This window comes from Aythya marila (genome assembly GCF_965140915.1).
Source record: "Aythya marila genome assembly, chromosome: 6".
In the NCBI taxonomy this organism is placed as follows: domain Eukaryota; kingdom Metazoa; phylum Chordata; class Aves; order Anseriformes; family Anatidae; genus Aythya; species Aythya marila.
Window position 1 is genome coordinate 14452366 of NC_139047.1, and position 144179 is coordinate 14596544.

At 40.6% G+C, this 144179-nt stretch overlaps 2 protein-coding genes across 5 annotated transcripts; both read right to left on the reverse strand.

Annotated features, from left to right (window-relative positions):
• Positions 1 to 433: 433 nt before the first annotated feature.
• On the reverse strand, positions 434 to 46515 carry PPP1R1C (protein phosphatase 1 regulatory inhibitor subunit 1C). Its single transcript, XM_082763620.1, has 5 exons — positions 46258 to 46515; positions 43948 to 44008; positions 23401 to 23438; positions 21408 to 21468; positions 434 to 1186 (listed from the first exon to the last, which is right to left on the reverse strand). The coding sequence occupies exons 1-5, from the start codon at positions 46336 to 46338 to the stop codon at positions 1098 to 1100; spliced, it is 330 nt and encodes a 109-aa protein (XP_082619746.1). The 5' UTR covers positions 46339 to 46515; the 3' UTR covers positions 434 to 1097.
• A 6839-nt stretch (positions 46516 to 53354) lies between these two features.
• ITPRID2 (ITPR interacting domain containing 2) lies at positions 53355 to 98041 on the reverse strand. Of its 4 annotated transcripts, none has more exons than XM_082763617.1 (19): positions 97891 to 97907; positions 97508 to 97786; positions 97367 to 97415; positions 92084 to 92133; positions 91186 to 91242; positions 88584 to 88620; positions 87274 to 87372; positions 86553 to 86761; positions 84925 to 85622; positions 81780 to 81852; positions 75565 to 75659; positions 70662 to 71912; positions 68186 to 68266; positions 67700 to 67827; positions 66655 to 66805; positions 65471 to 65536; positions 64322 to 64732; positions 57985 to 58109; positions 53355 to 53376 (listed from the first exon to the last, which is right to left on the reverse strand). In XM_082763617.1, exons 1-18 carry the CDS (start codon positions 97898 to 97900, stop codon positions 57999 to 58001), a joined length of 3855 nt encoding a protein of 1284 aa, XP_082619743.1. In that variant the 5' UTR covers positions 97901 to 97907; the 3' UTR covers positions 53355 to 53376; positions 57985 to 57998. The 4 variants fall into 4 exon arrangements, with proteins under 4 accessions (XP_082619743.1, XP_082619745.1, XP_082619742.1 ...); XM_082763619.1 differs by lacking the exons at positions 53355 to 53376; positions 97891 to 97907 and adding exons at positions 56319 to 57570; positions 97940 to 98041; XM_082763616.1 differs by lacking the exon at positions 53355 to 53376 and adding an exon at positions 56319 to 57570.
• Positions 98042 to 144179: the final 46138 nt, after the last annotated feature.

Genomic DNA, 144179 nt, shown 5'->3' on the forward strand with positions numbered 1-144179 from the left:
TCTGCAGAACATGGTGACAAAGAGGACAGATACAGAGGCATAGATGGAGGGCAAAAAGATGGCTCCCAAATACAAAGAAACACTTGTTAACAGACCCTGTTCTCAGCATGTCTTCATGAAAGAGCTCAGATTGCAAGTGAAATCATCAGGCAAGACAGAGACAGAAAGCTGTGTGTTTTTTCTTTTTTTTTTCTATCTCAGCCCTTTAAGAAAGGCTGAAAGCAGTGGAATGTTAAACCAAGGGTAAGACTCTGTAGCAAACTTAGTTAATACAAAAGCACAGTTAACTGGTTTAAAAAACAGCTATTGATAAAAAGGAAATGATCTGTCAAGTGTGACTTGAAGAAACATGGCTTTTCTTTTCCACTTTATTTCATTTTATGTTTTCTCTTGAGCTCAGTTGGAGCCGTAGAGTTTGCATGGTCTGTGATGAAAATGCTGGTGTGAACCACAAACCCAAACTACCGGGCCTCAGACACACTACATGGCACTCAGACTGCCATTGCAGTCATAGTGCCATTGCAGTCATAGTGACAGACTTCATTGGTCTGGAGAGGCGACTCCTCTTGTGTTTTTTTTTTTTTGGTTTTTTTTTTTTTTTTTTTTTTTTTTTCTGCCTATGTTACTGCAGCTAACTCTGATGTTACTAGCAAAAGCTGTCTTTAACTGAAGGGGTCATTCTATATGACATTTCTCTGCAGGGTAGACAAACCCACTGTACAACACACAGTCTTGTCTAAATGAATGTATTATTTATTTTGTAGCTTTTAAATGGGTTTTATTTACAACAAGTCTTAGAACAAAGCTCACACGCAGAAGTTAAGCTCTGGCAATACTGCCATCAGATCCCTACCACGTTTGCAAATGACATTTCTATGTCATAGAAAATGAAAGAAGAGTGACTTTAAAACAACCGTTTTATCTCCAGGTATAAGGCTCACAAAACGAATTTGCAAGTGGCTGTAAAGCCCAGTCAAGGCGTGCTCCCCAGCGCACCCTGCTCTGCGGGAACACAAGCGGTGGAAAACTGTGGGACGCACACGGGGTATCGCAGCTCTGTCATCATGGTACCCGGCCCCCAGGCACCCTTGTGCAGGTTAGTGGTCCCATTCCTCTTCTCTTTCACTGATTCCCTCTTCCTCTTCTGGAAATGCTGAATCACTCTGACTCTTCAGATGCTTTATCCCTGAAAATACAAAAGTCGTAGTTAAAAGTTGTGGTAGCTCATGTTGGACATTTGTTTTCCTGAAGGAAGAAACAAAGAAATAAATAAACTAATAGAAATATTTTTAGTGCTTATACTGATCCCCTTTTCCTGCAAACATCAAAATTCAGACAGTACTGTAATGTATTTCCAACAGAAATATTCTCTTCCTTGAATATAAGATCTTTGGAAATTTATCATGCTTTGTTGGAAAGACCACTAACAGACACCTTGTAGAACAGAACAGTATTTGCTTCTTTTCTTTTCTTTTCTTTTCTTTTCTTTTCTTTTCTTTTCTTTTCTTTTCTTTTCTTTTCTTTTCTTTTCTTTTCTTTTTTCTTTTCTCTTCTCCTCTTCTCTCCTCTTCTCTTCTCTTCTCTTCTCTTCTCTTCTCTTCTCTTCTCTTCTCTTCTCTTCTCTTCTCTTCTCTTCTCTTCTCTTCTCTTCTCTTCTCTTCTCTCTTCTCTTCTCTTCTTTGTGATCCTTGAAGAGATTACTATTGCCAATCTCAAGTGACTTTTGAATTTTAAAGGCTCACAGAATAGGTGTGGGAATTATTCTACCAGAATTTCAATCTGAGTCTTTCCCTGAGATTGATCTGCTGAAAGTCCTTGCTCACAGAGAACCAGGGCCTCATGGCCACAGCTTCCTACATGCAGCAGAATTCTCCAAGGTGCTTCCCCACGATCTATAGACAAGAACTGTCCTGATGCAAAGTGAGCACCAAACCTGACAAAGATTCTCTGGAGCTCATGTGGTGACAAACTTGAATCATTTCTCACACCAAGAATGGAGATCAGGACATAAATGAACATTATCCATTGATTCTCACACAGCAGGAGTTTGAAAACTTCCAGAAGTAAAAAAATACATACATACATATATATATATATATATATATATATATATTTATTTTTTTTTTCATAATTCCTATCTCCATTTCATTCTCAGGTAGCTAGAGGCTTAGATGAAATTTTGTGATGTTGAAATGGATGTTCTGAGAGGAGATGTCCTGGCCAGGCACTGTGGCCTGGCCCGGCCTGCTTGCTGCGGCCTGCTTGCTGTGGCCTGCTTGCTGTGGCCTTCCCATGGCGCAGCCCAGCCAGCACACAGCAGGCAGCAGGAACTGTATTTGTTTTTTTTTTTTTAGACTGGATATCAGGAAAAGGTTCTTCACTGAGACAGTGGTGGGGCACTGGCACATGCTCCCCAAGGAAGTGGTCACAGCACAGAGCCTGATGGAGTTCAACAAGTGTGTGTAAAACTCTCTCCACTGCAAACTGGCAGTGTTCTTTGCACTGGCTAGCACATGTAGAAAACCTTGTAATGCCGTAATTCACAAGCCACAAAACGTTGCAGTGGAGGCTGCCAGAATTAATTGACCCTGAAGTGAAATAAGACAGCTACACAGTGCAGGAAGTTAGCATGAAGTGACACACAGGAAGTGAAACTCCTATGAGTATCATGGGAACATATGCAGTGGGTGGATTCATAAGGACATGTGAACTGAAGAAGATGGTGGCATTTCTGGAAACTTGTACTTCGTGCACAAAGTGCTAGACTTCAGCAGTACCAAAATAGTCAACAGTAATAAAAATATTTAGTTAAGTGGTAGCAATCATACGTTTAGATTAAAAATCACGTGCAGTCATACAACGCTGCAGTGAAGCGTAGTGGCTGCCAAGGCCGGTCAGAAGGCCCTGGCGCTGCCCTCGCCCAGGAGCACACTGCGGCACTCACCCCCACGGCCTGCTCGGTGGACAGATTTCGGGAGGAGAGGCCTTTGCAGGGGCTCTCAGGTGTCACACCAGCAAGGTTATTTAAGCTGTGTGACCTGCTCTTTGCCAACACGGGGAAAATGATAAACAAGTAACAATGTGGTGCTCTATCCACAGATATTCTCTTGACCTCTGAATTCCACACAGGAATGGATGAAAGGGGTATCTCATTATATTTGGAGGTTTGGGTTTGAAAAAAGTTGTGAAGTCCCTGCTGCTGGTTGTTTTTTTGTTGGCATTCTCAAAAAAATGTAAACAAAAAATACACAAAATTACTCTCTGGACTAGTTCCCTAGTTTTTGACTGAAACAGTTGTAGTGGGAACAAAACTTTTAGTCAGAGATTCATGATTTCATCAAAACATGAGTCTGATTAAGTTTTCTGGAGCTGTTGCTGTCAAAACACGAAAACAGTTTTTGTTTCACTGCAGATCATTCATAAGTCTGCTCCCCATTTCTGGTTGTCAGAACCAAAAGCTTCCCTTATGCATCAGTTCCTTTGTTGAGAAGTTGCATCCTAGCCACTTTAGTTAGGTGCAGATGGATAATCTAATAACCCCACTGTCCCAGCAATTCTAGAGGCAAATTTAGAAAAAAAAAAAAAAAAAAAAAAAAAAAAAGCATTCTTACGGCAGAACCCAGATTACCTCTTAAAAGGTAAGAAAAATTGGTGGTTTATGTCCAAGGGTCATGGCCCCAGCCACGTAATAGGCTGGAGGTTCCTGCACGTCACTACTTACATCTACATCACTCCAAAATATGGGATACTTTTTCACAAATTCATCGCTCTGAAAATTTTCAACTTCAGTTATTCCAGTTTAATCAAGTTACAAGTAGCTGGAAACAGCTACTTATCTTATAGAAGGTCTTATAGAAGGGCAGTGCGGCTTGCTCCATATCCAGCAGGAGCCTGTCTTGTTCCATGCTGGGCCCTGGTTTCTCTGGGTTCCTCTTTCTAGATCACACAGACAGCACTTGGTTCCCTGGGAAACAGTTGTTCAGTTGTTGAAATGGATCTTCTGAGAGAAGATGTCCTGGCTGGACGCTGCAGCCTGGCCCGGCCTGCTTGCTGTAGCCTGCACCCTGTGTCCTCCATGGCCCTTATTCCAGGCAGTGGGTAACCCTGAGCCTGTGGGCAGTCTGCCCACCTGAAGCGTTGCCTCCTTGCTCCGTCTGGTGGTCTCTTGCTGCCCTGTCCCCAGCCTGGGTGCTCTGCCCTGCTCTCCCATGGTGTGTGGGGGTGCTTCACAGGGTCTGAGCCATCCTGCTGGCTGGTCCCTGGCCCCGCTCTGGTTGGGGCTCTGCTCTCCACCTGGGAGGTCTGAGAGCAAAACCCTTCCATCACCAAGGCTGCTCACCTCTTGTGGGGCTTTACCTTCTCACTGCACGCTCACCATGACTTTGCACCCACAGGTTGCTCAAAATCACCCTATTCTGCCTTAAGGTGAAGCCTGGCTTTTGATTTTTTTCCTCTACCCCCTCCACCCCCAGTCTTTTATGCTTCTGAAGCCATCAGGACAAGAATTGTTTTTCCTCAAAGGGTTCATATTTCACTGCAGGTAATTTAATCCAATTAATGCTGATGAAGAAACCCTTAATGCCAAGGCATATTCAGCAGATGCACACTAATACACTTTGAACTGGTAATTCTTTTTAGATGAAGTCACTGCCTCAAAGCATATTTGTAGATTGCTTATAAATTATGAGTGCAAATGGTACAACTTCCTGGCATCTTTGCAGTCACATAATAACATCTATGCTGTTTAATCAACAGCTTGATTTTTGCTTCTATCCATTTGACCAAAGCACCAGATTAGAAGGCTAAGCAGTGTCACAAGATATGAAATAACCAAGTGTTTCTGAATTAATATCTAAAAAAAAAAAATTAAGGTAGTTCCCTATCTCAAGTAATTAAGGCAGTTCCCTATCCTATTTAACACTCCTTCCTTCACCCTGCTTCACTGCCCAAGGAACAGTGTTGACATTTACCAAACTTCAGATTGAAGTCTGCTTGGCAGTTTGAATTCCCTGAAGTTTGAAGGGTTATTTACTTTTATGATTTGGAACTGATCCTCTTCCTATCAAAAATAGATTTCCAGATTTTCAAAAAGCAGTGATAGATGAAGCTGAGCTGCAGACAAAGCAGACATTTTCAGAGTTTCAGAACTTAAATTGCCTTGAAATTATCGAGCAAACAAACATGGCCAAGGAAGATCATAGCCAAGTAAAAATGTCTATTTTATGCCAGTCCTAAATGAAATATGTTCTGGTTCCCCCAGAAAGCATAAGAATATCAAAACATAAATCTTGTATCCAAGCCACCAAATTGGAAAAATAAATGTTCTTTTATGTAACATTGTGTTTTGAATTTATCAATAAGTCAAAAATGTTTTTACATCTCTAAAACTCCTTTGTCATCTTTTTTGTTTTCAACTGAAACAGATTTTTGAATTATATATATCATATATATCATATATTATTACTATATATTATTAATATATTAATATGTTATGTTAATATACTATATATTATAATATAATATTATATATATTATATTATAGATATATACATTGCATATTACATATTATGCATTAGATATTACATAACATACATATATAATATATAATATATTGTATATTATATATATATATTTATGTATATAGTATATATAATATAATATAATATAATATAATATAATATAATATAATATAATATATAACATATGTAATATGTTATATATATATAATGTATAATATATCATTTATATATATATATGTAAAAGAATAACAGAAAAGCACATCTTTGTCTTATTCAGGGAAATTGTAAGCTGGATGCAGTGGGAGGCAGACATGAAGAGCCCAGGAGAGCTAGCTAGTCTTCAAGGGCAGCCCCCTCCAAGCACAGACATGGTCTGTACTGATAAGAAAAATGAGCAGCAGTACCAGAATACCACCTTGGCTAAGCAGGGACCCCAACAGTGAGCTCCAAGGCCAAACAGATGATACATACAGCAGAGTATATTGTAGATGCAAGTGAAGACTAGCTAAAAATGAGGAACATGTGGAACATGGTGAAAAAATGCAGGCCTGTACTACAGGGATGGTGTTAGGAAAGCTAATGGTCAGCTTGAGTTGGAACTAGCAAAGGGTATCATGGGCCAAACTCTAAAATACTTCACTATGAAATCACCTTGAAGGACTATGGAAGGTATGTGTACTTGCAGGCTGTGGTTAAGCAAGGTTTCATGGTAATGTAAAAAACAAATCACTTGATCCTTGATAACCAACATGTAAAGGTCTGCCTTTACTCGGTGAGCAGTGAGACAGCCTGAACACAGACAGGTCATCTGGCATTACACAGAGCTTGGTCCCAATGCTCCAGATGTCAATGGGACTTCTCCTTCCTGTTTTCAAAGAAAGAGAAAACAGCTTTTGTGCTTGATCTTCCTCTTTTTTTTTTTTTCTTTTTTTTTTTTTTTTTTTTTTTTTTTTTTACTGTAACATTGATAACATAAATTTCTTTAAAAAATACTGATAGCTAAATGAAAACAAATGATCTGAAGTATTGGCAAATCTGATAGGTTTATGTAGGTCACACCTGGAGTAGATTAGATCATCAGTGTATCCAGCAGGTCAGCATGGCCTCATAAATATTTGTGAACGACCTTTCTGACACAAAGCAACAAGGATTGCCTAAGTAACTCTTCTCTTAGCTCCAGATATACAAAATGTAGTCCTCATGGTGAGCTTTTTAAAAGACAAAATTGGGGGTTATGCCGCTTTCTTCCTAGTCAAAAGACCCAGTGTTATACTACCACAGTAACAACTGTATGAGAGCAGCAAATTCATGTTGCAAAGATCTGGCTGCTTTCCATTTTATTCTCTCACACAGCACTTTCCAGTTTTCACTCCCAGAAGCTCCTTGAAGCAGCTCTGGCTCCGTAACACCAGCGTGGAGGAGCTGCTTCAGCACAGAAATGCTTTTGTTAATCCTCCGTGGGCTGGCCGGAACATTCACCGGAGACAGAGGTCAGCTTAGCTGTGACCAGGGGACAGCACCTCTCACTTACGGTAGCCAACAGAGTAAACAGAAAGGCTTTCGTTGCTCCAGGCAACTTCTGCTGGTATGCAAACATATCCTTTTGCTGGTTTCCTTTCTAGGCCTTTGTCTGCAGAAGTCAGCCAGTATTAAGGGTCCAAATGAAAAGCAGAAGCCCCTGCCACCAGCTATGTGAATGTTTCGGCTTGTAACAACCTCAGCCCATCCTTAATTTACCATTTGGAAAGCCAGAAAACATTTCTCAGCTGATTCTGTGGAGGATGGCTCTAGGTCAAATACCTCAACGACAGCTTGAGGTGAAAAACGTGGCTAGATGGCTTCCACATGTGTGACGAAGTCCTGCAAGGCTCTTCTGCAGGGCTCTGCTGCTCTGGCCTGCGTGAGCTGCCGGAGCCTGCAGCTGGGAGCGTCACGTTTCTTCAGCTGACATTTTTTCATCCATTTTTTTCATCATTCAGAGAGAAGCTTAGAGCTGCGTGCTTAAATTCAACACCATGGCAGGGACAGACGAGGCAGTATTCCTCTTCTGAAGGGCCTGCAGCCAAGGTGCCTTGTAGGCCTCACAGAGGGCCTGCTGCCTGGCTCCAAGCTTTGAGCAATGAGAACAAAGTGTAGTGCTTTTACCTATGTCCTGCTCACAGCAGCTTGCAGTGGTATAAAGAAAAAGTGGTATGAAGAGGTGGTATAAACTCCATTTAGTAGAGCAGGGAAATGATCTTAAACAGCAAAACAACCTCTCACTGGTGGTGCACTGGTACCACTGTAACATTAAGAACCACCATTTCTTTAGTGGAAATAAATATTTGTCTCAGCTTATGTTGTTTATGGGTCTCTGGAAGCCAAGGATTATTTATTTATTTATTTAATCATAGGGACATTTATAGATGTAAACTTGAACGATGTGAATAAGATTCTCATCCTGATCAGCTCTGTTTGTACCTCCTTGGCAGACCTTGGCACAGTAATGCAGCCCCGGTGTACACCCCATTGGGCAGCTAAAGTTTACACAGAAAATTTATCTGCAAAATTTAACAAACATGTAGGAAGATACTATGTCCTAAATGTGCGTAGAATTCTGTTAACTATAGCAGGGAAACTTCATATGTTGTGTACAAGGAATGAAGGGACATAAGTACATCTGCAATATTAAGTATGACTGCAGGTTAAGGAGACATGAGACCTGAGACCACATCCAGATTCAGTGCACCAGGTGCTCACCAGCTGTGACTGGCTTCTCATACAAGGACAAGTGGTTAAATTTAGGCCCAATCACAGGTTAGACACATACAGGATCAGGTTTCTCCAAGAGCTTAATTATCGCCCCTTTTGCTAGAGCGTATCATTGGGAATACTCATCCTAAGTTACAGGGGCCAGTGCTATCCTAATCTCACAAGTTTTGGCCTTGGTACACGCCAAACGTTTTTACTTAATGCAGATTTTTTGGTAACCTTTGGAGTCTTTTGTTTTAAGTGCAAAGACATGTGATGCTCCTCTATAATGATAAACTTTGTAAAAAGTTAACATCGTCAAAAACATCCTTGCTTTCTCTCTTCCACTGGCACCACATGGACTGTCCCTGTGGGATGTCCAAGGGCACTCCGAATTTAGAATTGCACGCAGATGCCCACCAACCTTCGGCTACTGCTGGTGAGTCCTTACACCATCAACAGAGAGAAACTCCCCCAGTCTGATTCTCCACATGGCAGCCTGTAACAAGCCCAGGGTAACTACATGCCTTAGTTAAGCAGAATGGATTCAGGCCAAAGCATTTATAAAAATGACAGCAGCAGACTTCAAAGCTGAATGTTTGCACTTGCTTGGAGCTTTACAATTGTTGTTTGCTTGCAATTAGAAAAAAAAATCTGAAATTTCTAAATTTCCTTTATGAGTAATTTCCTTTATGATATTAGCAGTGCCAAAACATTTAACTTTGCCTGATTTTTTATAAAAAAATCTAGGCATGCTATAGGAAAATTAATCTTTGATTTGAGATGAAAACACAAGGAAAATTCATTTAAACACTCTGAGATTTGTGCATTTAAAACCTTACTGAAAATGCTTTATGAAGCATTTTGATCTCCACAGCTCCACGAGACATTTCTGAGCAGCTGCATTTCAGTTCTCTTTAGGCATTCTTATCTGACATCAGCGTTAACAGACAGAATTATCCAGCTGCTCTCGTTTTCCTAGACAATTGTACTGTGGTTTTGATTTTTTATATTTGGGCTGACATTGGGGATATTTCTGAGGTCAAGAAACCTAAACAAAAGAAAAAGAAAAGAAAAGAAAAGAAAAGAAAAGAAAAGAAAAGAAAAGAAAAGAAAAGAAAAGAAAAGAAAAGAAAAGAAAAGAAAAGAAAAGAAAAGAAAAGAAAAGAAAAGAAAAGGAAAAGAAAAAGAAAAAAGAAAGAAGGGAAGGGAAGGGAAGGGAAGGGAAGGGAAGGGAAGGGAAGGGAAGGGAAGGGAAGGGAAGGGAAGGGAAGGGAAGGGAAGGGAAGGGAAGGGAAGGGAAGGGAAGGGAAGACTGCCACTGTCCCGAGGGGAGAGGATCCCTGGCAGAGACAGTGAGGCTGCAGTGCTCAGAAATAGGAGACAGAGCCCAAGACAGGATGAATGAAGTTCTGCTTGTAAGGGTTGAGCAGCTTCTGCTGCTTCACAGCTTCCTCTATTTCACCCCAAGCACTGGCAGGAGACCCTAGGCATTCTGCTTGGTTTATCTTTGGGATCTGTATTTCCTATTTTTGTCATTATTTTTGTGAACATTATTTCTTTCCATGGTCTGGGTCAGATAGAGCACAAGATTTGTTAGTGGCAGATCTGAATCTTGCTGAATACTTTGTGCAGCCTGAGATTGTTAGAGCACAGATAAAAAGCTTTGCAGTGAGTTGTGCTTTGTAAAACAACAACAGGAGCAAAATCTCTGCTGGTCAGCCAGAAATCCATCTCTGTTCTTCGTTGTCATACTTCCATGGGGTGTGTGGCTTTCACTTTTAATTAATCCAGTCTGTTTGGTTTCTGTCAGAAGTCTATAAGCTTCTCTGTTAATTTGCTGATGAATCCCCCACTGAGTTGTAATTACAGTCTTCATTGTGATCCTTTTTACGATGACAAAGGAGGTAGGATTTTGGCATCTGCATAACCTAACATCAGTAATACTGTAAATGCTGGAATGAGCTACCCCGTTCTTTTAAGTATTTTATAAACACCTTCAACATTACAAAAACATTGTGATGATTAAGCAAGTGATTGATAAGTCAGTGTTTACATTGAATTACCCCCATCACAGTTACTTCATGGGTGGCATATGAATAGCAGGCAATTACCATTTTACATTACCACTACAGTAGCTGCAGTTCCTACATCCAAACAGGAATCTGCTGGAAAGGATGAACCTGTGCAGTTTTCACCACCTCATTATCTGTGAGCTGCTGCAATCACCTCAAATAGTTGGGATCCATTTTGGAAGACTGAAACTGAACATGGTTTGAACCCTTCCCCTAGCCCTCTGCAGCAGGCATTTCATACTAACCAAAGCAAAGCCTATGCAGCGAGTTACTAACAAGTCAGCTTAGCTGCCTAGGCGCACCAGAACTCTTCCAGAAAATCAGAGCCAATCCCTTTTCTGGTTTTATTAACAACCCTGGTGCTAGAGAGGTGTTTCTCACATTAAGAGCTAACTTATTTGGGGCTTGCAGCCTGCACTAATTCTAATTTTTGATTCTGAGACATTTTCCCCTAAGACACAGTACTGACCGAGCAAACTGACTTAGAGAGCACTCTTGCAGGAGTATGGAACATACTGACACACAAAAAGATGTCATCCATCAGAACAAAAGGTGAAATTCTGGTATGTGCAGCTGCAGGATGAAGTTTTTATCATGGTTGTCATTAACATTTTATGAATTACTTATGTTTCAGAAATGGTAAGAAAAACAGCTATTGAGCAGCTGAATAGGTGAGGCTGAAGGGTACCCCCGGTGTTGTCTAATCTAACCAGGGCCAGCTGGAACAGATCGCCCATGACTGTGTCCACTCCTGTTTTGAGTATCTTCAGAGAAAGAGACTGCACAAGCTTTCTAGGCAACCCGTTCCACTGTTTGACCACTCTCACAGTGAAAACAAAATTTTCTTAAGTTGAATTACATGCATTTCAGTTTGTGCCCTTTGACTCTTGTCCTCACATAACATACAAGCTCCTCATTTTCCAGCACAGAAATGTCAACAAGGGAACTGTGCTTACTATACATTACTATTTCATAAGACATAACTGCACTTAAACATAAAATTACAACTCTAGTCTGGAAAGTAACTGTGTAGAAGTGGGAGGTGGATAAATATCCCTAATTTTCACTACTGTTCCCAGTGTTCAGATAGGTTTTTTTAAAGAATCCATGCTCCTAACTCATAAATAACTGCTGTCCCGTCTTACAGGCTGCAGCTAAAAAATGCATTGGAGAGTGTTGTTTTCTCTCATCATTTCTACCTACTTAAATTCCTGATCCTCGCTGCTGCAGCCAGCAGGAAGAGGACAAGGAGGGCACCTCTTGGTCCTCAGTGAGGACTGGGCTGCGCTCACTCACTCTTGCTGGTCAGCTGCCAAGCGGGAAGTGGGGCTTCTGCTCTCCAGCATTCAGGAAAATGAAGAGACCCTTTCCCACACAGCATTGAATCTGAAACAGCTGGTGGAAAACGGTTCTCCGAAACAGAGACAGGCAAAACAATCAAGTACCTACAGCTTATGGACAACCAGTGTGCCTTTCTGTTCGGAAATATGCCAAGTCAGCACAACCGAAGTCCTAGCATAGACCACAGTGGGGGGCTGGAAAAATGTCTCTGTACTGACCTTTGGGGAGAGGAGAAAGAAGATGAAACAGTGAAAGTTTTCTTTTGACACCTTTAGTCATATTCTAAATTTGATACTTTTTCACTTTAACTCACTAAGCCTACTGACAACTGAAAGCTTACCAAATTCTTGTAAATTTGTTTTTTTGGATTGCTGGCAAATTCAAAACAAATATTAAGAAATCATCTATTCAACACGGAATGCTGTCACCGCAAGTGATTTGCATTACCATCGATACAACTGGTCTTACTTTGTAGTTGCCATGGGCAGCAAAACATCAGGGGCAAAATCTTTAGTGGCTCCTTATTGTGCGAGTGACTTGTGAGAAACCTACATCTCCTGGTTTGCCTAATGCATCAAAATACCCCAGAGCCAACATCTAATACAACCAGAATGTAATTACATCTTGGAAGCACGCTATCTGGCACTCAAATTAATAGTCAGAGGCTGAAAATGAGTGTTGCTCTCAATTTTTCTTGAAAGTGCAAACAATAATCTAGGTGACAGAATATCAGTTTACTCAGTTTCATTGTGGAAAATACGGACAAAGTACAGAAAAGTTAAGCACATCTCTAAAGGCTTAGACACATTAATTTCTGAGCCATAGATTCTGTAAAAATGACGTTTAACACTCTTCTTGCTTTTGATCTTGCCAAGAGAGAGCTTGAAGCAAAGGTCAAGCTCTGAGCACTCCAGAATTTGGGGAAATTTGGTGACCTGCAGGTGAAACGCAGTAACAAGCTCTCAGATTTTAGTTGAAAAATACGTATCACAGACAGATTTTAATATGTCAGCTCATTCTCTTATAACTTTTCTTGCCAATTTCCCCAAAATTTTAACAGGCTTTTTTTTCGAAAACAAAAAAGAACAAAACAAAACAAACAACAACAACAACAATAAAAACAAACAACAAAACCAAACCAAACCGCAGCAATTCATCAGAACTAGTGATAAGAAAATACACCTTCCTGTCATCAGGGGGAGCTTTAATGCCAAAAATCCCAGTGACTTTTTTTTTAGTAATTCAGCTTTCTCGGGAATTTCAAGGCAGCTGAAGAGAACGCTGAATTTCCATCCTTTCTCCTCGTTCCTGAGAGAAAAGGATCAGTGTGCTGCCCACCTTTGCCTGCGCAGGGGAAGGGCAGCTTGTAGGCACCGTGTTTTCACTGGCCCTGCTCATCCCCATCCATCTGGTCTCATCCTGCCACTGTGTCCTGTCCCAGGCTGGGCTGGGTAGGGGTGCTTGGCCTCCCTGTGTCCTCTGCTTGCTCTCTCCAGGCACAGCTACAAGTCTGGTGCCTCTTGTGCCGCCTGGAAAGATGCCATCACAGCGAGCAGCCCATGAACCCACACCATTTGCAGGGTTTGCCAGGCACACGGTCCCCCAGCCTTCTTGCTGTGCGCACAACATATACAAAAGGGGGGCACCCTGGGCTGGGATGATCATGGCAAACATTTTACGTATATATTTTTTGTAGTGGTCATTCAATCCCACAAGTCTTATTAAATGTGTGCTTAAAAGTAATTACTCTGTAGTTTGCTCAGAGCCTGCTGAGTCTCCTCTGGCTATAAAATAACATTGGTTCACAGGTTGAGTGAAAGCTGAAAAACCTGAAAAATCCTGTTTCAGGAAAAATTAGCAGCTAAACCTAATGAGAGCTCTTAAAACAACTTCCTTCTGGCCCAGGCAGCTCACAGGAAAATGAATCCCTTTTCAGATCCATATGCTTGCTGCAGTATTTCCTGTGTTTTTCTGGTCACATTCACACACATAATTCATGTGAGTTTTCAGTCCTAGCTGTGGGCCTAAAAGGATGTGGTTGAAATCTTCAGTCTGCTCATGTTCTTGTCTCCATGCCAAAGCTCTGGTGGAGGGTTTTGGGAACTCTCTGTTCCTGCTAAACTGGGCAATGTCGCATCCCAAGGGGTGAGGAAAGGGAGAAATTACGGAGAGGAGGAGAAGAACCACATGGCCATCTTTAGAAAAAAAATTGATTTTCAATAAATTCAGACTACTAGTCGCCCACTTCAAAAGGAAAAAAAATCAAGTCATAAAACTCAGACAACATCCCCACCATAAGGAACCCCATGCAGGTGGTCTCCAAGAATCAGAAGAAAGTCTGTTTTTGTGGGAGGATTGTGCTGTACAAGCCACCACAGATGTGCTCAGTGTGTGGTGGTGCCACTCACACTACATAAAGTTCACCATGAACCTTGGGCTTGCTTGTAGCTTTGCATGCTGTCTCTTGACAGCTTTGCATTTTCGGGGTTGAGATGTTTGTAAAGGAAATGTGACTAGGTGAAGAGGAGATATCAACAGACATGGAGGGACTGCAGAGGTGTGCAGTTAGATACATTTTTGTATAAGAGTAAATTAAAGAAAAGGTGAGCCCACATACTATGGAGGTTTTTTTTTTTTGCAAAAATCCTCCTTAGGGAGGTACCCCTGCATATACCTGTGCTCCTGTTGACCCACCTCCACCCCCAGCAGGCCCCAGTACAACCTGACCAGCTGCCCCGTGCCCCCCATGCCAGCCCCACTGGCAGTGCCAGAGGAGGGACCTGCTGTCCCCCATGTGGCTGGCTGATGGCACGGAGCTGAGGAGGGACAAGGACTTGACTAACACCCTGGGTACCCTGCCTGCAGCTCCTCTCCGGGAGTCAAGCACCACAGGAGCCCCAGTGGTTCGCTTGGTCAGCTTTCTCGGGATCAAGCTTGGGATTTTCAGTGCAAAGGGGCAGTTATTTATTCCAGCAGGGCTCATTGGAGTCAGAGTCTGCCGTGGGGCTTGGTTGTTAACCTCCACCCCAGAAATACGGCTATAGTCAGGAAATAAAATGTAATGCCCTTCCAGATGACTGGCTTCACAAGAACCTAACATCTCATATAGAAATATTATATTTTCTTCAAAAGCTGTTTCAATTCAGAGCACAGCACTGCCAAAATCTTTGGAATTTCACTATAAATATGTCTTATGATATAAAGTAACCAGAATAACTCATTGCCCTTCCTGAGCTTTCTACTTTACATTTGAAAATAAGTACTAGGCCTCCCACATTCTCCTTCTGTAATATTTTATGTTGTTATTGCTTAAAAGGTTGACTTTTTAATGTCTTCTGTTACTGCTTAGAAGCAATTAATAATACTATGATGTTTACACTGCTCTATATTTGGTATAACAATACTCAGTAATACTACTTTCAAGCCATAAATGCTGTTTCACAAACATTTGTAAGCTAACCCTCCTATCATAAAAGCAAAGTCATTTTTTCTGTCGTAAGAGGGTCTACCCTTAGAAAGAGGCAGGTTTAACATTCACTGCGTGAAGATTAGAATGAAGTATCAGATATGAGGACTTCATGCTGAACTGAATTAAGTCAGTGGAAATATTCCCCTAGACTTTGGTCTGGGTTGGATCAGGCCCTTAGACCACACGTGGTGATTTGGGGACTGATATTAGTGCTCAGCACAACCTTTTGTTTTTCACACACCAGGTACTGGTGGCAGATGACAAGTTATAGCACAAATGCCCCCTTTTTGGTGTACAGCAGATGTCAAGCTTAATCTCCACTGAACATCTCAGTCTCTCTAAAGGTAATGTGGTATTTACTGCAGCCAGGGCCAGAGCCATTTTGAAGCAGAAGTCGCCAGCTGTGTGAAATGAAACGTACTCAAAGCTGCCAGCAGTAAGAAATTAAACACAGACTATGGCAGCGTCTGCCAACTTTTAGGGCAGTAGCAGAACAGTGGTAGCCAGTTGAACTTGAGGTGGCAGCAATTTAATGCACCCCATTCACCAGCTTAGAGATTCACTAATTAATTTATCTCTCTCCTTTTTTTTTTTTTTTTTTTTAAATTATATATACTGTTACCATACTACAAGTCCCAGAAAGGAGAGAGGGGAGTAGATAGAATGAGGAAAAGAGATAAAGCACTGGAAGATAGCATCCTGAGAGGGAACAGCACAGAAGCATATCCTGTCTCTTTCTTGCAGCAGTATATGTACGGGAATTTCACAAATACAATCTCTGTAACTAGATCTGATACATCAGATGGAACAGAGCCAGGAAGTTTGTCCAAGGCCATGCTATATTAAGTGGTGTGGCAGTTTCAAGGTATTTTCTGACTAAGATATGGGTAAGAATATATATAAAAGAAAAGAAGAACTACATTTGAAACCAAAGCTGCAGCTTTCTTTTGTGATCTGGTTATGCAAAAGAAAAAAAAAAAGTAATCGTACAAGACTGCAGAATAAATGTTCTTTTCCCAGTGCTTCGGGAAGTCCTGGCAGTTGTGTGCCTTCTACCTGTGAGGCAAAATGCACACAGCAAAGTGCTGTGTCACATCACATTACAACACATTAACAAACAAGAGGTAATAATAAGGTACAGCTTTGACTTGTTTTGTTACCCAAGAAACAACTATTGAGATGAAATAACTATTGAGATGGATCTTCTACCTAAAAAGAAGGAACTGAAGAATGGGTGCCATCAGGCTAAAGAGCAGATACCGATGCAGGACCACTGCAGCTCTGCTAAGGCATCTGAGAAGTACTTAGCTCCATCCCTGGTGATTGCTTCAGGTATTGGACTGTGCCTGCATTGTGGAGCAGTCCCAGATATCTGCCCAGAATTAGTCTCAGTCCCTTAGCCTGCTGGAAAAGCAAAGAGGTCTGGAATATGAGTTCAGGACTGAGGGGATAGTTGAAAACCAGCTCCTTCTTTTGTTCTGACTTCATGGCTCATGTGCAACACAGTCACATTAAAAAAGGGTACGTAATTTCTCATCATTGTAGAGATTGGAAAAATGTAATACCCTGAGCCAAAGTGACTTACCCCCATAAGAAAAGCATATGAACAGTACCAGCTTAGAATGCTGACAAACCTAGCCCAATGTACAGAAAACAGTGCAAGATGTGTATAAGATTGTGGCTAATATAAATTTCATAAAAAATAAATTGAAGACTTTGTGTGAAGCACAAATCACACAAAGACATCGTATTTTTCTTTTTTGTATAGTATGATATTTCTTTGTTTTGGCCTGATGTATTTAGTTAATGGTAGAACCCCTTTGGAGTTTGCCATGTAAGAAAGCAGCCCATAAAATCATATAGGTTTCTGTAGTCGCTGCTTAAGACTCACAAACTTAATTCCTCTGCCACCTGAAGTAAATTTAGCCTGAGATTTTTGTTCTGTGATGATTCTCGTGGGCTGTGAACTTGGTGCTTGCCACACTAACAACAATCCTTTATGTCTCCAGACTCTATCCATGTTCCTTGTTAACCTTCAGTCACAAAGTAATGAGATGCATCAGACACTGTGAAGCTGGCCTAAGGGGTTACAAATTTGGATGAGGGCCACATACTGTACTAATTGCTTCTAATAAATTACATATTTCAGGAGGGACATCATGATTTTAATCATTTATTCTGCACGTTGTTTCCTTTGGAGAGAAGAACAAGGCGGCACTAAACAAGCCCAGCATCTGAAATTCATGGCAGAGACTAGAAAGAGCTCATTTAATAACAACCATCATTGTAAATACTAGAATTATGCATGTATCAAATCCCTGGGTCTGAACACTGTGGGAAGAGCCAGTGAGTCCTGGTTGTTTTAATGAGCCAAGCCAAAATTATGTCGTTGGATGTTCCTTAGATTTATAACAACTCAGACTTAACCCCATTTCAAATGCTGTAGTTAGGACCTAGCTGAAGAAAAAGTCTTTGCTTGTCTGCAAAGAAAAACACATTAAGAGGCAAATTTAAAAGATGAATTCTCCCAAGGAGTAGGGGAAAAACAGAATCAAAGGTACCTTTCACCTTGGTGGGGTAGGACCTCAATTATGATCTGATTGTAATTATGAGCTAATTGTAAAAGTGAACACAGAAAGCAGCAAGAGTTTTCTGTAAAGCCCACTGAAATTAGTAGGATCTTGATGATGAGCCCACCAGCCTCCTGCAGGGTGAAGTCAGATGAGGAAAGGTTTCCTATTTCCCTGACCTCTAGCACACCCACACCAGTGGGCTCACTGTTAATAAAATCCTCAAACCACTCGGGAATGAGCACTTCCTTCTCAAGGGAAGACCTTGATGGTATTTAAATAGCTGCTAGTATTAATAGCAAAAGCTGGTAGATAATGTGGAGACTTGTGAGCTCTGGGGAGCAATGCAGGTTTGGGAACAGCTCAGTCTGTCTTGTGTTTGTCTTTGTAAACCTAGTTTCCTGTCACTCCAGTCTGTGTTTCCTTTCAAGTATGAGCTGATATACCAAACAAAATGTGATTATCTAGGCAAAAGGAAAACTGTCTTGGTACAAAGTATGGCTTCGATGGGAAGCTGCAGATGTAGCTCCAAGACTCAAATGTGCTCTTTTAATTTGCGGGTGGTAATGAGATGCCAAGGAAGTACCATTACCAGGGATAAGTGCAGTCTGAGCTGCTCCTCTCTACTTTAGAGGGTTTTTATCCCATTTCAAACTTGTCTGGAGAGTGTCTGTGTGGGTATGGGAGGGGAAATCATGAGAATCCAGCACACCTTCCAAGGGGTCCTCTGGCTCCCCAACCAGAATAATGAAGATATCTTTAAGGATGCCATTCATGGATGAATGGATATTTTTACTAAAACAGCTGGACATCTGCTTTGATACAAAGGAAAAGGCCTAAAGGATTCTTCTTTATTTTGTCATACAGAATGAGAAGCAGATCAGTTAGTAGGAGTAAGAAGCCTTAAGCAATGAGAATTAACTGAAAAATATTGCCCTGTGTAGAACTGGTGACTTCTAATTGAGACGCCTTCCCCTGGCTGTTCTTATGGTGTTCTTCATAGGGAGGTACAAGACAACTTCTGCACATGAAGAAGATCTTAAAATGAAAGGAGAAAGTGATGGGGATTCAAGCTTAACACAATGGCACATTGGAAGTTGGGGAAGGAAGAGAGAATCTGAAGTTCGGACCTAAACGCCCAAGAGTAAGGAAAGAAAGGAGGGACACAGACAAAACAGAAGTGATGAACTCAGAGGGCAATAGAAAAATTAACTAGATTCTCTAGCATGAGATAAACGCAACACTGATGTGGAACAGCGTAAGCTTAGTAAAATTGAAAGTTTAGCTTATGACATTACAGCTGACGTGAAATAGAGAAGCAGTTTTAACCTTCCTAATGTTCAGTATTTCCTTAGTTATTATTACTATCCTCAGGCAAAAGGTTTTGATATACCTGGAAAATAACATGAGAAAAGGTAAAACATAACATACTGAAAATATTATGAATTCAGTCTTCGGATTCTGGCTTTTGCTAACATTACATACAGTGTAAGAGTACAGAACTAACAAACACTGCTGTAGCAGAGTTAGCAAAAGAAATAATTTTGAAAGCAAAATGAAAATTCTCTTTGCCATCCATTAGGCATAGTAATACAATACTAGCAAGAACCGAGCTGTTATCTGGTTTGCTGTCTGATTTGCTCTCCAGATTACCACCTAAATCAATAGCTCTTACATTGATTTTTCCAGCACGCTGTATTCCAGTAAAAAGAACAATGCTCTGAGATGAGTCAGCTATTTGCTACATCTGCAGGGACTCTGGTGCAATTTTGTTTAGGAAAATAAAAGCAGAAGCCAAAGTACACACACATATATAGTGATAAGAACCTGCCTTTTGCTTGCACCCTAACCTGACACTGTCTCTGCAGACACATGGGTTTGCCACAGCTTGCTAGAGAAACTACAGGCCCGCCTCAAGACAGATCAAGCCATGGAATGGGTGGAACCAAAGTGTTTGGGGGCAATGTCAGACAAATAGGAACACGGTCTTTCAGTTTAGGTGACTGCGATGGCAGAACAGGAAAGTATGCCCGGGTTTAACTAAGAAGCCATATACTTACTATCACACATAAATCACCAGCAGTACTGCACTTTCATATATTTATTTCATAGGTTTTCACATATTTGCATATTCCATATAACAAGTACTATAGTCATGGTACAGTACTGAGAGATATTCATCATCCAGAATGTCATTCTTTACTGTATATTGAAGACTACCCTGTGAGTACACTGAGGGAGAAATAGCACACAGGGAAAACGTGCACAAAGCTGAGTGAATAGTGTGAAATCATTTAGCCCACTATTCTGAAAATATTGCTGAATATTGCAAACCACTATAAAACTAGACTTATTTAAATCATTACAGAACTTTTACAAAATTCTGCATTTCATGGTAATGCTTCCACAGCATTGTGTATTTTGGATTGCTATGTTTTTCCTCCTAATCTCTTAGTCTAAACGAAATAACATTCATGTTTTCATAGCAATGAAGAGGAAGAAATAATTAATTTTCTACTCCAAGACTTTTTAAAATAAAAAGGACAGTATTTGTGACAGTTTAGTATGTTTAGTACGTTGGAGCAATTCAAGCGGCTTACAAGTAGGGTTACCAACTTCCAGGTGTCCACCCATGGACACTGTACCGTGCAGTTTAGGGTGTTAATGTGTACAGGAGAGGTGTTTTGCTCTTTGCTTTCTTCTGTGTATGAGATATTTCAGATCAGTTATGAGCTGTCTTTCCTACTAGAAAATCTATTCCCTGTGAATAAGGTTGATGGAGGAGCAAAGTATGCCAGGCAATTCCCCAAACCTCAACAGTGGTAAAACTGAGGAGGCTGCAGTCCTTGAGAGGAGCTATGAGGACCTATATTACAGAGCACTTCATTTACACATGATTTAGTTTAGGCTCACGGAGCAAAATAATACAGCAGTGAGATCAATAGGTGTTATTGCTACTCATGCAAAGATTCTTCCTTCCATAAATTATTACAATTGACTATAATAGTTATTTCTAATAACCAATAAAAAAACTTCAGCCCATATTGACAAACAGATAGCAAGTCTTGTGCAGCACCTGGGTGATGTTTTCATAGCCGCTGAGTGCTGGAGAACTGAAGCTACAGAATGACAGCCATAGAACTGGCTGTTACAGTAAATTACCTAATGACAGGGTTCACTCTACAGATCAGATATTCTATTGTGCTGAGCCGAAGGAATGGAAATAGATGATATTCAAAATATATCCAGAGACATCTGTCAGGACTGGCTTTGGTCTGCAGTCTGGAAATGGTCCTATACTGAAACGTGCTGGTCTGAAGAGCTGATGAATTGCCACAGATCTCACCTACCTGCAAGCATTTGCAGGTCCAACTCTGTTCAGTCATTGGAGAAAAAAGACCTAGATAGAGCTGCCTGATTGCAGCTAATACTCTGCTGCTTTTATGTTCATTCCTGAAAAGCTCATAAGCCCTCTAAACATTTACTGAGATTTCTCATGACAAGTAAGGCTTCATGCTCCCTGTGTTGATTCTGTGTTCAAGGGAAATAAGTTTGAACTTCTCAGTGCGTGCGCTGTGCTACTCATGGGCACACGGGGCCACGGCTCATCCCCGGGTGTCCTCTGCACGCAGGAGAGGACTAAGCTGCCACGTGTAATGGGGGGAGTGTGCTGCTGGGTGCAGGGACAGTACCTGGACAGTACCTTTGAGGGCAGGAGGGGTGTACACGCTCTGCTTCCTTTGCTTTGGCGAGGCGCTCTGGGACTGGCGATTCAAAAGAGAGAGAGAGACGGTGAGAGACCGAGGTGGAGAGAGCCTTCCATGCATGGCAACTCAGTCTTGCCACGCAACTTTTCCCTCTTGTTATGTGAAAAATGTAGCAACAAATGCAAATTCTTGTTTCATATTTGAAATCACTCTGGGTGCTTGCCAGTGTAAGTGGTACACCCTTACGGCCACAGTAGGGTGGGACTGAAACAACTCCTGAGTACATGCAAGCAGTGATGGGCAATTTGTAATATCCTGCAATGCTCTGCATTGCTTCAAGTTTATAGGGTGCATATATCACTCTGAGAAGTTTCTATGAAAATGATACTCTATAAACCCGATGCCAGTTCCTGGCAACTTTTATAATTCCCAGGCAAAACAGACCCAATATTACTGAAAATTCATTGTAAAAAAATATTGTTAAGCATAAAATTAAGGTAGCCTGTGCTTTTAACAGTCTATGTAGCTGACTCTCATAAGGTAAATAAATAATATATATATTAAAATAATGCAAGATTTACTTTAATTAATATGCCAACTAAACACACTATAAAGAATGATTCTGTGTATAAGTAAAGTAATACTGAAATTCTTAATACATACATTTTTACATAAGTAAATGGAAGATGCTTCTCTCTGCACTTTTACAGTATATTACTCCCTAAATAATTGCATTAACCACTCTGCCTTTTGCTAGGCCTGTTTTAAGTGGTATCTTTAGTCACAGTTAAACTTTTTTGACCCCAAAATCACACCCATGTATGAAAGATGAATTATTCTAAACTAACAGGAAAATTACATGCAATATATGTAATTTTAAAAAATTAAATACAGAGTATAATTTTTAAAAATTATATATGGAGTAACAGAAGTGTAATTAGACCAATGTACAGTTAACAAAAACTGACTGAAATATATTCCAGTGCTAAGGCAGTGCAACTTCTGCAGAATTAAGGTAGTTAAATTGGTGTTTATGTAATATGGAATATCTCTATAAACAAATGACAATAAAACAAAATAATATTTCACACGTGGCTAATTTTTGAAGACATAAGCACCACATTACATTCCCAAGAAAAATATAAAAAAAGCTGTGCCTAAGCAAGCTTTATTTTCTCTCATCAATTTCTCATAGTGTTTTTGCTCGTAATGATGCTGTCTTTTCCCAAATATTTGATCAAAATGCCTCCTACTTTTCCCCTGAGTACTTTGTTATATCGTCAGGTAATTTTAATCAGATCTCTCTCTTCAAGGAACATCTGAAACAGCTCTTAAGAAAAACACTTCCACACGAATACAGCCAATCATATTACCTTATCACAATGGATGGAGTGATAACATTTATAAATAAAAGATTGTCTTCTTTTGAAAAAGCAAGCTATTTATAAACACTGTGGGGTAGGTTGTTGATCCTCACCCCAGTGAATCACTGTAAGTCTGTGTTTGAGTCCAAATCTAAAACAATCAATACCTCCTGCTGCTATTTAGAGCTTTGCCAGCTTCTCTGGGCAATCAGGGGAGGAGAAAGTGGTCAAGGAGCTGCAGGAACTATGCAAGGGGAGATCAGAAAATGAGACTGGAGGAGATGGCTTTCCTGCAGACAGCACCGATCCTGTGCCTGCCATGGGCTTGGCAAGCTACAGCAAGGGGGGAGTTTGCAGTGGTTTTGCAACCCTACTGCCAATGCTGGCTGGGACGAGTTGGCAGGGCCACCTTGGACCAGGTCGGCTTTGTTTTGAGTGAACAGGGGCAGAGAGGAAATGTGCCTTGGCAGTTCCCTGCTCTAGGGGACTGGCTGTGCTGCTGGAGGTGGGGTGACAGCACAAAGAAAGACATCAGCTGGGACAGACCAGTAGGCCACAATGGGATTTTTACAGGAGATCTATTTTAACAGTAAATACATTGTAAGAAAAAAAATATTTCACTTACTTCTGCCTGTGAGATGTTTGTTCTCTTCTCATCTTTTTCTAGAGGAGGAAAAGATAGAAAAAGAGAAAAGTTAGTACAAAAGACTTTCTTTGTGCAAAGTATTGCAGCTCTGCCCTGCACCCTGCAGCACCACTGTAAATAAGAAATTTCCTTTTTGATTTATAGCTTGTTTGTGTACCTCAGAAATCCAGATGCCCTGATTACTGTTTAGACATGAGCACTGTGTCTAAAGCCTTTCACTCACGTGTTTTGACTGTGAACTGACAAGTAGTGGTGTGTGGTCAGCACCCAGCCCTTTGGCTGGGCTGGCAGCAGGGCTCCATGCTTGAGTGGCCGTGAGGACCCAGGGCTGCTCTGCCCAGGCCCTGCACTCTCCCATTTCTCCAGAAAAGCAGGCTTACCAAGGCCTGGTAGGTTGCAGTAAGCCTCAACAAGAACTCCAACTCCATTCAGCTGTTAATACACTAGCAATGACACTCAAGAGCACTTAACAGTAAGATGCAAAACCAGCAAACCAAAGCATAACTAAGTCTAATCTTTCATCTTAAAAAACCACTGGTGTAGTGTTGGAAATGGCTGTGAAATATTTCCTGGTACTGCTTGCTTTTGTTGCTTTAGTTTGCTCTTGAGCATAGGCATGGAAGAAACAGTGAATGCTAGAGATTTCTAATGAAAAAAGCACCTCTGAAAACCTAGCTGAAAAACTAAATGAAATTGCATGAAGCAGAGGAGCCAAGGATCTTCCTAACCATAACACTAAATCAGTTTGTGCATCAGATTAAATTATTTTTCCAGTGTTATCTTGATATGGTTAATGGTCAAAAAATGTGTCTTCTGAGGATGATTTCCCAAATATTTGACAAAGATCATATGGGATCTTTGATGCACAATAATTTGGAGCTCTAAAATTTAAGTGTCTCTTAAAGACAGACATCACTGTCTAATTGTGCCACCACGCCTTACAAATTTTTCCACGTACAGATACCACTGTGCAATTCCTACTGAGGTGTAGCAGATCTGAAGGAAGAACTAGGTCTGTGTAACATCACTTCATCCAGCTTAGTCTCTATGTATTGGCTGCCAGTGGTGTGCTGTGTGTGAAGAGGAGAGCCAGTCCAGGCAGACTGTCTGCATTTCCTGTTGTGCTCTTTACCCTTATGTCCAGGCATCTTGCAAATATTAATTGACTTAGTGGGTTTACTCAAAGTATGGATTCGCCATTATATTAGAGACATCCAAATGACTTACACTCCAGGTTAAAATATGTGGTTCAAAACAGAGCTGATTACTCCAGTGTGGTCCCAAAGATACGGAATTAGACAAGACAATCAGGAGGCCAGTTCCTGCCATTGACATTTGCATGACCTTGGGTAGATGACTAATCTCTTCCTTGACTTCCCTACCTGTAAATAACGATTGCAGTAAATACCTAGTATCCTTTTAAAGCACTTTGGAGCATGAAGATAGGCTGGCTAAATGGGTGATTATTTAAGTGTTTGTAATCATTCATATTGATAGCATAACAGAGACACAGACTGCAATGACTCAACATTTGATTTTTTTTTAGCTGAGAATCCTGGATTTAGTTCAGAGGTGGAAAATTGAATAAATCAGTAACTAAGGGCAAGGAACAATGAAAAGTAAGTCATGTCCCATTACTTCTTGAAACTCTAAGCTTGTCCAAATTCAAAGTATTTTTGGTAAACTCAGGCTGAGACTTGCACAAGGAAAGAAAGCTGCAGTCAGCAGCTTTGTCAGGTTTCAGGTCTTGTTTCTAAGGATTTGCGTTTCTCTAATCCTTTGCACTTGCACTTTTAGTGTTCCTCTTAGTGGGGTGACATTAAACCTACCAGAATTGGAAAGTTTCCAGCCTTTCTTTTCATCCAGCAGCCTTTATATGAGGGTAATTTTGTGAACAAGAACTGGTCCTGTATGGAGCTACAAATCATTTATATCCACAGGGCAAGGAATGACAACAAACAGCATTAAACTGTGGAAATTCAAGAATGACTTACAAAAACACAAAAACAGTTTTTCAAATCCAATAAAGAGATATCAGAAATGAACCTGAAGGACCAAATGAAACAAACTTGAAGCAGCAGGTGTGAAGTGTTTTACATGAGTTGAGAGATAAAAGGAAAGACAGAGATGCTTGGAGGTATGTTTTGGTCAATGGTACATTTTGGTAAACATTCATTTTAAAGACAGAAAGGGTACTCTGCATGCTTATTTTGATTAAAAAAAAAAAAAAAAAAAAAGTCAATGGAGAATACAGATCTTTAAGGAGAGGCAATGAAGAATAGGAACAAGAGAAGCTGAGATCACTGTATGTCATAGACCAAGGCAGGGAATAGAAAATAAACAAAAATTTTCAACAAAAAAACTCTGCACATAGAGGAGAGGGAAAAGACATAAAGCAAGGAAGATAGAGCAAGAAGAGAGCAGCACTTCTTCTATGCGTGCAGCTAAGGTAGTGATGGGAGACATGGGCAGTGGGGTTGTAGCAGAAGCCAGGGGAGAAATTTAGAGATGACAGAGAGCAGAGCAGGAGGGCAGTGTGCGCTGGAGCTCGACCAAGAGCACCCTGTCCAGGGCAATAGTTTGAGCTATACTGGTGTAACTGAAGGGTTGCAATTATATTTGTATGAACACTCTTCCTTGGATAGAAATAGTATTTTCCCAGTGTAAATTACATTGCTTTGAAAGCAGTTTAAGTAATGTTTAATGTAGCAGTTTAAATAATGTCGTGAAAGCATATTCTTAATAAGAGAGCGTCCACCAGAGACACACGGGTGCACACAGATGCTCTCACTACATCAGGTTAGTTCTGGCATGAGAAGAAATCTCAGAAACGACAACATTTGTGGTGGGAATGGATGGTACAAGGTAAGAAAGAACATGATTAGTCAGCTGCTGTGACTGAGACGTACCCACATAACAGAAATCAAATGATATTTCCCACCCTTACATCCCTGTCAAATCCATTGACAATTAGAAACTGAATTTTACTAAATTCTTTGAACATAAATTCCTCTTGAGAGGGGTGAGGAAATGATCTGAAACTAAACAGACTTGATTCACAAGGGAGAATGAAATCCCTTGTTTCTCAGCATCCTTCAGTTCCCATTGACTATTGTGCACACTTCTACTCACAAAAAAACACCATGTATTTATACAGAACAAGTAATTTCCTTTTCTTGTTTATAACTAGGCAATTACACATGGAAAATTCAATTGATCAGGTGTACTTGTGTCTTATATGAAATTAAGCTCTTGGTTAGATAACTTCTCCCTACAGGTTCTCTTTCTGGGGCCAGGAAGACTGTTTAATGATGCTCCATTTTCTTCTCACAAACCATAACATTGCTCACAGAACACAATACTGCTCTGTTGTACTCCAGATCTGAATATATGGCATTTTTCCAGTTTGACTTATTCTCAGCTGCCCTAATTAGCTAACTACAATCTAATACTCAAGTCATTTCTTGACAGCTTTTACGTTTTTGTTTTCAAGTGGTATGTTAGAAATCATATAAGAACTGAGAACAGATTTGTATTTACCCAAGTTACTGGAAAGTGGGGATTTGTATCCCACATGCTCATGTTAGCTTAGCTTTTTTGAACATTTATTAGCACAGCCACCCAACCAAGCTGGCAGAATAATCTGAGCTACTCCAAGGGTGTCCTTACATGAAGTCAGAAGTAAGGTGGTGTTATCCGAGGTCAGACAGGATCATAGCATACAGAAGCTGGCTATGGGCAGAATGACAACTGCCTAATGCAGCTCATAACTCTTCTCATGAATCTCCATTGCTGTGGAAACAGCAAGGACATGCCGAGGGAAACCTGATGGTCGCTTTCAAGATCAAAATTCATCTGCCCCTCTTCTCCCACTGGGTAATGTTAATGCACTTGCAGCAGTCATGCAGGGCAAGAGGTGATGTGTTTTAAAATATGTGGCCTCTGATATCACTCATGGACTCTGAAGTGGAGTCATCCAGCAACAGCTCATCTCATCCAGTTAAGTATCCTTCTTTCTTTCCTCTTGGCAAGAATAAATAAAAGCCTTTTCTGCAGGGTTTCAGTCAGGAACTGGAGGAACAGACCAGGTCAGAGAGGCTGGCTTTTACACAAGAGAAACTCAATAAAAGGCTGGTTGTTGGAGGAAGCGTTGTGTAGAGAGTTTGGAATTTTCCTTGGGAAAACAAAGATATGGAGTTTCAGATAAAATCGTAGGTGGTTGGTAGGGTTTTGGAATTATTATTTTTTTTTTTTTTTTTTTTGTGTCAGAGTATCTAAATTTCCCCTTAAAATAATAACTACAATAATTCTTTAATTGCTCAGATAGTGGAAATAATGCATGAGTCACATGCCTATAATAGATGTAAGTAAAAGAAAGAGTTAAAAAAGAATGGTCTCAATCTCAGTGAAAGAAAGGGACAAGAAAGAGTTTAAGGACATGATGACATCAGTCTGGAGCCTGCTTACAGTCCTGCCCCTGCACTGTGTCAATGGTACCACTGGAAAGAGCAAAGTAAATGAGCAGAGCTATGGACACAGCCTTTTGCATGCAGACTTCAGTGCAGGACACACCAAGCTATGGAGACAGAAATCAGGTGATGCTACAGCTGTGAAACAATTCTGCCAATTTTGTGAGTTTTTGTGAAGTGTCTCCATGGCGAAACACTACCATGCCTGTCAGCAAAGCTTTCTCTCTTGAAAAATGTGAAAGAAATGAACCAACTGCTGACTTCTTATGAATATGATTGATGATGACATACGGTTTTGTAGGCAGAAAATTGAAACTCATTTTCCTGGCCCCGGCTCCACTTAGTCATCTCCTGAGATGAAAAGGAGGGTGGCTGTTGGCTCCAGGTGCAGGGGGTTGGTGTTCAGGCAGTGGGCAGCAGAAGCCTGCCCCCAGCCCTGCTCTGTGCTAGTTTTGCAACAAGGCAGATCACCTGTTTCAAAAACTTGCATTCAAATGGCACAAACAATTTCAGGAACCAGAAAAAGAAATGCATTATTTTTCAAATAATTCTTCATTCTCTTGCCACTTAGTGGCAGGTGAACCTGAAATTTTCCAAACATTTTGGTTTCTGTCATTTTAAATTTCAATTTCTCCATCATAAAATAAGGATTTTTAAAATTATTATTAATCTACCAGCTTGCCTCACTGGTGTTTGATGACCACAGTTTGTATTTGCATTTGTATGTGTAAAATAAACTCACTGAAATCTGATTTAGAAATTGACTGGTGTAATATTATTATTATTATTTTTTTTTTCTGCTATAAAAACTACATTTCCTTTCTTCCAGAAGACAAAATAAGATCAAAAATATTTCATGCTTTGCTTTTGGCAGAATGCTAACCACACATTGCTGGATTAGCTAGAACTTCATAGCTTTTTACCAAACCACGGAGCTAGGAAATGGAAAAAGTACAATAAGGCAAATATTAAAAAACAACAACAACAACAACAAAAAACCCCTCGTGTAGTTAATTGTTTGACTTTTGCTTGTTGGTTTCTATGTGCCTGTATCTATCAATGAGAACTTGACTATGAGTATGGATGTAATTACATTTAATTACAAAAAAAATATCTTGGTAGGCCCTCCCGGCATGAGTATATGTTTCTGAAAATTTTCACATTGCAAAAGCACCTCATTAAACTCCAGTACTGCAGCTGCTGTGGTAAATGTAGCTAGAGGGTCTTCTCCCTCCTCAGTCAAACACTGACAGGAGAGTACATTCATTACTGTTCTGCTGCATTTCACACACTAATCGGCATCTAAATTACTGCCTGCTTCTTTAGGGAATGCTAATAGCAAGATTTGTATAGGAAATAATTATAAAAACAGGAAAGTGAGGAGTTTGCTAGAAACACAAGCATTAGGATGCTTAACGTGTAAGGCACCTGCGGTTAAGGCATGTATCCTGTGGGAGATCCCGTGCTACCGTGACAGGACCTACCTGCCACCCTAGCTGAGGTGATTGTGCAGTAGATGGCTTTTGCACACCAAGTATTGGCACAGTGTGGCAAGGTTGTCCTGGCTGAGAGGACAGAGAAAGATTGAACTGATGGAACCAAAGGGAATGGGTCAGAGAGAAATGTGCATGTGAGACAGCACAAGGAGGTGGCCGTGGTCTTCTGTTCATGGGCAACCGCCTTGTAGGACAGGGAACTCCCACAGGGCTGCAGTACTTTGCATTACCATGCCCTTAATTGCTACTTGGAAAAAATAAAGTCAGTTATAAAAAAATAAACGTGAAAAGTTGCAACAACAAAAAAACTTCAGATGAAACTACAGTGTGGAAATTGTACTGATTTTACTGTTTTCTTTCCTAAAAAAAGAGACTCCTGTTCTGCAGAATTCTCTTTCTGGACAGTGACTTTCTCTGGATTTATTTTGATACAGTCTTGCTTACAGCATCAGAAAGTTGAATTGATTGTTCTGTTGGAAGTGCAGCATGGGGAGAGTCAATCTTGAAGCTGTGAGGAAGGGCTAGGCAGCTGGACATGGGGTGCTGCAAAGCGATGTGCTTGGCTGGACAGAAAAGGACCCCAGTGTCTGTGAAGAGCAGACCTGTGTGCTCTTCCACCACCTGGCTGTTTCATGTCCCGCACCTAAACAAAAGGCCTGGATTCGCCTGGGCTTTCTTTACATCCAGACCCCACAGTCTTATAGCAGTGGGAAATGGCTCTGCAAGAAGTTTATTACTAACTCAGCATTTACATGCTATTTCAGCCCAAGTGTAGTTGGTCATGCCATCTCCTCCACTAAGCCGGCTCAACGTTGCTCTAGTTCATCTAGAAGTTTTTTTTCCAATGAGCAATGACTGTAACCAGCCTTTCAGAGTTAGCTAAAATGCCATACGCCTGATGAATCAGTTTGCTTGGACATTTTATCTTTTCTTTCCACGTAAATTAACACATTTATATTCACAAAGCTATTTCCCACCTTTGGTATTGAAGTAGCCATTACTAGTACTGAGTGTGGACAGCTGTCATCTTAGTTATAGCAAATACTTCCTGATGGTGCTCAAAGACAACTTCTAAATGAAAAGAATGATCATACTTCTACCAACACAACAGCATCTGGTCCAAGCTGTGTCTGCATCACTGCACACCACACAGGCAGTACCCAAGGGCCCACTTACAGCTGCACAGCTGTAAGAATGTGAAATAAAACCCTATCATAATATACATAGATCAAAATTTCTTTAAAACATGCATTCTGATACTGTAGTCTGGTTTAGAAGAAACTGGAGACATTACAAACAACAAATGTGAATCTAAATGCATTTGTTCACATCACATGAATCTCAAAAGGGAATTGTATGGTGGTGTCTGCTTCATGAGCTTGTTATTCCAGTTTCACACCCAGCTATGTAAATCAGCCTAGTTTCACTGGCATTAAACTAGAATATAGCAGTGATGAATCAGGTCTGCAGCCTTACCACAGAGCACTCATGAATTGTTATTACAAGCATCAAAAAATCATCCTTCCCCTAAGCTTTATGTTTTCAATTTTCTGTTCTCTTTCCCTAAGAGATTCCAAACCTCTTAAATAAATACATTAATAAATAAATATCTAATTACCATAAATCAATATAGAATCTCAAAATATACATTGGAAGATATTTTAAGTTCTTTATTTTCTCCTGTCTTATTAATAATGACTTATTTCTTATCAATAATGACCGAGTTGTTCTTTCTGCCTTCTTTGATACTTCAATACATACATTAGGGAAAACACCATCACATTCCTAATTATCACCATTTTGCTAGTGGAGATCCTCTTGTAATGCATCTAGGAGTGATGCACACAGATGGATGTAAGCAAGAGCACATTTGCATCTGCTGTGCTTTGCTGCTCTGCATAGGCAGGATGTGAGCTGAGCAGCACTTATGCACTTTGGTGAGCATTTTTTACACAACTAGACCCTTTTAACAATTTTTAAGGCCATGGACAAAATATGCACCATAATCAGGAGCTTTTTTAAAGGCAAACTGAACTAATTTGACAGAATGGTAAAGTCCCCTTGTAATATTTGAGTGGTTTTTGTTGGTGGTGGTGGTTTGTTGTTTGTTTGTTTGCTAGTTTTACTACTTCCATTTACTATTTTACTTACTAGCCCAGTCATGATTTTACTAGAACACAAAGCAGCCTTTGTGGAAAAACCTGTCATGAAAAAAATCTTCCATGCTAAAATTTCTTCTTCTCATAGCAAAAGTCCTGCAACCCCGCACCTGTGAGGCCCTCTTCTGCTCTGTGAGAGGGTCGGTGAGCAGGAATGCTGGGGCAGACCTTCCCAACAAGAAGTCCCTCATCAGTTGTATGGGGATGGTTACAGACTTGGCAGTTCTTCACAGAGAAAGAAATTAAGCAATGAGAAATACATTTAAAATAATTTTCTCTTTGAATAACTGATGACTGACTGAATAATTGACTTGACTTTAAATTAATGCTAGGCTTAGAGCTGCTTTCTTAAGTGTATCACTATCCTGAAGTGTATCTATCTACCACAGACTTCTCTTTGGTGAAGTCAACAGAGATAGCTCTCAAAGAACAAGGGGCAAGAGTGGAACAAGAACAAGAGTGGAATCAGAAGAAAGGAAGTCTTTTTCCTTTCAGTATCTCTGATAATATATATATATGTATTTGGTCCGATTATAAACATCTTACAGGGTTTGGGGGAGTTTCTCTGAGATAAACTTTCTGTAAAATTTGCAGCTATCAGCTAGTAATTCATGGCATTACAGCTGGGAGACATCTCCTGCAAGACCACGAGGTGTCACTGTGACCAGAAGTACCCGGTCAGGGTTGGCCTATACCTGGCTTCCAAGCCGCAGTAAATTAACTCTTTCCAGAATAATATAATTTAATTAAAAGCAAAGTACTTTTTCCCATTTCCAGCACAACAAAGTTAAGTTTAATCCCAAGTCTTTGTAACTTGTCATCTGTGCACACACTGCAGTGCCTATTATGCTTTGACCCTCTGGAACAAGAGGTACTTCAGCGCCTGGTTTAGTTTACAGGAAGGTTGGGGGAAGTGAATACTGCTCTAGACAAAACAATCCCAGCCCAGAAGTTCAAAACAAGTTGAGTGCTGCTCAGTGTAAATACTGTGGCAAATCTAAGGTCTGCATCAGCAAAACAAACCAGAGTTTATGAGAAAAGCAAAAAACAGAAAATCATTTTGCTACTGACTTTACTAGGCCATAAGCAACAGGAAGTTTTGCCATTGACTTCAAAGCCACGGTTTTATCCAAGATATATTGCATGAGTATGGCAAACAAATAAACAGCCTACCAAATAACAACAACAACAACAAAATAAAACCAAGGAACCAACGAAGCAAGCAACAACAACACAGACAAATGACTGTCATTTAGTGAACTATTTCTAGCATTACGTCAACTAGGAAAGAACTTCAGCCATCTGTCGACTGACTTCTTAGTCTGAATTGTTACACATATGCATAATATAGATAACAATATATAAAAATATATAATACACATATAAATAATGACAGTCACATTAATAGTCACTCCATCTCTGAGATCCAAGTTAATTCATTCAACTAGATAAAAGTGAGGCAACTAGATAAAAGTGAGGCAAACTGAAGCAAACTCTTGTGATTGGTGATGTGGAATTCGAAATCCTTGGCCTGTTGGCCTGAATGTTGATTGTAAATTCAAGTCTCAGATGTGTGTAAAGTGTGTCTTAAAAGATACATGATGACTTGCACACAACTCTCTTTTATGGACATTCTTTTGTTCTGATTCAACTCTCTTCTGGACTGAAATGTAGATAAGAAAAATTCTTTGTGAGGCAAATATATGTAAACTAGGGTGACGCTGATTTTCTGGCATGATCTCTGGTGGCTCTGGGGAAGAACGTCATTACAGTAGGAGGAGAACCTGACAGCCAGCATTTTTATGTGCCCCAGGAGGTGCTGGAGGGTCAAAGTGAAGTACAAGATGACCTTGGAAAAACAGAGTATCACGGAGATATAGAACAAGTCAAGGGACAAGGACTGGAAAATCAACCTAAAGCATGACACTTGGTCTCAAAATTTGACTGCCTTTGTAGAAGGAGAACTTACCTAATTAAAGGTTATACTGACACCAGGTCTATTCTGACACAAAAGCATACGTCAACGAAGATTACATCTTCGTTTTATGGATTAAGGGCAGTTTCCACACTCACAGCACAGACTAGCCTGGAACATGACAGTGAAAGAAAAGAAATGCATACAGTAAAAAGGGGGGAAGTAAAGATAAAGATTGCTTCTAAGAGGCTTGAGGAGGGCCAGAGCTGTTCAGTGACTGCCAGCAAATACTTGGAGGAGCAGGAGCAAAGAGCAGAAACTTCCCACTGAAATGAATGTGTCCAAGCAAAACATACTGCCAAACTGTTAAATATTTGCAAATAATGGCTAATGTTTTACCAACTATTACCAAAGCACATTCACAAAAACGTCCCAGATAGTTTGCCCATTGACTCTAACACTCCTAACAATATATTAGTTTGTGAAAAGACTTAACATGTTCATTAAATATTTTCAAGTAAAAAGAGCTAACTACCTTGAGAGAACAAGTTGGGAATTCACCAGTAATACTGAATAGTGTCAGTAGCATGTTACTTCCCAGATGATTGCTTGATTTATGTTCAGTCTGTGTTCAAATGAGATCGTGAAGTTGAAATCTAAATACAACTGAGGCAAAGATCATAAAGAAAAATCTAAGATGACCAGAAATACAATACTAGCTGGTCCCCTGATATACGTTTAAAGCATTCCCTAATAGCGTTGTATAGAGGAATCAATTGCAATGGAAAATGGCTTGGAACTGACCCACTGGTGGCAATCTATGTACTGGAGATGTAGTTGCAGTAACTACCCCTGAGAGTTGATCCTTTCTCTGCTGTGAGCAACAAGAACATTCTAAGTTCTAAAATAAAAGGCATCATCAACAGCCAAAGCTAAAAAAAAGGTCAAACATTTCTTTGCTTGCTATAGCTCATAAAACAAGAAAAAATATCTTAGCTGAATGGTTGTATATTGTACAGTCTGGAAAGTGACATTTACCAGGGGAGAAGAAACCATATACCAAATAAAACTCTTCCTTAGCCAGTGATTATTATTGCTGCCTTTGCAGTTTCCTTCCTTTTTGAATAATACCTCAAGGATTTCAGTAAAAATATGTTTTAAAGCTAGTCCTTGCCAACTACTCTCTGCTTTCCTATGATTAGATTACACATGCATAAAACCCCTCATGTACATGTATCAGTTTATGCACAAGTGAAGTGAACTATTAGCAATAGCGCTTCTTGGGTTTTGTGACCCTTATACAAAAAGAAGATGCAAATGTCACTTTTGTGGATTAATTCTTTGTTTTTTTATCTGGAAGTTTTCAAAGAGTCAACATAATGAGATTCCATAATCTCATTCTCACCATGAGCATGGCTAGACAGGATGGAAATGACAGGGCAATCATTTGTTAACGCAGACTAAGTTAGCCTGTAATTTCCAAAGATGTTTTTCAGAATTTCTAGTAACCTCACTAAATACCAGGGCCAGAGGGGATTCTGTGTTTTGTGTTATACGTCTTCATCTGCACTGTCACAATCAGCAGCACATCATTGTGATTCATGTGGAATGAATTGTTCCACACCCTCCTACAGGATATGCTATACACATTAAGGCCCAAGTCATCCACTAGCATCAGCATTTTAGGAAGCCTGAAAGCACATTTCTAAACAATTACAGCTCTGCTGTCTACTTACCTTATTTCAAAAACAGAAAGTAAAAAAACTAATGTTGAACTAGATTAAAACACCTGGATCACAGTTCTTTTGATGAAAAATATTATTTTCTCTCTCTCCCCCTCCCCGTGGTTCCCCCAGCCCCCTCCAACACATTTAGTTCTTCAATATAATTCCAAATTGGTGGTGGTCAGAAAAAGAACAGGAAAGCTTCACCCACATCTTTGCTTTACACCACTGTCTGAGAACAGCTACAGCAGAGAATTCAGAAAGACTTGAAAGGAATGCTATCACCACAAGCCTTTCTCTTTTCTGAGTAATAGAGACTCAGTGCTGAAACGTTTAGGCTGTGGGATGTCTGTGTACCAGGATAAATAGTACTGCAGGATGCAGTAGAGCTTGCTGCTTTACTTCAATAAGAAGTTTCCATCTGGCCCAACTAAGCTCATGCACTGCTGTGTGTGACTATTCTCTGCTTATGTTCTCAGAATGAAGGATATGGTCTCAAGTGGAATATACTGCCTTTAAAATGCACATTTGTGTACTTAGCACGGCTAATGGACTTCTGTAAGTGTGGTTTGGCTCCACAAGATAAAAAAAATGCCAAGACATTCACTCTCTGTGGTATGCCTGTGTCCTAGGTATCCCAAGGAAAACACGAACGAAATGAGCGTGTAACTGCACTTCATTCTGCTGCTATCATACTCTCTTGATCACCCAGTAAAGCTATTTAAGGAAAATATTAGAAGTGATGATTTTAAATACAGACACACGATTAGGGTTTTAAGGGGTGGAAGAGGAAAACAGTTCCTTCCAACAGACATAGGGTATAATTCTATCCTAGAACTGTTTAGATGACTGTAAAAAGGAATTAGGCTGGTTCAGCTGATCATATTTCCACAGCTCATGACACAGCCAGCTCAGACACAAGGAAAGCAAAGCCAAGCTCTACAGTCCCCTTACACTCTCTGAATTTCAGCAGTCCAGCCTTGTGCAGTTGGTGAAAACTCCCCTGACTGATAGCATCTTTTTGCTTAGAGTTCCTGCTAGCTTTCAGTCCAAATTCATTAAATGCCCAATGTTGGTGTATGTTGAAGTGAGGCTTTAACATGAATTACTTCACATAAAGAGTTAATTGTTTTTTCCTCCCTGGAAGCTCAATAAATGGGGCTATCTTGATTGATGCTTTAAGTGCAACCCCTCCCCAATATTCTGAACATAATGAGGTTAGTGCTAAAAGCTGGATTCTCTCTCATCTGTCCACATTATCTATTTATTCTGCACACATCACCATGGTGAATGAGTGCTGCATTAAGTACTAAATAGGAGAGGTCAGACAAACCCTGTGTGTTTTTTGTTTTTGTTTTTGTTTTTTTTTCTCCTCAGGAAGGCTGAAACATTTATTAATGGATTTTTGTTTATTAGCTTATGTTTTAAAAAAATATATCAGAATTATTATATTATTGAAGTATAATTTAAGCATAATTTTAAAACATAATAATTTGGTATTCTTATTTAAGCCAATTTGTCTTACTATGCTTAAATGGACTTAATTTCAAATTGTCTATGATTTTTCTGCTGTTAAAACAAACAAACAAATAACCCATCACTCAAAATGCAAAGAGAATGTTTTGCTCCTGGCTAAACTGGACCTATTTTGATCAAAAATAAATATTTAAATGTCACAAGCCCCAATAATTGTCTGCTCATATAGCTGTACTAAATATAGTTTAGGTACTTTGGCTATAGGTAGCTACATATGCCTAGATTTTTTTTTTGTTTTGTTTGTTTGTTTTTTAATCGGAAGCTCACCATGTATTCACATTTCTCACCAAAACAAAGTGTATGAAGTGTATAAGTATTTGGCACAGAGCAAATCTGTTAGGGTTCCTCTAGCAAAGTGCTAAGCTTTATGAGTGTAATAAAGCTTGAAGCTGTCAGACTGGCTTTCTCACAACATTATGTAGCTTTCCACACTGCTATTCTCTACCCCATGGCACACCTCGTTGTCACATTAGTGTGCATTAAGATGAAAACAGAGGTAAGCTGTTTGAAAGCTTATCAGTCCTGACACTGGATAATCAAGGAGCTGGAGATATGTAACACAAAACCATATATATTAAAAATGATTTGCAAATAATCTCCTGGGATGGAAGAAGGCTGTTTCTATGGTGCTTTTGTATAAGGAATGAGGAAAACAGATGAAGAGTACAAGGTTCAGTTCTAAAAATACCTCCTGTACTTTCAGATAGCTCCACGGATGTTGACCCATCAAACACAAAACCAACAGAGGGCAGGAAGCGGGAGCAACAAGCAGTGTCATGGCACACATTAGGAGCTCGGCTGCATGGGTAAGTAGAAGAGGAAGTAAATTCACTTGTGGAATATAAAAGGATGGAATGGGAGAAATGGATAAATGTAATTTTGCCCAAACTATGAATGAGTGTCATGTCCTCTCAGCTGCACCATTTCTCCCATCTAGGTCCAAAATCTGAGTTCTGGTTGTAAATGCCCGGCTTGCATTTCCACACAGCAGTTATACTCAGTCCCTTCCACAACCCAGAACTTTCTCAGACCATGATTGCAGCTCATGCTTCCCCTTCTCATGGAGGGAAGACAAACATCACTGAATGTGAGGAACTTGTCTTGTTTTGACTGAGAATTTACTTATTTCAGCCAAATAGACTGTAGCTGTCAGTGTAGTCTGGGGATTTAGTTTGTCAGCTGCAAATAGCAAAGGCTCATCCTGAGCTGAGCTGAGGACCACATAGTACCAAAGAGGAGGCACAATAATCCTTTGTAGTCATTGTATTTCTTTACCATAGTGGTTCTTCTGTGCAAATTAAAGAAATCTGAAGGCTGCTTTAATAACACTTACGGACACAACGTATTTTTATTAGGCTATGTGTCTACAACAGCCAAAGGAAGAGTGAAGGCATAATACCGACCACATGACAGTTAAGATGGCGAGTTAGGATGGCCTGACAGGTACCTGAAGGTACCAGTTCAGAACAATACAAGACCTGAAACTATTGGCTCTTTTTCATCTTCAAGATATGTAGCAGCTTGGTTGGGCACTGTATGAAGCAGTACATATTTCACACTCATCCAGACTATGTGTTTTACACAATGCATGAATTGTGGGAATGTTTATATTTGTGAACTAATATGTTCATGACCTCAAAAAAAAACAAACAAAAAAACAACCAGCAAAAATGCATCCGGGTGCCTCTGTGATAACCTCTAGATCAAGCAGAGCAGTGCACAGTTCATTCCAGCCAAATCAAAGCCTGGTCCTCCAGTGTGGTGTCTTTACCTTACTGCAGGCAGCATGACAGGTCCTTTGGTGATGATGATGACATAAAATCCTGTCTGCCTTTGAAAGATGCTAAGGAATTTTTATTTTTATTTTAAATTAAAAAATGTTTCATGGCTTCTGTTTGGAATGTGTGAGCTGTTGCTTCTGGGCTGCATTAAAAACAGCTCAAGCACAGTTTCCTGTCCTTATTTATTCATTAATTAATTTCAGTCCTTGAACTTTTTTTTTTGTTGTTTTTTGTGGGTCAGACCGTGGAGTTTTCACTCACATACCATATGTGTGAGGAACTTATGCTGTGGCTTGTCCCAGGGACTCTGTGATCCTGAACTGCAGACTAAATTCAAACTAACCCAAATGAAACAACATCCTAGCATAGGGTAAATAGGCAAGAAAAAAAAAAAAAAAAAAGGATGTAGTTTGTCACTGAACAACTGAAGTTCTGATGTCACATATCAGCCTGCAGATAGCAGGGTTTTTTCAAGCCTAGACATTTTCTTTCCAGTTCAAGAATTCCTCTGTTGCCTATTAGGGCTCATGCAGTGTTTGTTTTATGTATTCCATTGTTTCACCGTGTCATCTGGCCCTTCTCAGCACAGCCTTGACGAACACAAAGGACTGCACTGCCTGGACCAGCAGTGCCTCATCTCTCAGCATCTTTGTGCTAGTGGCAATGCACACAGAGCTAGCTGTACCAGTCCTGTGGCAAGGGACAAACACATCTTTTTCATTGCTTACTGCCATACCTCCATGAAGTCCTAGACTATAATAAAAACAGACAGCACACTTAAATGATATTCAAATTTAGCATATAGAAAGGCCAATTTCTTAGACCAAAAAAAAAAAAAAAAAGTTAATGACAGTTTTTTTTTTTATAACCACATTAGAAGCCTAAATTTGCAATTGAAAACAGCTGTTATTTGGCTTACACACTCTCTATTTTCTGAACCAAAGTAAGCAGCATGTCCTACCAGAATCTCATGCTTTTGAAAAACATATCAGTTTTCATGAACTGTGAGACCAAGAGTTCTCTGTTGATTCAAGTTTCAGTGAGCTTTTTGCCCGAGAAAGGACTGCAGGACTGGTTTACAATTGACCAGACAGCTGTCTCCTATCTAGCAAGTCTCTTTTGCCTTGCAAGAAAAAATGTGATTGTTAAATGTAAAACTTCAATGTCAGATAGAACTTAACACATCTACCCTCTCAAGGATATACTTCTGGCATAGTTTGCATCATCAGAAAAGCACAACTATACATGGCAATAAGATTAATTGTGCAGGGATAGCCTGGGAGTGTCTAGAACCAATTTAGCATTTAAAAAAACCACACACACACACACAACACACAAAAAATAAAACAACAACCTAATCTGCTTTGGGTTGTCATGGGACTGTAGCAGGTGTAAGGGCCATTCTTACTCCCACTACCCATCCATCTGCATTGTTTGCAGCTGTACTAAATACTGACCCTGCCCTTGAGACATCTCACCAGAGCTCTGGAGATCCTGCACTGAGCTGGGAGGTATGACTCCCTGTCCAGACAACCAAAAGTCAGCGGGGAACACAACAGAAAAATTGCTAATGCTCAAATACAGACTGCAAGCAAGTTCCTTATCTGGATATGGGCACAGCTTTCTTACAAGTTACCTTTTCTACCTTGAAATTAGATTTGCCAAATACAAAAAGGCAGCTCTGAAGAATTATCAAAACACATTGCTATGTTTTTCTTATTTCCAAACACTAAGTAACATTTACATTACAAGGAAGGAAGCCAAAACATGCAACTGAGTAGAAAGGAGAGTTGCAAACAGCAAATACATAGAAAGTTCAGAAACACAGAATTTATTCTAATGTTTACCCATATTCTAGTATTTCAAGAAGACTGAACACTCTGACATGAGCTGAGCAGACCCTGCCAGCTAGACTGTTTGATGTTGCCTTGGCTCTGTGACAAAGCCAGTCCATACAGGAACGTTGGCATTGTTTTCTGATCAAAGTGAGCACTAATGGCATTAAACCTGAGCTGTGGTCTGATGTTTTCCTCCTTCAGCTGTCATTACTCTACATTGCTACCAGCTTTCATGTGAGCCATTGCAGTATGACACTGCTGGTTTAAAGCATGGATAGACCTGTATTTCAGATAGTAAGAACTGATTTTCATAAATATTCTCCTATACTTGGTAAGGAGACAGGAGATTGTGAGTGTATTATGGCATTAAAGAAAAGGTTGCTTTCCAGGTATGTAATTTTCAGTTTCTGTTGGCTTCAATGATACTGCAAGAGAAAGAGGAAGCAGGAGAGCTTTTAGCAATTTTTGGATTAAGCTCTTCTGCAGCATGACAGGTAAAAGTGTCTTTAAAACTAACCACATGCTTACATCCTTTTTTTAAAGGATCGGGATTGTGCAACTGTTGCTATAGCAGGATATGACTGGGTTTCCTTGGTAATCTATACAGGCATGCTGTTTAGGATGAGACACTGCAAGTTTCTGTAGTTCTGCCCACTAAAATTAGGCTCTGCTCTCACAGATAGTAAAACGGTCTTGTAATTTCAAATAATAGTAAAACCAATTAGATATTATGAAATCAAATATCAGATTCTCAGAAAAAATACAGCTCAATTGATGGCAACAATTACTCTTAAGGTGAATCACTTCATAACTTGAGTCTCAATTTTTCTAGTGCTAACTTCTCTGCTGAGATGTGACATAATCCACAATAAAGCACTTTACAGAACACATACAGAAAAAGTTGAGTTTTTTTTCATCACTATGTTGCTTCAGAAGCCCGTGATGTCCACTGCAATCATTATTGATACTGTCACTATTTAAATTTCTCTTTTGCTGTCTTTGAAATTATATATGATGCCAACCAGAGTAAGCAGGAACAAATGCACCAATCAATGATACTATGGTCTTGATATTTGCTTCTGCAGTCACATCTACCACCTGCCTGTAAATCATTTAGTGTGGTCTGGCATTTACTGTCTCCTTGGGCAGGGAAGCCAAGGGGACTCTTAAAGTTTTGAAGTAGTTGTCATCTCCAAATGCTGTTTTAAATTACTTATCCTTAGTAGCCATTCCATCTTCACTTTATAGTACAATGGTCCTTACCTACATGCGTGAAGACAGATTCCTCTCAAATCTGTTGTAGACATCAGGGCTGGATGAGAAGACTTAGAGGAAAGTGACTGTTTTAGATCTATGTATGGCACAACTCAAACGTAATTTATTATAAAGTTTTGAAATGTCCAAAATCATTTTACTCCTTTCTGGTTTCCAGATGGGTCTATATCCAGAATGCCACAAAAATGCTACTTTTTTCATGCTGCAATCAAGAGCAGATGCAACAGAAGGCTATAGAAAAGTCTGATTCTTAGAAAATGCCTCTCTCTGATTTTCAAAATAAAAGAAGTTTAGATAATTTGAGTAAACTTTGCGTGGGCATCTGAACATTTAGAATTGCACTGGGTCATGCATTTCATGCCCTTGGAAGCATATACTTCACTATCTGTTACTAATGAGGGAATTGAAGTACTTCAGTGGGCAAAAATAAAGAGACAGGATTCTAGTTTAGTCCAGTTCTAATTTAATAGTTATCTTTGAAAATATCACTTCAATTCTCTGTTGCTCATTTTTCTCATATATTTACAAAATCATGCTTTTAATGAAAATTGTGGTAGTGTCAAGTTTTCACCCTTACTACTGTTATTTTATTTACTGTAAACACGAGCATTAAAGAATTAACCATTGTTTGGAGATGAATCATTATTTGTTATATCATTGAGCTGTATTCAAAATCAAGTAGCAAACTAGCAGTAGGAGTTTAATCTGCAAGTTGGCAAGAGTCTCTAGGACTTGCTGACTCCTCTGAAAGTTGAAGGTATACAATAATTTCAGAAGTTGCCTGGCACCTTGCAAGATCACACCCGTAATGAATTTATATACGATTCATACTCCCATTGCAAATCTATAATCTGACTTTCCAATTTGGCTTTGTGGATCTTGTATTCAGTGGGTTTACATAGCTACATGTGCACGCTCCTTTCAAAACACTTGCCCATATCAAGCATGCCATATGGAAACACATATGCACATACTCATGCAGAAACAACATGAAGGGGGAAAGGAAAATGAAGGTGCTTATAATTTTGTTATTTTTGTCTTACTCTGTATAAAATTAAAAAAAAAATAAAAAGACAAGATTTTAATCTAACCAAAGAACTTTCATCAATACTGGTTTTCTGGTACCTAATAAGAGGGGATAACATATCCATGAATAAACATAGGTGAAATGGACGAATACTAGCTCTTGGGTTTACATGGAAGTTTACTGATACTTGCAGCAATCCTAACTGATAATAAAAATGATTTATTTAAAGATTTATTATGAACATTGCAGGAAAGGAGATAACAGACATGCACCACTTTGTTTACACTAAAATTTCCTGTAAATTAAAAAGAGTTCTTATTCTTTGTTTGGTTTTGATTTGGTACTCTACCAAGTATCTGTTTATAAAAGGAAATATGACAGTACAAACTGTACAAAGTGAATTGCAAAAGAGATTATCAGTCAAGGTGAGTTTGCTTTAAATTAAGTCCTAGCAACACAGGCACTGTATCCCATTAACCTAAGGAAAGTTGGTCTGAGGTAGATCTTTCATGCATCATTACTGAGAGCTGAACTGCCTGAAACATGGGCCAGAATGCTACTCTCCAAACTGGGATCAGCATTAGCCCTGCAGCAAATGCATGGGCCACTTGCAGTGTCAAAATAATATAACCTTAACCATATGCCATGCTTGAACATCCCTAATCTGAGCTATGCTGCAATGATCTCAACCTCAAGAGCAGGGTTCTTTAAATGCTTCTCTCAGCGCATTTCTCAGGAATTTCAGCTACTGGTGACATTAATCAGATTGGGAGAGCATCAGCACACTGCAGTAAGAGGAGATCCCAGTAGAGCTAAGATGGTTTAATTTTACATTTAATTTTACCAGTGCATACAGCAATGATCTAAAAGATATATCAGTGAGAAAAAGCCTGAACTGCTTTTTAAAGAATGAAGAGATAAGGCAGGAAAATAATGTTGCAGAGGGCTATATAAGATAAAAGTTTGATGTGAAGTGAAGTAGGTAATGTGTTTCAAATTCTGTCTTAAGGGCTCAAATTATGTCTTAAGGACTCATATTATGTCTTAAGGATCATGTTTACTCTCCTTGTACATACAACAAAACATAGGGAAGTATAAAATACTGAAATTATTGCCATCATCTGGAGGCCAAGATTTACATGGATTCATGTTTTTTACTCCAAACTGTTCTATGGTCCATTATTTAATATTTAGTACTTTGAAATTACTGCTGGATTTTTAAAATCATGTAGTTCATTAACTAACCATTTTGCAGACAATCCCAAATACACAAATTCAATAGTTTAGAAAGTATGCTGGCACTTACCCGGGGGCACATGATCATTCATGATGACGAGTGATGCTGGCGTAGGCCTTCTTTTCCTGATCTGTAACGTGCACAAACCAAGGAGAGTCATCAGGGCCCACCAATCACCCCACACTCAAAGCAAAACAAACAAGCCATCTGATGTCCTCCTGACTGTAAACCAGGCAAAGTTAAAAAAGAAAATATTTAAAGGAACAGCAGCACATTGCTGTCTTTCTGACTGTTCTTCTGGACTGACAATGATCAGGGTCATACTGATGCTTGTATATGGAAAACACAGGGGAGATCCCTCTTGTATAAGTTTTTGGACATTCATTGCTGATATGTTTTGGTTATATCTTAAAATAATTGGTATTTACCTTTGTTTCAGGAAAATAACTGCAGTAGTTTGTGAACTTATATATTCAAATAGCTACTGCTGTTATAGCTCTCACAAGCAATTATGAATATGATTTTTTTTGAAGCACACTTGAGAGCTGACATTGTATATGTGTTTTCTGATGAATTTATATTTCTAAACTGTGGCCAGAAGTGGTGTTGTTGTTCTTTAACTAAAGAAAATAATAGTCAAGACTTTAAAAAGAATGTTTCCAAATAGCACTAGCTTAGATATTTACCTATCAATATGTAATTCTGAATAGAAATCGTATTCAGTTCTTCTTATTCAAAGTTTATTTGACTAAGCTTTTTTTTTTGTTCCATTAACACTGATTGAACTACATGATATTGGACTACCCTTCTATAATGGACATATTTGCATTGAAAGTTGCTACGCTAAAACTTCCAGACTATCAATATTCTATTGAATTCAAGAGAGAGACTGGGTATTTCAGCTAGAAACCACACTGACACAAGTGCTCAATGTCAGTGCATTTGTTCTTTTTTAATTGCTGAGCTCTGTAGTGAGCTGGGTTCAAATTTTGCTTTCAGAGGTGTAAATGGAAAATTACATCATCAGGTTTAATGGGGTTATACCAGATTAGAGTAAATGTATCTGACAGCAGTATTTACTAATTTAATTTCATCACACCTCCACAGCATAAATGAATAGCACTTGGAATTAAACTCACAACAACAACAAAATGATTACCCTTAAAATCTAGGCAGAATTTGTGGCACAGCATTTCAAAAGCCATGGGAATCCAGTGAAATCCAAATAGTATGATTCTTACAGATTTCAGAAAAAAAAAATATCAGAACACAGCCTGCTTGAATTCAATGCAGGGCTTTTCATAAGGCACGGACATTTTATAGTTCAGAAGTACCAATGGACAAAATGAAGACCTGCAGCAATTCTCTCCTGCACCCTTCTAGTACTTCTTCATTCAGTGGTCACTCACAAGCCATTGCTTTCTGGCAAAGGCTCACATCAGAATATTCAGGAAACAAGATACCTGTCCTAAAGGTGCCAATACTTTTGTCGTTAACACAGAACTGTCAAGGTTATGCTATTCCCCTGGTATCATCTAAAACTAGACTTACAAAAATAGAAGCAAATGTCGAGAAGTACTTGCACTGAGAGAAATATACTGGGTGACCTAATTACAATTTATCCAGATTTTCTCCTAAGCTTATGTTTGTTCTTCTTTATGTACATCTATGCATAGCTGTACATAATAACCATGTGTACAGAAAAACAAATTTCCTCCATAGACTGCTGTATTGTTTTATATATATTACATATATCTGTGTATGTGTATGGGAGTCAAAACCTAAAATAGTATACATATTAATCTCATACATACAATTCTACATCCAGACATATTTCTACACTTACATACATATCTTTAAAATATGTAAAACATTTTAACAATGATATAAATAAGACTATACTAATCATGTAAAATACAGGATATAACTGAAAGGATAAATTGTGCAAAATGTAACTCATTTTATCATGTTAAAATGAATGGTAAATAAGCTGTCTTCTAACTGGACTGTGCAATATGTCTCATTAGGTACCTATTATAAACTTCATGTTTTGCTTTATATAAAAATAATCTTCTTAAGTTTATTGAGAATGTGTATTCAAGTGGAGCGTATGCATTAGAGCACAAGGTCCAGTTACAGGAAAAGCACAGAAAACACATACTGAATAAACCTACCCAAGATAAAGGGCTGGAGGATATATCCAACTCTCTTTTTGCATGTATCCAAACAGTGCTGTAACTTCCAGAACATTTGGTCTGTAGTTAAGCTAATATAAGTTGGAAAAGCATTTAGGCCATAAGTATGACCTGTTACCACCCTACATCTTGCACCCATTCTACCCCTTTCCCTCAAAACCGTGAGAGAAACTTGTCTGCTTACCTGCTCAGCTGCTTCGGGATCTATTTGACTCTGAAACAGTGGCACAGCAAACTGGATCTTTTTGGGGCTGTTGGGCTCCATCGCAATGCTGAGGTGAGGCAGGCGAAAGCAGAGCCTGGAGCGCCTGAGAACAGAGCCTTGTTCTGCGGCTCTCCCCGGCGCCCTCCCTAAAGCCACGCTGTGTGCTCCTCAGTAACAGCTGTAATTCCCGACTTAGCAAGTGGATCTGTGTGAGCTGAGCAGCTCCCTTATTCCACATCCACAGAGATGCCGCTGGCTTGACTATTTTTTCCCCACTCCCCTCTCCCCTTTCTTCTCCAGTCCTTCAGATCCTCTCAGCACAAAGCTAAAAGGAACAATAAGCTAATTGTGCACCAGTTCACTTCTGCATATGCCAAGCATTCACTCAGAAGCTAATTGAAAACGCAATACTAGCATTGCATGGCCTGGAGCCCTGGGATTTGAAAGAGAGGATCTCTCCACCGTACATTACTATCTGGCTGCTCAGAAGTGCAATGCAAGCTCCCTCTGAGTATTGCTGATGGGCTCTTAATTATTGATGAACACAAATCAGGAAGTTTTCAGATTTTGGGGGTGGAGGTAGCTGGAGGGGTGGATGCAATAATTCCGTCTCTGTTACAGTGTGCCAGAACTGCTCTCCTCTTCTCACGTATCACACAACCGCCTTTGCTCTTCCAAATCCTTTTCTAAACCTCTTCCAGGAAGATTTTTTGATGACGATGCTACATAGATGCCTACACTTTCTTGAAGCATATCTGGCGTGCTAAGTGCAGTTTGCACCTTAGGCTAGTTCATATTTAGACTGCAAACTCTTCTGGTGGGATCCATCTTAGATAACTTCAGACACTGAGAAGTTCAATGCATTTAAGCCAGCAATCTGGGCTCCCGACAGCTTGACACATCAGAGCATGTTTCGTTCTGTCCCACTTAAGTGCAATATAGCATCTACTAGAGATGACATTTTGTCTCTGTCAACCCTAGAAAAAGTAAAGATGGCTCAGCCTAGTCACTTCGCTTTTAGAAGGCTAAAATTCAGAGTCCCAAATCCTACTTTGGGTTACAAAATCTGTGCCTTCTTTTAAGACCAGGAAAACAATTCGGTCAATCATACCAGTAACATTCTGGTGAATCTGCTTGATTTTCACTTTTAATTTCATCTTAATGAGAAGTATATGAAACAATATAAGTGACCATTAACGTAACCTACCCATTTGCTCAGAGCTCCTGACCACTGCAAAGCAGCACAGCAGAGCTCTTGCAGCAAAGGTGCTCTTGATGCTAAAGCTGCGTCCCTGGACAGACAATGCTGTAGGCAGGTCAAAGGACTATGCTGTAAGCACAGCTCTAAGCCCACAGCCAAAGAGCATTGGATCAATCTCCTGGTAACCATTACAAACAATTGGAAAGAAAGAAAACAAGGCAAGTCCTGACTGGTATGGCACTTCGAAGAGACAGATTAATCTGGGATAAGGCTAGCTGTAGAGAGCAAGTGAATTTTCATCAGCTTTTTGGAAGACCTGTGAACTCTCTCAGTAGAACTACAACCAGTCAGGATGAAGAGCAAACAGGTAAAATGCACAGAGAAGAGTAACTTGAGCCTGCCCTGACAGACTGCAGTAAGGAAACAGACAAGCAGCAGAATTCAGAGCTGAGGCTCTGAAACCAAAACTCAAAGGAATTTGAAAACACACTTCTGGTCCAGGCCACTGAAAGGATCAAGGATTTTCACAGTTCATCACAGATTTATTCTAAAGCCACTGAGTATTTCTCCATCTGTGCCAGTAGGGAAGGCGGGGGAAGGAGTAGGGATAATGGGTAAAAATAATGCAGAGGCTGTGCACAGCAGAACAAACCTGAAAGTCAAGGTTTGGATTCATACAAATGAAAATAGTTAACACATTATCAGAATACCGGGATATTTCTGAACAGAGGCAAATGCACAAGCCAGTTAGTTTATGAAAAACGTCTAGCCTAGAAGGTGAGAATATACTAGATGTTCAAGGCCTGGTTGACTCAATGTTCAGAAATAACTCATAGTGAGGGATGAAATTTCTCTCATCATCCAAATTAAAACTCCTTTGTACCACAGTGGCTTCTAGTTGATGGCATGTAGCTGGAAAAAATGCCAGTTACTTAACTGACAACTTGCTTGATGCTTTGTGTTGGTTGGCACAAACCATTTTTGAGAGCTATGAGAAAGCCGTGGCTTACAGCAGATGTTCAGAGATCAGAATAGAGACATGGAGCTCAGCACTGCACACCCTACCAAAAATAACAGGCTTCATATTCTGCTGTGTTGCTTTTCTCACAAGAGTTGATCCCTGGACTTACATAAAGTTGAAGTTTGCAAAGCCACCACTCATAAACTGGAACCAATTTTAGTTATAACTTTTCCATAGATCCATTAAAGCAAGGGACTGAAAAGGATCACTTGAGTGACTGAATCTGTGGATGTTCTTTTCACTGAAAAAACACCACATTACAAAAGTGAATTACGCATATAATATTCTTCAAGTATCTCTGAATCTGAAAGAATTGTTCTTTTCCTGAGAGGCTAAATGAAAAAAAAAAAAAAAAAAAAAAAAAAAGAAAGCAATTAATTTATACTGATGCTGTCTTCCCACATCTTTTCTTCTTTTCTTAAAGCTGCAGCCATTTAATTTGCCAACATACCCCCCTGTCCAGAGATGTCTCCCTTAATTAATACAACTGTACAACTGGAACTGCAATGTAGTAGAAAGCTTTCCTTCACTGAGCTGTGTAACATGTAGCATCCACCTGTTTTTTGATGAGTAGAATAGATAGGAACTCCTATCAGATAGCATCTGATAGGACAGACCATATACGATCATTGGAGTCCAGCATAAATCTGCTCAGGGAATGTCTCATTGCTGGTGATTTTCCTGTCAGATTTATTGTGATAGTTCAAGTGCATTAACTTAGAATCGTAGAACTGCAGAAAAGTCTTAGATGGAGAGGACTTCTGGAGATACCTGTTCTGACATGCTGCTTGACGCAGGGCCTGAGACCAGGTTATCTTAGGCTCTCTCAAGCTGATTTTGGAGTATTTTTAGTATTAAGGTGAAATGTTCACCTTAGTTCTACTTACCACAGCAAATGAAAGAGACACACCGAACAATGACACTCAGTGTTTCTTAAGATTGTTTTTAAACCTTCACTGCTCCTACAAAGACTAATCACAATGTGCTTTATATAGATAGACAATTAGAGGCAGAGCACAACTGCAGCAGTTCTGCTGGCACAGCTCAGAGCTGACAGTGAAGGAAGAGAGGCCCAGGCAGCTTTCACTAAGGACAATCAGAGTTGGGGGAGGTTTTCAGGACAGTCTAATTATACAGTCTCACAAGACCTTCATGAGCAGACATGCCATTATCTTGTAGATGTCTATCACAGACAAGCCATCTATTGTAGATATCTACGAAACTTTGTGTATTAAATTATGCTACAATTACAGCTATAGGATTACAGGCGCTATAGTTCTCATTTCAAAAGTTTAAAATTTCTTTCACTAATGGTAAAGTCAGGTCACGTTCAGATAGTGAAAGAACGTTACAGCAGTAAATGGCTGACAGGCTGATAGAGGTGGTTCAGCTCTCGCCTGCTGGACATTGCTGTCTAAAGGAATCATGTCTTGAAGTTGTTGCTAGCAATAGTATCTTAGAAACAAGTTCAACAGCCACTTGAAGAAATGAAGCAACAAAGCCACTCCTTGTCAGGCTGAGAAGGGAACCAGACAGCAAGGGCAGGACAGGACAGAGGGACAGGTCCCTAATGGACTGCCAGGCCGCAGGGACAGGCCTAGCAGGGAGAGGCCCTCCAGGCCTGTAGCGTGGAGGTGCCTGCCTTGGCTGCTCTCCTCTTTGCACTGCTCTGGAGCTGGCTGCCCAGCTGTCTTTACGTGCATTACAACAATAAAAGTATTTTTTTTTAATAGTAGAAGAGGCATATTTCAGTGAGAAGTTGGATATAGCCTTTCAGGATTACTGTATCAGCTTACTCTTACACCTAATTTGCAGCACTAGATGTCTCCAGGCAAAATGTGTTTGCATTTTCTATAGACTGCATCATAGTCTGGGGAAGAACTGAAATGCATTTAAGTACTGCCAAATCCTTTTAGCTCATCTTCTGTTTTTAGTGCACTCCCCACAATGTTTCAAATTCCTTCATGATTCAGCTAAAACTATCATGGAAAGAAAAATAATAATAACTGTCTAAGATCTTTCCTTTCTATGTCATTCACTAGGTTCTGGTATGAACCGTTGTCATGATGAGATACCAAATTATTCACAGCTCCTGCCTGAGATATTTTCCCTATTGTAGAAGGAGAGGATTATATTTTTTTCACAGTCAATGACCAAGGCTGCTGGGAAGGGAACTCAGCAGGCTCTGTCCTGCGCTCCACACCATTTTGGCTGTGGCTGCGATCAGCCTCTGCTTCTCTGTGGTGATGAGGGGCTACTGCAACACCAACCTGGAGAGGAGGGAGACCTGGAGCTGCCTGTGAATGTGCTAAAATCAGATGCAACTCTTCCAAGAATAAGCACTGACATTTCCAAAAGGGCCCTGAAAGCTTCCTTTCAAAATAGTTAAATACAGGTGTTGCTGTTGAGTGGGTAGCTTCCACTCAGCCTCTGGAAACACAGTCAGATATTGATATGCAAAAAATGCAAAAGATTTAAAATCTGTACATGTGGGGCAACATAGAGCAGAACATGTCTGTCTTGTGAGCAGCAAGTGCTGCTGCAGGCAGGTCAGGATGGAGAACCAAAAGCATTGTTGAGCAGTCACAGGATCAGGGGGACATGAAGTGAAAGCTGTCGGCCTACTAACAGAGTAACCCAAATTTGTGTTGGCAGTACTTGTCCATCAAACACCAGGTTTGGTCAACATTAACTGTATACATGGATTCATAAGATCTAGATACGTAAAAAAACCAGCTATTTTTATTTATAATTTCTCTTTAGTTGAGATAATCACTCCTTAGCAGTGTAATTGCAATCATCATCAGTTTAATGTTACCTTGACCTGAGGATGTAAGAATTGACGCTATCAACTCAAGCCTTCCTCTGGGAGTCACAGCTCTCCTGACTATCAAGTAATGTACAAACATTTACTGGTAGGTGCTGACCGCTGCCATCTGTGGAATCAGCACATCCAAAACATAGGAAATGGGCTGTATTAATGGGACATAAACTGATTAGACAGTCAAAAGATCCAAGTCCAATATAGACTATAGTTCAATAGTGCAGAGACTAACATTCTGGTAACAGGTTTACAGAGGTATTTCAGCAGGAAGTCATGCTAGAGTTCAATTCCGTACCAAAGAGAGGGTAAATCTAACACATTTTTCAATGAACAGAGCTACTGTGGGCAGTTTACACAGACTTTACAATGAAATTACATTACCTTCTTTCCATATTAAATCTTTAATGCAAAAATTGTCTGACTGTAACATTGAACTAAACAATTGGAATATAAAATTTAATTTCTTTTTTTTTTTTAATTTAAAAATTAATTTTTATTTTTTTATTTTTTTTTAATTTTTAAAATATAGAGCACAGGGAACCTGAACAAGGACTAAACTTCTACAGTTTCACAGTCTGGATTAGAAATCTCTGTATACAAACACAGGCTGCTGGGATGGAAATGATTGATTATTTTCATCAACAGGGCTATAAACTCTCAGTATGCCAAATTCATAATATATTTTTAAAATTCTGAATTTTGAGTTTGAAATTTACATTTTTTTCTTTCTTGCCTCCTTCTCCATCTCAGAAGACAGACCTAGAGAAGGCATAGTGATCCTCAGAGGTGGTGTCTACAGCAGACGCCAGACACATCGGAGGAGCTGAATTGCCCAGGCCTGTCCAGATGGCACAGCTGGAGGGATTATCGGGGGTTGGAGACTTGGAGTAGGTGTCATCATTTGCTATCTCTTATACGAGCATTGGGAGCAGCAGGTACGGGGCAGCACTGTGAGTAGGAATGAGGCTAGAAATCAATGGTGACCCCAGTGTGAACTGTGCCCTCTCCAACAGGGTGCAACCTCACAGGGTCTGGAGGCAGTGGCAGAGCTAGAAGGCATCCAGTGAAATTATTAAGGGATCAGCTCAGACAAAAATCCTTTTTCCATACAACCTGGGCTTAAATTTTGGAACTCATCTCCACAGAATTCTGTGGACACCAGAACTGTACATGCACTAGAAAAACAATTGAGATATATTCACAGAAAAGAAATCCATCAACTATACCATCACTGTCCAGAAAGTCCAGAGCCACTGCGTGCTGAAAGCTGGGAGGGTGGAGATACTCCTCACACTCTACTTGGAGTTTGACTCTTCCCAAACGTTCCCATACGCTGTTGGCCACTGTGAGAGTGAAGATACTGAATGGCCTGGACCTTGGGTTTCATCTGTTATGGCTGCTCTTATGTTTCTAACTGCACTCTAACTCCAAATGTCTCATGAGCCCATGCTGCTAGACTCCTAATACTCAGTAATCATCAATTCCTTTGCTGAGATTTTTTTTCATCACTTATGTCAGCATGAAAACATGCCTATATGTAAATTTTCCTGTAACTCCCCCAATAATAATACTTAATTTATTAAGTATATGTTTAAAACTTGCTTTTAAAAGCAATTTTATCCTAAGCTTTGTATAATATATAGCTCAGGAATTGGCCTTCAAAATGACCTCTCTTCTCTTGTCTTTACACTTATAAAAGAAAATCTAAAGCTAATCTGTGTAGAAGTTTTCTTAAAAAAAAAAAGAAAAAAAAAGAAAGAAAAAGAAAAAAAAGACTATAATTCCCTAATGAATTGTAGCAAATAACTAATGGAAAACAGAACTGGTTTAGAAAATAGAAAAAAAAAAAAAAGGAAAAAAAAACAACTCTATGCTATTATATAACTCTTCACAAACTTTGAAAAAAAAATACAATTAGGCAACTGTACCAAAGATACCACAGTAGGCAGAACAGCTACTCACCCGCTCTGACAATTCTTTCTTTCTGTCATGCTGCCTTCTCATTGCTATAGTTTAATTATTTAACCATTGTCCAGGCTTACCCCTTTTACCCTGTTAAAAAAATAAAACAATAATACAAAAAGATGTTTCTGTATATAATACTCTCCATCACTCAGCAAGCACCTATGCAGAACTGAATGATACACAAGTTATTTAGAATGATAATATTCTTTTGTTTGTTTTTTAAAAAAATTGCTCTTATTGTTACTTTTTGATTGTAATGATAGTGATCATTTTTATTCTATGGCATGAATATAAAGGATTATTATCACATCTAAATTAATATATAAAATACCAAAGTAAATTTGCATCATGCCAAGGCAATGCGTTTATTGTTTTTCCTGAAAATCAAATCATATATTGTTTTGACGTTGTCATGTTAATTCAGAAGAAAGCATTATACTGGCCTGGAGCCATCTAACCAGGAGTTACTCTATTTTGCATCATCAGCCAAGTTTCAGAGTTCTGGTTTTGTTCCCTGTTAAAGAAACTCCTCCAAAAGAGAGAATTTCCAGTAGTTTAGGTGCAATGTTGTTCTACACAAATAGTCATGGCTTGAATTACTCTCATTTCCAATTTGGGCTCCTGTTACCTCTCTCTATAATCAGTATCTTTTGGCCAATTTCATTGAAATTGATTCATCTGTGATATGTGTTAATGAGTTTTTGAATTCTCAGCTTAAAACGGACCTTGATCATGGCAAACCAGTCCTTAGGAAGTGTGTGGCTTGAAGCATATTCCTGGACATTGCTTGCCTTATAAAAGCTGTCTGCTGAGGGTTTGCACACCACACCTTTTCAGAGAAAGCAGAAAATACAAGGCAGCCTCCACCCCTGTGAAGGTCTTGGTTGGCAATGACCTGAAAAAGCTGCAAGAGCCCTTTGCTTCTTTCAGAAGCAGGACCACCCTGAGTCTGCTCTCCAAGCAGAGTTGCTGAACCTACCAGCAGCAGGAGCCTCCCCTCTTACATACTTGTCCCCAGCCACATAGCTGGGCCAGTGGTCATCCTCAGTCCCTTCCTTCTCAGGTCTCTCACACACAGTGCTGTGGCCAAGTGGCAGCAGCACCTCACAGCCATTGCAGCGCTATCCCACATGGTTCATGGGGCAACACTTGCATCCCAAGCTATTTTCTCCAGCTGCTGAATGCTGAGATGTCACCACCTTATTTCAGCAGAAGTCATTTTTGTAGTTTTGTCGCAGGGGCTAGAAACAGACTTTCACTCATCTTTAAAAAAAAATAAAAAAAGGCACAATTTCTCCAAAAACTAGACCACCAAACCTCTGCTTGAACTGAGCAGCACTATAGGCACTTGATGCTTTGTAGCAGGCTAAAGATTAGTTTATTTGCTATGCTATCAGTAAAGATGGAGTTGTCCTGTAACCATAGAAAACAGTTAGCTTTTATATTTTCCAAAATATAGCCCTTGCCTTATAGTCCTGAAGCCAATTGGCAGTCACCAAGATTACTATCACAGTAAACCTCAGAAAAGCATCCAAAATTTCTCTGGTATTACTGCTGGCTTTATTCATAGCAAATTTCATTGATCAATATTTATCAGCCGCTGATACAGCTGTTTCAATCTGAGATAGAGTTTGTATCAAATTGCAGGCTGACAGAAAAAAAAAAAAAAAAAAAGACAACACTAATTTGTAGGGAAAGTAGCAGTTTCAGTCTTTAAACTAAAGAAAAACCACCCTTGCTTAGAAAATCATTACAGCTGAATTGACATTACTAAAGGGCAAGCCATCCAGGTTCAGCATGTGTCCAACAATAACGACAGCTGTTCCTAAAACACAAACAGAAATGTCAATAGCGGTAGTATCAGTTCAGGTTAATTTATGACAGCAGGGCACTACGATTTATTTCTTTTAAACAAGTGTTTATAGGCATTCCTATACCTACATAAATGTCACTCATAAAATATTAGATGAAGGTGTTTTTAAGAGTGGCAGAATCCTATTACTGATTACAGAAAATTATGTGCTTGTATATTCATTAGTTTCAGTATAGCTTTTAGAAATATTGTCTTGAAATGCCTTTATTTTATATTATGCCGGAAGCTCGCAAATCTGCCTTCCATCAACTGAATGAAAAGTTGGCATTCTTTCTCTCACTTCTCAGGATATATTAAACATTAGACTCGAAGTTGCTGAGATCAAATAGTCTTATAAACTCCAAGCTAACGAGCCCCAGATACTCTGGGACCTCGTACACAAGTGACTTTTCTCGCCAAGGCGGAGTGTGGCCAGGCTGCCGCACCCGCGGAGGATGCTGCTGGCAGCCCCTGTTTGATGGCCGCCAGCTCCCGGGGTGTTTTCCTCCATCACTCCATCAGAGCCATAGTTGTCACCTTTCTTGGAACACCACTTTGGGTAGCACACGGGCACAGGATTTACATTAACGACAGGGCATGCTAATTAATCTGGCTGGGGGACAAGGGGAGCATCTGCTGCTCCAGTTATTTGGGTAAGCTTTGGCTTTGCGCATTCACAACCGGAGGTTGTAGCACTCGGGTCTGGCTGTGTGTTCTCTGGGTGACATTTTGCAGTGGAACTACGTACTCACGCAAGCTGCAAAGGAAAGGAGAAACCTACTGCAGCTTGCAACCTCATACAAATTTCCACGCACAAGTGATGTTGGAGTTTATATTTCAGCTTCTAAGCATGCAAGATGAGGTTTTCAAGAAAGCTCTGGCTCTACTCACAGGGACAAATTCTGAGGAGAGGTTGAGCCCAACCAAATTCTTGAGAGCTGCAAGAGGAGCCAACAACCTTAAGAGTTTGCTTTTAAGTGCCAACATTTCCCTCAAAATAATATCTCACATTTCCAAAGTGTATTGGATACATTGAACATCTGAAAGCTTTTTGAAACCCAAGTTCCAAGCTTTCCTGCCATTCTCCATTCTGTGCACTATGGGCCCAAATCTACATAACTTATTTTGCTTAAGAGTAAAACATGCACAGGGAAGTGTAAAAAAACACTGACACAGATCATAGGCAAAATAAATATTTTATTGGTTTAATATACACTTTTTTTAAAAGAAATCAGCCCTTGTGTGTCTTCCTAACACAATTAAAAATCTTAGAAACTTTTTCTTCTAATATTGTTACATTTGAAACTATTTCTGATTAAAGACCTTGACACAGTAAAGAGTTTTAGTTGCTGGAAATGGCAAAGGAGTAAAGAGATTCCAAGCACAGCAAAATGGGATATTACATATCCACTAAGTGTCTATTTGACCACATAAAACCTCCAATGACTTCCAATTTTCTCCACTGGAACAAATGCATGTTCACTAATCTAACTGAAAATAGAATCAGTGAAGGATAGGGAAGGAAAAGATTTTTTTTTTCCATTTTCCCCATAATACAAGCAAGGTCATTCATCCATTCCAAGTTGCACATCCTAATTGCTTTCAGAATATCAGTACTTTTATTGCATTTTGTTAATATAAATCAGAAGAGACCTGTTCTTGGAATGACTAAGAGCAGTCAACACAAAGACAAAAACAGTGCTTAAAATAAGGCACTTTTCTACAGAGGGATGGGCAAACAAACAGTAAGGAAGCAAATAAAATTAGTTAAAAGTTGTCTTCTACACAAAGATAAGGCTTTCAGTGTCAGAACTTTAAGTAGTTTTAAGTAACCTCATGTCATTCAACCACTCTGCTAATAGTAACCGCCCCAAGAATTAACAGCAATTTTTTTCAACAGGATATTTTCCTTCTTTTGAAGTGGCACTAAGTAACAGCAGTGGAAACAATTATTGGTTGTTTCAAGCTCTCAAAGTGGATCAGTTATTGCACAATAAATACCTCATAGAGGTCAGTGTTGTTTTTTTTTGTTTGTTTTTTCTTTTTCTTTTTTTTTTTTTTTAAAAAAAAAGTAGGCTGAACATGAGCGTGTTATTTATAAATTGGTTAAGTTTGCAAATTTTCAAGTTTCATGATGCATCACTAAAAGAAATTAGCTACACAAAAATTTACAACAAGGACATACAAATAAATACAAAACCTTTCAGAGAGCCACAGTTTTGTTGATGCTTTATGGAAAGTAATAAACTAGTTAAAGTGTCTAAGTCTTTAGATAGGAACTCAAGGAAAGGCACACATCATAGAACCAAGCGTCGAATACAGTAGCCTATCTCAGCAGCTTTAACGTCTCCTGAAGCAAAAACAACTTGACACTTGCCAGTGTATGCCACCCAAAGCAGAATTCCACAGCATTTCGGACTACATTCAACCTTGCAGAAAAGAGAAAGCAAGAAAAATAGCTAAATTAGATTTCTGGAAGTCTGCTTTCTGTGTTTAAGCATGTATTTTGATAACATTTGTGTCTAATGCAGGCATACTAAGGAAATCTTCATGCATTATGCATTCGTATGTGAAGTCACCATGGAGGACACTAAAAGAAACAAATAAAAAAATCAAGGACCACTACATGAAAACTGACAGTAGGATGGGCCAAACTATAAAACAGCTGATTTTCCAAAGCTGTCCAGGATATCAATAACCTTTGTGTTTAATGAACCTCAGTTCTGATCACTTGTATTTCAGGGGGGAAACAAGCAAGATTTAAGTTAACAATGATATTTCACATGATAAAAAAATACCTTCAGCGAGCTACTGAATGGTTCTGGCAGATTGACAAAGATTACCTGTAGTACCCATTTCATGGCTGTGCATCTTGTTTTGCAGTTGCAGATCTGCTTTGGGGTGATACGGCTGCTAACAATCCACTTACTATTTCTCGCCTTATTTCACCAACAATAGATTCCTTGATCTGAAAGGGATTAGAGGAATTTTTAAGCTCAGTAAGTTATACAACCAATGACTAAAACTAAGTGATATTGCAGACATGTTTGACATTATCAACATATGAAAGCATAAAACACCAAAAAAAATCAACTTTCAAATAGATAAATATAAGAGGGTTTCCGTTGGAAAAAATAACTGTAAGTAATTTTAAAGTTCTTACAAATCATATAAATGCAAAGCAAAGTAGTTTTATTTTTCCAGATGGTAAGTATATCTGCATTTTCTACTCATGATTGCTGGTTTTATGGTAAGAAAAAATATATTTCAAGTATGCAAAGTTCTGAAAATAGCATTTCAAGATATACACAACAAAAGCACCCCAAATGCACCTTTTTTTAACATTAGTTATATTTTGAAAAGGAGGGCAGTATCTATCTACCTCACAGATGCGTTATGCAGTAGGAAAGGTCTAAGTCTATGAAGATGAGCTGCTCTCTTCATATAAATCAAGAGGAAGATAATCCTAATCATATTCTCAGCAGCAAAGACAAACAGAGAACTTCAACAGTTCCTCACATCATCTGTTGACCAACGGGATATTGTCTGTGCCAGCAAAGACTGTTTTTCACACTATTGTGACAAAACATTTACCCATTAAGTTTAATTACAGGAAATATAGTTTATAGTTAAAAACAGAAACTATACCTAGTAGGCACCTAACTGTGAGTGAGGCCAGGACAAAGAAGGGACAGAGCATTGGTAGCTACAGTAAAAGAAAAGAAAGAGGAAATAAGGTAAAAAAACAGTTCTATAATAGCATATTGTGCTGGAAAGGAGAAACCTAGACACAATACAGAAAAATAATATGGGCTGTTCACAAGTAAAAGAAATCTTGGGCACCGATTCATTTTTGGACAGTCTTCACTTCAGGAACTAGTAACAAGTGAGATGTGGTTATAGGGACAGGTGAGGACAATGACGGTGGAAGAATGTAGGCAGGTGAGAAACAGAGCATGGCAACCATGGTCAGTTATGTTAACACTGATTAGACCAGCTAGGCAGTGTCGTTTTCTTTTCCTTACAAAATACCTTTCAGCATCACTTCAGAAATAGCTTTCAAGTGCCCGAGTAGCTGTGATGAATGTGAGACTAAATGCCAGAAAAAAAAGCCCTTATTTCTTACCCTGGTTTTGCCAATAAAAAATCTGTTCGTGTTCTGATGCCCCACCAATACCACGGGACTAGTATTTACTCAGATTTAGCCTTCCTAAAGGCCTTGCCATGTTTGAATAGCCCTCTTTTCATCCCTGTGAACATCTTGCAATTATTCTTGTAAGTCTCCCCTTTTCCTGGTGCGTCAAAAGGATTAAGCAACAACGTCAGAAGGGTGGCAGCAGAATTCGCAACGGGTTATTTATCCCTTGTCCTCATTGGCAAGCAATTCAATCCCTAAACCATTAGTGGCAAAGTTCCTTGTTTCATTACTACTTTGCATCAAGCAGAAATTCACAGACTACAATATTACTCGGAAACAGGTTTTCAGCTGCATTGCTTGCTGTTTAATAGACAAAAGAAAAGCCAGCGCTCAACAGGACCCATTTTACTGACTGCCAAAAGTCCTGTGAATATCTATGCTGATGCATGCATGCATATGTACAAAGCTTTAGGACCAATGTCAATTCAGTAAGTGCCTCCTGGATTTAGAAACTCTGGCAGATGGAAAGACACCATGCAGACTTGACAGATGCAGTAGGAAGCATGAGTTTTGTGAGAGCCCACGCCACACAGCAGCCTGGCTATCCAGCAGGTCCCTGCTGTAGCAGAGCTCTGCTCACCTCTTTGCAGTGTTATTCTCAGCATCACAAGGGCTGAGTCTCTGAGGACACTAAAAAGCAGGCACTCTGTGCCCTCCTCTCAGGATAGACAAAAATAAACATCACTTTCCAAAGTAAGCTAATAAAAGCTTCCCAAATTAGCAAGTAAATGGTCTACTATGACAGTCTTGTGATGAGGCAGAGACTGGGAGGAAAGCAGCTCCTGCTCTGTTCTCAGCTCTTCCAACAGCTTCTCACTCGACCTTGCTAATTCACTTGAGCCTTGTGCCTCTCACCTTTCAGCTCAGAACACAACAAGGCCACCCTCTGCTGCCGCTTTTCACTGCCGCTGCTTCCTCACTCCTTTTGAGACCCATCAAGGTCATTCCTGCATGGTGAGCATGGTATCGATTCCTGCACTGACTCAGTCCCGTGTGCCTGTCATGACATTTGCCAATATTTGTCTTTTTCATCACAAGCAATTTAGGGCAAGGTGCACCTTCCATTTACTCTGCACAGGGCACAGCACTATGCCCAGGCTTCCTCTGTAGGAAGGACAGAAGGCAGTCAATGCGCGCTCCACCCATATTTTTAGCAGCTGAATGAAAAATTGAACATTTGAAAGTGGAGAGAACCCACTCCACAAGAGGAGATAAGTTATGATATTTATACTACATTAATACAACGCTAATATTTAATATTGCATTAATAACACAGTTCCACATGCACAGATAATTTCACTACAGTAAACCAGTAATCTTTCTCACTATGAAAGAATTGCCATTACCACAATTTTATGTTGCTGCTATATAATGAACTCCTTGACAGTGAAATGTGTCTTAGTGGCAATTCTGGAGGTAGGCCTTCTGCAGCTGTTGATGGAAAACAGGCATAAGGCTTTTCACTGTCCTCTCATTCTTCATCTGAGGTATGTTTTCTAGAATTAAAAGAATTATCTTCTAGTCAGATTTCTTCTTGTGCCACTTCTTCATGGCAGCACTGATGAGTTTGCATGCTTGTAAAATGAGGAACTAAATGACCTGCCCAAGGGAAAGACGACCAACAGACATTAAAATTTTGGTCAATGCTGAGCTAACATGGCTTTAAATGGAAATGGAAGAGTGAAGATTCTCTATCCAGCCATCTGTCCATCCTTAAAAATCTATCACAATCTCCTCAAACCTGTTGACTTGAAAATTGTACATTTTTTTTTAAAGGACAACTTTAAAATGTCATTTATGATGGAGGACTGTTAGCAAAAGCAAACAAACAAAAAAAAAAACAACAACAAAAAAAAACACATTACTCTTAAACAGAAAGCTTTTCATATTATCCCATCTTCTGAACTGCAGAAGAGCAGAGTGAGATGGCCTGGTTACACTCCTAGTCACACTGTGACCTACATGTCAAGTAGTAAGTACCTCATGTGATACTCCAGAGGAGATCAGGCTGTATTTTCAACAAAACAAGGAGGCCACTGTTTGACATTTAACATTTCGCATTGTTAAATGCTTTTCTGTGGGAGTTAGTCCATTAATGCTAAAAGTTAACACCAAGGGGTTGTTTTTTTTTTAATGCCAGCACATAGTTGCGGGTCAAAGCTCACATACGTTGCAACCCACCCAGGCAAATTCTGTAACACTGCCTGACTTCTCTTTCCCCAACACAAGGTCAGGCAGCTACAGAGAATGGGAGGAATAAGCAATGGTTTAACATTTGTGAGTGCATATATCAAGAATGCATACTAATAGACTTCTTTCTTTTGACAACAAGAACAGAACTCCTTCGCTAACAATAGGGCTACTTAAGGAAGACACATTTCAATTTGTGCTATGTTTTAGCTCTAATGAAATATAAGAGATTTTCCTGACCAATATTTAATAGTACATTCTTGCTCTGCAAAAACTACCATGTGCTATGAACCAATGCAAAACTTCTCATGTTCTGAATCAGAGATGATCCAAAACAAGCTGCCAACACAGCCAAACTGACGGACAATCTCTCTGTGTGCTCAAACATTTAAAAAGTGAGTCAAGCTCAGCTATTTGCTGACTACTCGTATCTGAATACTAGTCTTGCAGTTCAGCACAGATGCTTTTAGCATTACTAAGTCCCTAGTGCTACACAACCCAAAGAACAATCTCTATGCAGAGTACACATTTTATTTTTTTGTTATCAATTAATAAAGTTAAAAAGAAATCTTCACATAGGATAACCTCAGAGAAAATACTGACTGAAATAACTCTGTACTCCGACTCCAGCTCCCATTATCGTCTCTGTTGTTCTTACAATACATTTGAATTACAGCTCTCTCCTTCCTCTCTTTTTCTCCTTTAGCAGCATCCCACCATGACCTGTGAAATGCAGATTTCTATAGAACTGTTGGACACAACACAAAAGAAATATTTTGGCTTCAGCTCAGAATCAGCAGTAAAGTGCAAGGCATGATAAGTACATGTGCAAATATTCTCTGAACGCTAGGCAAGGAATCTTTTTAAAAATGGATGAAAAGAAAGCAAATGGACCAGGAAGAGAGAAATTGGGAACTTTAGGAGTATTTTATGACATCTCCTAAAACAAGGACTTTCCCAAGACTTCTTCCAACTCCAGCACATAGAAGAGAGGGAGGCAGGTGGCAGGAAGACATTTGGAACATAAATGCTTGCCACCCTGCCATGTTCATTCATTTGCATTCAAAGTAGAAGTTTAAAACTGTAGTGTCACAGGCTCCACTGTAAGTATCAATGATGGCCAGAGGGTGTTCAGTTCCAAATGCTAAGCACAGTAATGACGAGGTTGTAGGTCCAGTAGTATATCACCATGAGCTGACTACAGTACCCTTCCTTCCACAAGATAATGCCTCTGTCTATAACTCATCCCACTGACTCTAATGGGGCTACCGATGGGGCAAGGTATTATTCAGTACCATGAGGGCACTTATTGAAAGCTGGCATCCACCTCACCTCACTGCCAAACTGTATCCTATTTTAACACCAGCAGTTTTCTGACTGTTAATGCTTGTGGCTAAGCATCATTCTTTGCAGTCTCAGCTCTGATTATATATGGAGTTACCCAAAGCTAAGCAAAGTAAATATCTTCATGTACTTCCAGCTATTATCTTCAATCAGAACATTCCTTAGTAATGCTCTTCTGCTTCACAGATCTCACTGTGCAAGAGTTAAGTGCCTACACATAGCAAAGCCCACAGTGAGTCAGCCAAGAGAACATCTCCACTTGCAAAGACAGACACAGCAGTCTTGTGGTCACACAATGAGTAAAAGGATACTTTATAGTCCAGTACATTCTGCCTGTTTCTGCACTGGAAGAAAGGGGCTAAAGGAGTGGCAAAAGATCCCTCTGGAATCACAGCTCCTGTTTTATTACAGGAGAAGCCTGCCTCTCATCTGTTTTAAAGACAAAGCTGGTTCCAGTTATTCACTGCCTGAAACCAAACAGACCTGGGTGGCACCTCAGCATTACAACCTGGCCTGTTGCATATTCTTGAGCATGGCACCTCTGTTGGCCTTTACAGTGGATTATGACAGCACCATACTAAAGCTTCAAAGGATGTGCTAAAGGGTAAGGATTCAATGACCCCTAGCTAAAGGCTAAGTGGTCCCTCTCCGGTGAAAGAGAGGGAATAAAACCCACAAGTTCTCAATTCCCATATCTGTACTCAGAGCAGGAAGAGCACCACTTTCTCATAGGCACTGCTTTTGAAAAAAAAGTTTCTTTTTCCCATTTATACTACTTGCCATAAATCTTTTTGTCACGTCACTGACAAAGCAAGCATGTAATTTTAGTGCTGTTTTTTAACCTGGACCACAGGATAAATATCCAAGCACCCTTCAGTTTCATTGACTGCCAGTGAAACTAGTCCAACAGCATTGGTCCAACCTCAGTCTTGATGTCTGAAATAATTTCTCATCTGACTTCAGCTTGCTTTACTTACACTCCTCAAGTTGTTAGTGGTTTGGGGTAGAGGGACTGGGCAAGTATTTTTAACATTTTAACATTTACTACAAGTTGTTTTAGATACAGTGTTTCATCAATCAAATGAAATCCAAACTGGCATTTTAGCAAGCAAACATGACAGAGAAATTTTCACTTGGGAATCTGAAATACTGATGCATAACCAAGAAGTAGAGATGGTAAATTCTTTCTCACTTAGACTCATAGTAACAACTAGCTATTAATTTGTGTGCTAATTACTATCACTGAAAAACATCTACTGCTTTGCTTGAGAAAAAAACATGGCTTGACGTCTCATGACACACTGTGAGTCTTTAGAAATAGGACAGTAATAGTAAGGAGACTTGGCTTGAGAGGGAATAAAAACCTGGTGGCAAAGAGTTACATGTAATTTGGCTTTAATTTTCAGAAAAAAACTGAACGTCTTAGATCTCAACCCCTCTCTCCTCACCTCTCGTATAACTTGCTGCAGTTCTTCCTGCTCCACGCTTTTGTGGATTTCATCAACCGAAGGCATTCGAGGGACTTTTTCAAGTTTCTGATCCACCTCCAGCTTGGAGTCTGCAAGCTCCTCAGAGCTTTCCACCTGTTGACCAGTGCCTGCTCTCACTGGGGGTGCTGGTGTTAAGGCAACAGAGGCTCGGTACAACTTCTTGCTCTGACTTTTAGACTTTCCCGTTAGCTCAGAAGATCCAGCACCAGCTTTTCTACTTGCAGTGGAGCACACTGAGGAGGAATCAGAGTTTCCATGGGAGAATACGGACTCTGTACCCTCTGCTGGTAGAGTTTCCAGTCCAAGATCTCCCAGTCCCAAACCCAGTTCAGACTTCAGAAATGACTGCTCTCGCATAAGTTCTGAGACCTAAAGATTCAGAAAAGAAACAGGCCTGAATAAGCATATAAAAAAGTCAAATACAGACACAGCCATGCTTTCTTGTTATTTATTCAATCACTTACTCATTCCCTCCATGTAACAAATATGGCTATAAAATAAATATATGCTTCGCCTTTATGACTGCAACAAAGAGGACCATAAAAAGGAATGGGCTCTTTTGAAAGCCAACAAAAATAAGAACTGTGGCAGTTCCCCAAACCACTGACTTTTGCAATACAGATGCACCCTGCCAGAGCAATTGACAGAGGCACACGTAAAAGCTTGATTTTATTTTTCTTTGCTAAAACAATTCAAGTTCTTTTTTTTTTTTTTTTTTTTTTTTTTTTTTCCTGCAGTCTTTGAACTCCTACCACTTCAGTGGTTCAGGAGCTTACTCTGGACTCCTAGCATAATCTTCATAGAAAAATAAGAAATAATTTTCCCTGGAAAACTCACCATCATTAGTCAATAAATGCAACAACATCTCACTTCTGCATATTCCTCTTAAAAATAAACAAGACTTTACAGCTGCTTACACCTATGGTTAACTTTGCTTAAGGGAAAATGCAACTATTTTCAACAGAACTACTGAAGTGAGTAAACTATTTCCAGGACTGTGTGACAAATGAATCTCCTGCGATCTTTTATTTTTATTTTTTTTAATAAATTCCTTCCTGTTATTTATTTATTTATTTTTCTTAGCAAAACATACAGCATGCTACTTACTGGTTCAATGACATTCAGTGGAGAAGGGCATGATAGATTGTCAGCACTTCTGCTACCATACATACCCTGAAAAATTAAGATAAGTTAATGCATTGAGGATTTTTTTTAGAGCTGCCAGAATCTAACATTATAAACACATAGTGTCTCAGACAACTTTCGGTAAAAGCAGAAACTTGGAACCAGGAAGCAAAATGGGTTGGAGAAAGTTTATTTCAGTCATTTTTAAAGCTAGCCCTCTTCTATAAAAGGATTTACAAAAAAGAAGAGATATTTATATGTTTCAAAGAATGCAAGCTTGGCTTGGGATCACAGTAATACCACATTTTCCTGTTCTTGGGTTTCAATTTTTTTCCCATGACAAAATACTAAAGTGGAAGATGTGGCCAGTGCTTTTTCTGTAGAAGAGGATTGGCTAAGAAAGAGGAATGAAACCCAGGAAGAACATATAATACTTTCTGTCTCTGCTTCTTTTGTTTGGCTGATGACAGAGTTGCAGCAGGAAATAGAGGAACAGTCTTCTGCTGAGCAAAAAAGAAGAGAAAGGATATAGCCACACCACCAATAAACAGACACCAGTGTCCTTTCCCCCACTGCTCTTGAGCTTCTGGGAGAGTGTCTGTGCAAGCAGAGCCTCTCCCTGTGTTTGGTAGGGAGTCAACATGATCATCTGAAGGAGCTACAAAAAGAAGTGGAAAAAGTAACCTGAAGATGACTACTGGATTTTCCTCTTTTTTGTTCCATGGAGAGCTGGAGGGAACCATACGCTGATTCTTGGGAGAGAAACACAGTGCCTTGTCTCTATACCCTCCTTTCACAAGGAAGGAAATCAGTGCAGAGAAATTCCAGAAAGATCATCATCACCCCACAAGGATTTCAGACATGAGCACTACCTACCAGAACTCAAAATTCCCAGGGTCATGAAGAAGAAAAAGAAGAAAGCACTGAAATCCCCCAAAATATGTCCTGACATGCATTAATAGCAAGAAAGACCCTCTAATTCTACATCTTTTCCCTAAGATGCAGACACAAAACAATAAAATGACCCCTGATAATAGACACATTGTCATTAGATTCCCCAGATGTCATCCCTTTATAAGAGTTTTAACAGTAGTGGTTTATTAACATTAAACCGATGCACATTACACTGAGAAAACATATAATGATGTTGAAAAAGTAATACTTACTACATGTGTTTGAGGTCTATAAGGGGAAGACATGTGCAGACTTCTCAGCTGGTCTTCTAAAGCAAGTAGACGTTCCTCTAACTGCATCTCTAACTCCTGAAGCTCCATGCGGACTGACTTTCTTAAGCTCTGCAGCTGATCGGCTTCATATCTATACAAAATCCATTACAAAAAGAACAGTGGCATTCACTGCACTCAGCTGCACATCGCAAAGGAGGAATTGGGCATGACAATCCCACGAGCAAAGGACTCCATGCAAGGGATTTCAAGGTGGAACACAGGAAAATCCTCTTTCACAAAAATCATCTGAAAGTCTGAAAAGGAACTAAGGTCTTGCTACACTTATGGAAAGGAAGCTTGGAGAAAATATATCGCTCCATGCTGAAAACTAAACAGGGAGTATCACAGTTCTTAGCTTTACAGTAGCAACTGCGTTTTGGCCTAGACACCACTGCCAAAGTAGGCCAACTGATTTAAAACATATTTACTTTTAAAGTGAGTTAGTGAAGAGTTAATTGAAATAAAGTAAATAAATCAGCAAAAAAATTGTTTCACATCAGCGGTTCCTGCAACCCATGGTGAGCAAACACACAGAGCCAGAATAATGAATGCCATCTGTGACTTGTTGAGTGGCTACTGTGAGTTGGAATTGTAGCATCTGAATGCTATTTTTATTTTTTATTTACATTTATACAGAAAGGGATGGGGGAAATCTAAACTGAAAATCTTTAAGATTTTTCCTCTCCAATATCCTATGATAAAGTCCTTAAAATCCACAGTTGTAAAATCACTTTCCAGAAAGGAGAAAAAAAATAATCATCAATTAATGAGAAATAAGAATTAGAAAAAAAAAAAAGAAAAAAGATCCTCTAGAATGAAGACATACACAGATGAGAGTAAACAACTATTTCGGCCACAATTCAGCTCCAGCCTTGTTCAGATTGAAACTAATAGATTTTTTTTTTTTGCTCTGATTTCACAGGCAGCAGCTCATTTCTTGTAGTGCCAAAGTGCTTTCTCTCTTTTAAAAATAAAATCATTTTACCTTTCCTCTTCTGTCATGTGCTGATAAACTGTTGTCTGTTGACGTAACATAGCCAATTCCAAATCCATCATTTGGGTTCTAAATAAATTTAGATTTCGCCTTACAACTTGCAGCTCCTGGAAAGTATTCTAAAATAAATCAATAAAGAGGAAAGAAAAAAAAAAAGAAAAGGTGAAAAAAATAATTAAATAAACTGTATTTGACTATGTGTGCTCTTTAAGTCAAGCAGAAGCTCAACAACTTCAAAATACTACAGAAATTGCATGTTACGAGCTAGCAATAATTCAAGAAAACATTTTCAGTTGCACCATACAAACACATGAAATTACTTCCATGTATTTAGGCTAATTCCTTTTCGACATTTAGGATAGAGTCATGTTATCACTTCAGAGCAAAGACCATGCATAGCACAGTCTGTGACACTTATAGAATGTTTCTTTTTATTTTATTTTGACTAAGTATCATTGTGTGAACAGGGGCACTTACTTCATAAAGAGGTAGAATAGATGATCTCTGAGTAGTGTAACCGGTGGCAGCTGAAGAATCCTGACCCCTCATCACTGGGTACTAGGGAAGAAATTAACAATTTGAAAGAGGAATGTCAACAATCCCATTTATGAACTCATCTTCTCAAATGGTCAGATTCTCCAAAAGCAGCCAATGTTAAAACACAGTCTTTCTGGCACTGTTATTTCCACCACCAAAGTAAATATTGTAACAGGAAAAGGAAATTTTACAAAATGGAAGAACCAGCTCGTAACTGAAGCATGTGCACCAAAGCTCTGTAATGCAAATGTGTTGAAGTTGAAAAAAGGAATAAAAAAATAATCCTGTCTGACACAATAAGTAGGGATAAAAGCTAAGTTTTCTGCACCAGACATGGGTCCAGAAAATGCCTAGTGCAGATTAGTGAAAACTCAGTAGTTGCAATTGTCTTAGCTAAAGACAAAGAGAACAACACAAAAAACAGAATTGAGTAAATTAACGTGTCTCATTTTCAAATCGTGATCACGGTCACATTTGTTGTGGGATTTTCCTCAGTTGTGTGTGTGTGTGCGTGCGTGTGCTGATTTTATTCTTGTCGTTTTTTAATTTCACCATATTGCCTACATTCAAAGATCCCTGCATACCAATGATCTCTCATGTAAACAGAATTGTTGAAGAATTTCTATTTGCATGTTGCTTCAATGTCTGCAGCAAGCAGTTAAAATTCAGGGGCTGTTACATGTAGAGACACGGCACAGCAAAGAACAGTGGAAACAGTGAAAACATTTACCTTTTCAAACATGAAAAAGACAGCTTGTCCAATATAATTTTGAAAGAATTCAAAGGACTATTGACACGCCATGGAAAATTTGAAGCATGTCCATTTACCTAGAGGAGCTTTGCTCAAACATGATCACATCAAGGGGATGGATGTTTTGTTTTTCCTCTCCCAGTTTTCTCTATTCCCTGTTCTGTTGGGAACTTATCTACTCCTCTTTTTTCCTTCTTAATAACAGAACCATATATTTGAAACATCTCAATATTTTCTCTAGTAGACTGTATGTGGAATATGCTGTGTGCCAAACTCAATCTTGTCTGCAGAGAAAAGCAGCACAAGGAAACTATGTATTGGAAACAATAGCTTTTCATAAAAATATCTGTAGTGAGAAGGACCAAACTCTCCAAAATGGAACTAGTCCAGACAAATTACTCTGGAAGGAGGACGAGTGGGCTAGGAGATGTTATTATCCCCTCTGAAACTTTTTGTTGTTGTTGCTTATATTATTATTATTGTTGTTGTTATTATTATTATTGTTATTATTATTATTATTATTATTTAAATCAGTGTGAACATAAATTGTGGGTGTAATACAGAGGTTTCTTCTCCAGCAGCTTTAGTTAGCATGGTATTAAGTAGTGACACTATACCCTGACCCCATAGCAAGGCTGCAGTTCATTCACACAAGGGAATTTTACAAAGAAGATCAAATTCTGAAGATGCTCACTCTCAGGCACACCTTGAACAATGGCTGACTTGAAACCCCTTTGCCTGCAGCTTTCCACTGCAGTGCTGTGTCACAATACCAAAGGGATCTAAAAAAGAACACCACAGCCCACCACCTCCAATAAGGAGCAGAGAAGCAGATGTTTGTACTTAGATAAAACCCACAGAAGACACTGAAGCTCTACCACTTCATATTCTTCATGCATTCATATATCAACAAGCAGGGTGTGCAAGTGCACTGCCTATATAGCCACCTGCAGCAGCTTGCAGACTCCTAAGTTGGATCATGAACTCAGAGAATAGCAGTACAGAGGTGGCGGAGAGGGGACAGTTGGTAATCAGGAGGGAAAGAGCAGAAGGTGTCACAGAAACCAGTAAAAAAATATGTGCTTCATTTTAAAGCACTTCTCTGACAGGTGAGATGGCCAAAATTTCAGACATTGTGACAATACTGATTCTTTATAAAAGGCTGATGACTTCATGTTGACTAGATGAACACCCAGAGTTGAACATCCAGAAGGTTGGCAAGAAACAGCACAGACATATGCATGGAACAAACAGTCCTCACTGACATTATTACTGAAGCCATGGGACTTGCAATGAAAAAAAAATCATTCACAGAAGAGACAGATTAAAGTACCATTAAAGGCAATATGTATTTTCAAATCTAAAGCTAATGACTATCAACTTAAACTAATAGCTGATGAAGCATACATTGCTCCTCTCCCCCACCCAAAATTCAACTGTAACCAGAAAAAAAAATCAATACAAAAACAGTGGAGCACTGGAGTGATGATCATTTGACACATTAAACAGAAGCTCTTGAAAGAAGCAGCAAACCAAACTTGCACAAAACGTCCTTTTTTTCCTGATCTCCCACACTACACAAAAGTATATTCAGGCTAACATTTTGGTTTGATAAGAATAAACTACGAAACCTCTTTGCCAGGAGAAATTTTTTCTTCCTCTTACCTGTGAGAGGTTCTGCAGGGAGTTTCGGATGTCGTGTAAGACTCGGCGCAGTTGCATCTCCACGGTGGAGGGCGGGTTGATAGCATGAGGTCGATGAGGATATCCAGAGTGCCTTGGAGAGAAGGGACAGCCGAAGGGGGAAAGCAAGGAGCTGAAGGAAGAACCGGAGATGCTCGGGACACTGTGGGTGCTCAGCGTCCTGACGTGCTCACAGAGTGGTCTGTCCTGCCACTCAGTGGGAAGGGAGTGGAGGGAGCATGTTGACTGGGACATGTGTGCTGGCGTGTGCAGTGGGCAGCTCTGTCCCCTGGTGGGACTGGGCTCCTCAGACCGCCTGCGGGGCCCAGCCTGGGGAACTTCTTTTTTGGAGGACGAAGGCGCAATGAACAGCGTAGATTTGCACACAGGCTGGCTGGCAGCTGCCTTGCCCTCCTGTTTGTCATCCTCGGACGTTAGTTTCTCATCTTCCTCCACACGTGTGTACTTGTAGGTGAAAGAAGGAGGACCACACAGAGTCTCTTTTCCAGGAGCTAACTGGACGTTCACAGAGGACACCACTTTCACTGGATTCAGTAATGCAGTTGGGAGAGACTGAGACCGCCTTAGAGGATAGCCCGATTCAGCAAGCCATTGTCTCTGCTTTCTCAGGAGATCTTTTGACTTAAGGAAAGCGCGTCCGGCCCTGGAATCAGATGTGCTGATGATCCTCATCTGGGCTCTTTGCAAAGCAACATGAACCCTGTCCACAGATGATGGGGAGGAGCTGCCACCTTCCAGAGACTCCAGTGACTTGAGGATATGGTGCGTTTGATACTGAGGAAACTCAAATACATTGTCTTTGTCAACATCACTTTCATCACTGCCTTCCTCCAGCAGCTCCAATTCTTTTTGCTCACTGGAAACATGTTCCTCTTTAGAGCTGACCTCTCCTGCAACTGTCTTCAACACATAAGATGACTTGCTTTCTCCTCCATTTTGTTCAGTTTCATAGTCATGGATTTTTTTATCATCTCTACTTCTGCTTTCAGAATGTGCCTCTACCTTTCCTTTCTCTACCTGAGAGATATCATCCTCTTCATCTTCATCATCCTCCTCTTCTTCCTCTTCATCTTCTTCCTCCTCCTCAAACTTATTGAAACAGGGCAGTTCCTTGGCTATTGGTGTCTTCTGTTCCTCACTATGTGATGTCACGGTTGTCTCACTGTCACAGCTGTCAGCACTGCTTCCCATGCCTTGCAAAGACTCCTGGACCTAGGAAAGATTCAAACCAGCAAATGGGTGAACATACTGGAGACTCGTCTACTGCCTTCTCAGGAAGTCAGACTAAGAGTCTAAGTCCATATCCATTAGGCATTATGGTAGAATAATTCAAAATGATTTTCACGTGCAGGAGAAACAGTGAAAGAGAACAAAGAAACCATAATATCAGGTATGTGAGAAGCATACTGAAGTATGGCACATAAAGGAGATGGTTTGGGGAAAAAAAAGTAAAAAAAGAAAAAAAAGCAAACTATTCACACATTTTCTTGATTTGACAATAAACTCTTTATTACTAGAACAGAAGTGGCAGCAGTAAAATTCTAGTATTTTAGGTAGCAATGACAAAGGGATATCAGGGTGAAGGTACTGTGGCATGTGCCATATATAAAAGTTCACACTCAGCACTGAAACCAAGGGTTGTGTTAGGGAATGCACACAGAGAAGTGAGGAGAATCACGGATTCTCCTGCACCAAGAATGGGAAAAAACAGTCTGCCTATATACACAGCCCGTTTTAAGTCACAGAATTGTTTGATTCTGGGAATCTAATATTCAGCTGCTCATCTCCATTGAAGACAATCCAGCACATTTACCCTATTCTCCATTCCTTTTTCCTAATACATCTTTCCCTTCTTATTATAAACTACATTTTAAATTCCTTATTGCAGAAGGATGCATTTCCCTATATACTTGATCAGAGCATCAGTATTAGACAGCTGTTAATTTAATAGGGAAAAAATGGCAGGAAAAGTCTATGGATTGCAAAGCATATTCCTTAGGCCAGTCTGATTGACAGGTATATTTAGACGTGGGCACAAATTTTTCATAAGATATGTGGTCACATAAACTAGAAATTTAGAGAAGCTTTACTATCTCTAACTTTTGCAGTTCTCTCTGTTGTTAGGATACTATTAGTTCCTTCTAGAGAGAATATTTATGGTATATATTGCACAATACTTCCGTCTCCAACAACCTAAAGGAGAATTTCATTCACAAAGGTCATCATTCTAAATATGTGCTTAGCATTGCACTCACTGACACAGCCACAAATTAGTATTAAAGACTGTACAGGTTCAGATACTGTTCGAGTCAAAGGTATGACAAGAACAAAAGACTGTAATGTCTAGGTGAAATTAGGTGTGCTACAAGCACATGTATCTGTCTCTCTAATTCTCCATCACATTGTTTACTTACAAGCCAAGCAAACAAAAATTCAAGTACTTGGATGGAGAATTTTTTCTAACTTCATTGGTAACATGAAACTCCCCGGAAGAATATCCTACCCTGAAACCAAAATATCCCCTAGAAATCTTTTTTTGGCTGTCAAGGAAGAAAGGAAATATGATTCCAGTTTGTCAGTTTTCTCATGAGTTCCAGAGGAATGCTATGGCTGCTAGAGTCAATTATTTAACAGTAGATGGCACTAACTTACCATACACTCCTCTGTATCCCCTTCATCTTCTTTTCATAGGTTCTCTTCACTAGCTGCCAAGTTCTCTTATTCCCTAGTCTCATTATTCATCCGTATTTTCTAAATTCAGCTCAGTACTTGGTCTGAATAAAGCAGTGACAGTGGCAGAAGAAAGCCTAGCAACTCCATGGCACAGATCTCATGCAGTCTCAATTTATCTTTTCAAAACAGCATAATAGAAAGCAGAAAAATCTCATCACTTTGCAACCAACGCAAACAAACTCCACTAGCCTTCCAGTGAAGAGGCATTTAGTTGCAACACACTTTTAATGGACTCTTTATCAGGTTGTAACCAATACAATGATCAGGAGTGACCAATTCTAGTCTGAGACTCCTTCTAAAATGCCTGCCAATTTCAGTGTAGCCCCAGTTTAGTACAGAGTAGAACCAGTATCTCAGATTACTATGCTCATTACAGAAACTCATGCTCATGATTTCCTTTCTTCTCTCTGTTGCTCTTGGTAAGTGTAAATTTATGTTTATTGGAGACACAAGGACTAACCTGTCTTGTCTTCCATTTTAGTACTCAGATGGCAAAGTACTAAACAGAAAAGGACAGAATACCAGTACCAAAACTGAAAAGCAAACTTTGGTGGATGGGGAGGATGGGAACCTCCTCCTAGTAAGAGCAAAACGGCTTTTAAAATGTGCTTGGTGTGCCACAAGGAAAGTCACTGTAGTGTAAAAAAGCTCAGTAGCTGAAAGCCACAGAAATGACATTACTGGTGATACCCAAGCTTCCATTGTTGTATTCTCTTGACTGTGGTTTAGGTCCCAGACAGCTATCCAATGACCTTGAGACCAGGACCCATTCCAGAGTTTTCTCAGGCTGATTGACAGGCCAACCAAACTATGGTTAATACTGTGTGAATGACTTAACGAGAGGCAGAGACCACCTCTCCTAGGTATCAGGTATAATGCTGAGCATATGTATGTACTGGGCAGTCTCATAAGCACCTGGCTAAACAAAAGCATCCCTCCCTTACGTCCTGAGAGCTCTGGTCAGCGTCACTGCAAATTCTAGGACCGAGATCAAAGCAACTGGAACAGGAAAGAATGTGGGAGCTTAAGACTGACTAAATATTAGTATACCTTCACAGTAAAATTAGTATGAAATTGTTTTCACATTCTTTCTGCTGCTAGCTAAAAATAAATAAATAGAAAAGCATTTAAAAATGAGTGGTAAGGCAAAAACGATGCAAGAAATTAAATGATCACCAGAAAAGCTAAGTCTTTCGTTACCTTAAATCTGACCACTGCAGTTATGAGAGGAATGGACTGCAATTCTGGAGCATGAGCCAGTGACAAAAGATATGCCATGAACAGTCCAGAAAGCCAAGTGCGTCTTGGACTGCATTACCAGTGGAGTGGCCAGCAGATGGAGGGAGGGGATTGTGCCCCTGCTGCTCTACCCTGGTGAGGCCCCACTGGGACTGCTGCATCCAGGCCTGGGGCCCCCAGCACTAGAAGGATGTGGGGCTGTTAGAGAGGGTCCAGAGGAGGGCCACAAAGATGGTCAGAGGGCTGGAGCACCTCTGCTATGAAGACAGGCTGAGAGAGTTGGGGATGTTCAGCCTGGACAAGAGAAGGCACCGGGAAGACCTCATTGCAGCTTTTCAATACTTAAAATAGATGGAGAACAACTTTTTGCTTGGACAGATAATGAAAGAATGAGGGGAAATGGTTTTAAACTGAAAGAGAGGAGATTTAGATTAGATGTTAGGAGGAAATTCTTCACTCAGAGGGTGGTGAGGCACTGGAACAGGTTGCCCAGAGAAGCTGTGGATGCCCCATCCCTGGAGGTGGTCAAGACCAGGCTGGATGAGGCCCTAGGCAACCTGATCTAGTGGCTGGCATTCCTGCCCATGGCAGGGGGTTGGAATCTTTAAGGTCCTTTCCGACCCAAGCTGTTCTATGAACAGCACACAGGAAATAATGAATTTAGAGCTTATTCCAGGCCCATGTATACTCAGATTCTCCTATCAGAAAGGCTTTAAAATTTTAACACAGTGTAAATAACTCAGCAGATCCAGTTCAGAAAATGAAAAGTTTTATCAGGACCAGGACTGACAGCCATGATCAAGGTCAAACATCAGTATCCCTCCTTCCCTCTCCAGTTCTCTGCTGTACCATACTTAGAGGTAACATTTCAACCTCAATATGGGAAACTTACCTGAAGCTGATTAAATGGAGAGCAGTCTGTGGAAGAATCCTCAGCAAAGCCACTACTATCCGAGTGCTGACTAGCAGTCCGTAACAGCTGATCTGCTTAAAACAAAGCAAAACCCAACTGTAATCATTTACAGATCATAACTGCTTAAGCCCAGTCACACTCAGTACATGCTTTCCTTTTACATCAAAGTAACAAAAGTAGATAGCACAATTCCTTTTCATGCTCCCCTTTGAACAATTCAGAAAAACAACCTGTTTGTTTCAATCATATGAAGTGCAAAACCTTTCCTCATGCAAAACTCTACTTGTGAAACTTCAAGCAGTGGAAGAGAAACTTTTTTTTTTTTTTCTGTGATGTGGAAAAAAGTGTGCTGATGTTGCCACTGCTGCAGTTTTCCTTCCACAAAACTGAATCACTGGTTAATTCACATGCATTCAGTGCCACAGCTGCTTTTGTATTGACACGTACAGGTTTGCCAGCCCTCCTGATCAGAGCGATAAAGGCGTTCAGGCGTCTCCTGCCAGCCCACACCGTCCCATGCATCCAGTGGAGCAGAACTAGATGAGCAGTGCCCAGGATGGAGAACTGCTAGAGATGGTCCCTCACTGGTTTGGTGGACAAACACAACACATCCCTAACACACTGACTGGCAGCCTGCCAAAGCACATTCCCAGCATTCATTTTGTACTCCAGAGATAAAATCCTCCTTCTTACTCCTTTCTACTCATGTTAGGTTAAGTGTTTAAGTAGCTTAGAGAGACTCCAAAATCCTCACTGCTACCCAGGAGTGGTGTCCTCTGGTGCAAGCTCTACACCACAGAGCTCGTCCAGGAGATCTCAGTAAGCTCTGCAGCATGGTGCTGTGTGACAGTGCATTCTTCTCCACTGTACACAGGAGGCACTTCTCACGTTCAGGGTCTACCTCACACCCCATGACCATGGCAGCCTGAGCAACAACCACGTCTCCTCTAGTCCTCAGCAGACCTGTAAGAGCTTGGGTATGGGATAAGACCCCATCAGCCTTTAGCCCCTGCACCCTGCTACCCCCCCGCCCTGGTGCAGAAGCTTGCTGCTCTGCTCTCGGCAGCTGAACACAGAATTTTGCCCCACATTCCTTCTTCCACTTAACTGTCATCATATAATTAATCCCAGTTCACAGCTCAATGCATTGGAATGCATTATGAAAACTGTTTTGAAACTGCTGGATATTCAAAACTAATTATTTTTTTATATTAAGTTTGATGAACATTTCGCTAATGCAGAATTAAAAGCCTGCATAGGCACAGAAGCTGGTGAACAACAGGATAGGGAAACTGCCTTTTAAACTTCTTCATCGAGGATTTCATACAGCTTTTAGGGAGTGCCTTTCAAATTGTGCTGCTACTCTGTTATCATGGTAGCCACAATATCCTGCAATGATAAACAACTTTTTTTTTACCACAAGGCAGACATCCCCACCCAGCTCCCAGTGAAGACAATAGGGATTACTTCACTTAGACCAGACCTGGCTCATAGCAAGCACACAATACAATCTACACTGCTGAAGAAGCACGGTTGCCACTGCAGGTTGCCACTACATCTGGGTCTGGTGGAAAGCTGCCACCTTCTCTGAGGTGAATAGTCACAGATTTTGGCCTCCTATGTTTCTTTTCCCATTTGGTGAATTTTAATTTAAAAGAGAAAAAAAAGGAAAAAAAAAAAACAACACAAAAAACAACAAACACCACTAGCCCTGAAAGCCTTAGCTACAGGAGAGAGATACCAAATAGTTCAGATAAAGGAATTTACTGGTGTGTGTACTGGCATCTGGTTTCATTTGCATGGAATTTATCACTGCTCAAGAAAAATATTGACCTGCCTTTCTATTTCCTTTTCAGTCATACATATATATGGACATAGATGTACAGGCTTTGACAGCCTTGCATGACAGATACTGCCAGTTAAGTGGTCAACCTAGCCCACTCATACCTGCCTCATTATCTTTATCCATGGCAAGAGATTAGTGCTGTATGAACAGATTCAAACTGCCGTAGTGCCACCTAAAGATATATTCCTTAATGTAGCCATCCATGCCTGTTGCAAAGTTACCAGGATGTTTTCTGAACATTTTAAAGCAAATCAGAGAAGACGTTTTGTAAGTATGATTAGTGGTCTTCTACCATAACCTACCTTTGTCTCTTGCACATTCTCAGAATTCTCCTCTATACCATGTAAATGCAGTAAAAAGTTTTAACAAACAGGAATCTTTACTACTTTGGTCATGAAATGATAAGGTTTGGCTCTGTAAAGATTAGAAATATCAACCATTACATTGGGCTATGCTGGTATGTAATGGTATCCACCCTTCTTGTCAACTGCTGATCCAGATGTACAACCTGCTCCACAGCACCTGGATGTCTCTCAGATCCAAGCAGATTAGGGGGAAGCAAAAAAAAAAAAAAAAAGCTACCAAGTTACATTTAGATCTTGGTTAAAATGCCTCTTGGCAACACTGAGTCTTAAGACAAAGAGATGCTGATCAGACATGGCTCCCTCTCTTTACACTGAATACAGAAAACTCAGCATCAAAGGCTGATATATTATTATATACTTTTCTCTAAAAGTGTAAGGAAAGTGTGGGAAAAGGAACCATCCAAGATGAACAAAAAGAGAAGGAACAATCAAACTCATGTCCCAGTTAAACTGAGCACAAATGAAAATGTCCCTTGGATGATTGCTTTAAGTTGTACAAAATATTTAAATACTTTTAGAATACATGGAATACATGCCAAAAAAATGCAGGTATTCAGAAATATAGAAAATAAGCTATCATAGTTCACAGAAATAGATGATGAAGAAACATGTCTGTGGTTTACAAAAAATAAAAACATTACTTAGAGAATCATTATCAAACAATGAAATACTTCATTTTTTTGTAAAATAATACTCAACTACCAATGGACTAACAGTCTCACAGATCCAAACAGTTCCATCAAATAATTGTCTTATGTGTTCTGCGTCACTCTACTGCTGATGCAGAAGAGGAGAAGAAATGCACAGAAACTGCCTGTGAAGCTCCAGTAACATCTATGCTTCTTTTATTTGCAGTATTGGTAAAGCACTTTGTTTTTCATGAGGTTATTGATAAATTGACACTCCCCAACTTAGTTATGAAGTATTCCATTCTGGGATTAAAGACTTGCTGCCCCGTTTTCCCATATTGATCACACATGGCACCCCAGCACTAGTGAAACCAGTCCTGTAGGAAGCACTCCCGCGGAAACTCTTCAAAGAGTCCCCAGGGATTTCTTAGCTTCTGGATATACGAACACAGATTCCTGTGAATTCTAAATCTGTTCCAAATGTTTTCTTCTCACTCCCCCATCTCCTGTCTACAGTGGAGCTGTACCCACTAAGAGCCATAAATACAATAATACATGTATGCTAAGGACAGGAAGTGCTGCTGATGTGCTTTCTTCGCTTTCAAGGACTAAATTTTCAGAACTAGTTACTGTTTTTGAATATCTGTGTCAGATACCACAAAAGAAAGAGGTCTGGGGCTATTCAAAATTTCACAAAGCTGCTGATGGCAGCAACCAAACACAATTGACAAAGCCCTGAGAATACTTTGTTCTGTACATGTTGTACCTATATTTGTCCTGTTTGTTGGGCATTTTTGGAATGGAAGGTACTGCTGTATAAATGTCAGGAAGAATTTTGTTTTTTAACTAATGAACTTTCCTTCCAGATAACTTAGTAAAAGGTGTTTTTTTTTTTTCTGGATGCTTTTGTTTTGTAATGTTTATTTTGTTTTTAATAGCGGACATTTAATAGCACTGTACGTTTACAGTGCAAAGCAACTGAAGCTTACTTGTTCCTTAAAAAAATAAAAATAAAAATAAAAATAAAAATAAAAATAAAAATAAAAATCCATGAGCAAAAAGATATCTACATTTGAGATTTGCAACAGCAAAGAACAGAATGCCATTTTGGGGCATAATGGGTGAATTAGTTCACCAAGTTTAGATTTCATAACCTAAAAAGTACATCATCCAGAATTCTTTGTCTCCCTTATGACATGTTTCACAAAGACACTACTGCAGCAAAAGAATCATTTGGAAGCCACTTTGAAAAAATATGCTTACCACTTATAAGCAAAGCTAATCTGAAATGTGAAACATGCAGTAATGGGGAGCCTAAGCTACAGCACCCTCAGTGCTTTTCAAACATATGTTATTACTCTCCAGGCTACTTCAGTAGTGAAGACATTTTTTGATTTAAATACTTCATATCTTATTATAGACCCTCTTCAAATGCCTTCCCAACTGCTGTAAATGTCAGAGAAAGCATCCACAGCTCTCTGTAGAAGTAAAATGACACTGCAAGGTTTGTAACATTCTGTATTGAACGGCACTAACCCTGCTAATTAACACAGAAATACCCCTACAGGAAGAAAAAAAAAGAAAAAAAAGTATTAACTTATTCCAACAGAGGAAATATCTGGAACAAATTTTCATATATGGGTGCTTATGTACAGCACAGCCAACACCACTGAAAGTGGTGAGTCTCCATGAGAATCATCAGCTAAAATAGCACTGTAACAGAAGACCAGTGCTCCAGTGTCAAGCTGATCCCACCTCTAGTGATTGCTTGTAAGAGCAGAATTAGACATTCAGACACAACAAACAGCATTTTCAAAGTGACCACTGACACTGGATGTCTTCCAATTTGGCAAACACCTGCTTCCTGAGAAAGCAAAACTATACACCGGTTGTGTTGAACAACCTGCAAAAAAAAATGACTATTTCAAAGTTTCAGGTAAGTTCGCACCAAATACTTTACTTCTGGGTAATTTTACTGTGACCTGTATATGACAACATTGTACACTTTCTACATCTTCCAGGTGAAATAAAAAATTGGTCCCAAACTAATTTTTAGCAAACATGCAGCCTTGCCATCAGCATTGACATGCACGTAACACAGTTTACCTGAGAACTCTAGTCAATACTGGAACAAGGGCAAACTGCCATTGATTCTCTTTGCCAAGTGTATTCAGAAACAGGTGGGATATACTAGCTGGGAGACACAAACCAGCACGCACTACTCCTGCCACACTAGAGACCCGCTGCTAGAACTGCTAGGTGCCTTTTAGCACATATACACATGATCATCTAATTTTTTTTTGCTTGCATGGAGAAAGAGGGTAGTGTATCTACAGGGGACCGAAGCCACAAAACTAGCTTTTTAGAAGAAGAAAAATATACCCATATTTTTTCTACTCCCTGACTGCAGCTGCTAGTTCCATAAGTCACCTTTCTCTGAAAAGAATACTTACAAGTGCAATGCTGTGTTGTACAAAACACTGCTGAATTTGTAGCACAAGCTATCCCTAATAGCCAGTCATTAACCTTCAGCAGGTTCAGAGCATGCTCAACCATACTAATGTAATTCAGCTGACAGTTCACAAGACTGTCAGTTCATTTATGGAAAGGCAAAAAAGATGATCTCTGTGTCTTAAGACAGGTTTGTGTGCCTCTCTTTAGCATTTTATATAGATAGCTAGTCATGTTTCACCAAGATACTGCATCAAAGCTAGGCATGTAGCTAAATGCAACAAGATCTAGTTCATTAATTACACATAACAGTTAGAGAACAAACTTAATTTTCCAACTTTGGGCAAAGGCCAGTAACAATCACAAAATTTATCTGCCTTGTACCTCTCCCGAGCTTTAAAATATAAATAATGATTTGAGATGAAAGCACAGACTACCTGAGCCTCAAAAGCCAGTGCATTTTGTCACACCAAGGAATATGACTCCCATGTGGGTGCAGAGACACTAGTCTTCTCTGCAGCCAGCCCTCAGATGAAGCAGTAGCACATAGGCAAACGCTAGTCATACCATGCAATTTAGGTTTAAAACAATGTAATTTTAGTTTAAATAGGTACCTTAAATTACAGGATTTTCTAGGGGGAAAAAAAAATCCCATACAATTTAAATTAACATTTCAGTTTCACTGAGCTATCATCAATGGCACAAAAGTGAAAACAGGCAGTGAGGTTACAGCGCTGTCATCCTGCCTGTAATTTGGTTGCCACTTTGCAGTAACGTTCTGTGATTTAACTGAAATGGAAGCACACATCTTTCTTCTCTTCTAAAGAGAAGAGAAACTTTAGAAGTCTCAGATTTCAGCATTTCAGAAAGGGAAGCAGTCTCAGCACGCGGCTGTCTACTCACCTTTCCTTGGCTTGGTCACTGCCAGCTGGTGGGAAGCTGGAACGTGTGGTAGATCTCCCTCTGTACTCTGGATCTATAGGGAACAGAAGATGAATATCGTCAGGTCAACTGGAATATGTTCCTGTGCTACTCCAGACTTCACCAGGGTACTACTTCTGGAAATACTTCTGTTGTGTCTTCCACAAAACAGGAAGATAATGAATGCAAAGACATGTAGATTTCAACTGGGAAATTTAAAACTAAATGAAAATTAATCCTCTTACTTAATCACTTTGTGAAACAGCCTTATTAAGAAGGCAGTTCATAGACAACTTCTCAAATGATGAAAAGAATATGCCTAAAATCTCAACAGGAAGGCCTTTGTTTAGTTCAAAAGCTATAATGCATTTTATTTTGGGGCAACAAACGGAAACCTCATGGTTCACATGCAAGTCTACATGCACAAAACCCCCAATGCAACTACCCCCTAACAATCCTCTCTAATGGGCTGCCTGCCTAGTTTCAAAATTACAAGACAATGACATTTTTGTTTCTAATTTCAATTAAATTAAAAATGCAAAATCAGCATAGTAATAGTTTAAAGCCCAAATTAGCATTTGGCTAAAGAAGATACTCTGTCTGCATTGATATCATATGTATAGCAGCCACAAGAGTGCATTTTCTCAATTAGAGGGATTTTGAGAAGTACTTGGCCTGAACTTTTCACCATTAATAAGCAAACAGCATTACTCTTACACAATAAATTGGAAGACTTATCCTTTAGGAGACAAAGGCTGTTTTTCAGAGGTAAATGATTATTTTGCCCAAATGCAGGGGAGCACAGAAGGGGCTTACCAAATTAAAAATCAAAACAAACAACAACAACAACAAACAGGAACAGCAAGTAATCTTACAAGCCCTTTGATCACATCGGCCTTCCAGGAAAGATGTCTTGATTTCCTTAAGCCTCCCAGTTTCTGATGGCTAAATTTGCTTCTTCCAAACCACCAAGCCTCTTCTCACCTAAATACCTTCCACCTTCTGTCCTTGGCTAGGAGACAGCACCCCGGCCGTATCAGTGGCACCACTAGATGAGCGCGCAGAAGCACTCCCCTCTCCTCCCGTCCCTTCAGCCAATATCGATGCTGGTAAATGACCTTCGTGGTTCTAATTGGCCATTTCAGGAGAGGGACTCTGGGGGAAATCCTGCCCTGACTCACCCCCACAGCAGCTATCTTCACAGCGACAGACTTCCTAAGGGCACTCAAACCGCCAAGGCATGCAAACAGCTTCCTTGATATATCTGTCATCTTTCTTAGGCATATGAATGCACTCCAAATCAAGAGAAGAGGGTGGGAGGAGTTATTTTCACTGTTTCTAGTACAGTTTATTGTTCATTAGACCCTGCTTAGAGATGAACAAAAATAAAATCAAGCTGCCAGGTATTGTTCTAAAGTTTCATTATTAAAGCTGAATCCCTCCTGCCAGGGATCTGAAGGCAGTTGATATGTATATATTAGATTGCGTAAACGAAATTCACCACAACTCCATCCCACACCACATGTCTTCATGCCAAAACAGCTGTGTTTATGTACTGGCATGACTGCAAAGTGTGTCAACCAAAACTCTGCAAATGCATTGCATTTGGCTTGTGCAGAGTTTGGTAAGCCTTCTTCCTTCCATAACCCCTTATAGTCTAACTTACCCTGAAAGAAAATTCTGTGTTTTTTGTTTTGCTTTTAAAGTTGTTTCAACTTCACCTAAAAGTGCCAAAATCCAGTTTTCTCCTCTGAGATATATAAAACTAGTCCAACAATTGAGAATGCAGCAAAAAGCCATCACCACTCACACTCCTCCCATTTTGCCAGCACAAACATCTGTACACAACAAACTGGATCAAGAAAATTATGCAGCTGAAAAGTAAGCCAGGAATTATTTGAATAAATCAAAATACACCAAGTTTCTTTTCCTCCCTTCAGCTGGATCAATCTTTTGTTCTCATTCCGTAGATGGCTACACAACAAGGGGGTGATGGCACACAGGCTCAACAAACGGCAAGAACTACAAGAGGCTAGATTACCTCTTTCTGTTCAATTATGTGTCTTCAACTACAACATCAGTTGATCTAGAAGTTGATCAAAAGTCTGCAGTGCAAACACTGCACTAGGCAATATCTGCTAAATCATCACTTTGCCATTCACTGTAAAAATCTAAAGCTTTCTATTGGACTGTTTTCTTCACCCATTTCAGCACAGAAATCACCACCCTTCATTTTACATATCCATTTCACATAAATGAAAAAGTTGACTTATGGATTGTTAACATCAGACACTTCAAAATGTGTCCACAAAACCATCTGCTAATTTAAGAGAGCTCTTGTAATACAAAGTGTGAGTCTATGCAAAAATAAAAAATAAAAAATGAATTTTTTAATTTGTAGGCTGCACGTTTACTAGCCTAATAAGTGAATTACTTAGAGGAATCTGGGTATTAGAATCCCTTTGGGATAATGATCAATCAAAAAAAAAAAAAAAAGGATAAATGCATTTACGAAGTTAAAAGGCAGCTAGTAAGAATTTTTTATCTGAGCCACTGCCAAAGGTGCATCGAACAGCGAGTTTCATCATATTAATTTCTAGAGAACAAACAAAACCACATACAGTAGATTGCCATCAAAACCAAAACCATGGGATGAGCACCTTACCCTACATGACAGCACTTTTCACTGTCTTGCTCAATCCACAAACATATTGAGTTTACTTTTAGGTAACAATAAATAAAGATTAACAGTTAGCAATCTACAAAGGCTTTTTTATATATTGAGTCTAACCTAGGTCTATTTCCACAAGAAAAGATCGTGTTAAGAATGGAATAAGTTTTTAATAGGTTTTGCCAGTGACTGCAGTTACCTGCGCCTGATGAAAAGAAGAATGAGAACATTCACTCTGACTTTCAGAAACAACATCATCGTCAACAGCATTATTTCAATAAGAGTATCAATTAGCACAGCCTACCAAGAGAAAGTGACAACTGTCCTATCATCCAGAGAATGTAAAGCATTCCTGGAGAAAACACTGTCAACTGCACAGGAGGGAACATTCCTCTGCTGGCAGCCAGCAAGTTATGTAAACTGTATGTGAAAACAAAGTCATATATTTCCACCTACCTCTTCCATCTCAAAGGAGTCTTTCTGCTGAAGCATGAGGTTCATTATGGAGGGGTTTGCAAGGGGAACACAGGGTGATGCCACAGGAGGCCTTTGTGTCGGGGCGCTGCTTTCGGACGTGCTGCTGTTGGACGTGTTGGAACTGCTGCTGAGGTTGGAAGAGTCCAAAAGACTGGATTCTTCACACAGTCTGTCCTGGGGGTTTGCCAGCCTGCTATTTTGCACATCTGCCACAGGCACAGTATTCTCTTGCTTATCATCAGTTCCAGCAGGCAGGCTTGCAGTTTTGTGAGCATCTGTAGCATTCATCAGACTACTGGCTATCTCCTCCTTTACAGTAGCCAGAAAAGAGGGAGAGTCTTTCTTCTTAGAGTGTTTTTGTAACTTAGATTCATTTTTAGCATCATTTTCCTCACTCCCTAGTTCAGCTGGACTTTTCCCTTTTTCAACAGGTGAAGCTATAGGACAGCCACTACCATCGGCCTGCTGTGCACTGCACAGATTGAGCTTAGACAAAGTCTTCATTAACCGACTGGCTGTATTGCTGCGATTTAGAGGGGGAGGGCTGGAAGCTTCTTTGCTGGAAGACACTGAGTTCATACTACCAATTTTCTGCAAAGGAGTCCCAGAGACTTGAGAATACAAGGAGGAAAAAGCGTTGGCCACAGTAGTAAGCACTTCAATCTGGCGAAAACGACCTGCACAAGAACATAACGTTAGGCAGAGCTTAAGAGGACCTTTGGTGTCATCACAGCTCAGAATTGCTGATCTTTACATCATTGTACAAACTGGCAGTGATAGCTCTTTTCTTCATATCTGAAGAGGGAATTTTCATCACAACCTGCATTCACCCACCCCAACAAATACCTATTTATATCAAGAGTCCCAGGGATGGACTGAACACTGTCTAGTCCAGTAAGCTGAAAGTGATACCACACAGTAAAAAGAAGTGGAAGAAAAATTTTGCAAGACTGTTTGGTAAACGCAGAAGGAGAACAGCATGGAAAGTCTTCACAAAGTAAAAAAGAGACATGGGTACACAACTGCAAGCTAGTTTACAGAGTGCTGGCAGGAAAAGTGTTACTTGGATTGCTCCATCCATCTACAAAGACAACAGGACATTTCAGCTATGCCCTCATTTCAGAAATGCTCATTCCTGACCTAACAAAGCTCCTGTCCAAGTCAATAGCAATACTGACAGATTTCACCAACCATAGAAGTAGGTCACTGCCGCCAGCTTTCAAAAATACCACATGGATACTGAAGAACACAAGAAAAAGACGGGTATAGCTATTTGTTTTGGTGCTCTAAATCTACAACAGAAGACAAACTTGGAAGAAAGAGACGGGAATGAAACAAAACAGAAGGCAATATACATTCTACGGGATACCCTTCATTTCTTTTCCCAACTATAGATCTCTTTCCTTCGTCCCAAGGTGTCATACACTGATGGTCACCTCTTACCACATTTAAAACCAAGCTAGAAAGTCATTACAGCTTCTGAATGGAATTTGGCTTTTAAACTGTATGGGGGTTTTGCCAGAACACTAGATATAAGACCTTCTTTTGAGATTGTTTACACAGTTAGAAAAAAATAAAAATAAACTTTGCTTCAAAAACATACTTACTCGTCAAAGCAAAATTTGGATTTTCCACTTCCATGCGCTGCATCTGGGCATTCAAAAACACTTTGATATCTATCCCTCTGGCAAATGACGATGAATTAAAAAATCTTGCTGGAATTTTTGAAGCAATATCTGGTTCATCTCTTCCAAATCCAAGGTTATAGAGCACTTCTTCAGGATCTTCCTCATAAAGCTCCAGTAATTCAGAAACACTAGACAAATGACAAGATGTTTACTGTCTATGTCTGACACAGTGCCTTCTGTCCAACTACTAGTTCAGTCCACTAGCAAGCTTTGTCTATTGAACTTTTGACTCCTAAAGCTCAGACTACTTTAGGAAATAATTTTGGAGATATCTGCATCTGAAGTTTTGGTTCACACCACCAGAGACATCAGCCCCAACACATCTCAGATCCGATACTGTTATTTATAAAGTCAGCCCTTCCTCTGCAGAGCTCCAATTTTGAAGTGCCATTTAAGATTTCAAACGTTTCTAAAGCTTAGGACTATCCGTAAGTATTTACTGCAAACCACAACTGAAAACAAATAGCAGTTTTTCAAGCAACCAAATGAAAATTCCCTTCTCGGCTACTAAATGCAACAATGCATATAAATCAAGCCAAGTCCGTTTAACTTAGGAACAGAAGAAGTAAGTTTTGCCAGCAAAACAGAGCCAAATTCCACTGAACTGCGCCATGACCTTCAAAGCATAGCACTCTTTTACCTTGAAACAGTTGCACTGCTTTTTCCAGAGCCGGTGGAGTTCATACTTCTCCCCTTCTGGTGGAACTGAAGCCTCCTCTCCTTCGCCAGCATACCATTGCTGTCAACACAAATGGACAGGACCACTGTGATAAACCCCTTTTGTTCGGGGATTTGATTCTCCGTCTCAGAGTGGAGCTAAGTCTCCAATGCTGCTGAATTTCTCTTTCCCCGTTCAGCGTTATCTGGTTTATATTAGCCATGTCACTTATTGAAATACAATAACAAAAGCGAGCCCTGGGACGCCTCAGTAAAAACGTATGTAGACTCTAAGTATTTGAAGGCAAATGCAAGCTGAGAAAACAAACCCCGATCTCCCCCGGCTGCCCCACCCTCCCCGATCCCACCCTCCTCCAGCGAGGAAGCCCAGCCTCGGGCAAGCTGCCCTGCCCTGCCCAGCCTGCCCCTGCCCAGCCTGCTGCCTCCTCAGGCAGGACCACCCGGCCCTGCTGCCGCCCTCCCTCACCCTTGGCTGCACCCGGCAGGCTCCTGAGGAAAGCAAAGAGGCTCCAGGCTGGAGGAAACGGAGCAAGATGAGCTCCAAGAGGGAGTGCGGGCCAGTTTCTTTCCCAATCCCAAGCTATTTCCTTCCTGTGTCTGGAGAAGCCTGCTCAGCGTTAGCTGGTACCTCGGGCTCAGACGTACTGTTACGTACTCTTAGGGACAAACCTGCCGAGGGGGAATTTTACCATGCAAATCCTAGTGCGCACACAGCAGAACAACCACAAAGAAACCAAAGGTGAGAGGATTCACCTGAGAGCACATTTACAGAGCCCAGCTAAGGAGGAGCAGCGAGGCTGTGCCAGTGTTTGCTGGAGTCCCAGCAGGGGTTTTATTTACAGTACATTTAATTCAGAAGCTATCCCCATAAAGCAGGAGCTTCTCCTCTCTAAGTCTTTTTCCCTACTCCCAAAGGACACCTGATCTGACAGGCAAAAACAGAAATGGTGAGGGATCAGTGAGCTAAAGAAGGTAAATCATACCACAGTTACTCAGATCTTGTTTCTCTGTGTCATTCCCATCCCCTGTCATCCCCCAAAACTACTTCACGTCTGCTGGAATAATTAAAATCTGCTTTTTTTTTTTTTCTGCATTTCATATTGACTATTTCTGTGCTATCTAGATTTTCTCTTTCCTTCTCACATAGACTGGCAGGACCAGAAGAGCTTTAGCTCTGGGGTAGCCTTCACGACATCCACTGCACCCTCTCCACCTCTCCCTTCAATATAAATATTTCTCTGAAGTAAAGAAATAAAAAAAAGAGACATTTACCATGTTTCCATTTGGGTATCACTTCGTAGATGATTAGCTGTAGAGAAACAAGAAGTTGTTATGCACAAAGCTCCTCACAATTACACTACCCACAAGTGACATGAAAAAGTAGCCAACAAGCGCTTCTATGAATACTCCTGCATGTGCCAGATTTTTCTTTCCATATAAATATGATTGTCAAGTGTTCCTAGTTTACAGCTGATATAAAGACAATCTGGTTTATTCAGGCTTTGTCTAAAATAAAATCTCGCACAGACTCATGTTTACTTGCCGTAATGAATCATATTAACTTGAAGTTTTACATGCAGTAAGTTGGCAATTGTTATATAAACAGACAATTTATTGCTTTGCAGTTGAAGACATGATTACCAGCTGAAGGGGGAGGAGGAGGAGATGCAGTCATGTGAAGATTGCTCAGCTAGAAGAGAAGAGCAGCTGGTGCCCATGGCCAGGTACAGAGACTGTGTGCGTGTCCTTAAACCAATACAGTTAACTCTTGGTGGGGGCCGGGCCCTGGCTCTCCAAGCTGTGCAATGCATAAACCAAAGCTACACCAAGAAGGGACTCTTGAGGAGGCCAGCCACCAGATGCCAGGCACCTGATCACCAGCCCCCCTGCGGGGAACCCGGCCCTTTCTGAAGCTGCAGCAGCTCAGCTCCACACGTCAGCACCCCAGGCAGCATTATTCTCCTACAACATCAACACCCTGTCAAAGAAGAGAGCTGAGTCCCAGCCTTAAATTATGAGTTCCCCCAAAGAGGCGACTCAATATTAACAAACTTGCCACAGAAGAGAGGCAAGGAGCGCACATATGTCATAGCAACCCTCGGAATCAGCTATGGAAAGAGCAAAGGTATGTCAAATGCTGCCAGGAAAACCCTGCATCTAAACTCGCTGTGCCTCCAAGGGAAATGTCAGCAACGGGGAGTAAAACATGGAAACCTCACCACCTCCCTTTTCAGAGACATAACGAAGGAATTTAAATATATACAAAATGCAGAACGTGCATTTTTTTAAATATCCTTGCATATAATATGAAAGCAAGCCTATCTACATGGATTAATTGTTGACTAGTTCTAGCTGCTGGACCATGGATTTTAACAGCTCAGCAGGGTGCTGGGCTTACGGAACTCTGTCCAGTGCCCTCCACGCCATTCTCACAGGGCTCTGGCTTCCAGCAGCCAGGCTCTCTGTATGACAGGGCACGCAGCGCTGCTCCAGGCAGCTCTGTTGTCCCGTTGTTCTCTCACAGAAGCAAAGCCCCACAGAAACACCCCTGTCCTTGCACATGGAAATGAACCAGCAATTCTAGCACTGAGACCATGTTCATCTGAAAAGGAGGGAAATGACTTTCTGCTCCCCAAGAGCAGAAATCCTTGAGAATGATGAGGGGGAAAATTGAAATTAAAAAAAAAAAAGAAAAAAAAAAAGTGACATGATTTTCTAAAATGTGCTGACTCCCATATTCTTAGTCACATGCTCAGATCTTGGATGATTGTTAAAAAGAAACTTTTTCTATGAAATCTTCACACTGCTGGCAATCTAACAAGCGGAAAAGACTGACAGAAAAAAATAAAATTAATCCTGTTTAATCTATTGCAGTAAGTGAGTAAGTTACTGCTTCTCCATCATTATCAGATCAACTGTTTTCCTCAGAAGTCTTGAGTCTTTAAATATTAAAGATACTTCCTTCTCCAGGCTGTGTCCCAATACTTCAAAATCACTAGCAAGGCAGCTGTGGATAAAGCGGCTGTCTACTACACAAGTTCTAACACTTTCTAAAAGCTGTAGTTGAAGAAACACTGAAAGATGAAGGTTGTTTTTTAAATTTATTTGACCGATAACAGATACAATCTTAGAGCTCCTATCCTGAAGATACCACTGGCACCCAGTTTGAGAAACTATTTTGTGCTATTTTATTTCAGGATCTACTGTTAGAAGTTTTCTGTTAGTTGGTTTGTGGACACCTCTACCCCACGATGAACAGAGGAAGCTATGGAGGGAGGCTAAACCAACCAAGACTAGCCACATCTCCTTCCCTTTAAAAAGGGAAAGAGAAAGAAAAGGAAGGCATCTAACAATGGCAGAATATATAATATGCCTGATCCAAATTACTTACTCAGCTTTGACATTTTTCATTTTTAAAAGCATTTAGTTCTTAATGAGTTTGCCTTGTGGCTGACAGAATTTCATTTCTCCTTTCAAAAGCCTGCACTTGCCACTCCCAAGAGTTTCAGTGGAAGTGGGGCATGCACAACTGTCAAGAGGAACCCATGGACAAGAACAACACGTAGGGGAAAACACTTTCACACAGCTCCAGCAAGTACTCTGGGCTGTGCTGCAGCTGTGGGCTTTAGCATGTGAGGGCAGAAGGAACTCAGGGCTGACTCTGACCTTCAGGTTAGACCAGCATGTTTAACAAACACAATATTCTTATAAACTCAGAAAGCGTATCTACTTGCATTCTCCTATGTGTTATGTGCTGGTTTTCTAGTCAGCTTTACTTTGACCTAAAAGGAAATGCTATCTTTCAAAATAAAAATCAGATGACTGAACATGATTCTTTTTTTGATAGAAAAAGTCATAATCCTGCCACACCCACCTTCGGCTCCCAGGGATAAGTCATCTTCAAAACTTCCTCCATTTCTCACCAGCATGCCTGAAAATGTACAGTTAGCAGTTCAACAACTGTAATGCTGCAGTGTTTTCTTTTTAACAGCTTAACTAAAGGTATTAGCAAAACACTTCAGTTGATACAACAGGATATAACTAGACCATATTTACAATCCCTGCATTAGTCATACACTAAAAATGCACAAAGAAGTTACATTTGAGAACATAAAAAAAAAAAAAGAAAGAAAGAAAACAACTACAGCACTGTTTTAGCTTTATGCCCAGAAACATCCCCAAATCAGATTGCAAGCAAATTAATTGCAAGTACAAACCTAGGAGTATTACCCACCATATCTGTTCCTTCTGCTGCTACATTAGCCTCCAGACCTCTTACCAGGGGGATCCAAAGTTTGAGTCCAGGTTAGGCATTCCCCTCTCTCTCTCCCTATCCCAGATTAAGAGTTCAAGCAAAGACTCCAGAGACAGCCAGTAACTCGTCTATGCTGTGTCACTACCTGCAAATTCTCACTGTACTTTGAACTTTAGTATTCGGACCTGCTCAGATAGTAAAATTTTCAGGTGTGGCAACCTGACCTATTAGATGCAGAGACTACCAAATGCTCGCCAGCTCAGAGATAAAACTCCTCATTCTGCTTTTTTTTTTTTTTTTTTTAAAGGCTTACTAAACTCTCCAGAAAGACTGAACAGGGATCTTTACCCTCCTTTCCTGAGTTTCTTAGGCACAACTGCTTCTAAGTGAGAATAATTCAGCAAGGCCAACTAGACTGTCATTTGTGCCACTGTTAAATTGCCGAGGTCTCGGGTGAACATACACAAGAGCTTGCTTTTCAGAAAAAAAGATCTCAGTAGGTAAAACCTTTCCTTACCCTTCAACAGAGGATTGCTCTGCTCATCCAGGGAGGCTCCCAGAGGCGTTCTGAAACCACAGAAGAGATTAATACCAACTTAAAAACTTGCTGCTTCATGTCCTTCCTTACAGCGTGCAACAAGCTTGTGATAGCAGCGGTTGTCCCTCCCTCCGCCCCCAGAAAGCACAAACATATGAGGACTGGCAATAACTTCCTAAGCAATCCCCAGCCCTCTGAACAAATAGGCTTTGTAGGGAAAAACAACAAAACAGGTTGATAACGACTGCAGTACTAAGGCACGAGCTGGTGTCAGAGCTTCAGGGCCGGCAGCCCTCTCTCAAGGAAAATCATAGAATTCTGAGCAAAACACCCAAAAACCAAGCATGGGGTTTGAATGGACTAACACAATCTCATTTATATGATAAAAACCTTACCCATTTTCTACAAATTTAAAACTTCTTACCATAGATTTACCTCAAGCTTTGGAGAGAGGGGTGAAAAACTGCATTTACTGATCAAAAAGAAGATAAAAACGTAGATAGCTATGTCAGCTGTCACTTGCCAGTGATGGCATTTTATTGACTCTTTATATTAGCTCTTATGTACATGATCGCTGATATGGCTATTCCTTGAAAGGCAGTAGATTTTTCAAATCCCACTGTGTCCAAAATTAGCAGCAGAAACCATGCAAGTAACAGGTCCAATCCCTTTCTGCACTCTCATTAAATTTATTTACTTTATCTGGGTATTTCTTTGTCTTGTCTCTGAGAGATTTCTAACTAAAAAGACCTGTCACTGTTAAGTAGTGCAGCATAATACTCAAAGTCCAAAACAAATTCAGAAATATAACACTCATAAAGAAGGAAAAAGCGGATGATTTATGTGCCTATATTATGTATGTTTCATTTGGGTTTTTAATTAGACAAATATATAAACCTGCCCAAGGAACTTGAGGCAAACAGTGCTCTGATACAGTATTTGTTTTGGTGTCATGGCCAAATTAAGCAACAGAAGTTTGCATCTGCTTTGTAACAGACCTTATACTTTACAACTCTCCCCCCGCCCCGAAAATAGTTCAGTTTCCCCATGCAGCGCGCTGATAGGAAGCAAGCTCACTTTGACGTGTCTTTTGAAAAGCAAAGAAAAGGCACTGCAGCAAGAGGCCAACTCAAACAGCAGAAGCAGCTAGGTGCACCAATGTGTTGCAGGTGACAGGACAAGGTCCACAGAGACTCAGTCTCCTGGATTTCTGTGTAGGTTTTGTGTCAGGGTTTCAAAGAAGTTAGGGCAGGCCGTCTAGGCCCTTCACACTCCAGCCAGCCCTGTGCTCTGTGGTTACAACCGAGCCCCCTGCTCGCACAGTGGCTATAACAGGCACCTTCTCCTTCTCCCTCCTGTTCCCTGGTGGCTACTCCAGCACCTCCGTCTTTTCCATACAGAAATGTGCTGCTGGTCAAGCTCAGGGCTGCATGAACCAACTGGCAGAAAGCAGTGAAAACAACCACTGAAGCTGGCATTTCTTTCAGAAGTCAAGCCCGTCAGCGCTGCAGCGTATTGGTGGCTACAGAAAAAGCAGCTCTGTCTGTCTGCTTCCCTGCTCACGCTCCTGCACACACATACAGCTGCACTGCATCCCCTTCCTTTGGAAAACCTGCATTTAAGAAGCAGGTGAGGCACAAATTTAAACAAGGGACAAGCACCCACACCAAAATCCTTGTGAACAACAGCAGGAACAGCTCTGCTTCTTGGTGTAGGACTGTTTTCCAGTGGCAGCACCCTTGAGCCAGCTCCCCAGAGCTTGTCCCCAGGCACCCTGTGACAGGGATGGTTTGGAGGCCACTCCATGTGAAGGAGCTCCAGAGGCACAGCCACAGGCCCTGCCACCTTCATGTGGGGACACAGGGGAGAGAATGGAGGGGCCTGGAAGCACCCCAGCATTGGGAAAGGCTGGAGTCAGGGGCCACTTGGGCCAAGGAGCCCTGCAATTTTTCATTCGCATTCCCACATGGATGAGTCACACATTTATTACCATATTGTACCAATGACTTAATTCCAGCGGCGGTGTATGCAGGAGTGGGAGGTTCATCCCACTGTGTCCCGGGACACAGGTAAGAGGGCGCTGTGCAGGGCCTGCGTAGGGCCTGGGGCTCTCCCCAGTCCTGCAGCCTCAGCTGCCACTGGTGGCAGGCCGCCTGCATGAGCAATACGAGGGTTTTGCACGGTGCTGGAAATGCCATTTAAACCTCCGCTTTTGCAGCCTTACTTGAGTAGGAGCAGTGTTTATTTTAAAATTGAAGCAAAAAAAACAAAACCTCTTCTTTCTGAGGCATTTCAAGAACTCATTTCCTGTGTATCTACAGGAGATAGTTCCTAAATACCTCCGACACCCCCTGTGCTACTGGAGGAGTTTAAACTTACGGAATTAAAGTAACACACACCACCGCACAGCTGACAGACATTTCTCCTTTTCTATCAGTGTAATACAAACACTTTCTCTTCCCATCTTAGTTCAACAGGAGTTAAAACTGGAAGTTTTTGCAAGCTTTCTCATTGCTTCAAAATGCCTTGTCAAGCTTCTGGAGGAGAGAAAAGTCCCTTTTTCAAAGGCACGCGATTCCCAAAACATGAGCAAACCGGAAACTTTGGGTAACATCTGACATTTCTGAAGCCTCTGTAATTCTTATCACAGTGTGATACATGCTTGCTTTTCTTGTTTTGCTGCCTTTTTCTTTTATTAGTATTTTTTTTCTTTAACAAAGTTAAAAAGCATGGGATACAAGTAACACTCATCTCTCCTCCAAAGCAGATGTGAAACAGATATGCCAAGCAACATGAGCTCCAAACTGCTAACAGGTTTAACACAGGACAAATAGTAACTCTTTTTATCTAACTTATAACACCATTGATGCTTTTGGAAACAAACAAAGGAGTAAATCTTATAAGCAGATCTGTTTATGCAGTGGGTTGATAATAATTTTTTTTGTGCTACTGCCAACTCAAACCAGAAAATGGGATTTGAAATGTGCCAATTTTATTCTAATGTACTTTTCACAAAAGCTGATATAAACTCAGACAAAATGGGAATGACTTTTTAGAAAATACGTAACAGAGAAAATACTTTATTTTAGTAAATGAATGCTTGTTTATAGTAATGGTTATATTTTTGTAGCAGGGCTAACTTGTAAGAAAGCAGTTGTGCGATAGACCAGAAACAGATCAGTTTGCATACATTCCCCACACTTTGTAGCAAACAAAGCTCCACGGCAAAAGCAGTGTTATTAAATAATAATTATCTTGGTTGAAAACAATCATAGGTTTTCACAACTGTTGTTTTCAAGTATTCTTTTTATAAACAATAGCATAGTATCTATAGGGCTGTTCTGACACCTTTTACACTTTCCTCTTTTCATACATACATTGTTCTCAGGAGTCAAGCAGTTCAGGGTTTCTGTACATACAGTCATGTTATAACAATGTAAGTTGAATAATCATTTTCCTGCACGTATCTAGCTACTACTGCTCCCATGTATACCATATACATAGAAACTAACCCACTCTGTGATTTTAAAACACAAGGAACTGTGTGCTACTTCAGGCAGCTGAGATCGTACCTCCCATATGATATGAGCAGTATCTGCATGCCCTCTGCATGCTACAGACTCAGAGGCTGACTCCAGCTCAGATATTTTGGTTTAAGAGATCTTTAAAAAAAAACAATTCAAATGTTATCTTTCTGATGAGACATAAGATTCTTCTGAAAATATTTACAACAGTATAACTACACTTTAAAAGACTTCTGTGAAAGGGACACAAAGGATTTCACAGAGAAGCATTAGCTAAAGCTTGTGTCTCTATATCAGCAAAAGGCTAAGATACAGAATTTGAGTGTAAAATAAGATTCCCACATTTCGTGAATCAACTGCCAGCAATGCATACACATTCCACTGAAGCGCTGGGAGCTGGTTTTAACAACAGATTGCTAGAGGACACGAATAAAAGAGCAAGCTCTGTATTATTATTCAAGATTTGTGACCATCAATTAGCTGTTTGTTCTGCACATTTGCAATAGTGTGCTATTCCTTAAATTATGTACCAAAACGGAAAGGACTACAGTGCCAGGGAAGGTTCTAGACAAAAATCCTGCAGATACTGAGAAAAGCGCCACAGCCACATTAGCAAGCATTTCTCCCTCAAGGGCCTCTTCCCCCTTTGGTCCTTCGTTTTTTCCTCTCCCAACTCAAAAAATAGTTTTCATAAAGCACCAAATCTATAAAATTTATGGACATGCTTCATTAGACTTTCAAGGATATACTTATTTAGGTCTAATTTCAGGTAAATTCAGAAAAATCTTCTCCCATTTTTGCATTTTGGGAGAACAGCTTGTCTGGTTTGAACATTGGATTTTGGGGTACAGCATGATTTCAAGACTCTTGCTGCCAACACCCCCTCCCAAGGCACGGCCTGGAGCGATTGTGAAGAAAACTACACTGAGGACACTCCAACCAGAACGAAATCCTCACTTCAGTTACAGAAGTAAGCTCAGCTCAGCCGCTTACTGGATCAAAAGATCATAAAGGCACAGCTAATCGTAGAGGTAAATCTTCATCTTAAAGTAGCTGCACTCAAAAGAAGGGGAGATCTTGAAATTTTGTTAACTACTGTAAAGCTAATTGTTCACTTCCCCTCACCAGCCCTGGCTCCAAGGGCTGCTAGAACTGAATGGAGAAAAAGACAGGAGAGAAGCAGCTCCAACGGGATGTAGCATTTATGCTTTTATGTGACCGAGGCTGAAGAAAAAGTACTGCAGTCAGCCTGCTCTAAACACCCACAGCGTATTTTGTAACAGCACCAGAATCACCTCGAGTTAAGGAAGTCGCTCCATACGGTAGCAGACTGACAGAGACTTGGCTAAATCCAGCCAGCCTATGCTGCACTGCTCCTGCAGACCCCTAAGCACAGAGGCCACTGCCACATAAGCAGTTTCTTTAAAGCTGGAGTAAGAACCGGGCAACAGGCAAGGCATTAAGCTGGAGCCCCTCTGCGGGGCACTGAGCAGCTTCCAAAACAACGCTGCCTTCCTCTCCCGAGCAGAGTTGCTCCCCTGCCAGAGGACTTCAGAAAGTCTGCAGCCTCCCTGCATGTCACACTGAGAGTAAAGGTGCCCAGTGGCAGCTCGTCCCCCTCCCGCCCTGCAGCAGCACCGCTGCCAAAGCCCGCTCTGCATCCCGGGGTGCAGACGCCCCCCAGGGAGGTGGGTTCGCCCCCCGCAGCAGCAGCAGCAGCAGCAGCGGCAGCACCCACCTGCAGTCCTTCAGCCATATCGCGATCTTCTCGTTGGGCACGCTGTGGCCTGCGGGCAGAGCAGGAGAGAAGAGCCGGCAGTCAGCAACCGCCCGGCCGCCCCCCTCGGGGGTCCCCGGCCCCGCCGCCCCCCGCCCTGACCTGCTTCTGCGGCCGGCGGCAGCTTGCCGCCGGCGTGGTCCTCCTCCTCCTCCTCCTCCTCCTCTTCCTCGTCGTCTTCCTCCTCCTCCTCCTCCTCGCCGCGGGCCAGCTCCGCCGCCGCTGCCGAGAAGTCCTCCGCTTCCGACGCCTGCCAGGAGTCCCGGCTCTTGGCCCAGGCCTTCCTCTTCTGGGTCGCCCCCTGCCACTCCTCCGCCGCCGGGGGCTCCTCCATCGCGACGGCGGCTTCACGCCGGGAGGCGACCGCGGCTCGGAGCCACCCTGCGGGGAAGGGAAGGGAAGAGAAGGGGAGGCGATGGGACGGGGCGGGACGGGAAAGGAGCCGAGCCGTGCCGTGCCACCCGCACCCACACGCTGTCCCCCACCCCATTGCATCCCGTCCCGTCCCGTCCCGTCCCGACCCGCGGTACCCACATATCGCGCGGCGGGGAGGCGGCGGCGGAGGCTGCGCCCGCCGAGGCTGCGGACGGCGGCGGCGGCGGCTGTGACTTCCTCATACCGCTGCGGGGAGAAAACCCGGCGGCCACGTGATGGCAGCGGGGCCGGCGGCAGCTCGCCTCCTGCCGGGGCCGTGCGGAGCCGCACCGCACCGCGCAGCACCGCGCCGACGGGCGGGGGCTCCCCCGCCGCACCCCCGGGGGTTGCGGGCTGCCGCTGAGCCCCGCCAGCTCACCCGCAGCCGTGGCACCTGGGAGAGAGAAGCCTTCCAGGTCCCTCTTACTGCTGGCTTCGGGAAAAGGTGCTGAATTACTAGGCTCACACAATACAATTTTTTATTTTTCTTTTTCCCATCAAGTTTGGGCCATGTTCTGAGCCATGTCTGTTCCCAGCAAGGTGAGTTAGGGGCCCACCACCTGCCCCACACCACCAGACGCTGTGCTGTGGCTTCCTGCTCGACTGAAGTTTCACACGGGTGTATTTATAGCCCTGGAGTCTTAAAAACTGATTTTTCTGGGTTTGCTCATAAGAGCCTAGCACATTGTTACTCTAGCTAATAGCCAATATTTCTGTTTTATGCATATGCATCCATAGGTATATCTGTTAAAAATGAATCTTTGAGGTTGGTACATTTGGCGAGAGCCGCTGCAGAATCCTGTGGGTGGTAGGAGCAGTGTGAGAGATTTCACTATCCGATTGTTTTGCTGCTTCTCAGGGAACACAATAGCTTCTGGGAAGTAACAGTTTCGTTGGCACAGCGAAGAGCTGAGGCTGAACAGTTGCAAGCTAAAAGCGGCTACTGTCTGCTGTGCCAATACATCCTTAAGGAGTTCTTAATCCACAAATTACTGACATTATTGCCTATAATTGCTTGTCTGTTGTGACAACACATATTCAGGGAATGTTTGAAATGTAAACAGCAGCCACTAGCTTTTCACAATGCAGTCCTGCAATGCCTGCCACATACGGCGTGGGCTCTCACTTGCACCTTTTTATCACGTCCCAGAAAGTTCCCTTTTGACTCTATATGGATAAGGATCGAACACTCACCATATTAAGTAGGTCTTATTTCTATGGAAAATGTCTGGCTTCTCATTTCTTTCTCTACTTGTAACCAAAAAGTGTTTTGTAATGAAAGCTCCTCTCACTTCAGATGGTGATTTCTTAGTTGTACTTCAAAGAAATAAGTGACTGGGGAAAAAAATCCTGTCAGAAATTCTTGTCACTTAAAACAGGCCAACTTGCTTTTTCCAAATTACTTTTGAAACTATTAAAACTGAAAATACATTAGCAGTAGCTAGATAAGAAAGAATTACTACAGCATAGATTCCTGAAATAGGTTTATAACCATAGCACCATACCAGTACTGCTTGGCATCATAATATAAATAAATAAATAAATAAATAAATATATTAATAATAATAATTAAAAAAACTTTTACATATGTCATCTGGGCATTGGACCTGTATACATAAACGTGTATATAAATATATATGAATACACACAGGTACAATTTAGACCAAGGTATCCTGCTAAATCAAATTACTGTCTTTTGTTCTTCAAAGAGTAAAAAGCTTTGAAGATGGTTTCTTTTTTTTATTTCCCTGCAGAGGATTATTTCAGATACAGGATTATCTAAAAAAAATAAAAAATAAAAAAATCATTCCTACATAATTCAAAGAGACATAAACAAGGCACTTCCACCACTTCCTCTGGGGACTCATCCCAGTGTCCAAGTTCACCATGAGTAGCACTTTCCTGCTGTGCTACAGTTATGCTTTCCTATGCTTTGGGCATGAGCAGACTGCTTTCCTGCTGGATCTGGGCATCAAGGGATCCTTCATTATTTCCCAGAGGGCAGAACCTAGCATCCCCCTGAAAGACAAGCTCAGAGCATACCAATACTGTGGCTAACACCCTGTTAAATGCCTTTTGACTGAAGACCTGTAATTTTAAAGGCTGGAACATTTAGAGGAATGATACTATAAGGAAAAAACAAACAAACAAACAAAAAAAGCACTTCCATTGGACTTCCTAATTGCAGTGAGAACCAGCTCTTGACAAGAGAAGAAACTTCATGCTGCTGCCTAGTGTAGGTCTGATCTTGGGACAAGCAGTTCCCAGTCAGCAATATATCCCGACTACAACTGGATTTCAATGTGGTTGGTTTTTTCCACACAGAAGAGAGGAGGAGCTAACAAATAGTTCACCTTAACAAACATCATAACAAAAAGCATTCCTACATAGTAACAAAACTATGATAAATATTGTGCAGTTATTTGCTTTGGCAGGGTGTGTGTTCAAGGGCAAGAGAATGCAAAGAAACACATAGCATGGTGTCATGTACATCTTTAAAGTTTCCACAGCTCCATTTTAGTAAATGCACTGTGTTAAATTAAGCAATTTCTTTCTGAGTCAAGACTATTAAAAAAAAAAAAAAAAAAAAAAGTCTACTTAGGCCTCTGTTATACTATAAATGAAAATGACAACCTGGCAAGATACCAGCAATAGCTATTGTGTGTCAAAGGAGAAAGGTCTTGTACTGTCTTTTGTGATATTCTGTGTTTGATGGCCCACTTCAGGGATGGGCAATTTGGTCTTCTGACTTCTCCAATACATATCATGCATCTGCAAATGAAAGCAAAAGGCTGGAGGCTCCTTCAAGGTGATGGCTGTTGGGAAGGTGCAGATATCTCTTCAAGTTGCTTTGGCAACTTCCTAGCTTCTCCAAGTGCATCTCAGCACCCTTGTCCTGTTTCTAGCAAGAGCAGAAGATCAACCAGCATTTTCTTGTGTCTCATAGGACACCCTCTATTTAGAATCACAGAATCATTAAGGTTGGAAAAGACCTCTAAGATCGTATTGTGTTAAGCCTTTTGAAATCCTTGTCTCTCTCAGAATACTGACAAAGCACTCCAGGAGCATCAGCCATTTTAGACCTTTGAGGATTTTCTTAACATACAAAAGGAAACCTTATTTTTTTTTTCATACCATCAAAGCTTGCAGGAACCTAAATCAAGTAACAGAAAAGGTAATTTGCTAAGGCAGAACAGAGAGTCTCCTTGCACCCTATAAAATACACATGTTCCATAAAATACTAAATGAAAATGATGCTCATGAAACAACATAATGCATTTCATTTTTAAAAATGTTTTCTTTTTTTTTTAAATTATGTATTTAAAGTGAAATGTTGCAAGTTAAAGGCAATTGCATCTGGAGTGTCATTCCAGTATCTTTCTTTACAAAGAAGAAAATCCTATACTGGTTTGGAACCATTACTGTTACCAGACAGATGTTCTCTCTCAACCATATGGAATAAAAAGGATGGAAAATCATCTAGCAGTTTTACTCTAATAAATTAAAGTGTTCAGACAGTGTCTATAGCTTTACCAGTCATTTTGTTTATATAAGTGATATACATGATGTTTCCATACAGACTTTTTTTGTAATAGTAGTGCACTTTGGGCTCTTTTCAAACTTAATATTACCTGTTTTATAAAGTGACCCGTATTTCTAGGACCTCTTGCAGCAGAAGGAAGGAGGAAAAAAACCACTTCCGTTAGGGCGTTCACAAGAACTATAGTATAGCAAGAGGAAGTTTCTAAAGGAAGAGCCGGATATCTGTACTGAAGAGGATTACAGCTGCACCACCAAATCGGATGGAGGCAGTTGAGTCCAACTGTACATAAATGTATGAAAAAAAAAAACACTCCATATAGAAGAGGAGAGAGTAAAAGTGGTTCTAAATCATCCAAGATGTAAACACACTCACATCACTGAACTATGTCAATGGGCCGTTGTAATTTTTGAAGATATGATCTTTGCCAAGAAAGCAGTCTAAGGGAAAAATACTCCACAGATGTAGAATATTAAGTGTGGTTCATTTCAATTTTAAAACTGACTCTGAATTCTCTCCTTCAATGCTGTTAATTTTTAATTCTTTAATTCTAGAGACTTCTTTAATTTTAGAGACTATCATTCCCTTCCTGAGCAACATCCTTACAAGACTATGGCTCTAGGACAGTGTCCATTTACGCATATGTATCCTATACTACAGAGTTCTGTGTTCTTTTTACAGCTGAAGAACTGCAAGACAGTCATTTCACTTATAATGTTCTCCCTCATCCTTTTCAAATATTGTGTTCCAAATGGCTGATAAAGAAACAACCCAAAAAACAGAGAAGAGATAGATTTGCCTGCATTTAAAAGCCATTTGTTTATCTTATCCTCCACAATGAAAAGCAGCCTACCAATATTTTGTCTTATTCTTGCTGTCACTGAAATCACTGGTAGAACTCTGCATTTTAAATAATTCAACTTTTTAACATATATTGAGGTATGGAGTATGTTCACTGCCTAACAATGATCCAGAGGACAGCAAAACAAATCAGCATAGCATACCCAGATGTGACCAGCATACTATACTATTTTCTACTCACCAGACAGATTTATTTATTTTTCAATGTATCAGTTGAAGTTTCATCAGCTCCAGAATGGAGGCAATCAAGTATCCTATGGATTCAGGTTTTGTGGGTAGATATTTTACTTCCATTGAGTCTTCCATCATTGGAGCATTTGTAATGTCTCTATTCTATAGATTTTTGTTGTCTGATGAGAGACTTCATGGTGCAGCCTTTGCCACTTATCTGTCCAACTATCTGCTTTATGAAACAGACTGAAACATAATGCTAAGTTCTCTTCCCTCCTAGCATTGGGCTGAAATTTGCCAGTGAGCTCAGAAATTAAGGCTGGAGAAGGAAAGGAAAATAATCTATATAAACAGTTATTCTTTATAATTTAAATAAAACAAAACAACCCCCACCAAATATAAACTTGAGATTATTCCTCATCACCAAAGTCCACACAATATATATGTATAAGCAAGCACAGAGGACATGCCCCTTGATTGTCACCTGGAACTGACCAGCCCAGTTTGCAAGACCAGTTATTTACAAAAATGTTTTGTCATATATCTATGCAATATACTGATTCATTTATGGGCTTGACTCAGCTCTAAAATTAATGCATTTCCTTTCCTTGGGAAATGCAAGAAATTCCAGAGTGATAATAGTATTGACTTTAAGGCGTTGACCAAGTTGTCTTATAGTTGTGACTAGTGGTAGGACAAAAAACATGAGAATAAAATTCTAAACTGAGAATAGCGAGAGCTGCCAAGTAAAACCACAGCTAGGATGGGCTAGGCAGTCTTGGTGTATTTGTATTACTTGGTATAAGTCACATCCACTTGGTGTTGAGACGTCCGTTCAAACAATAGTGCTCAGTGCCATCGGTATAAACTCCATCGTTGGCAGAGGGGGGTGGGAGGGAGGGAGTCCAGGCTTCATAGCTCTTTTAGACTAGCACTTGGCCAATAAAAGATTGTTGATTAAAGAATATTGCGGCAAGAAACAGAAGAAAAAAATATGTTTAAAATATCGGTATATTATCCCCATTAAAACAACGTTTGAATTAAAGGAAAAAAATCCATCTTTCCCCTATTATACATAAATTAACTACTCCTGAACTTAAGGGTAGTGAAACAAAACAAAACAAAAACTCTGTGCAAAGGCCAGAATTCCTCTGTGAAGCTGCTTAAAGAAAAAGCCATATTTTACTTCACGAGCTCTTTCACACCGATCAATAAAATCTGAAGAAAGATTTATTTACCCAGCTCAATAACTTCTTGGTGAGTCACTGTGCTATTTAAACCTTTTTTTCATAGACATTTAATGGTCAGGCGGTATCATTCTAAAGAGGATATTCCAGTCTAACAGCTCCATCTTGTCGCATGTATTTTTAAATGTTTATAAATGGATCCTCCAGTGTTTGGAGTGCAGGATATTTCCCTAGCTGACTGGTCAGAGTCTAGTCTGATCCAGTAGCAACCAACAGCCATTCCTGGTCTGCAATTCTTTGGTGACTTATGTGAATTTATCTGATGTGGCCAACAGAATTGGCTCTCACTGGGCAGAAGTCCAAGACACGAAAGCATCACATTTTGTACTAATCAGGTACCTCATTGCTGTCTACAGTCCTGGCTGGCAAACTCTTCATGCACAGAAGTCTCATTAACTTTAAACATAGCTCATTAAAGAGCACAGAAAGGACTGTTGGTAGTGAAAGCGATGCCACCTACAAATGGGAACAGAACCTGTGTTGCTCAGAGAAATGGCTCTGTTACACAGAAGTTCTAGCCTTCTGGTGCTAAATCAGAGGGTTTTGTCTATTCAGCCCACTTTAGATACTAAATTAATACTGCCTTTGGGAGCATTCATTAATTCAAACTAACATGTCTCCAGTCCCTAAACTCTGATAGAGATTCTCCCATCCATTTAATAAATTAAAATATTAACTGAAAGTCTGAATGCAGTATGAAAAACAAACCAACCAACCAAACAAACAAAACATACAAACAAACAAAAAACAACACCCAAACAAAAATTTTCTGACATCCAGAGGAAAACTTTTCTTAGCTCTACAGTGGGAATAGTCAATGCCTGCACACTCCCTAAGAGGCTGGTTAATCCCAGAGTGCTCTTACTTTCTGCAGCTCTTACTTCCCACTTGCCTGCAGCTAGCGAGTGCTCTCGCACGTATGTTAACATCTGTGCCTCTTTCCAAGTACTCAATCACTTACTGCAGGAATGGCTCCGATTATCACACACAGAAAACTGTGAGCAGTAGATATGGAAGGGTGAGAAAAAACTGCCCTACTAAAGATAAGGACTCTGCCATTTGTGTAAATAAGTCAGAAGCTAGTTTGATTAGGGCAGATATTGCACAACATAACACCTAAGGGATAAGAACATGACATACTTTTACCAAGGCTCTTATCACTGCTGCTAGAGGACAATGCTTGAGACTGTGACAGCTTATTTTGGTGCATGGCTCTTTCTTAAGCAGGCTCCTACCCTCACCACGGGGACGGATGGGTCACAGTATTTTCAGTCAGTGTTCCCTGATACCAGCAAGAAGTCAGCTTTCAAACATTGCTCATATATAAGGCTTTGGCAGTATTGGAAAACTTGTTTTATATTAAAAACAAACAAACAAACAAACAAAATGCATTAGTAATGTTTAAAACAATTTTGAGCCTTCCATGGATGAAGGCAGTTGTTCTGGATATAGAAGCATGTCATATATGGTCCTCCCTTCCTCTGTCCCATACCCTGGTGGCTGTAGGGACCACATGTGCTGCACACTAACCTCTAACATGTAGGGAGTGTCAGTGCTGTCACACTGACAGCCATTAATTCTGTGAGCTCGTCTGTGTCAACCCCATCTTGCAAATGCCCCTTTTCAGAAATTACAACTTGCACAAAGCTGGAGGAGGCCTGTGCATCCTCCTGCCCTCCCACAGAAAATGCTGCTCTTCTCTCCTCAACGCATGCTGGTACACAGCCAAAGAGCCACGTATACAACAAGAGTAAGGCCTGAGGATGTGGAGCCCGCCACAGTGTGCTGCATTGCAGCCTCCACGAAAGGTTGAAGTTTCTGAGGAACTGCCACCAAAGTGATCAGAGGAAGGTAAGAAATGTTGGTAAGGGAAGAGGGAGACCTCCTCCTCTACCTACCATCCTCTGAAGGCCCCCAGCACCATCCAGATGGTTTGACCATTCCAAGGAGCTAAGGAATACTGTGATAACTTTTTTTTTTTTTTTTCTTTTTTTTTGTAACACTGAAATATACCTAACAATCAAAGATGCAGAGAAATTAAGGTCTGGAGAGGCCTGACCTTTGATACCACATCAGTATCCTTTTAGAAAATAGTGTGTAAAGATTTGGACGTTTTCCCCCTCAGTTATTAGACAAAGTATGTTAATGGCACACTGCCACAGCCAAGGTCACATTTTAAAGCTGAGTTCTCCAGGACAATAGCTTGGAGTTTCATGGATCCAAAAGCCTTGGCTTCACAAGGTGGGTTTGATCAGAATGCCAGAGTTACCATGCAGGAACAATGATCATGTCAATTAACATTACTGGGTGTCTCAAAACCTAGCTTTCACAGAAAGCAACGGCATCTCGAATGAGAGCTGCAGCAGCTCTATCTCCCTGCAGGCTTTATCGACCAGCCTTTCCAATACATTTTTGTTGGTGGATGTGTGCACTCATGCACACAGGACAAGATCACACAGAAAGGCTTATCTGAAGTTTAGAGGTGATTAACTTCATTTAGGCAGCAAAGAGCTACAGGAAGCACACCTCCTTGCTGAAAGAAGGTCTTGCTTTCATCCAGACAAATGATGACAGAAGAAAGACTGTCCCCGTATTTTCAGTTATGGCATTCTTTGTTTAAATGATTAAATGTGAAGGAATAATTATCCTGGCACTACTGAGCACACCACAGTCTAGAAGCTTTTTATTTGCCAGTTATTGTTTGTATTATAAATGCTAAAGTGAAATGACGCAAGTGCCCTTTTCGTTGTCATATTGTTTGCTTTAGCTTTTGTTGGATCTAATCCAATGGTACCTTTACGTAGGCTTCTGTATAATTAAGATAGTGTGCACAGCCTCTGAAAGGAAATCATTAAGAGTCTCTTGTGGAGAACGCACCAATTTCCATGTCTGTGCCTTTTAAGTGAGGATTGCTCACCCTCCATCGATTAACTTCATGATAGTACAAACATACTTTAAATATTAATCCTGCATTAAGGCTCCAAAGAAGCTTTCAGCTGGGAAAAAAAAAAAAAAAAAGAAAATGTCAAGCCACCTTTTAGGCTCTAATTCCTGACAAACATGAGTTTCTTGTTTTTCCTGATTGTATGTTCCTTTCTGAGAAAAAAGATTTTGGAAAAGGTTTTGCTTCCACCTGCCCCCTCCTCCCCTCACCCCCCACCCTCAATATTTCACATGCTGTTTTCAAAACCTTAGAAAAAATATAACAAAACCAAAAGCAGCTATCCAACCTTATTGTTCAGAGCTACTGGCAGATGTCTTGGTTAGAGATGTTAAATCCAGAAATCAAGAGCACAGGTCTGCTACTGGGGAAGAAACCCGGTGATTTATCAGCTGAGCCAAGATGACAAATGAATGAATGTACAGTTTTTCCATGTATTTGCTCACCTGCAGTCACAAATACAAAGCAGAAACCTTCCCATTGCCTATAAATAGCTAACATTTATGGCACCAGCTCCGTGGCTGCTGTGCGAGTTGCTGGGCCAGTGCGAGCACACGGACTCACCCGCTACCATCCCCAGCATGCTTCTGCAGCACCGCAGCTCTGGCTCCTGTGCTTGGTCACTCATGCCTTCAGCAGTTTCTGCTGGGCTTTTCACATTTTCACAATTTTGAAAATAAGTCATTCAGTCTCAAATCTGAAAATATTCTTCCTAAGACTGGGAAGTTTTTTCATATTTCTATAATCAGGGCACTTCTAGCCCTCTACTTTATGACTCAAAACATATTAGGCAAAGACATTAAATTACTGCTTGCGTATGAACCACCTGTAGACCACTGCTCTTAATTTTTCTACAGTGTCTCCTCTCTACACCTCACCACAGAGGGTATAAACCTGCTCTTTATCTAACAGGCCAATTAGGAGAACACTAAAACCAAACTGCACCCATTGTATGAGAGAGGGAAAAGCTCTGTTCCTGCTCTCTGATCACCCATCTTTATTATGAGTTCAAGCTACCAACATTAAAACCAATTCAAAAAATTGAGTGGACTGGATTTGATGTCTAAACCTGGTTATAGAAGTGAAAATGAAGAAACAAAAATACAGCATACGGATATTGCATGTATATTTGTAGATGATCAATGCACAATAGTAAGGAATGGTTATTGAATAGGCGTTTGGTAAATTTTTAAACTTAAGACTAAACAGTAAGTACATTAAAACAGGAACTGCTTGACCCAACATGCTTTAGCTAAAATTGTAATTATAAAACCTGATTAAACAAGGCTTCATTCCCACATGCAACTCCACCTTACTGCCTTGGCAAAGCCGTAAGCTGGTAACACCCTTTAGCTAGTTTTCACAAAGCACATTTAGCAATTAATAAAAGCAGAGCGGAGGAGTTCATGTTTATTTCCAACACACTGATGGTGCTTAGGGAATTTGTGCTGCCTGACAAAGGGTGGTGTTCCCGAAAAAACACTTTGAAGTGGCTCTGCTGAGCTCCTGTTTTCTGTCTGAGTTGAAAGGCAGCAGAGCCCATCCAGCGCCAAGGACCGGCACAAGTCCTGCAGCCCAGGGCCCAGACCACCCTCCTCACCCCCTCCTGCCAGGCCAGAGCCCATTTGCTTCACAAAAGGCCCTTGCACTCCCAGCAGCAAATTGCTGATAAAGCAATTCTGCCTCTGAAGTCAATTAGAAAAGGAAGTAAATTGTTCTAAACATAGATGATTTTTTCACAGCATCCATACTGTAGCCACTTGCAAGCCTTGCGTGTTGAAGGGTATCCTGATATATTGGTTCTAGAAAATCAATGCTTATGTATTAGTTACACTGTAAACACATCCATTAAGCTTACTGCTTGCTGGAAAATCAAATATGAAGCTTTTGGCAACTTTAGCTGAGCTCCTATTCATCCCTAGCTAGACTGCATGAGGTTTCAACAGCTAAGACAACTGAAACAAAATAGTTATAAATCTAGCTTCATCTGTACCATCAAAGACCATCTGAACCATCAATTTTCAATTGATGGTTCAATTGAATAAATTGAAAAATTGAAAAAAAAAAACTAATTTCAATTGTATTTAAATTTCTCACCCACTTCTGGACAAGAGTCAACAGCAAAATTTTCTTCCACCCCCATCCTCTGCAAGTTTTCTGTGTCTCTTCTATTTAAATGAAGAAAGAATGCGCAATGTTTTTCAGACTAGTCCCAGTATCCCAGCCTCAGGAATTTGTCTTTGTAGAAAGACAACATGGCTGTAGCACAAAACACGCATTTCTGACCAGAAACACTCAAAGATTTGAGGGAAAAAACAACTGCTTCTTAATAGCTGAAAAATTGTACCAGGAGAAGAGGAAGATGTTCAGAGCCCAACAATTTGTTTCCTTTTATCACAAGCCAAAATACTGTCACCAACCAGCACTGAGAAAAACATGAACTTTCAGTTCTCCTTTATTAGTTTTTTTTTTTTTTTTTTTGTGATTAAGTTGCTCCATTGGTAAATCCCCAGAAATGAATTGCTGAAGCCATGAAGTCAGATGAATGCTTATCAGCAAAGGTGTTTAATTCATCTCCTTATTCTAGTGTTAGCAAAAAAGATTAAAAAGTGAAAACACAAAGTAGATGCTAATTCAAAAGTACTGCCCACTTTAAAGCATTATGCAGTAGCTCTAGTCACACAGTTTTACAATACCATGCAGAAATGAACTGATCAGCATCTTTTTAGTAACTTTGGAGGATTAGGGTGACCAATCTGTTGGTATAATTGACAGTTTTCTTCTAAGATGCAGATGCTTCCTGACTCATGGGCTGGCAGCACAGCTGCTCTTTGTCTTGTGCCGTGACCTGCCTGGGATATAAAGTAGCTGTTCCAGCAGCAGGCACAGCTGCACTAGGTCTAAATGATCCCACCACGAACTGTACAGCTATCCGAGTCATGCACTAGACAAAGCACAGAACAAGAAAATCTTTGGCACACAGTTAAGTCAAGCAGCCCACATGCCAGAGGGAGCAGGCTGGACCCCACTCCAGACAGTGCATGAAAGCATCAGCAAGCAAAGGCTCCTGAACTTCTCTCTACCTGATCCTACCCCTGTTCTTTGAAAAATAGTTTGCTGTTATTGTTTTTTAAAGTTTTCAAGGCTGTGTGGTCTCAGTAAATATGAGCTCTGGTGGTCACAAATCAGAGCCAACAAACTGCAGTTTGGTGGTGAGCAAATGTCCACAGCTTTATCTCATCTCATAAGATGGGGCTGAGGAGCTGCCCTGCCAAGCAGAGGAGAGTTGCATTTATTTCTCTCCACATTTTATGTGACTCCCAGCCCAAAGCTTTTCCCCTTGGTTTGGTGATAGTGGGAAAAGACACTGGAAAGTCTCCTGGTTTATACATGGATTTTTTTTTTTCTTTTTTTTTTTTTTTTCCTGTCAGAGCAATTTTGGGAAAAAAGCAACTAAATAAACCTGAAGTACATTAATTTTTAAAGTTCATTTTTCTGAGTGTTTACACCTGGTTCCTATATTTGTAATAGTGATGGTTCCTTTCCAGGCTTCTTATTACAGAGGATGCACCATCCAGTGGTCATGAGGTCAGAGCATCCTGTCAGGCAGGCAAATTAAAACCTTCTGCTTTATAACAGAAGAGAGTAAATGCCCCCAAGAATGTAAGAGTATCAAAACAGGGTTTTGAGCTTAATCTCTCTTCCATGTTACTGCTACACCTTCAACCTCTGAAAGTCCCTCTGACAGGGACAAATCCCAAAATAGGTCTTTGTGAGTGCAGTGGTTGCTGACTCTGCTGAGCACAAGGACAGCATCTTTTGCAGCTGCCCAAAGAGAGACAGCAGTGCAGGAAAATGTGCAGCAAGGACGAAGGGAGCATGTGGCATTTTCCAGTATTACTCCGTAATAGGAACCTTAAAGCTGCCAGTGCTATTAGTGCTCCATCAATTACTGATATCACCAAGGGCTCATTTTTATACAAGAGTACCTTAAAGAGCAAAGCCACCCTCCTCCCATTTTATTGTCTACTGAGATGAAATATTTCACAACAAAAAAGCAAGAATGCTGTGGTAACGATGACAATGACACAGAAAAAAAAAAAAAGAAAAAAAAAAGACGACAATATTAAAAGGAAAACTCCAACCTTTTTTTTTGCATCTAAAAGGAAAGAGTGATAGAAATGCATTTTAATCATTAACTTGGGTTAGCTTTCACAGTACCTGAGAAACTGCCATATGGAACATATTCCGGTGTAGTTTCTACTCTTAATGGCCTAGAGCTTTCCAAGAAGCAAACTATGTGGTACATAAACTGATATCAAAGTGGCCTTGCCTTCCCTCCCCCTAAAGCTACAAATACATCATCCATGCAAGAGCCATTAATGTACATTCAATGTGTCTAGAAAAAGTCTGAGTGAAACACTGTGGTTATTTGGAATAAGCATTTGAACAGAATAAAATGAAGTAGTGGGAGACTGGAGGAAGAAATTCCAGCAATGCTACCATCCCACTTTAATTTCTTCTCAACAACGTCCTGCTGTGCTTTAGACCAGTGTGTGAAGGATGCAAGGCATGAAGAACTGAGCTGTTTAGCCCTTCAATTATCCAACTCAGCCATCATCACAAAAGATGGTGTAGAAATCTTGATACTTTGCACTCTTGGAAAAAACAAAAATCAACACCAGTGGAAGGCAAATGAACATCAGTGTCACTACCTTACAGTCTCTATATAAGAGACTGTAAGGTCTCAAGATTTTTCAAATGAATATTTTTCAAACAAATGTTTAGATCTGGGGACAATTCTAGTGTTTATAGACAGATTCTGTTTGCTTTCCTAGAGATGTTATGGCATTTATATGAAGGACTGGGATTAAATTACTAGGAACTGATTTTCTGTCTCTGGAAAAAAAAACAGCGTCCTCAGATTTTAATGCGTGGCTTAGAGAAGAAAAGTAGGGCAAGCATTAGTGAAATGATTCTTCAGGCTGAAGTTTGGCCTCAGGAGATCTGTTTTGAATTCTCCCATATTACTTCAGTAAAACAATTGAGGAACATATCACAGGCACATATCTCAGTGCAGGTACAAAGTCACATGTGCAGCTTTGATTGATGGAAGAATGTGGTAGATATACATGGATTCAAGCTCCATCAATTATGCTCTGAGTGAGTGGACATACAAAGAACCAATAGTTGAGCTAACAAATGCAAGAGCTCATTGTTTCTTCAACCTCTTTTTTTGCTCGCAGTAGGACAATATTTCTTGCTGCTTCTCTCTGCAAAGTGAGCATTTTAGGAAAAGAAAGCTAAATGGACATCACAGAATATTCACCAAATGTCACTATCAGACTGATGTTACTAGAGAAGGCATGTTGTACACCAAACTCATCTTGCATGAGGCCTATATCAACCTTAAAGCAATGAGATACAGCAAATTCATTGATGAGCTGTGTCCAACACTTGTTTCTGGATAATCACAATCTGAGACAAAGCTAAGATGTGAAATAACAAAAGTTCAAGGACAATTCTACACAAATCTTGAGCAGAAAAGCACCAGTCCAGCCTTCTTCCCCCACCTCCTACCCTCCAGACAGCTCTTACCTCTTCATAAACCAGGCTGTTCTCAGGACCATTTGTTCTCTCCAAAAATCATCCAAGTCAATTTACCTGGGTCGCAAAAGGGTGGGAGAAAGGAAAAAAGAAATCTCAGCTCATTTGAATTTTGAGTAAATATGAGCATAGTTTCTGGTATATTCTTCTATCAGATTTGGCTCTCCTTTGGTTGGGTGGCTTAAACAGCTGTCTATTTGCCCATAGTTGTGTAACCTTTTTCTACAGCTTGTTAATTTGACTTGAGATTGCAGCATATGGTTCCCTTCAGACATGACTTAAAATTAAAAAAAATAAAAATAAAAAAATCTAAAAGTCATTTGTTTAAAGTTTGGAGAGAATAAGAATCCTGTAATTTTCAGCATTGTTATGAAATGGGTGAAAAGTTTGTTATGTATTTCCTTGCTGGTGTGCATTCTGCTGCTCTATAACCACTTGCAGAACCACTACAAAAATTAGCTTGCTGTGCACTAATTACTGAGACAGCTCTTGCCACAAACATTACAGTGGCACATAACACACCTTGGAGGAGCAATGACTGTACTAAAGGTAGTAATTGAAATATGATGGCCTTCAAACAAAACAAAACAAAATAACAAAAAATAATCTAACAACGGGATATCTTTCATAGCTTTGTAACCTGTTACACTCACATTTTATGGATGTATTAAAACTTGAAGAAAATGCAATTTTATTCATTTTGAATTAAGCATGGTAAAAGGAGAAATGTCAAGGACCTAACAGCAATAGAAAACTCTCAGAAGATCAAAATACAAAAGATCCTCCCCAGAATCGCTTTTCTTTGGCTGAGGGATGAGGACGACTGTATATGCAATGTACGGGGGACAGTGGTAAACAATCGGAGCTGAGTTCCAGCTGGAGAGAGAAAACAACAGCAGCAGGAGGGAGACACACAGAGGTGGCAGGACTAGTGTTAGGTTTTGTAATGATCAAAGTGCTGCTTCATACTAAAGAGTTGGTAGAAACAAGATGTTTCTTCAAGAAGTTTTGATAAGCAGTTTTGCTAAGAAAGCTACAGTTTGGGGCAAACATGGGACAAAGCTAAAAGAAAGATGGACAGGGAATCATTAAGGACTGACCCTTGCCTGGTTTAATAACCTCAGCTTCAAGATGGATTGTGAGTGACAGGGCTAGAACAAGCACTTTTGAGAAGTCTTATAAGCAAATAATCAAGAGGCATTTGCTTCAACTTACTGTTTCCCTTTAATGGCTGTAGGCTGAATATATTATTTCCAATCACTCTCTTATGCTATTTTTATCCCCATGTATGGACATCACATCTCTTGTCTTCAAATAAGGCCTTTGGAGTTCTTCCCAGCATTGTGAAGGAACACAGAATATTGCACTTCTTATATTTAGCTACTGTAGATTCAAGGCAAGCATTTCTGATTCTCAAGGATGAATGCCTTGAACCTGCACCAGCAGCAGGCTATATTAATGACTTCAGCTAGATAGAGAGATAGCCAGCACTTGTTACCAATACAGAGAGTGCATTTCTCTTTGCCTCCTCTGTCAGATTGTCTGAGTGACAGGAAACATGGTAACTGGACCCCATAGCTCACTCTGAATATGATGCACATTTACTTTTTGAAGAGTGAACTTGTGGTCTGATGATATGGAGGAGAGGATGGAATTTCAGCTGAACTGTCCATGTATCCTATACCTCTGAAAGAGATATAGGCTTTGACAGCACAAAATGGAGAAAAAAAAAATAAAAAAAGGTATAATGGTATTTGCAGAGAAAAATCATTGCTCACAGAGAAATGGCAAGTCACAATATGTCTCTACAAAGTGCCAAGAACACTTCTGTTGTGCAGTGGGTAACTACAGCGTCTGTTTCCAGCCCTAACTCATACTAAGGCTTATTTGAGCATGAAGATGACAGCCTGTGAGATTGTGCCGAGGCACGTAGGACAGTTGCTCCATTTGAAGGTACAGGTGATGCTCAGCTGCAGGAACAGCACTCACAGGCCTGAACTGAGAGATTATGTCCTTTGTACAGTGAAAGGCTTTGACACCTGTGGTTCACAACATCCAAGACTGAGAATACCTGAAAAGCTTCTCCAGAGTTTAACACCATCCAAAGAACAAGTTACAGACCAAACCTTCAGTCCAAGCCTACTTTGTGAGCTCACAGCTTACCTATGATGCTGCCTCCTGCAAGCCACCATAACCTTCAATGCCAGTTCTGTGCTTTTTGCCGTCCCCACTGCAATCACCACATCTTATTCATGTACAAGTCACACTTGTGAAGCAGCCAGCTGGGAATAGAGAAGGAACAAGTAATGTACAAAAGTGATGACTGATTTAAAAAACAAAAACCTAAGTTCCAAAGTGTAATACCTACAACTGTAAAGAAAATTAAAAAAATGTAATCCACTTAGAAAAGGTTATCAAACATCCATCAATCATTCCATTAAACATTCTTAGAATCATAGTCTCTTGAGTTGGAAGAGAACCATAAGGATCATCGAGTCCAACTCCTTAACTCATACCTAATCGTAATTCTAAACTCTTAAGACTAATGAGCCAAAGACTCAGGATTTCCTGGCCCACATGCTGATGTCAATAATAGGAGAGGAACAATGCAACATGATCACTGGCATCAGGGAGCAAACTTTTAAAGTACAGCCACAGCACTCACAACATCAGCAAATAATTGTTCACAGTAGCTGGCAGGCAGCTTGGAATGGTTTTATTATTAGTCTGTTAAACTTTTTTTTTTTTTTTTTTAAAAAAAAAAAAACAATCTTCAAATAAAATATATCTTCTTTTCATCATGAAAACTTAATTTCTTTTCCTGAAGGTATAAAGTAATTGGCAGAACAAAAAAAAAAAAAAAAAGCCTTTTAACATTCAACATGTTTGAACATCAGCAGCTGCCTGCTGGTGCTCTCCATACATTAGCGAATCTGAGCTCACATCACTCTTCTCAGGGGTAAGAGTTACCAGAACATTGACTGCACCCTCTAAGAAAACTCGAGGGCACCAAGACTGCCATCATAACACAGGGCATTCTCAAAGAAAACTCTCTTGGCAACTGGAAAAACAGTCTCAATGCACTTGGACTAGTCCACATCTGCTGTTAAAACCTGAGGAAAAATATTTGAGCCCTTTCAATTACTGATAATGAAGTTACACAGACAAGAGATTAGATTGTTCATTTAGAAAGCAGTCTAAAAAATAGCCTATACATTTTATTTATACCCTTTCTAAAGTCCTTGATTCAATAGATTCATTACATGTCCCTCCTGTAGCAGCTATTACTATGGAGTTGTGGAAAAAGAAATGCTTGGAAATTTTTTCAAATTAATTCTGAGCATGTTGGAATTTCTACTAATTTCTATTAAACTATTAAAATATGACCACTACTTGAAAATCTTGTGTTCAGGGCTTGTTCCAGCTAGTGCATTCTATCATCTTCAGTGTCTCTTTTTTAGAGTATTACTTTCTTTTCCTTGTTTTTCCCTCTTATCCCTTACCAGTGAAATGCCACCATCCACTGTCAGACACCTGTCCTCCATTCACAGGCAGTTCTCTTCATCAGTGTAATTGTTTCAGGTTTAAATCCTAAAGGCAGTGGTAGTTTTGCCTTTCAGGTTAAATTCAAGAGTTGGCAAAAATCCCTAATAAGTTTGTAAACACATTTCTCTAACTACAAGGAACCATCAGGGGTTTCTAGCAACAAGAAGGATTCCTTCCCCTCAGCCTCCCCTCTATAGCTTCTTTGCCTGCTACTATTTTAATGCATCAACTCCATTTTTAAATTCTTATGGGACAAAGCAGTCACTATTAGTTTGAAACACAGTAGTTATGATTCACACAAAAGCTATTACTTAACTAGGAAATAATATCAAGTAAATAGCATTAAGAAAAAATGTAAATCATGCCTCGGGCACAGGAACTCACGTGTTCCACTAGGAAAGCCATCCTGAAGAGCCTATTCTGGGCTCCTCAGAGCACCACAGACATCATTACCTAGCTGGCCTATCCATGAACCTCCTGATATTTTTAGCATGCCATCAAGGAAAAAGTAATTTGTACCTTAAAAATAACTATTGCTTCCTACATTGCCTCTTTTGGAGAAAGAGCTAGAGAATGCATGGATTAGAAATACATAGGTTTTTTTCCAGGACACCACTTAAAAAAGCCACTTTCTTTCCCTATTGATCAACTTTACATACTTGTATTTTGTTGAATGACAAACAATAGCACAGAGGAAATTAAACACTGAAATCTGCAGACACTCTGTGGCAATATTTGTTTAACAGCTGCCGAACCCTGGAAGTAACAGTGAAGCACATTATGTAAGAAAATTCTGTAACCCAAACAGATAATATTCTGGTTAACATCACAGTGAGGCTCTACTTGCTCGAAACCTCAGTTGTTATACGAAAACAATGTTCAGCTGAGGATCTGCAGCACAGAACTCTTTGTTCAGTCCAGAAATAACAGCCTAGACATGTTCAATAAGTCAAATTCAGGCAAATACATAATTGCCTTTTCTTTAAAAAGAAACAGTTAATACAACAGATTACTTGGTCTTACTTTACCTTTGAGAAAAATATTACTAGTGTGATAAATTGTACACTAGGTTTTTCCAAGTCTCAGAGTTAAAAACTGAATACATGAAAATAAATCTGTAAGAGTTCAAAGCTGCAAATGCAGACCTGGACAAAGGGTTGACATAAAAAGTGAACTAATTGAACCCATATTTCTTAGCAGTATGTAACAGATTAAGTCATGATTGGTTTATGAAACTAAACAGGAAACAAACTTTTTAAAATCTTCATAAATAAAAAATGTTTATGAGCTTTAACCCAGAAGAAAGTTGACAGTTTGCTGAGAAGATGTTTTTCTGGTGCAACCAGGCATGTTTTTAACTACAGTCTGAAGCTGGCCAGTAGATTAGCAGAGCTTTAAAACGCATCTTCATAAATTGTACATTTGTTTGACTGTTAGCAGAGATATTTGAAAAGAAACAGTAAAAAATTGCCATTTCAAAAGAGGCCGTATAGACTTCTCAAATTACCAATGTTATGTTTTAATTCCAGACAGATAACATTTCAGGTAATGATCCAAACTACAAACAATAATTAAGTGAGCAACTTTTAAAATCTGTTTAAGCTCTGCACAGGTTGTTTCAGAGGACACACAAAGAAAGGCTTGTAGGAGACCAATTAGGCAGCAGTACATTTGGTAAAAACATATAATTTTCTGAATAAAACAGTATAACTCATTTGCAACAGTTAAAAGTTAAAAAAGAAAAAAAAAAAAAGCTCTCACCTAGAGTTTCACTTAGAGTTTCACTAATTTCAACCAGCTGAAAGGTTTGAAATCAAGAGATTTGCTTGTAAGTCCACAATCAATAAATGCAGCATGCACTGAAGACCACCACCTCTTCTTCTGCTTAAGAAAAATCACAAAATAATGCTAGCAAGGAAGATAAAGTGTTTATTCAACTGAATCTAGTCAATTCTCAATTGAGTTCAGAGGAGTCTGTCCTAAATCTATAGTTCAATACACAAGTGTATGCTAATAACATCTTCCTACCTTACCCATCAATTGATTTTACTGGGATTAAGCACATCAGTTGCACACTACTCTAGGATCGCTGTTGTACAGAATCAAAGACCTCTCTCCCACCACATTTTTCTTTCCAGCAGAAACATAGCTAATGAGATCTGTTTAAACCTTCATGGCCGTTGATATTCATCTGTCTCTTTGAAACTTTCCAGCCTTAGCAGAAGAGACTTCTCTGCTTTGTGCTCTTCCCAGAGGACATTTGCCATCAGGACAGTGGCTGCAGCACCTCCACCATGCAATCAAGGGAGGAAGAAAGGAGGCCATTCTGCTGTTCCTGGTATATCTGAGCACTCCCAAAGACACACCAGAGCTGCACAGTACATGAGATTTTATCTACAAGGGCTAGGTTGCCTTTATGAGGATAGGAGATATCGGGCTGACCATTCAGAGGGCAATGCCAGAGATAAAGATCGCACAATAAATTTGTGCTAGCTGCCAACACTGAGGCTGGTCAAGTAAGGAAAGTGAAAACAAAAATCTAAATAGAAAGATAGGGAACGTCCAACTAACCTGAAAGTTCCCTTGGGTTGTCTCTGTATTGTAGCACAGGAAATAAGGTCAGGGTTGGGACTAGTGATTTCCCATTTGCTTTCAAAGCTTCAAGAATACAGCAAGAATTCTGATGCTCAAAATACCAAAAAAAAAAAAAAAAAAAAAAAAGGCAAGAAGAAACAGGAGCACTAGAGGAAACAGGTAAACAGACTAAAAGCATTCTCTCTCTCCCCCTTCCCCCCCCCCCCCCCCAATTTTTTAATCTGTTAAGAAATGTATTTTCTTCCCTTCAGTTTAGGTATTCCTACCCCTTTGTTTCTGTTTGTCTAAAAATTTGTCCAGTTGGTGCCTGATTAAATAATTGCTATATATGAAGAAATAATTGCCATATATGAAGATTCTGCCATTTCTCTGAAGAGATGTTTCTTTGTTCCTATCTTTTCAACCCATCCACTCACATTTCTGAGTTGGTCTTGTACAGTTACTTTATGCAGACCTTCCTCTTCCCATCCAAACTAGTCTCTCCCTTGCTTTGAGATCCCACAGAGATCTGGACATCAGTTCAGGGTGAGCCTGGCAAATCCTCATTAAGAAAGGTTTGATACTAGCCCTTGCTTTATAGCAACAAATTGCAGAAAATCTCACTATGGGCTATGTAATGCAGATCTTATTTTCAGTGTTTTTCATCTTCACATCTGAGCAACATCTGATTGAACCTAGGAACTACTTGGAAGGTTTAGCTGCCCCTAGACCTTCAGCAGTACAGATAAAATACACAGATGAAGGCTGCTATCAGCTGCATTTTATTTACTGTAGCAGAATGTCTGTTCACCTTGAAAAAGCCCATTGTGCTTCACTACAGCCACCCAGAAGACAGACATCCTATAGCCAAGCTGTCTAGAGCCTGCGCTCCTCTATCTCATCTGCTCCTTACATTGTAGATTCATCTCCAACTTCTACTTTCTCATTCTCTGTTAGCTCCATCCTTCACTCAACTTACAACTGCTCAAAATTGTGTTTTCCCTGTGCTGTCTCTGTACTTGGGATGAGGTAGTTACAGAGCTACCTGACAACTGTCCTTCCCATTCCTCTTTGCAGCACAAGCTCAGAGACAGGTCACCTGCACCATGCAACTGCTGGCAGTCATCAATAGCATTTTGCTTCCTCACAATCCTTTTTATATGGTGTGTGCTCTTACTCTGTGTTTATAAGGCACATGGCAGAAAGTAGGGACAACCTTCCAGTGTGGACCTCAGGCACTCTAGTAGAATATTTCTCTAAAGAAACTAGAGCATCCTCCTTTGTACAATAACAACATTCTGGCATTTCCTCAGCTTTACGGAGAACTAAGAACTAAATCAGTCCAGGCTCTACCTATGGCTCTGGCACAGCTCTCAGGTCTCAGAACGCATTGCCACCTTTATGATGGACACCACATGTTTGACAAGGCTTTTGCCCTTCTCTTCTCTCCAAGTCCCAATGCTCTGCTCATTCACAGCTGCTGAGGACCAGGTGCAGAAAGGCCACTGTGCCATGGCCAAGCAGCCGAGTGCAGGACCTGGCACTGTACCACTGACAGCAGCCTGTGCAGGACAGCTTGCTCTCCACCACTACAGTTTTCCTCCTGTGTGATTCACAGCTTGCCCACAGCTGCAAAGTACATTAGTGGGAGCGATCCAGATGAAGATCTTCACTTTGTTTTTTTTTTTTGACACTAGAGTTTCCAGTCAAGTTTATTTAAGGTAATGATGCAGCCACTGATGAGGGCAACTTCCCCGCCGACTGCCATGTCAGTGCTATACCTGCAGCATACAGCCTTAGCACCCACAGTCAGTATGCTAGAAAAAAATATTCAAATTTCTGATGCATTCCAGCACACCCAGCATGTACCAGCTCATGTGCAAACACACAAAACCTCCAGTGGGGAAGTTCACACTGGCTTTGCCGTTCACTTCTCCAGTATCCCTCAAAGAGCTGGTGCAGCCTGGCTCACAGCTGTAGTTCAAGTGGGACTTGGTTTCTGATGCTCATCATCCTCTTGTCCACACCTGGAGGCAGACCAGAAAAGCCCATCTCTGCCTATATGGAGATGTTCAGATTGCTCCAGAGCAGATCTCAGATGTAAGCCAACACAGTGCAAATGGTTCAGGGGGACCTGGATCCCTGCATGGAAGCAGGACCATGCCTAAACACATTTACCCTTTTTTTTTTTTTTTTTTTTTTTGAGACTCCCCTGCCTAATGTTATAGCTTAGAGAGCCATTTCACAGGTAGTCCAACAGGAACAACTCAGTCCAAGACTTGACTACAACTTAAACTTTTTAACTCAGACTCATTTCTATATGAAACTACATTTCTTTTTTGAGGTTGAGAGCAGTGCAAATATCACTAAGCCCATACTGTGACCAGATAATCGGTAGCTCTTGTAAAAGAATAGCTGTAGCTGTAATATATATGGCTTTTTGTAACACTGATTCTCCAATTCAAGCAAATTTACTTAGTACTTCTTGTGCTACTGCACTCCTCAGAATTAAATTGACATCAGCCTAAAATGTTCCGTTCTACTGGAATTTTTTCAGTGAACCACATTCAGCTCCAATGTACAACACCAAGATGCATGTTGCCCCTATTCACACAGAGTAAATCCCATCCCTATTTTCCAGCTTACTGCACTTGAACTTTGCAAAGTCCATACATCTCCTGTGTTCACCCCCACCGCGCAGCATTCCCACCCCTGCTAAGCGTTTCCAGCAGCACGCCCATCTAACTCGAATTACCCAAGTGTTTGCTTTTCATATGTTCATCTATTTTTCTACATCTTAAGATATGAAAATGAGGTGCTTAAAAGTTCTTAAATATAAATTCCCATGTTATTACAGGACATTCTCCACTGCAAGCAACCTGTAGCATTCCCAAGAGAAGTGATTAGTTCATCTCACACGGTATGCTTAAGGCTGGAGTAGACTTTTATAACTTTGTCTTCTGCTTCAAACCAGGAAGGTAGAGAACATCCCTCAAAAAGTAAAGTTCAAAATAAAAGCAAAGAGGGATCTATGCATGACAGTGAACTATTTTTGGAGACAAGATGCTGCTTATCCTATGGTAAATGACTATGAACACCTGCTGTGTAGCGTGAGCTGGAAAACAATGACTGGAACCCAGCTGAAATCATGGCAGAGATGAAATATTGTAGAGCACAGGGCTTTCTGCTTATTTTCCCCAAAAGAGAACGATTTTTTTTTTTTTTTTTTTTTTTTGTGGCCACTATTATACTATGACCAGGTGCCTGACAGACTTCAAAACCAGGCTGAGGAGGAAGCTATGCTCTCAGAAGATATCCCAAGGCAGCATCACACATAGTGTAAGCCCCTTGTGCCAGCACAGAGGTTCCTCTCCTGCAGACAAGGCACCCAACCCTTGCAGCAGCTCTCAGCTCCCAGGTCAGCATTTCTGCACAACTTCCATCAGTTACTACTCCTACATGCCTGAAAGAATTTCGGTAGCAACAAAATGAATGCAAAACTGTAGTCAGGGTTTCAACACATTTCAAACTTCAGGAAAACAATTCACCTCCCCTTTTCAGTGGAACAGATAGAAGTATTCTCACAGAGAATGGTGCTGAAGACCCATGCTGACGAGGTGGGCTCCAGGAGGGGAGAACACCTGCTCAGACCTTGTCTCTGCCCTCAGCCTGTGCTCAGGGAAGAGGAGAGGTTTGTGCTACTTGGTCACTCTCATTAAAATGACCTGGTTTTGCTCCACAGCCATTGAGTACATTCCTTGGATTCTTTCCCTTTATGATTTGTAGGTCAGGGTTAGAAGTCACTGCTGAAAGCACAGGAAGTCAAAAATCACTTTTTCAGCCTTCTGTCACCTGGGGGTACTTCTGCGATAAACAGAAGGCTTAAGGAATGGAGCACCTTTTACAGCCCCTACCACAAACAGCATACCAAACCTTGAATTCCTCCCCTTCCTGTGTCCTCAGCTGGCACAGAGGAGTCTGTGCAAATCCATGCGCATTTGCAGGAACACTGTTTGTGCCCCTACGAATAAGCATCCCACTGAACAAGGCAGGGTTCCCATCTCCACCACACTTCTCCAGCTTTCCAGGAGAGAAGACAGGTGCTGAGCACTGAGGGATGTACACCACCAGCCCCTCCATGCAGGAGCCCCAGGAGGTGATGAGACCAACAGCCTAACTGCCAGGCCCTGCATGGGGCAAGGCCGCACTGCTCACAGTTGCTGGGGTGCAAAGTGCCCCCCGGAGCCCACCACAAGCACACCTCAAACACAGTGTGCCACGTCTTGCCACTGAAATCAAGCCAGCCTTATCCATTGACCTCAAGGGGAGAAGGACTGAGAAACACGTTTTCAGTCATCACCTTGAGACTTAGAGGTGCATTAATTAAGGCTTACAGGGGAATTTAAATCTGAAGTATTAAAATGCAGCTAGGGCAGTCAGGATACAACACTGACTGTGTGAAAACCCAGATTAAGGTATTTCACAGTACTTGTGACCCACACAAAAGATTTTAAAATATTCACACCATATTAAATATCTAATATCCTACCATACTCTAACACAAGCTAAAACATCCACCAACAAGCTCTGAAAGAGAAGTCACAAACCTTCATGCCAGAGAAGAAGGCCCAGGGACTAGGACCCAGCCCCACAAGCGACAGCGTGGGATCAAGGCAGGAGGCTGGGTTCTTCCTGCCTCAAGGCAGACACCATCCTCCCAGAGCTTTCCAGAGCTGAAGAAGCTATTTCACTTTATGGCCTGCAACGTATATTTTTTTCCTCTATTTTTGCTTCCAGCTGCATATTTTTATAGGACTGCTGCCCTTACCTATTTCAATACTGGCTCTAATTATTCCAGTGAATACTTGCTTCTGATTTTCCTGTAACTACTTAGAGAAAGTGAGCCTAAAAAGGAAAAATCGAGAAAAACTAGGTTTTGCATTCATTTAGAGGTATTCTGTTCAAAATTAGACAAAAAATGTTTGAGGTTTTATTCAAAACAAGTTTTTAGCAAGAAAGTTACAAGAAATTATGGGAGAACTGCTAAAGGTCAGCATGTTATAACCAAATTCCTGCCTGTTAAATTACTGGTATATTATGCTTCCAAGAAAATCTGTGTTTGACATCTGTTTTCTTTACGAGAGATCATTAGTAACAGACAGGCCGAGTCATATCCTCATTCTGCACTTACCTCAGGTTTTGAAAGGACAAACCTGTCCCTCCCTAGATGCAGGACTAGATTCAGACCTGGCCTCATTGGACTTGTGCACTACTGTGATGTTTTCAAGTTGCTTTGGATTCAGATATTACCCAAAAATGAGTATTAATGAGGAAAACAGGAAGGTGAGCTGGAGACGAGCTGGCTCTGCTTCTCATCATTTTGTGCTCACTGCTGTTCAAGATATTTTTTTTTTATCAGGTCAGAGCAGATTTCTCTTTATGACATAGCTGGCAAAAAACTTCCTGAAAAAAAAATTGGTGGCTGGTAGTCAAATTAGGAATCAGTATGGATCACAACATCCTGCTACTTCTAAAGAGGTTGGCACAGTAAAAAATAAAAAAAAAAAATAAAACATGCACATAGCAGAAAGCTCTGCAACTGGAGTTATGGAAAGCAACTGTTGTTTTAGCACATGCTAGGAAGCAAGTGTTTTCCAACACCATTTGTTGTTGAGAGGTCAACCCATGAAATATGGAGACATCTGGATATTTCAAGGTCAGTATGTGGTTGTGGATACGAGCTCCATGGAATGGCGGGCCTCTCTGGACATGACCTGAAAGAACCAGACAAGCACTGCATCCTTCCCCCACCACTCCAGACATCCCGAACTCTCCTTCTTCCACCCCCAGGTCCCTCTTCCTAACCCCAGCCCAAATGTGAGGCAAAGAAAAAAAAAAGGATGCCTCTAGCTGTGGTGAAGATTTCAAAACTATTCAGCCTTCATCGAGGTTATAATTGCCCAAATATTTGATGCCACAATTGGAGATAAATGTTTTCGCAAGCAGGGTTTATAGATAAACATGAATATTATGAGTGTGCCAGTAGCAAAGAAGTGCTTAGAAACTTTGGGCAACCCCGTGCCTGTGGTTTTCTGTACCTTCAGGTGCTTTGCCATCCCAGACCCAAGTATGGAGCACCCATTGCAAGAGCCTGGCTAGAGGACTGCAGGGACATGGGATCAAATACTTCCACTGTCTGATTCTAAAGGTTCTGGGGTTAAGTTACGCAATTCAGGAAAAAAAAAAAAAAAACACAAACCACCAAACAGGAAATCCAAACAGATTTTCATGACCATCCAAAGTGTAATAGTGAAGTTTTAAAGGATTCTTGAAGTATCACATTGCTCATTTCACTTACTCTTTCCACATGATGAACATTGTGGGTTGTTAGAATGCAGACACTTGAAGTGAAATGTAAACCTAGGGTCAGTTCAGGATCTTTTTTTTTTTTTTTTTTTTTTTTTTTTCTTGTGTGTGTGTATGCTTCTTTTTCTTTGTTTTTGAATTATACGCAACCTTGGAAAAATTTTACTTCCATACCTCAGTTTACCCACATGTGGGATATTTACTTCCCAAACTGCTCATAAAGTTTAAATCCAGTAATGTTGTCTGTAACAGGTATCAAGCTCTGCAGGTGAATATTAACGTTTTCAACCTACATCACCAATTCTGCAGTGTTTTAAGAAAATAAATGGCAAGAACTGAAGTAGCATAGAATAGGCTGGGAAGAGGTGAACTGTAAAAGTGGTAGGGCTTCATTTGACAGTTGAGGAAAAGAATACCAAGCAGAATTTGGAAAAAGCAGGCAAAAAGAGGGAAAAATAAAGATTGATGAAATGGTGCTTTGGAACCTAGTGAGATAAAAGGTTATACAACCACCCATGCCCACCAGGATGGGGCTTAGTTTATTTTTAAGTGACAGGGATCATGCAAAATTAGTTAGAGCAGAGACTGCAAACAGCAACAGCTGCCCTACTTCTTTAAAAAGCAGTTGCTGAATTAGGAGATTGTTCTACCAAAGCTGAGCATGGTTTCCACGCTACACAAACACTAACTGGATGTAAAGCAGCCTTCCTGAAGGCCGAAAACTTCCTCTTAAATTTGCATTGTTTTGTATGATACTTCACTTTGTTTCTCCCTACAGTGGAAAAGACTTAAACCACCCTGCTCCTAAATGCTAATGTTTCCTTTAATCTAAATGCAAAAAAGTTACTTTTCAGGCAAAAAGACATTTAAAGCCTTGTAAGTCACATTTCATTTGTAAGTGCTGTTGTGGCTTCCTTCTATATAATGCTTTGTTGTGCTTTTATTTTATTTTATTTTATTTTATTTTATTTTATTTTATTTTATTTTATTTTATTTTAAAGTTAGAGACTATGAAGTTGTTTGCAGTAAATTGTCTCATCCAGCAGAACAAAGATAAACTAAAGACTTTAGTTTTGCCTTTAAAAGGTGTGGGCAAAACACTGGCACAGGAGAGTGCAGAAATAAGGACTTCCAGGAGCAGGCAGGGGCCACCACACCTGACATCAGCTGGCAGGTCCCTTTTTCAAATACTGGGTCAGCAGCAATGGGGAGCTATTGCCATTCACTGACTTTAGCTCCTTCCAAAAGAGTACTGATATTTTAGGCAGATACCTAACAGACAGACATTCACAGCATCAACAGAAAAAGCAAAGCTTTGATGGGAAGAAAGCTTGAACTATCCTTAGGTCCTTCTGATGCAGAGCTGAAGCAGATTCGGGAGGCGGGATACAGAAGCACTGCTAAACCAACAATTTGAAGAAAGCTAGTGTAATGCCACCCAAAGGACCTAACTTTTCACATTATGGTAGAGGAGTTAAAATTCATGACCTTTGAAGAGAAATCCATCTGGAGACTTGTTATTTTCTCACAGATGAGACAATTATAAGGAATAGCCCTTTCCTTTATCCCTCAAGGAAGTTTCTAGCTTAGTTAGCAACATGAGTTATTTCTATGGCAACAGACAGATATAAACACAGGATTATAATGTTCAACAAAGGATCAAGAAGAGGAAGAAATAGGAGTTGAAGAGAAATACCTGGAAGAGCTACAAGAGCTGCAGAAGTCACTAATTCCTTAAAATACATTTCTTCCTCTCAACAGGACTCCTTACCAAAAAGGTACAATGCTCACAGACTTTGAATTAAATAGCAAAAAGCCAGATGACTGTATACTATTTTTGTTGAAGGCATAACAGTAATTGGAGTAGCTGGCACCACTGGCACACAGGACGGGGTATGTCGAGGTGCCATGCGGGGGTCCCTCAGACATCGCTGTCACAGCTGCAGCCAGGCCACCTCAGCAGAGCCCGCACTAGAAAGCAGGTACCTTTACTCTACAAGTGTTGCTATAGTGCCAGGATGTCCAGCACATAGGTATGAGTAAACTTAAACACCCACACGTGCCTACATACACTAAACAGGGCCAAGCAGGTAATTATAGCATTGTCAAACCAAGACTGACCTTGGAGGAAAAGCACAGGTGACACCTTTTAAAGTCTCTCCCTGTTCCCTTTCACTTCTGAAACCATGTGCACCACTCCCAGATGTGATCAAGCCCTACCAGCAGAACAGCACCAGGCCTTTGCTGCTCATCCCAGTGCAAATAGCTGCATGGAGCACCACAGGGCACTGAACCCAGCCCCCTTCAGCTTTCCCCTTTCATTTTCTCCAGCAGGATCAGCCAGCCCTCTTGGCCTGGGGAACGCTGGGTGCAGCCCAGGGGACGCACACCACAGGCCAGTTCAGCAGAGCTGGGTGTCCTGTACCAGCAGAGTACCTGTGCACCAATCCCACAGGGCCAGTGCTTGATTGCTGCTCCAGAAAATTCATTTTGAGCTGGTTTGGGTGTGCCTGTGTGAGCTGCAGTTACTCCTTCAGATTGCCCTAGAGCAGCCACTTCCCAGGAACATCTGTCTTGTGGGATCCCAGCCAGAGGAAGAAATTTTTTTATTTTTTATTTTTTTTTTTTGGTTAATCACCACCCTCATTTACACTAGACACATGCTGCCACATGAGGCTGGGAAAGAAAGAGAAAACCCAGACTGCACAGAGACTGGCAGCAGGTCTGAGACATGGCCCCACCAACCAAAAGAGCCAAGCAGAGGCAGGTGTGTGGGAAGCTCACAGCAAGACAGGCCAGGCCACAAAGGGATCTTCATGTTCCCACAGCTGATCCAGGACACACAGAGATGGGTCTGGCACACGTTTAGATCACTTGTCCTGGGCCATAAGTCCATCAAAGGGCAATGCAAGCACATCTGCGCTTGGGCACGGCCCACTGGACAGCCTGTCAGGAAGCCGTGAAATAATAGGGGTAATACTGCCTAAAATTAGATGTGAAAGGAAAGACCATTATGCATCTTTTGAAGCTTAAAAGTAACTATTTTCTCCCAAAGCAGGGAATGGTTGAAGGGAGCATGTAGTGCTTCAGACGGACTTAATGCAGGAAGTTCTCTTCATCCTTCAGCATCTTGCCAAGAGATGCTGTGCACTGTCACTCAGTGGTACAATCCCAGGCCCTGCAGCACCATTTAGCTTTTAAAGTCCCAGTGAAAGGTCTGGCTTTGCTATCCATGCCTTTGGAAGTCAGGTGCAAAAGCCCTGCACAATCTCAACCATGAATCACTGCTGTGCTGGCAGAGAGGAAGGTGGGTGACAGTAAATACAGTCAGACAGAGTAGACTGACATAGCCCAGAGTCCTTGCAAAGTCAGCAGTGACAATCTCCTGCATGCCTGAGGTACTCTCATCACTCGTAGGATTTAATCTAGTGCTTTCCACATAAATAATTCACACAGGGACTGATTTACTGTACAGCTGTCAATGAACCTACAACAGTACTCACATGCTTCTCATACTAAAACAGCTCCATTTGCCAGTAAGGAAGGACGCAAGAAAGGATGACTGTTTTCCAGCCCTCTCCCCAAGAAGTGGAAGCTGTCATAATATTTAACCTTTCCTCTGCTCTTCCACCAGCAGGCACCCGCCCCACCCCACCGTTTGTTCCCACACCCCAGATAGGAGAGCAGATAAGGAGTCCCCGGCTTGCTGCTTCCTGACCATGAGTCACAGCTCTGAGTCAGCCTTTGTGTTTTAGGGAACCTGGAAGACTTTGAAACATGCTGTTGATTTTGGCAAAGCTGCCTCGTTCTGCTTCGAGGGTAAAACAATCTATACGCATCATTCTCATTCTGAAAATAGCCTCTGAGGTGAAAACAGGGGGGGGGGAATGACCAAAGACCTGCCTGTAGTGGGCTCCCTGCATAGCAGAAGCAGAAACTCTCCATCCTGGTGTGCAGCTGTGCTTAAGTGACTGATCCACAAAACGCCCACTTACACACCCAGGATTTAAGCTGGATGCATTTGCAGCTCCTGAGTGTCTATTTTATGCACAGGAGATACCACTGTGTATGACTTCAGATACAACCACCTCTAGAGCAACTTTTCATCTTTCCCGTGATGACCAAGAAAGGTGTCACCATCCCCTGGGTCACCACCTGCTCCCCACATCCAGATGGCTACCGAAATTAAGAAGCACCAATTCCAGTCCCAACATTGGCAAGCCAGCCTTCTCTGTTCTCCCCAGTGCATTCATCCCAGCAAGTCAAGGAGTTGTTCACATCTCAGTTGAGACAAGCTGGTAACAAGGAAAATGGACAAATCTACCTCTTGAGAACCCATGTGCACCTTTGCCCAGTCCTCTTCTGTCTCCACAGATCAGCACTTTTTATTTATACAGAAAAATACTTCATTCTTGGCAGAGCAAAGCACCCATATTTTTATTAACATGTTTAAACATTACATCAATTGCTCGTCTCAAACATTCATCTGCATCATCCACTTCAGTGCCTAGTTCTGTATCTGTTTTACAAAACCTTTAATTAAATTAATTATGCTTTAATATATATATATTAATTTCCTTTTGCAATCATTTCAGACATCTTTTGATCTCTTGCTGCAATTTCAAACTATACTCCTTCCCTTCATGTCTGTTTGGATAAACACCTTTGTTTGGGCCAGATTCATTAGCATTTTAATTGTTTTCTCACTCCAGGACTTTTCTGAGATCCCTGCTTTCCACTGTATAGCAAATTAGGTTCTTTCTCCTAGATTAAGTCCTAAATTCACTAAAATGTCTTAAAGCATAAGTATGACAGCATAAAGAAAACAAAAAGTTATCTGTAAAAAGTACAATTAGTTGCTACACTTCCTTTTAGAGGGTAACTATTGTTAAAGAAATTATATCCAGGAAATTGGTTTTAATATTCTTTAATAGGGATTTTACATGATAAAGCAAAGAAACCTGAAACATGCCAAAGCACAAAGAATAATTAAAATAGCAATTGTAACAGTATTTTTAACATTTCCTTGAATTAGTGTCTAGAAAGGGGAAATCTAATGTGAAAACTTAGATTTTTAACCTTATTACAACATGTTGACTTTGGAAAATAGCTTCAGCACTTTTCTCCCTACATGTCTGTCAAATAGTTTACTTAAAAATAAGTTATCAAAAAACATGGCATTGCAAAAGCAAAATTTTTCACTTTTTACAATTTCATTTCTAAATGCTGTTATTTTTAATTTTGACTGCACCCTTTAAAGTCAAAGTGAAACATTTCAGCTAACCAGAGATGTCCTTTCTCCAAGTCTGGTCAGCCAATCTAATTTAAAAAGCCCTTTTGCTCAGCTCTGCCCACAAATTCCAATTTGCTACGCATCAGATGGTAAAAATTTGCATTCATATTCTATGATTCTATGATTCTTAGCTTGATGCAGTTGAAGAAAAGTTAGCTTCCCTCTTCTCATTGATTTGTGGCTGGGATTCAATGAGAGCATGCACATAATCAGCTATGTGGGTCAACTATCAAGTGACTGTCTGATCCCTTCCTTGTATCATTACATACATAGCACCATCAGTAATCTGTACTGCAGAAAAGAAATCCACTAACACTAATGCTGATTCTGAAAATGTCACAAGCATCCTTAGCCGTAGTATAGTCAGCTTCATTTAAGAAGATGACTTTCATAGCATATTCAAGGTAAAGCATGTGGGGATATTCCGAAAACATGTTTGCAACACTTTAGGCTTTATTTTCATTAACAAAAGGGCACGTTCCAACACAGAAAACAGTGGGTGCTAACACTAGCCGTTCTATAAGAGTGGAGGCAAAACTCTTAGCTCTTTGATCTGGTGAGATAAGGGAGGTCAGCTACAGGAGAGCTAGGGTTCAGACCTACTGGTGTCATGCTAAAACACTTCCAGTGCTTTGACTTCTTTGGATTTAATAGCAAAGAAAGACCATGTTCTCATGGAGGGTAAAAACAGCAGCAGTTACACCCTTAGCTCATTGAAGTAGATCTATTGAACCACTTCACTGCTTTCATAGACAAATTCACTTACATTCTAAGTGGCTATTTTAAATGAATTCACTTCCACGAAGGAAGACAGACCACTTACATTAGGATTTATCAAAATTAACTTTGGTTTGGGATTACTTAAGCAGCATTAAAACATGTGCATTGTACAATTGATTTTCCCAGGCAGACCACCTTTTTGCTTGCTTCTTATCTAGGAGTACAATTTCCCTCACATGAAGCTCTACCACATGTTCAAAATGCACCTGCTTTCCTTTCTGACAGTATTGTGGGAGCAATGTTAGTGTTGCACCATCATTGTACCCTCTAACACTAGCAGGTATTTCAGGCTGATCTAGCCAAACCCCTCAAGTACAAACAGGACAGGATCTGGGGTTACAATCACTCCCCAAAAATGACTGCAAGCAGGAATCTTGTTCTGAAGTCCCTTCACACTGTAAGTGTCTAAAAAACTTCAGGTAATTCCCCATTGCAAATAGACGTGTGGTGGCAAACAGGGTGTAAGACAGTCCCTTGGAGACTCTCACAGCCATTTGGCTACCGCATCCATTTAGAAATGGATGTCCTCAAATCAAAGTCCATAGCCAGGTTCCAGTGGAAAAAGCTTTCTTTCAGCAACTTACAGTGAACTGAAACTTAAATGAACACTTAACTGTTACACATCTTGTTCTGAGTTGTATGTTAGACTCACTACAGTGAATACTCTATGTGACCCAATTTAACATTTTCAATACAACAAAGTCAAAATGGGCTGCTACTAAGGACCCAGCAATTAGGACTTCTTTAAGCCAGGTAATATTACCAAATTCTGCCACTTCCTAGCAATAATTTCTTTGTATGTTTCTGGGAAATACTCCCATTGGAAAAAGAAGAGACTGAAAAATGAGAGCAAAGGAGGGCATTAGCATATCTTCACTGGAATCCATCATGTCTGCCAGCAGGAGGTATGACATTTACAGCTTGATTGAGGACAATGGAGTATGGAAACCACGCATGCTCTGTGTACAAACAAACAGCTGATTTGTTCAGATGTTGATTGTAGATTGGCATAGGATCAAGAGTGACCAAAAGAAGCGTAACATTAGAATCATAGAAAGATTTGGGTTAGAAGAGACCTTAAAGATCGTCTAGTTCCAAACTCCCTGCCATGGGTAGGGACACCTCCCACCAGACCAGGTTGCTCAGAGCCCCATCCAGCCTGGCCTTGAACACTTCCATTGCTTCCCACAACCAACAAGCTCTTTCCAGTTTGGCCTGCTGCATCCAACCCAGCTTTCTTAATGCTCTACGCAAGTTGCAAAAGTCTGCTCAAGGTCCTGTATATCTGATTTCACACAGGCACCTGTAAATGTAGGGCAGCGATATCAGATATCTGTCCTACTTTAGTAGTTCTACCTAACTCCAAAAGGCTTATTTGGAACATAACTTTTCATTATACAAACAGGACAAAAACAAACTCAGCAGGATGCTGGCACTTGTATTTATAAAAATAACCCACCAGGAACTCATATGCTATCCAACACTATCATCTTATAAATCACAATTTAATATGAAAACAATGACATGCTGTTAAACTAATTGGTCTGTTAAAGCCTAACAATGATGGTTCTAATGCTAGTTTCATACAAGGAATGGGGAAAAAGGTGGACAAAGTGAAAGAATACTCAAGAGCAGGGAAAAGAGCCAGATAAAAATACAGTGGATGGGAAACATGCCAAAAACAGAGGCTGCCCCAAAAGTGAATTTCCTTAATGACAATAAATGCCAGGATGAAATAGTAAGCAACATGAACAGCAATCAGCATGAATCTCCTCATGGGTTTAAGGTTCTCACCTTGGGCCAAGAAAAGATTTTGGTCTGAAGAGACCCAGAAATATCTCAGGGGCAATAGACTATTGAGACCAAAGTTCCCACTGACTGCTTGCATCCAGCTACCATGCATACCCCCAAAACTGGCAGTCTTCTCAGAGTTGCCCATCGTGAAACCTACTTCATATGTCTGCCACTTAGTACTACACATTTCTGTCAACATCTACCTAATGTAAAGTACTTAAATAGTGGTTGGAAAAGAAGAGAAGGGTTTACTACACAGTAGGCCAAGAAAGAAGCTGCTTCTGTAGGAGAGAGATGTTACCTTGTCCAGAAGATATATGCCCTACCTGCCTGGTGTTTGGTGTCCTTCAGCACAGAGAGATGACAAGCCACAGTTGGTAAAGGAGATGAAGATGCATTAAAACTGTCAGATGTTTCTTCCCAGCTTTTATCCTCATCTTCCCCTGCAGGAAGAGATACAAGTAGTACAGAAAATACCTTAGTTTACATTTTACATCTCCAGAGTGATTTTGTTTCCCAGACTGTCTAGCATCGTCTAAAGACAGTGTTTACATCAACTCATACACTTCAGAAATTTCACAGGATTGTCATCTCTTCGTGGCTGCCAACATATCTGTCTTGAGACTTACCCAGTACTAATGAACAAAATTTAAAATCAGTGCACACTACCAGTGTACTACTGAGCACCTACTTGCATCTTTTGTACCTAGACATCAAAAAATTTATTATTTATTTATTTATGTATCTATTTATTTATTTATCTATTTATTTATTTTTGTGACCAGAGTCCATAAGCAATGTTAATTCCACTAATGGTAAGAGTCACTAAAACTATGGTAATTTTCAGCAAGGGAATCTGGCACAGATCCTTAATTTACTGTGGGAAGGTAGGTCCTAACAAAAACATACTTCTGCTGCAATACTTAAGTTTCATATCTTAAAAGAAAATTTGAGCAGAAACACCTACACCCATTCATTCATAACTTTCCCTTCATTATTTGTTGCATTGCATTGTTCACAAACAATAGAGATGTATACAAATAGGGTTTTATGCAACCCCTTTGTGATAAAAATAACTACATTCACAATTCCCATTAAAGTACAGCAGTATTTTCATTCCTGCTTGCAAACCAATTTGCATGTATTTGAGCAAGTCCTGCTGCCCCTTTAAGCTTTCCTCCCTCAAAGCATTAACACACATGGAGATGAGAGCTGAAAGAATGAGCTTACTGTTTTGTATGCACACAGCAAATATGCACACAGCAAAAATAAAAAATTAGGAGGTTTGCTGTTGAGGCTGCACTGAATTGATGCAGGTGGCCCTCTCCAACACCATTGTAAATGACAAGAAGTACATATTATTGACCGGTGAACATAAAATAATAATGTAATTAGCTTTCACTTAAACAATTATCTAGTTGTCATTTCCAATCAAAGTTCAGAAAGCAGCACAGACTCAGGAGGGCACAGGGCTGGAATTAGCAGGCAGTGCTCGCTGCTAGACACTGCATTAACCCTGTGTAGGCACATTTTCAGATACAGCAAGCAGTCAAATACAGCCCACGGCAGTACCCAGAGGAAGACCACACTTCTGCATTCATTAACATTTGTGAAGTTACTCATTAAATCCAGGCCAAGTCTGTTGGTGTGAAATATGCCCAGTCTCATGGTTCAGCACAGATAATGCATCAGCTCCTGTCTACTGGGATCACAACACTGCACTTAAAGTCTGAGTTTGTTTTAGGGGAAAAAAGCTCACTCCTTGCCTTCTCAACTCCAACTCTGCACTAGAGAAAGAGTCACCCACCACCCGGTGTCCTCTGCTGCAAATACAGCACAGTCTGGCACTGATACAAAACTGTCCATCTCCAACAAGTGCTGTGGTGGACAATTCACTTCCAACACTGATGAATGCTACGACTTCCTATCAACAATTTTGCTGGCAACTTTTATCATTATGTGGCAATCAGCTGTGGCTAATCTTTAAGTGTTTTCTGAAAACTACTCTGGTTTGGTGCATATGGAAGGGAAAACATCTCTAATGGGTATAACCATATTGATGATGTATCAATGAGAAAAACATATCCAGTCTAGATATGACTAGACTGGCTTCATGTTACCTATTTTCAACAGGGAACAGATTAAAGTTGCTCTGGGAAAAGAATTTCTTGGGGCTGACCCAAAAGAAACATGAAGAATATTCAAGTAAATGAAAGTCATCCTAGGCTATAGCATACCTTTTGTTTACTGGCATCATGTCCTCAGGCACTAGGAACCAACAGGTTAGACAAGAAGCTTTATGCATTAACCACAGAAGGGAGGACAGGGAAGAGCCTTTGTGCCTCCCAGCTGAGCAAGAGCACTCTGCACACAGGAAGTCCTGAGTCCAGGAACTTATTCCAGAATCAGAAAGTAGATCTTGTGTTACTGGGAGAACAGACTAAGAGGAGGCACCTGAAAACTCATTGTCCTCTGTGCACTCTCCTATGCACAGTCATCTGTCAGCCGGGGATACAGGCTCCTGAGTATGGTGCAGAGGTGGATTTAGTCCCACATCAACTAGGCCACTGGACCTCTGTTAAATCTTTTCATTTCTGGAAGCAGCAACAAAAAATACACCCTACCCCCAGACCACAGATCTCCCATTTATGATCGCTCATTTGGAGTAGTAGCACCAGGGGAGGTTTAGGTTGGATATTAGGAAGAACTTCGTCACTGAGAGGGTTGTGAGGCATTGGAATGGGCTGCCCAGGGAAGTGGCTGAGTCACCATCCCTGGAGGTGTTTAAAAGACATTTAGAAGTAGAGCTTAGTGATATGGCTTAGTGGAGGACTTGTTACTGTTAGGTCAGAGGTTGGACTGGATGATCTTGGAGGTCTCTTCCAACCTAGATGATTCTGTGATTCTGTGATACTAGCAGCAACTCCTTGGAAATTCAGATAATGAAATCATGATCATTCAGTTAGAGTTACTGAATTAGTTTCTCATTTCCCACTTCTGTATTGCAGACCATAGCTCCTCATTGTTTTAATCAGCACAGGCAGCAAAAGCAAAAAGCTTCAGCTGTAATACCAGAGGATCAACCTAGGGTTAAAAGTTATTTTCATGCCTGGTCAGTTCCTACAGGTCTGTAAGGCTGCCAAGCCAAGTGTGACTTGCGATAGCAGCAACTTTTGTCCTGGTGCTAATCTACCGGCATCTCATTGCAGACTATACAGATTCATATTTTAGGGGCACGGGCACATCAAGTACAATATTAAGAAAACAAAGCATCTAAGAATAATGAGATTCATGACACAAATAGACCTGTACCACAGGGAAGATCCCTGGGTGTTTCAGGATGTATGACTAACTGGTAAGATACAAGAAACAGCAGCTATAGGGAGTTCAATGCAAGCCCTGTACACCATTGTTTTTGAAATTAGTGTTTATCAGTTTTCCATGAATCACCAACTGTTCTTTAAATACCAGTGCCTGTATTCTTCAAGAGGCTATAAATAGACCCAGTTTATTTGGCTGTTCCGGTGAAAGCTGTGAAAAGGATGACATTTGTTCTTAATATACAGCAATGATGAAAAGCTGTCACAGGATCAAAACACTTTTCTTTCTAGACGTGAATGACAAGTACTTCTGTATGCTGTCACATCCCTTTCTGATGGAAAAAGGACCTTATCAGCCTGTTTGGTAATAACTCCTCACGCTGTTTTGACTAGACCTTTTTTCCTTCTGATGACTCCAACCTACAATACATCATGCTGGCTATATTGGTTTGTATTTTACAACACATTATTTCCCAAGCTCAATAATATCACTAGGCCACCGTTATTAGAAGTTTAAATTGACACAAATCTATGTCAATTAATTGAGCTTTCTGCTGGTATTTCCCAACCATCAATTGTCTTGTACTTCATGCTACACTCAGATGTAAACTTACTTCTCCAAGGGAGGAAAGTAAGAGTTAAGCAACTTGTCCACTATCACACAACAGCACCAAGCGAGGTTACAATCATTTCTTACAACATTCACAGGGAGAAAGAGCTTGCGCAGCTGAACTACTGAGCAACATGAACATGCAGAGGAGCTGCTAGAGAACAGCCCTCCATCTGGATCTCCAGACTCACTTTCTTCCAAACTTCAAAGACAAAAAATTTAGATGAGCTTAGCAAAGATTTCTTCCTCATAGAGTGGGATGAACCTAAAATCCACACAGCCTCATTGTATTCAAACTTATTCAAGAATGAACTTGGACTAACACATCTTTGTTATGTTACCATAAGGCAAAGCAAACATTTAAACAGGAAACAAATTAATCCTGTACAAAACAGCACATTAAGGAACCTTTGTGTTTCAGACATGACTGAAGAAAAAATAAGAGCTTAGAAAATAGATGAGGTTACATTTCTAGTGTTATCTGAGGTCTGACAATTCAGTTGTTCATTTTCTAAGCAATATCAAGAAAATTTTGATATGAAAAAATATAATCTAGTCTTAACTTAAAGACAGGACAGTCAGGTTTGTTTGTTTGTTTGTTTTTACCTTACTTCTCACTTCATGAGCAGTTTGCTATCTACTTTTACCAAGCTTCTAACTGTTATTTTCAGTTTTTCAATTTACAGGGATTTGTACAAGCTCCTTGTGGTTTTGAGTCACAGATCCACACCCTATGAGGTTTCACTTGAATTTCAGGTTCACAGTAGTCAGCATTGCCATGTCTTTGGTATCCTTCCTAGAATATAGTTTCCAAATAGTACATTTTGGCTTCTTTGAAGTGACCGTTAAAATGCTTCCCTACTCAACTTGGCATATCATAGAGCAAATCGATGATGCCACTCCAATGCAATTGTTTGATTCAGGTCGGATCTTCAAAAACCTGAAGAGTGCTTTGAACAGTAAGATCACTGTATCAGACTGTCCTTAAAGTGCTGCACCAAGCATGCTTTGTAGGAGACAAGCACTGAAGTCTGTGTAGAAATGAATAAGAAATTACAAGAAAACCATAATGATTTGTATGTGTTTTTCCAGCACAGATCAATACAGTTTCCAAGAAATCAATGCTTTTGAAGAAAAAAAGCAGGATACTCTGTGCAGAACTGAAAGAAAGGCACATGGCTGTATAACACACATACCTAAGAGGCTCAAAGAAAAAAACCTTCAAAAAAAAAAACTCATGTTTTTTTCTTAGAGGAATTGCTTTATGGGAAAAAATAGGTTCTAAAATATTTTAAAGTAAGGTCTAATCCTTTTTGGAGAGTGGTTGTATTGTGATAAGAACAGTACTTTGACAGTACTACTACTTTTCCTAGGCAACCTATGTTGATCAGGTCTGGACTTCCCAAGCACAGACAGACCAAATCCCGACACTTGCAGGCTGATGCCATTCCTTTTCCAAGACACCAAGCACACAGATCTCTCCTTCCTGCTGTGGCTGTTGGAAAGTTGTTGAGGTTTCTGCATTAGTCAGCACAAGTGGACCTTGTTATTCTCATTAATTGCACCAGCAGGGTATAAGATAAACAGCTGCTTCAGAGGGAAAAGGATAGTATGAGAGTACACTGTAATGAATAAATTGTAATGAATAAAGTGGTGCTGTTCTAACCTGCTCATGTTCCTGCTGTTATCTGTGAACAGAGGGAAGTAACAAAATAACAGACTTAGTAAGCATACAGTTACTAAAACACTGTTGAGTTCTAGCATCTCCACAACACAAGGATTTAGTTCATATGGTATGAATACTGAGCACAGGTTCCTGTCCCAGAACTTCAGCGGCAGTGCAAAGTTTGGAAGATATTGCTCAACCACAGCTTTTTGGGGGGGAGTTCACAAGCCCCAGAATGTGGGCACTGACCCTGTCCAGATAGCTGCTTGTGTAGGAGTGTACAGTCACGGTCACCAGATGGAAATATCCAAACACAACCCCCAGCAGAAGGAGAACACCTTCTTTCAAATTTCTTTCAAAGTGACCTGTTTTATCAGGAATATATTTTTTCCAATTAAAAAAAAAAAAAAAAGAGAATATTTAGTACCTGAAAAGATGGCTGCAATAGTTTACTTGCAGCTAAGAGTCAACTAGCAGACGCTATTATTAAGCCCCTTGTTGATGGAAATAGGCTTAGGCAAATATATATATAGATATTATAATAGGAAATAGGTAAATTATAACACAATTTAGTTTTAGCTCTTCCAAAAATCACAGTACAGGTATGCACTAAAGTACTGTCTCCACATCCACAGAAAAAGTGGATCAGTTTAGGAAACAAAGCAGTCAAACTTCGTCCTGACAGGTATGTGCTGGCTGGTCTTGGAAAATTACACTTCTGGGCTCCATCTTTCCAGTTCTTAAGGTCATTTTTCCTACTAAGGTAAATGAGGGATGCTGCTTTTTGTACAGTGGCGATAAAAGCCCTGGAGGGAAACTTTCAAACAGGCCAGAAGGTTTTAGAAACACAACTTCATTACTTTCCATTGAGAGTTGTACTCTTAGATGCATCCCCTATATGCATACATAAATCTAGTCCAGAGTGGAGGGTTTTTCTTTTCTAGAAAAAGTTTTCTAGAAAGGGGGATGAGAGGAGGGACATACCTTGTCTCAGGATACCATGAGATACACTTAAGGCTCTTCCTTTTCCCAATGAAACCCCTCTGTTCCTTCCCCAGCAACCTCAAATCCCACACCAAGCAGCAATTACATGGTTTGAACCAAGCTGAGGACACCAATGGACCACATATCAGTACGGCCATAGGAGCAAGAAAGTATGGAAACAAAAGGCTGGAGTATAAGGGATGGATGAATTTAAAGCAGGGAGGAAGAGACTGACCCCATGGGGAGGGGACCCTCTGTGCTCTACCAAACAGCCCCGTGCTCCACTTATCTCTGTCTATCTTTCTGCCACTGGCCACCATGGCCACGGGCTCTGCTGGGCACGTTCACCACAGCGCAGAGCTTGTGTGACCATTATAGCCCTCCGGGCTGCCTGGGGCGACGCATGGCATTTCCTGGACATAATGTCCTTTTGTGCGTCTAAAATAAGCTGCGCGTTCTCTTTTTAACATATCCCTCTGTCACTGTGTTATTAAAATAACATCAGTGCCGCTCCAGTCAGAGCACAGTCTATGGGCTGGCAGTTAAAATCTGCTGTCAATTACCAAGCAAAATGTGAATGAAATGAAGAACAAATTGTCTAACTTCATCAGCGTTGTTTTTCTCTTCTTCCCCCAGATAATAATACCTTAAAATAGACTGCCTTATTAACCATAGACCAGAAGGTTAATAAGTACATCAACAAAACAAATGTACTAAATTAAAACAATGCATTAACATTCATTAGTATTTCTCTGTTGATTCCCAAACATGCTGCTATTGCTATTGTGTTATTATCAGGCAATAATTGTTATGTCAAAAGATAGGGCCCATATGGTTCAACGAGTTCCTCCGGGAGTTTCTTCTGTGTGAAAGTCAATCAAAAATAAGATTCTGGAAGGAAAGACATGGACACGGGAGAGCTGCTGTCAGAGTATGCAAGCCATACAAGGGACTCAAGTGACTTAAAACAAAAGTTTAAGATCTAGGGGAAAATAGGGAAAGATTTGAAACCAGCTGGAAAATCAGCAGGTTTGTTCACAGAGCATAAAGCTCAGGTGCCACTCTTTGCCAGGTTGGCTCCTGCTATCCTAGTGATAGAAAATACCCTTTGAATGCTTCCAGAAAATTCAAACTACATTTTACTCCACCAAATAATTAAGAATGCTGACCCAAGTGAGCTGCAATAGGTCATTTGGAGAACATTTGCCCTCTGAAATATCCACTGTCCTTAGGCAAAGCACGGATAATAGATGGCTAATTTATGATGCTGTGTATCCTAGTTGAACTTGCCTCCCATCAAATCAAACATTAAATCCTTTGATACAGCTTAGGTCTTCATGATAAACATTTAATCAAAATGACGAAATGTTTAAACCAAAGCAAGTGCCCAGCAGAGCCCTGCAGCACCCAGCTTGGAGAAATGCATCTGCACAGCAGGCACTTGCCTCCTGCTCTCTGTGCCTTCTCTTCCCCTCTCTTCCCCCACATCTGTGCCCCCTTGTTTTGCTGCTCCGACCTCCCCTCACCCAGGGCCAGGTGCCAGTGCCTGGATCTGCCCCACAGCCCCGGCTGGCTCGTGCTTGTGGTGTGCTTCGGCTGGTGTCCGTAGGGCTTGCTGGCCATACGCATTCACCAAGACCATCACTGCAGGGTTTGGAAGCAATACTCGGATTACATCACTGCCTTTGTGTTTTTCCATATCCTTTGCAAGCTCATTGTAATTTGCTATATGCTTTTTACTTCACCATTTTAATAGCACAGGCTGTTTTGACTGGCTCTATCTCGCTGTTCTATCTGGCGCTTTGTATTTACCAGGCGTGCTGGTTGTGAAAAGAGTTGCGTAAGCTGGTTTCTATGGCAGGTTTCTATTCACCATCTGCTTGACTGAAAAATATCTTTTTCAGTTAACACACTGGGTCTGGTGTTTGCATCTTTTGTTTCCTTCCAGATGCAATCTCACAAATGCAGGAGAGGCTGTGAGCCTCTGCGGGGGGAGGACGGGCCTTCTGAAATGGCCCTTTCACCCGTCTGAGAAGCGCAGTGTCCTCTCTTGACCACCGCAGGAAACTTGACCTCCTGAAAAGCCCCTTTCCCCGCACCCAGCTACTTTCCATGGCGCTGCTTTATCGTGCAGAAGATAAAACGGCAAGCCTCTTTCTGTTTATACATCCATCCCATTTCTGGGCCAGTTTCCTAAGGAAGCGAGGGTCTGTGCTGGCCGTCAGCATGTTCCCCTCCTTCCCCAGCCGCTGGTAAGCTGCCGGCTGCCTTCAGTCCTGTTCAGAAGAGGGCCAGAAGGTGAAGTTTCCTCACATCTTACAGGAATGCAGCTGGCCGTGGCGAGAGGACTATCCATGACCCCAGGGAGAGGCCGGCCTACGTGATGCTGGGAAGGCGGCTCAAGAGAGGGGTGCTCCGTATATGGAGGAAAGGCTCCCATTCCCCATAACTGTGTGGGGCAGGGGGAAGGCCAGGCTGCACCATGAGGGCCAAACAGCCAGATGAGCTGAGAGCCAGCCGCAGCACAGCCCAGGCCCTGTGCTTTGTCCCACAGCCACTGCTGTGCTGGCAGCCAGGCAAAGGCAGCCAGACAGGGCTGGGGCGAGGCTGGGTGCAGCAGGTGCCTCGTGGAGCAGAGCGAGGTAACGGGGCACAGGCAGCATGGGTGGCATGCTGCCCCAGCCCCTCTGTGCCTGCAAAACAGGACGTGCCCCCATGCACCACCTTTTCCTCCCATTCAACGGCGGGAGGGCATGGCCGTACAGCAGCCCTGCTCCTGGGCCGCCAACACAGGCTAGGCTTGCTTTCAGAGGAAGCGAGTGCTCACCCGATGAAGGAGGCCCCAGGGCTGCCCAGGGTGGTGGGTGAGGCGCTGCCAAGGCCCACGCTGTGCCCACGTGGCAGAGCTTGGGCACCCTGTGGTATGAGCAGAACAGAGCAGTGGCTCCTAAGCACATTTCACTGGCCTTTGTAGCTTACTCTCAAAACTGTGCAAGGACCATTTGGACTGAAACCTGTTTTGTTCTTGTGTGCAGTCCACTCAACCGTGGCTCGTGGCTGTCTCACTTCGCCTGAGGGAAGTAGGATATATGCTTCAAGAGCAGTACAGACACATAGCTGGGCCTTACAATAGCTTAATGCATAACAGTCTACCAGCAGAGTGGAGGCACAAGTACAGACATCCTCAGACCCTGCATGTTTCTGACAAAGGCAAAGGATCGGCTGCAAGAGGCATGTTTCCCTTGGATGGGCCCGGGGGACCTCTCAACACTCTGAGCAGAGACAGCCCAGGAAACCTGGCAGGATGTGGCTCTCCTCTGGCCTTGTCCTCAGATGCCCTGTTTGTCCTTTTCTTTCTTTTTCTTTTATTCTCATTTTCCTCTTTTCCTTTCCTTCTTGGTTATTTTTTTTTTTTAATTATTATTATTTTTTTTTCCATTTTATTTTTTTCCGTTTCCTTTTGCTTTTCCTTTCCCTTGTCCTTCTCCCATTTTCTCTTTCTTTTTCTTTTTCCCTCTCCTCTCCTTTTATTTATAAGTATAACAAATTAAGTTTTTTAAGGAGACAGACCATCAAGGTAACATCTACTCGCAGGGTGGATACTTCTAAAACAGAGAAAGCAAGCACCTCCTGCAGGGCAGCAAGCCATTTCCATACACTGTTCTCCCCAGAGCATGAACTTTCATAAAGACAAGCACAGTGGGCAGTGTGCTGCTGGCAAAACATGATGGATCAGGTAGCATTACATCAGAGCAGCAGCCTCCGAACTAGCCCACTAGTGCTGGGCCGTGAATCATCATGGGGTTTTACCGTGTAAAAAGGTGCACACCCTAAAAGATTCAGGCAATTTTCAGAACTGTTTTTACAATCTACAGCTTAAAAGAATTGAACTAGATGGTAATTGTATATTTTTTCTCCTAAATAGTGAAAGAAATATGGTGATAGGAGAAAAGCATACCTTTTTTTATTATTTTTTTTTTCTTTTTCTTCTTCTTTTTTTTTTTTTCCAACGAGCTATAGCCTCATGTCTTGAGCAGCTGGAGAGAAGAAAAAAAAAATAAAAATAAAAACAGGATAAACAAAACAAAATTTACTTTGAGGGTTACAGCTTGTTTACAAGGTTCAGCCAGAACACAAGGCATAGAGAAAGTATCTGGCCACATTCCCTTTGTGCACTTTAACAGACTGCAAATGTGATCTGAAAAGAAAATCATCAAACAGAATAACTTCCAGAAAGAAAGTTTTCGGCTGAAACCTCCTGGCCACTCAGCAGCAGCAGCCAGGATAAGTTTCCACAGAAGTTCCCCCACAGCTCTTGTAAAGGCTGGTGACCCCTGCTTAGGAGCTGCAGCTGCCTCTGCACAGGACCCAGATCTCCTCACTGCCTGTGCGCAGCCAAGGCCCTCAGTACGTGCATCAGCAAACAGAAAGTCTTGAAGAACATTTTGAGTGGGAAAAAGAATGGTGCTGCAGTTAAGAAACTGAGCTAGGGTTCAGAGACACCCATCTGCCTTGGAGGTGCATTGCCACAGCATGGACAAGGCAAATGCTGCATGCTGAGCCAGATGGGCTTGGCCAGCCACTTCATTTGCAGCCCTGCTTAGCACTAAGGAGCAGCGGAAGAGACAGAGTGCTGTCTTCTGTATGAAGCATTAAGAGGGAAATCTTGAGGACTGGGACATTTTTTTGAAAGGCAAATTCTTGTGCTCTTTTCTGTGTGTTTATATGCAGTAGTTTATGAAAACAGATTTAGTCACTTGCATACATCAAGGAGGCCAAGAACTACTTGTATGAATCATGGGGCTAGTCTAGAAATTACATTCAAAAAAACACTTGAAAGAAAGAAAGAAAGAAAGAAAGAAAGAAAGAAAGAAAGAAAGAAAGAAAGAAAGAAAGAAAGATTTAAAAACTTTAAACAGTGACAACTAGGAAAAAGGTATTATATCCCAGAGCTATTCTTTCTTCAGGAGTAGGGAGGTCAGGCCTGAAAAGACAGTGCAGGGAAGCATTGGAATGACTGGCAGCTTCTCTAGTTGCAGTCACTCCACCAAAACAAGGA

Coding starts and splice junctions, on each gene's coding strand:
- PPP1R1C (XM_082763620.1), bottom strand. CDS start 46,338: ATGGAGCCCAACAGCCCCAAAAAGATCCAGTTTGCTGTGCCACTGTTT. Junction 44,009..46,257: donor ATCCCGAAGCAGCTGAGCAG/GTAAGCAGACAA, acceptor TGCACGTTACAG/ATCAGGAAAAGAAGGCCTAC. Junction 21,469..23,400: donor CAAACATCTCACAGGCAGAA/GTAAGTGAAATA, acceptor TTGAATCGCCAG/TCCCAGAGCGCCTCGCCAAA.
- ITPRID2 (XM_082763617.1), bottom strand. Junction 88,621..91,185: donor CTTATCCCTGGGAGCCGAAG/GTGGGTGTGGCA, acceptor GTTTCTCTACAG/CTAATCATCTACGAAGTGAT. Junction 81,853..84,924: donor ACTCCTTTGAGATGGAAGAG/GTAGGTGGAAAT, acceptor TGTTCCCTATAG/ATCCAGAGTACAGAGGGAGA.